This window comes from Oncorhynchus nerka, linkage group LG8, assembly GCF_034236695.1.
Source record: "Oncorhynchus nerka isolate Pitt River linkage group LG8, Oner_Uvic_2.0, whole genome shotgun sequence".
In the NCBI taxonomy this organism is placed as follows: Eukaryota; Metazoa; Chordata; class Actinopteri; order Salmoniformes; family Salmonidae; genus Oncorhynchus; species Oncorhynchus nerka.
This window is the reverse complement of record NC_088403.1, coordinates 22,677,441-22,821,619: the sequence shown is the minus strand read 5'-3', so window position 1 is coordinate 22,821,619 and position 144,179 is coordinate 22,677,441. Positions and strand designations below refer to the sequence as shown.

The window sequence follows — 144,179 nt, the reverse complement described above, 5'->3', positions numbered from 1 at the left end:
TTGCGTGTTTGTGTGAGTGACAAAGAGAGAGCCGTTTAAAGGAATACAGGATGTTGAGGCCTTACAGCTCTCAGAATATATTACAACTCATGTGTTACAAACACAATCATCTTTGATACATGTTATACCAGGGTTTCCCAAACTCGGTCCTCGGGATCCCAAGGGGTTCAGTTTTAATGGTGTAACACAGGGTATCCCAAACTCGGTCCTCGGGATCCCAAGGGGTTCAGTTTTAATGGTGTAACACAGGGTATCCCAAACTCGGTCCTTGGGACTTCAAGGGGTTCCGTTTTTTTTTTTTTTGTATTTTTCACCCCTTTTTTCTCCTCAATTTCGTCGTATCCAATTGGTAGTAGTTACAGTCTTGTCTCATCGCTGCAACTCCCTTATGGACTCGGGAGAGGCGAAGGTCAAGAGCCATGCGTCCTCCGAAACACAACCCAACCAAGCCGCACTGCTTCTTGACACAATGCACAACCAGAAGCCAGCCGCACCGTGCCCGGCCCGCCACAGGAGTCGCTAGTGTGCGATGTGGCAAGGATATCCCTGCCGGCCAAACCCTCCCTAACCCGGACGACGCTGGGCCAATTGTGCGCTGCCCCATGGGCCTTCCGGTCGCGGCCAGATGCGACAGAGCCTGGCCTCGAACCCAGAATCTCTAGACCACTGCGCCACTGTGCCTTAGACTACTGCGCCACCCAGGAGGCCCCCAAGGGGTTCAGTTTTAATGGTATAACACAGGGTATCCCAAACTTGGTCCTTGGGACTTCAAGAGGTGCACATTTTTGTTTTTTGCCATAACATTACACAGCTTGATCAAATTTTGATGATTAGTTGATCATTTGAATCAGCTGTGTAGTAGCAAAAAACTAAATGTGCACCCCTTGGGCTCCTGAGGACCAAGTTAAGGATACCCTGTGTTATATTATTAAAACTAAACATACTTTACCTTCAGAACAGAATTTAGTGTCCATTTGGCTGTAACAGTGTGAAATCTTGTTGGTAAGAATTCCTCCACAGGATCGAATGGAGGGCTTCTCTCACCACTTGAGAGGGACAAGCGGTGAGAGATGTAGCTAAGAAGTGAATAAACTCAGAGGAAGGTGGTATGATTAATATGCCGAGAAGTTACGGCTAGCACACAGACACACTTGGCCCCCGTTATCGAGAAGCACAGATGTGCACAGCCACTTCCCAGCCCTCCCCTCATCCACATCCATCAGAGAAATGCACCTTGGGAGATTAAGAGGATGGCACCGGCGCCAAGCCCACCATCTGCTGTCATTTAGAGATAAATGACGGCCCAAACCTAGAGGGAGCTCTCCATCCGCCTGTCTGGTTCTGCTGCCAGCCCCCGACGTGGTGACGGATCCGCCCAACCTTCGCTTCCAAAATCGATGTCTGAGACCCTGGCTGTCAGAATGGAGCGCACCTCGGAGAGAAACTCAGCCTGGCTTTGGTTGGCCGAGCACAGTCTTTTCCTCTGGAGGGTGGGCAGTTGGAACAGCTGCACTGCCACTGATGACACTTTGTAAAGGTACTCACTAATACCTTACAATTGGTCAGGTTTATTAGGCAACATGATAATATTTTGTGAACTATGCATCTAAACAGCTGTACGTTAGAACTGTATGTAAGGAGCACCTTGGGGAACATCATTGCTCCAGGTCTAGGAACATCCTCTGTTCCCTGGGAAAAGAACTAAAGTTCCAGTTGGCTAAGTTCTCACACTGACTCCACTATGCCACTATGTCACCGAGCCACCAAGCCATAGCAGTCTGCTGATGGGAGGTTAGCTTGATTAATTTCATGGATTTGGAAATGAGCCGTGGTGATAAGGCTATCGCTCCCTCATCTGGGGCTGACGGGGGCGTAATTAAACAGATAGCCAAAGATGATGAGGAAATGGTCTGGAAAGCCTGGGGAATATGAGGGCGGAATCGTCGGCTCGTCTACGCAGGCGGATGATTAGATTGGCACTTAATTGCCGCCTATGCTATTTTTAGGGGATCTGATCACATGAGGCGTTCCCCCACTCCGTCATCTGAGCGGTCAAGGTCAGCCCACTGCTCCCCTACTCAATTGTTAAGGCTGTGTCAAAGAGATGGGTGGTAGGCGATATTGAGAAAAGGTGCCCACGAATCTCCACCGAACCCCCCCCCCCCCCCCAAGACAAGCTGGTGAAATGCCTGCTCTTGCAATAGAGGAAAAGAAAGTACATTATCAAGCTCCTTCGGGTGCATACTCAATAGAACTTTAGCTGCCTCTGGTGCTGAAACACACCTTTCTGCAAGCCAGAGAACAGAAGAAAAAGTCACTTGGGTATTGGAGCCACACAATAGCACTTATTTGCTAATTGAACAGTTCCTATAGTGTTGCAGCAAACAGAAGGTTTGGGTGGTATTACTGAAAGAAAATAGTTTGATAAATTGTCCCCTGGCTAGATCAATATCATAGCCTGATTGTTGCGCCATAGCATCGAAGACCGCGAGACAGAGATGGATAACTGGATAACGGCATAGATGCCATTGTGTATTTCTCACAAAAGCTATTGGATGAGAGCTACCTGAGCAAAAAGTCATCAGGCAAGGCTATTGGGTGAGGTGATTTCATACATACGGACACATGACACGATTGGGGGGTGCGAGTCTTTCGAGAAACAGAGAGGACGATTGGATGAGACAGATGTGAAAACGTGCTGTAGACGCTGTCTGCCTGAACAGCCATGGTGTCTGTGCTGCATGCCGTTCTCCAAAAGCCTCTGCGAAACGCTAAAGCCGTCCATAAAACCATAATCCCGACTCTGCAGACACAGAAGACAATAGAGCTTTATCGCTTTGGGTGACACTCTGTGTGTTTCCCAGCATCCTCCGGGCTTATCGCGCCACGGCACCCAGCGTATTGTCCCATTATCCCAAGCACCGGGGCAGTCCTTAGAGCTGGAGAATGAGCCGACTTGTCAGACAGCAGTACAAAGAGAATCTGTAGAGCCATGGATTAGAGCGATAGAGATAGATAGATGCAGGGAGGGAGAGAGAGATGCAGGGAGGGAGAGAGAGAAAGTCAGAGGGAGAGAGGTGCCTAGAGAGAAAACGAAAAGGATGTTGAAGGCGAGTTCTACCTTATACCTGTCGTGGAAATTCTACACAGGGACAATCACATACCATTTGCAGTCGTTCAGTGAATTCTGGGCTGACCAACTGAATTGTTGCTAAAGGTAGCAACAATCTTTAATCAATCAAAAAAACAAGCAAGCATTCAATCAATCAAACAGGATGAAAGAGAAAAGACTTTATTTGTGCAATAAAGTGTGCTTGCAGAAAACACCTCCTCTCCCGTCCACAATCACTCACACACACACGGACGCCAACTCTCGTAGAATCCCAATATCACCAAAAAGCTATATGGTGCAGACGAGCACGCACGCCATCCCAAGATCCCACACTTCATTACGTGCCCAGCCAACCTTGACAGGAGTAAATCGATGCAGGATAATAGCCAGCAGACGCCTCTTCCCTCCATCCCACCCGAAGGTTTTATCAGCACTGCAGATCATTCCGCTTATCAGACTGGGCCAGTAATAACCCTCCCATATAATGTCTGTTGTGATCACTGACAGCTTAGCTCTGCTCTGTGTGGTGACAGTATGTATATGTTAAGCTCACTCTCCTGTTCTGTCTACCGTGTGTTAGACTCCTTTCAGTTTGGGGCTGTTCTGTTTGATGTATTTTCAGGTATCTGAGATGTTTGTGTTTGTGAATGACAAAAAAAAAAGCCCTGCACAAGGTTATTGCTACCCAGTCTCATGCGCTCTATTTTAAACCATGACAAATGCATGTTTATAACTTAGCCTATATCGGGACATATCAAATTTCTTTGTGTGACAGTTAAGGCATTTCTAATGACCAAACGCTGTTTTTTTTCTGTGGAATTAAAAGGGAACAAATCAATTATGGGGATTTGTTAAGATGTGAAGAGGGAAAGGAGGTAGAGAAGAAAAGACAGCGAGCCAAAGGTCAATATCGCAAAGTTTTGCGATATTAGAATTAAATAAAGAAAATGTCTAGGTTGGAGAACCAGTCAGCTCTGTCAAACGAACCATTTCAAAAAATGTTAAAGACACTTCTTAAAACAAAATACGGTAGTGGGAAAGAAAGGGAATTCAGATATTTCAAAGAGCTGTCAAAAAGCAAGGTTTGCTCAGGTGATGATGATCTGTAAGCAGAGTATTGATCAGAATTATGATCAAAGATGGCATCCTTTCACCTTACCAGTGGGAAGCAAAACCCCAACTGAAGGTCTTATCTATGATGGAGAGCACAGTTGGTGAGTTTTTAAAAACATTTTTTTTGTCATTTTTAGCAGACACTTTTATCCAAAACAACTTATAGGAGAAATTAGAGTTAAGTGCCTTGCTCAAGGGCACATCGGCATATTTTTCACCTAGGCTGCTACGACATTCAAACCAGCAACCTTGCGGTTCCTGAACCAACCCTCGTAACCGCTAGGCTACCTGATGTCCGATCTCATGGTGTCTCAAAGCTCTAACATTTCTTGCAATCCTCATTCCATTCCCTGGCAGGAGCTCTGTGTAAATACATTTCAAATGCACCCTTCCTTTTTCCTTTCCCTGGGGTAATGACTGCTAGGCATAACTAGACTGGTGTAGCAAACACCACTATCTCCTGACAGGACGGGGACTAAATAAATATCAAAAGACTTACAAATAGTCAAATATCACGTCGAAAGAAAATTGTACTATGAATCAACTGAAAGTCTAAAAACATGTTAAATAAAGCCTACAACACATAAATGTAAAAGAAATTCAATCACTCTTCAGCTGTTTGGTAGGTAAATTCCACTGCAGACGAGTTAGATGTAAGGTAAACCTATCCGAGGCTGGTGTTGATGCAGAGTTAATATTGAAGCAGCTGCAACTCTCAGTGAGGCGGCCATTAAGATGGGGAGGGTGATCGAGGGGGTTCTCCAGAGAGGAGGTATCTAATGAAGGAACATCGCTCCTCGACATCTGCCTCCCTCCATCCCCGTTTACACCCCTCCCTCTGCCGCAGCAACCCCATCGCCTCCATCTCTTCCTCTCCTTGTTAGCTATGTTTGTTTTCAGCCGTTTTTCGGTGGGGGGTCTGGAGAGTATGAAGGAGGGGTGCCCCCCCCAACACCTTCTCCCCAGTGATGCTCATAAACCCACCATCCATCTCCATTATGCCCCAGAAAATGCTGTTTGTCACTTTGCGGGGGGAAAATAATCAATATGTCTTGTGGGGGCAGCGAGCGCATTAGAGGAAGCAAATTGATGTCTCTCGCCCCAGCGCGCCTCTCCAGCACACTGCACCCCAACTAATGGGAAACCTCACAGGTCTGGCAGACAGGGACACATGGCCTGTGTGTGTGTGTGTGTGTGTGTGTGTGTGTGTGTGTGTGTGTGTGTGTGTGTGTGTGTGTGTGTGTGTGTGTGTGTGTGTGTGTGTGTGTGTGTGTGTGTGTGTGTGTGTGTGTGTGTGTGTGTACGTGTACGTGACTGAATAATTGAGTGAGCAGGCCATAGGGAACCGGTAAGTAATGCATTTGGCCAATGGGTTTGGCAGTGTGGCTATATAACTGTATCTCTGTATGTATGTGGCTCCTTCTTCCCTAAGCCTTAGCTCTACTAGCCACCTGGTACCAGATCATGGGCACCACGGAGCACCTTAAAGACCACCTCCCAGACTGACACTACACTGTCAGGGCCAAGAAACCCCGTCCCCTGATTGGTGCCTTGCAGACAGGAGTGACTCCCACTCACGTCTCATCACCATGTTCCTAGAGAGCTCTGGTCTTAGCTCAGGTGGTCGGAATCACAAAGGTCCAAGTAGAGCCTGCCAACATCTTTTAGAATCTATCATAATAAGTCTCTCTCCTCTTCCTGGAAGGGTGATGGTGGTTTCAGTCAGCTTAAGACACTTGTCTTTAATAGCCCCAACCCTGGGTAGGTTGAGACAAGGTATGTGGTTGGGTGTCTCAAAGATAAAGATTGGTCGCAAAATGAGAAAAGACACACACACACACACACGCACACACACACACACACACACACACACACACACACACACACACACACACACACACACACACACACACACACACACACACACACACACAAACACACAGAGAGAGAATCATTCTCAGAATCTGTCAGAGTTCAGAAGGCTACAGTGTGGCAGAAAAAGTATTTAGTCAGCCACCAATTGTGCAAGTTCTCCCACTTAAAAAGATGAGAGAGGCCTGTAATTTTCATCATAGGTACACTTTGACAGACAAAATGAGAAGAAAAAAATCCAGAAAATCACATTGTATGATTTTAATGAATTTATTTGCAAATGATGGTGGAAAATAAGTATTTGGTCAATAACAAAAGTTTATCTCAATACTTTGTTATATACCCTGTGTTGGCAATGACAGAAGTCAAACGTTTTCTGTAAGTCTTCACAAGGTTTTCACACACTGTTGCTGGTATTTTGGCCCATTCCTCCATGCAGATCTCCTCTAGAGCAGTGATGTTTTGAGGCTGCTGCTGGGCAACAAGGACTTTCAACTCCCTCCAAAGATTTTCTATGGGGTTGAGATCTGGAGACTGGCTAGGCCACTCCAGGACCTTGAAATGCTTCTTACGAAGCCACTCCTTCATTGCCCAGGCGGTGTGTTTGGGATCATTGTCATGCTGAAAGACCCAGCCACGTTTCAGGAGGAGGTTTTCACTCAAAATCTCACAATACATGGCCCCATTCATTCTTTCCTTTACACGGATCAGTCGTCCTGGTCCCTTTGCAGAAAAACAGCCCCAAAGCATGATGTTTCCACCCTCATGCTTCACAGTAGGTATGGTGTTCTTTGGATGCAACTCAGCATTCTTTGTCCTCCAAATACGACGAGTTGAGTTTTTACCAAAAAGTTATATTTTGGTTTCATCTGACCATATGACATTCTCCCAATCTTCTTCTGGATCATCCAAATGCTCTCTAGCAAACTTCAGACGGGCCTGGACATGTACTGGCTTAAGCAGGGGGACACGTCTGGCACTGCAGAATTTGAGTCCCTGGCGGCGTAGTGTGTTACTGATGGTAGGCTTTGTTACTTTGGTCCCAGCTCTCTGCAGGTCATTCACTAGGTCCCCCCGTGTGGTTCTGGGATTTTTGCTCACCGTTCTTGTGATCATTTTGACCCCATGGGGTGAGATCTTGCATGGAGCCCCAGATCGATGGAGATTATCAGTGGTCTTGTATGTCTTCCATTTCCTAATAATTGCTCCCACAGTTGATTTCCTCAAACCAAGCTGCTTACCTATTGCAGATTCAGTCTTCCCAGCCTGGTGCAGGTCTCCAATTTGGTTTCTGGTGTCCTTTGACAGCTCTTTGGTCTTGGCCATAGTGGAGTTTGGAGTGTGACTGTTTGAGGTTGTGGACAGGTGTCTTTTATACTGATAACAAGTTCAAACAGGTGCCATTAATACAGGTAACGAGTGGAGGACAGAGGAGCCTCTTAAAGAAGAAGTTACAGGTCTGTGAGAGCCAGACATTTTGCTTGTTTGTAGGTGACCAAATACTTATTTTCCACCATAATTTGCAAATAAATTCATTAAAAACCCTACAATGTGATTTTTTGGATTTTTTTTCTCATTCTGTGTGTCATAGTTGAAGTGTACCTATGATGAAAATTACAGGCCTCTCTCGTATTTTTAAGTGGGAGAACTTGCACAATTTATGTCTGACTAAATAAGTTTTGCCCCACTGTATGTGTCTCATTCCAAGCTCTGGATGGGGGCTGGCACCACAGGATATTATATTATTCATCTATTCGCTGTTGAGGGCTTCAGGGCCTGTCAATCACAATTTACCTGGGCTGTCCACACACTCCCACTCCCGCCAGCTCCCGCTAGCTCCCCCCTGCTCAGCCACACACACACACACACACACACACACACACACACACACACACACACACACACGCACACGCACACGCACACGCACACGCACGCACACACACACCAGCTCTGAACACCTCTATTTTGCACATTTCCCTTAGTTGTAGTCCTTGATCCAAGCAAGGTGATCTAGAGAGATTACATCCGCCTTACAATACAAACCTGGTTGCTTTCGAGCAGCCAGCAAACAAATTCATCACACAGACTCACAAAGGGTTGACATTGCAAGGTCTTTTGGGAGGCATGTAATAGAGAGGAAATGGGATTTTGTATATTTATGAAGCATTCTCTTGAGTATTTACCATTATAAATTGAATATTTTAAATGTTTTAAGCACCATATTATCCAATGACTTTCAGAGATTAGACCATTAACAACTTTACTTGATTAGAATATCTAATTTCATGCAGCAACAAGAACATAATTCAAAGTTGAATATTTTAAAACTTTACAATGTATGCACACGTCCCTACTGAAAAATAGTTTTTTTAAGTAAGCACAGATCCACCAGGAAAAGGTGGATACTTAGGCTGTGTTTACACAGGCAGACAAATTCTGATATTTTTTACACTAATTGGTCTTTTGACCAATAACATCAGATCTTTTCACATAAGATATTTTTCAGAGCTGATCTGATTTGTCAAAAGACAAATGAATGATTAAAAGATAATAATTGGTTGCCACAGACTAATCAAACATTCTTCACAGTTAAAATGAGTAAAGATGATGCTGTAGGTGTATAAATACAGACTAATGGTTTCAGTATTGATGCACACAGACACACACATGATGACACACCTATGGTAGAGCTGAATGGTCCTCGTGGCATGTTCCGCTCCAGTCGATGTCAGTCTGTACCACACACCGTCCATAGTAGAATATGAACATCAGTTTACCTGCATAACAAAAACAGAAGAGACCCATTATCAAAGACAGTAAGACATCTCTTATCTTTATCATAAAAACTGTATACTCTACAATCCCTTCCATGTAAATTCAGAACACGTTATCTAGCAAGTGCTATTATCCTACCATCTATCTCAAAGGGAGGATGCGAGCAGATTTGGATCTCATTGTCTGGTTGCTGCTGACAGCATGTTTGCATGGCCATTTGTCTGCCTGTCCCTACCTGACTATGGCAATATGTTAAGACTGTCACATAGAAACCTGTGCCTGATTGATGATGACAGCATGTTTGCATGGCCATTTGTCTGCCTGTCCCTACCTGACTATGGCAATATGTTAAGACTGTCACATAGAAACCTGTGCCTGATTGATGATGACAGCATGTTTGCAGGGCCATTTGTCTGCCTGTCCCTACCTGACTATGGCAATATGTTAAGACTGTCACATAGAAACCTGTGCCTGATTGATGATGACAGCATGTTTGCATGGCCATTTGTCTGCCTGTCCCTACCTGACTATGGCAATATGTTAAGACTGTCACATAGAAACCTGTGCCTGATTGATGATGACAGCATGTTTGCATGGCCATTTGTCTGCCTGTCCCTACCTGACTATGGCAATATGTTAAGACTGTCACATAGAAACCTGTGCCTGATTGATGATGACAGCATGTTTGCATGGCCATTTGTCTGCCTGTCCCTACCTGACTATGGCAATATGTTAAGACTGTCACATAGAAACCTGTGCCTGATTGATGATGACAGCATGTTTGCATGGCCATTTGTCTGCCTTTCCCTACCTGACTATGGCAATATGTTAAGACTGTCACATAGAAACCTGTGCCTGATTGATGATGACAGCATGTTTGGTTTCTCGTCTGTCGTTATGTTCATTGCTGATGATGATTAATGACAAACAGTTGACTGTCATGACATATTTAAGATTATAAACTGGGTGGTTCGAGTCCTGAATGCTGATTGGCTGACAGCCGTGGTATATCAAACAGTATACCACGGGTATGACAAAACATCTATTTTTACTGCTCTAATTATGTTGGTAACCAGTTTATAATACAAATAAAGCACCTCAGGGGTTTGTGGTATATGTCCAACATACCACGGCTAAGGGTTGTGTCCAGGCACTGCGTTGCGTCGTTCCTAAGAACAACCCATAGCCGTGGTATATTGGCCATATACCACACCCCCTCTGGCCTTATTGCTTAAATAGAGACTGATGATGATTAGGAGAAGTTCTCACTGGCTGCAAATCCAGGATCAGCTTGTGTATAAGTAACTGCTAGATTGTGTATAAACTGTAACTAAGTACAATGTAAGTATTATATAGAAATGTGCAATATGCATTAGTTTGCAAGTAATGTATAATAAACGATGTGCAGTTCAGTTCCAGTGGTAGAGCAGGTGCAAATTGGTTTCAGTGAAAGAGACACGGCAGTGTATGTAAGGGTTTAGGTGAAAGAGACATGGCAGTGTATGTAAGGGTTTAGGTGAAAGAGACATGGCAGTGTATGTAAGGGTTTAGGTGAAAGAGACATGGCAGTGTATGTAAGGGTTTAGGTGAAAGAGACATGGCAGTGTATGTAAGGGTTTAGGTGAAAGAGACATGGCAGTGTATGTAAGGGTTTAGGTGAAAGAGACATGGCAGTGTATGTAAGGGTTTAGGTGAAAGAGACATGGCAGTGTATGTAAGGGTTTAGGTGAAAGAGACATGGCAGTGTATGTAAGGGTTTAGGTGAACGAGACATGGCAGTGTATGTAAGGGTTTAGGTGAACGAGACATGGCAGTGTATGTAAGGGTTTAGGTGAAAGAGACATGGCAGTGTATGTAAGGGTTTAGGTGAAAGAGACATGGCAGTGTATGTAAGGGTTTAGGTGAAAGAGACATGGCAGTGTATGTAAGGGTTTAGGTGAAAGAGACATGGCAGTGTATGTAAGGGTTTAGGTGAAAGAGACATGGCAGTGTATGTAAGGGTTTAGGTGAAAGAGACATGGCAGTGTATGTAAGGGTTTAGGTGAACGAGACATGGCAGTGTATGTAAGGGTTTAGGTGAAAGAGACATGGCAGTGTATGTAAGGGTTTAGGTGAAAGAGACATGGCAGTGTATGTAAGGGTTTAGGTGAAAGAGACATGGCAGTGTATGTAAGGGTTTAGGTGAAAGAGACATGGCAGTGTATGTAAGGGTTTAGGTGAAAGAGACATGGCAGTGTATGTAAGGGTTTAGGTGAAAGAGACATGGCAGTGTATGTAAGGGTTTAGGTGAACGAGACATGGCAGTGTATGTAAGGGTTTAGGTGAAAGAGACATGGCAGTGTATGTAAGGGTTTAGGTGAAAGAGACATGGCAGTGTATGTAAGGGTTTAGGTGAAAGAGACATGGCAGTGTATGTAAGGGTTTAGGTGAAAGAGACATGGCAGTGTATGTAAGTTTAGGTGAAAGAGACATGGCAGTGTATGTAAGGGTTTAGGTGAAAGAGACATGGCAGTGTATGTAAGGGTTTAGGTGAAAGAGACATGGCAGTGTATGTAAGGGTTTAGGTGAAAGAGACATGGCAGTGTATGTAAGTTTAGGTGAAAGAGACATGGCAGTGTATGTAAGGGTTTAGGTGAAAGAGACATGGCAGTGTATGTAAGGGTTTAGGTGAAAGAGACATGGCAGTGTATGTAAGGGTTTAGGTGAAAGAGACATGGCAGTGTATGTAAGGGTTTAGATGAAAGAGACATGGAAGTGTATGTAAGGGTTTAGGTGAAAGAGACATGGCAGTGTATGTAAGTTTAGGTGAAAGAGACATTATCATTCTAGTATACAACATAAAACACTTCTCTCATGTCAAGTCATTTTTATGATATCCCCATAATCATTTCCGTTCTGATTGAATAAGGAGCAATGTTTGGCAAAGGTGCCATTTTCAAGAAGAAACATTTTGTTCACATCACAGACAGAATGAGATCGAGACGCCGTAGGGTAAATCTGAGCTTTGGCTGATGCCGACAGTGAAACTGTGGCAATTAGAAAAACAGTGTGTGAGTTGGCTGGTGCATGCACCGCTGGGCACAAATGAGTCTAGCAGCCCGGGTGACACAGGCAGGCTGTAGCGCAGCCGCCTAAGACACGCCTAAGACTCCCATTGTGCCACGGCTAATCCATTTCCACTCTAACAAGCTGCTGCCTCCGACTGAGTCATCCAACTAGTCGTTTCTCTCCCGTCTGTTGGGCCTCGTTCAGGTCCAAACTCAAGCTGTACTGGGATCTGTGTGAAGCTAACATGATGGCTCTGTTACAAAAGGCAAAGTCTCTCCCAGTGAAATAGTTACTGGTTCAGGGACTGTCCACGTTTATTGTTAAGTTCAATGAAAAGCTTTAAGGCTGGTGGTGATTATGATCGTAACACCTCAGCAAATGTGGGTGTAATATTCGAAGCAGAGCAATACATGTACCATGCACAGACTCAATAATAGTACGTTTGAACCGATACCAGCGCAGTGAATATTCTTTAGATGACTGAAATATCCTAACGCGCATTTCTCCAGCATAAGAAGAACATACTCTGTACCTCAGCAGGGAGTTGTGTGAAGGTTACTGACTTTCCTCTCGACGTTTGATGCTGACAGGTGGCAAATCAGCCACAGTGCATCCTCAGCCGTTCTGACACATGGCAGCATCAAGTACCCTGCAGTCAATGTGAGATGATAGGAGTTTCTCTCTAACCAGTCGAGTCTGAGCATCAAAGCAGCCACAGCAAGCCGCATATATTGTACAGAGAATTAAAACTGCCCTTTCAACTTAACACCATTGTAACTCCCTGGGGAGACCATGGAGAAGATATTGGCACGTCTCCAGTCTGGTATCATGAATGGGATCGTGCTCTTCATCACTTAAGACATGTAACCCCATTTATACATTCTTTAAAACACTGCCACAAAATCTGTTCTCTACGATTCATTTTGGTGATGGAGTGGATTTTGTACAGACAATCTGGTCCTAATCGGTGGACCCACTGTCCAAGTCAGTAGTTCCTTTTCACATAGTTTAATCATTCAAATGATTGTGACAAATACCTATCTGGATGTTAGTCCAAACAGAGGGAGATTTTTTAGCAATAGCAATACCTCCCATGAATTCATTTCCCTCACTAGAGACAATAAACTAGCAGAAATTGGGGGCTCTAAAGATGGTTTAAACAGTCCAGAGCAGGGGGGCTCCCAAAGCCAGGTAGAGGCTTGCAGAGACCTTATAAGGACTCACAGAGAGGAGACATGGGGCTCTCCTAATGAAGCCCTTAGAGACAGAAAGGAGTGACATACATGTACTGCCTTTAAAAGGTCCCATCGAGTCCGGAGGTTAGTCCTCCACTTTTTTTTTCTCAATTATTCTATTTTTGTCTGCCTCTAGCCTTCCCCCGCTATAGGCCAGTGACTCTGGAAATTAGAAGAAAGTGTTTATTACATTTTTTTAAATCATGGAGGTCCTATTTCAAAGACAAATGTGTATGGGCCAATTTCGGCCTGTCTCTGTCTAAGCTGGTCCCACTTTACAATAAATGTCCCTCAGACCATGTTGAGTGTAATTACAATTTTGAGTTAATTTGTAAATCCTTGAAATAGGATGCATGATGCAAACAGGTATTAATGTGTAACAATGTATAACTAAACTGTAGCTGTCTATATAACGACCATGTAAATGCATAGTTACAGTTTGATTTTGGTTTATTGTCTTAAAAAGTCAGCAGTAGACATTGGTTCAACTACTTGTTTTGTTATTTAAATACTTATTTTCTGTGTGTTTGAGTATTTACAAATAATGTGACCCGAATCCACAACCTCTATTGAAGTATTTTAAAGTATTTTCAAAGACTTATTCAAAATACTATTTTTGAAATACTTGGGTTGAATGCATGGGAGTGTAGTTGAGTTAGTGTATTTGAGTATTTACAAATACATTCCATTATTCAACTACTTTTCAAATAAAAATATCTGAATACTTACATCCAGAGGTCTTTGAAAGTAATTGAAATACCCTAAATAGTATTTAAACCCAGGTCTGGTCAGCAGTAAAATTACCAACAGACCAACATGCTTCTGACATACCAGAAGATGACCAAGTGAGAGTCCTCCAAATCTCACATAACATCAACAGTCACCACATCTCACATAACATCAACAGTCACCACATCTCACATAACACCAACAGTCACCACATCTCACATAACATCAATAGTCACCACATCTCACATAACATCAACAGCCACCACATCTCACTTGACATCAACAGTCACCACATCTCACATAACATCAACAGTCACCACATCTCACATAACACCAACAGTCACCACATCTCACATAACATCAACAGTCACCACATCTCACATAACATCAACAGTCCATCAACCACATTCATACGCTTAGGATCTGGAAACAGATTAGGTATTTTCTTAACATACCCACTGTTTACATTGACAGCCCAATTTTCCTGAATCATGCTTTCCACCCTGCATTGGATGATGTGGTGTCTTCACAATGGAGGGAGAAGGGGCTCACAACAATTGGTAATCTATACATAGATGGTCAGTTAGCTTCATTTCAACAGTTACAGGGAAAGTTCAACATGCCAACAACACATTTTTTTCAGATACCTCCAAATCAGGAATTTCGTAAGGACACATATCCCACAGTATGGCATGAAGCCAAATAGTCCTACATTAGACAGCTTGATCCTTGTCAAACCCCATTCAAAAGGGTCGGTCTCTAGACTGTATGATGTGCTACAGGCCCACATAGAGGTATCCACAGACACCATTAAAAGGGCTTGGGAACAAGAACTTGGGTCAGAAATCTCAGATGAGGACTGGGTAGAAGCTCTCAGGAATATAAACCACAGTTCAGTGAATGCCAGACACAACCTTGTACAGTTTAAGGTGATACACAGGTTACATTACTCAAAAGTAAAACTGCATAAAATATTCCCGGACACCTCACCACTGTGTGAGAGGTGCAAGCAGGATGAGGGGACATTGACCCACTTATTCTGGACATGTCCTAAGTTACATGTTTACTGGGCTCTCATTTTTGAATACTTATCTAGAGCCTTTGATAGAGTTCTAGCCCCAGACCCATTGATCGCTCTGTTTGGTACAGTTGATGGGAATAACCAGGAAGGGAAGGCTGTCTCTCTTTGTACTCTATTAGCCAAAAGGCTCATGTTGCAATTTTGGAAATTGGAGACTGTACCTACCTTTGAAATGTGGTTATGGGATTTACATATGGAAAAGATTTGATACAATACCTCCAATAGAAGTCCAATGTTTTACAAAATATGGCAGCTGATACTGGATAAATGGTCTAGTCCCGCTTCATAACTGGGTTGAGGATCTGCTGCCACTCTGTGCTGTACTCCACTCAACATTTATTTTTGGCTTAACTACACTGCTTGTAATGACTATATGCTGTCTTCATATACATGTACCACCTAATAAGATTTTGTTTTATTTTGTGTATGTGTGAGTTAAGTTTTGCTTTGTCCTCTAAATTGTCCATCCCATTCAACAGTACAATGAATGTCATTGTTAGTATTGCTGTCTTTTTTTATTTGATTTTTTATTGGAAAATAATAAACATATTATTAAAAAAAAAAAACAGTCACCACATCTCACATAACATCAACAGTCACCACATCTCACATAACATCAACAGTCACCACATCTCACATAACATCAACAGTCACCACATCTCACATAACATCACAGTCACCACATCTCACATAACATCAACAGTCACCACATCTCAACAGTCACCACATCTCACATAACATCAACAGTCACCACATCTCACATAACATCAACAGTCACCACATCTCACATAACATCAACAGTCACCACATCTCACATAACATCAACAGTCACCACATCTCACATAACATCAACAGTCACCACATCTCACATAACATCAACAGTCACCACATCTCACATAACATCAACAGTCACCACATCTCACATAACATCAACAGTCACCACATCTCACATAACATCAACAGTCACCACATCTCACATAACATCAACAGTCACCATCTCAATAACATCAACAGTCACCACATCTCATCATCAACAGTCACCACATCTCACATGACATCAACAGTCACCTCATCATCAACAGTAACATCAATAACATCAGTCACCACATCTCACATAACATCAACAGTCACCACATCTCACATAACATCAACAGTCACTCAACAGTCACCACACATAACATCAACAGTCACCACATCTCACATAACATCAACAGTCACCACATAACATCAACAGTCTCATCACATCAACAGTCCCACATCAACAGTCAACAGTCACATCTCACATAACATCAACAGTCACCACATCTCACATAACATCAACAGTCACCACATCTCACATAACAGTCACCACATCTCACCATATCTCACATAACATCAGTCATCAACAGTCCCCACATCAACAGTCACCACATCTCACATAACATCAACAGTCACCACATCTCACATAACATCAACAGTCACCCACATCATCAACAGTCACCACATCTCACATAACATCAACATCAATCAGTCACCACATCTCACATAACATCAACAGTCACCACATCTCAATCAACAGTCCCCAATCAACAGTCACCACATCTCACATAACATCAACAGTCACCACATCTCACATAACATCAACAGTCACCACATCTCACATAACATCAACAGTCACATCAACATCAACAGTCACCACATCTCACATAACATCAACAGTCACCACATCTCAACATCAACAGTCACCACATCTCACATAACATCAACAGTCACCACATCTCACATAACATCAACAGTCACCACATCTCACATTCAACAGTCACCACATCTCACATAACATCAACAGTCAATCAACAGTCACCACATCTAACATCAACAGTCCCCACATCAACAGTCATCTCACATAACATCAACAGTCACCACATCTCACATAACATCAACAGTCCCCACATCACCACATCTCACACATCAACAGTCCCCAATCAACAGTCACCACATCTCACATAACATCAACAGTCACCACATCTCACATAACATCAACAGTCACTACATCTCACATAACATCAACAGTCACCACATCTCAATAACATCAACAGTCACCACATCTCACATAACATCAACAGTCACTACATCTCACATAACATCAACAGTCACCACATCTCACATAATCAACATCAACAGTCAACATCTCACATAACATCAACAGTCCCCACATCAACAGTCACCACATCTCACATAACATCAACAGTCACCACATCTCACATAACATCAACAGTCACCACATCTCACATAACATCAACAGTCACCACATCTCACATAACATCAACAGTCACCACATCTCACATAACATCAACAGTCACCACATCTCACATAACATCAACAGTCCCCACATCAACAGTCACCACATCTCACATAACATCAACAGTCACCACATCTCACATAACATCAACAGTCACCACATCTCACATAACATCAACAGTCACCACATCTCACATAACATCAACAGTCACCACATCTCACATAACATCAACAGTCACCACATCTCACATAACATCAACAGTCACCACATCTCATAACATCACAGTCAGTCACCACATCTCACATAACATCAACAGTCACCACATCTCACATAACATCAACAGTCCCCACATCAACAGTCACCACATCTCATAACATCAACAGTCACCACATCTCATAACATCAAAGTCATCAACAGTCCACATACATCAACAGTCACCACATCTCACATAACATCAACAGTCACCACATCTCACATAACATCAACAGTCACCACATCTCACATAACATCAACAGTCCCCACATCAACAGTCACCACATCTCACATAACATCAACAGTCCCCACATCAACAGTCACCACATCTCACATAACATCAACAGTCACCACATCTCACATAACATCAACAGTCCCCACATCAACAGTCACCACATCTCACATAACATCAACAGTCCCCACATCAACAGTCACCACATCTCACATAACATCAACAGTCCCCACATCAACAGTCACCACATCTCACATAACATCAACAGTCACCACATCTCACATAACATCAACAGTCACCACATCTCACATGACATCAACAGTCACTACATCTCACATAACATCAACAGTCACCACATCTCACATGACATCAACAGTCACTACATCTCACATAACATCAACAGTCACCACATCTCACATAACATCAACAATCACCACATCTCACATAACATCAACAGTCCCCACATCAACAGTCACCACATCTCACATAACATCAACAGTCACCACATTTCACATAACATCAACAGTCACCACATCTCACATAACATCAACAGTCACCACATCTCACATGACATCAACAGTCACTACATCTCACATAACATCAACAGTCACCACATCTCACATAACATCAACAGTCACCACATCTCACTTAACATCAACAGTCACCACATCTCACATGACATCAACAGTCACTACATCTCACATAACATCAACAGTCACCACATCTCACATAACATCAACAGTCACCACATCTCACTTAACATCAACAGTCATAGGCTACGCTACACCATCAGCTATTGTTTGCTTTCGATCCAGTGTCCCCTCCACCCACTCCCTGCCAGGGTGTAGTGATATGAGATTATAGATTAACAGGCTGTTCAAAGTGACTGCTACTTGCGACTTTTCTGATTGGCAGAGGGAAAAATCAACAAAATAAACCTCCAGCCAAGGACAAGGCACGTCAATAACTGCCAACCTCGGCTTAGAGGAGCTTATAACAGGGTCTCATTTCCTACTTTAAAACAACGAGCCTGGAGACCGGCTCAGAGCAAACAACAGAACAAGAAGCTAAATCCCACTCACCTTCATTTTGAACACGTACAGTTGGTGTTTTGAGCCACAGCAAATATTAGCATTAAAACTAGTGGGATGCTATCTGACTGTTTCGCTGTCGTTTGGTTTCTAGAATCCTCTGTTAACAAAAGCAGAATAGACAAAGAATGTACTATTTTATGTGTATGAAATGAAAAAAAAGTAACAACCTAGAATGTGCATCAATGTTTAGATAAATCTGGATACGACCTTTTGATGTCTGATGCGATCTGGTATAGCCTGGCAGTAACAGCAGTATGCCGTTGGTAAGTTATGACTATGTATGCTACAGTATACACTCTAAAAGCAAACTCGAGATGTGCTTACATTATGTGGTCACCAAACACTTGGGATATTGCAAATGTCAATGTCGGTGTTCTACTTGTGTAGTATCCTGGTGGCAAGCTCTTCCTGTGTGGTATACTGGTAGTTAACATAGGGTAGAGAGGCTACGCAGTGTGGCTTTGGCTATAACACCTCGCCAGCTCTTACCTAGTTCTTCCTCTGGTAGAGTTGTTTCTCTGGTCACCCACACATTGTGGAAGGATGAGTTTCCCTCAGTGGTAATGTGTGCAGTGAAGCCTCTATCTGGGGAGCGTAGACTTCTATTAGAGCCATAAATCATGTTAGTGGGAGAGGAGGGTGGACAGGGGGAGGTGGAGGGTGGACACGGGGAGGTGGAGGGGGGCTCAGGGTCGTAAATCTCATTACCTGAGACTGTTGCTCCCCGTTCTCAATCACTCCCATTATCAGCTGACCTTGACCAGCAGTGCAGACACTCACACTCAATCAGGCCTCGGGGAGATGTATGCTTGCGTGTGTTGTGCGTGTGTTGTGTGTGTGTGTGTGTGTGTGTGTGTGTGTGTGTGTGTGTGTGTGTGTGTGTGTGTGTGTGTGTGAGAAAATGTCAGAAACCTCTTTACTTTTTCCACATTTTGTTGTGTTACAATGTGGGATTATAATAGATTTAGTTGTCATCTTTTTGTCACTAATGTCAAAGTGGAATGAAAAATAAAACTAATATGCTGTATCTTGATTAGATGAGTATTCAACCCCCTGAATTAATACTGTACATGTAAGAATCGCCTTTGGCAGCGATTACAGCTGTGAGTCTTTCTGAGTAAGTCTCTAAGTCTAAGGGCTTTGCACACCTGGATAGTGCAATATTTGCACATTATTCTTTTCAAGCTCTCAAGCTGGTTGTTGATCATTGCTATTTTCAAGTCTTGCCATAGATTTGAATACCAATTTAAGTCAAAACTGTAACTAGGCCACTCAGCAACATTCAATGTTGTCTTGGTAAGCAACCAGTGTATATTTGCCCTTGTGTTTTAGGTTACTGTTCTGTCTGGGGAAAAGCAGACTGAACCAGGTTTTCCTCTAGAATTTTGCCTATGCTTAGCTCTATTTAATTTATTTTTATCATAAAAACACGTCCTAGTCCTTGCCGATGACAATCATACCCATAACATGACGCAGCCACCAAAAAACATATATGATGAGTGGTACTCAGTGATGTGTTGTGTTGGATTTACCCCAAACCTAACACTTTGTATTCAGGACAGAAAGTTAATTTCTTTGCCACATTTTTTACAGTTTTACTTTAGTGCCTTATTGCAAACATGATGCATGTTTTGGAATATGTTTTATTCTGTACAGGCTTCCTTCTTTTCAGTCTGTCAATTAGGTTAGTATTGTGGAGTAACTATAATGTTGTTGATCCATCCTCAGTTTTCTCCTTTCACAGCCATTGTTTCTATTTTAAAGTCACCATTGGCCTCATGGTGAAATCCCTGAGGGGGTTCCTTCCTCTCTGGCAACTGAATTAGGAAGGACACCTGTATCTTTGTAGTGACTGGGTGCATTGATACACCATCCAAAGTCTAATGAATAACTTCACCACGCTTAAAAGGATATTCAACGTCTGCTTTTTGTTGTTGTTGCCATCTACCAATAGGTGCCCTTCTTTGCGAGGCATTGGAAGACCTCCCTGGTCTTTGTGGTTGAATCTGTTCTTGAAATTCACTGCTCGAATGAGGTAACTTATAGGTAATTGTGTGTGTGGGGTACAGAGATGAGGTAGTCATTAAAAAATCATGTTAAACACTATTATTGCACACGGAATGAGTCCATGCAACTTATTATGTGACTTGTTAAGCCAATTGTTACTCCTGAACTTATTTAGGCTTGCCATAACAGAAGGGTTTAATACTTATTGACTGAAGACACTTCAGCTTTGAATTTTTTACGAATTTGTAAACATTTTGAAAAACGTAATTACACTTTGAAATTACAAGGTATTGCGTGTAGACCAGTGATGAAACATCTCAATTTAAATTCAGGCTGTAACACAACAAAATGTGGAAAAAGTGAAGGGGTGTGAATACTTTCTGAAAGTACTGTATATCTGACTAGGTCAGGGTCGTTTAACCTCCGTACAGTATAACCATTAGTTCCAATGTGTCCATGATATTCGTGATCTCCTTAAGTGCACGAGGGTGATAGTTTGCAGTGTGATTTCCTTCACGTTCCACTGAAGTACTGAAAACCTTTTTTTTATAGTCTCTCACCACAACAAAACGTGGAAAAGTCAAGGGGTTGAATACTTTCTGAAGACACTGTATATTATGTGTGTGGGGGCTCATGTGTTAGAGGAGTCTTGTTGTCATACAGGTCAGCTGTTACGATGCTCATAATGTCAGTGGTGCGAATGGATTTGGACATGAACGTGTTCCTTTTTGTTCATATGTTTCTGCATTTCCATGTACTGTATGTTGCGTTTCAGCTCGTTTAGTTCTTTGATTCATTTTTTGTCTTTGCACTCCAATCTTCTCTATCGTCTCAGCCGACTTTCTCCATCTGTCGTCTTTATTGGACCTCTCTGACCTTTTCTCAGTCTCTGTCCTGTGCTGTTTGCTTTTCTCAGAGTGGAGTTGCAGCTCTGTGGCGTTGCCCTTGGTTTCTCTGTTGTTAGAGCTGCCATCAATCTAACAGCGGGGAACACTGACCAAATGAATGTCAGGATTCCAAAAAGAGCAGAGAAGCCAGTCTTGTGTTTCTTATGCACACACACACACACACACACACACACGCACGCACGCACGCACGCACGCACGCACGCACGCACACACACACACACACACACACACACACACACACACACACACACACACACACCACAGGAGGCTGCTGAAAGGAGGACGGCTCATAATAATGGCTGCAATGGAGTGAATGGAATGGCATCAAACACTTGGAAACCATGGAAACCAATGTGTTTAATGTATTTGATGCCATTCCACCACTTCCGCTCCAGCCATTACCACGAGCCCATCCTTCCCAATTAAGTCAACCTCCTGTGACACTCACACTCACACACACACACACACACACACACACACACACACACACACACACACACACACACACACACACACACACACACTGATCGTTATTCACAAACCAATTTCTCTATTTTTCTCCCCACTGTTGGCTTCTTGCTACTTCACGTCCTCTTTCAAGCACACAACAATCAATTACCAGGTGGATGCAAACCGCAGTGCAAGTTCACTTAGAATGTTTATGCTATATAAGGGGTGTTGACTGCATTCAGACAACATACCCTGCAAGCTGTCCACCAACAATGTCATTGGATATTGAGGCAAAACAACATCAGTCCTAACAATACACCTTGACAAACATTTTTTGTAAACCTGCAGTGCGGTATATGTTTTTGGGGCTTTAGTCACCTACTGTAGAGCACGCACACACACACAAACACACACAGGTCTTGGAACAGGTCTCATTAAAGACCACTGCAGGGTCAGAGTGCACCGTACCCATGTCACTTAGCCATCCCACAATCCCCTGGGGCCTCAGCACAAACACAACAAATCACTGCACAATGCCTGCTGCCGGCATCCTAATGCCTAGATCTTTACACTTCAAAAACACAATTATGCTAATGCCAGGAATCATTTGCCATTCCGGGTCTGATTTAATTCACCCTTTTAGCGAAGAAAGCTAATTAGAGGGTTTAATTAACATTTGCGACACAAACCGAGAATGGGGCGGCGAGCTTGTCGATCGTAGAGAGCAACTAGCACTACTGAAGACGAGGGAAGAGAGAGCGAGAGAGAGAGAGAAAAGGTCTGAAACCCATGCAGATGAGGAGAGGGAGCACCATAGGGAGCACTAAGTGAAGCTCTTCCATCCGTCTGCCAGTGAATCAGAGCACTGTCTTGTGATGTCTACTGCTGCAATGGTTTGGTAATTATCACAGTGTGACTTAGCCAACGGCCGCCTCAGTAACACACTACGGGTGACATTTTACAATAGCAGTGCAGTCTGGCCAATGAGCAACAGGGGGAAGGAAGCTCAAAACAATACAGCATGGAACAAGTGGTGACATCCCACCCACAGTGACATCCCACCCACGGTGACATCCCACCCACGGTAACATCCCACCCACGGAAAGGAGGCATCCCAGTAATGCACTCTAACCCAGACCAACAGGTGATCACAGATAACCCTGGGAACATGGGAACATGTCAGTCACACACCTTAATGGAGTGTTAAAGGCCCAACGGTAGTAGTTGTGTAACACATCGGCTGGAGTCATCACAATGACACCCTACGATCCTGGCTGAAGCTAGCCATCAACGAGATGAGGATATTTGACAGGAGGGAGAATGGCACACCTTTGTATGCAGTGCACTCCACTCAGCCTGGGGCAGGAGAACACTTTCACCTTCGTCTTCATGGCACAGAGCAGCTCCTCGTCTCCTCCACCTGAAGGACAATCATAAAGAATACATTAATGACGGATTAACTTCACGCTCTCTCTCTTCACTTTCTCATTTTTTTATGACATGACCAATAGAGGTCTTCAACATCAAACCTAAAACCAACTTGACACTGGCTCAGTGGTACTCTTAAAAAAAAAGGGTTCCTAAAGGGTTCTTCGGCTGTCCCCATAGGAGAACCCTTTTGGGTTCCATGTAGAACCCTCTTTGGAAAGGGTTCTACATGGAACCCAAAAGGGTTATACCTGTCCCGGAACCAAAAAGGTTCTGTCTAGAACCAAAAAAGGTTATTTAAAGGGTTCTCCTATAGGGACACCTGAATAACTCTTTTAGGTTCTAGATAGCACTTTTGTTTCCAAGAGTGTCAGGTGGTGCTCTGTCAACACCACAGTCCAGAGACGAACAACAACAGGAATATCTTCAGCTATATGAAGTGCATCAATGTAGCGATTGACTTCAACAGTGTGTCATTTTGATAAGACTTGCTGGGGTCTCGCTATCGTGCGAAACACGGTTTCTATATGAAGTCAATCACCGGCATTAATCCCCATCTTCAAAGAACTGTGAACATAAAGGCAGTGGGAGAAAAAAACCTCTGATAACTTCAATCGACAGTCTGCACCACGCAACGCTCATTAAAAAAACAATACGAGCCTAGAGGAATAGAACAGCGGCAACAATGGCGGTATGCCAGGGTGGTTGGATGTGAGGGCTTTGTAGTGAACCTGATTAGAGGGAAATTGCTTTCTAGCGCTCTCAGGGTCTGCCTCCCCGAGTGGCAAAGCTCTTGTCAGCGCTAAAGGTAGAGTCTCAGAAACTATTCTGTCAGTCAGAGATACCCAACATGAGGTGATGCTCCTGAACTTGTCTGCTGGAGAACAAAGAACGAGGAGGTTCTGATGATGCCTAACAGGGTGATGGGTTAAATGGCTGTTGAAGAGGGGGACTTTGTTTGAGTTCATATCCGCTTGATCGAGTTGATGTTTCACTTGACACCAACGCAGGCAATCCAAGTCACCTCGACCATCTGGGAGGTTGCCTCTGAACTCCTCGACTCGCAAATAACTACAAAATATTCCAGATCCTGGTGGTCTAACATCACTGTTAATTCTGCAGAAAAATATTTTGGGCAACTTGGGCTATCAAGTTAAGTTCAGTTAATTAAGTCAAAAAAGTGTTTGGTTGATGTTTGATTGATGTCGTAATTAAACTGAGTGAGCACTCGAACCCGTGTCTGTATTGTATTCGTGTCTTTGCGTTAGACTGTGTCGACTCGGCTCTAGATAGGAGATATGTCAGTGACCGAGCCAGGACAGGAATCCCATGGCAACACTCATCCCACACGATCGATAACCACTGTGACAACCGCCGCATCCGCCTCGCCCTCGGTCGCAGTCCACAGAACAAGCCATCCCGGGGCCTGAGACTGACGATAACAGCCCCGGAGAGGTAGCTTGATTTACGACCGTAGTACCAAGATTGAGGCACCCCCATCCACCACAGTCGCCCCCACAAACGACCTGCCTCCAGTGGGGCTTAGCATGATGCTCACACCAGTCTCCCCACCTCCACGCTTGTCCACCCTCCAGTGTCTGTCTGTCTGCCATTTAATAAGGCTAATATGCAACATAGCTCAGGTTAAAGTACCTGCCCTGGAGGAGTCTGGGTAATCAAACTGTCATTTTCTGTGTTAGAATGGACGTCACATAGGACAGATAAGAAGACTCCATTTTAAAGGGTAAACAGGAAGGAGAAATGAATATAATCCTCACCTCGATTAACTCGACTGCCCAGGTTAAGGGTGTGTCAGTCTGTCGGCCAAATGGAGCTATTCGCAGATGTTGTCCCATACCTCAGCCCCCACCACCACCCCCTACCCACGACCCCCCCTCCTGTTCATCGGTGGAGGTTGATGAGCGATTGAAGACACTGCCTCCATCTCTCTCCCGAGCCGTATCAATATTCATGGGGCTGTCGGGCGTGTGTGCGCTGCCTGTCTCGTTACCCTTTGATCCCCCTGCGAAGGCTGTCGGAAGCCCAGCCGCACCAACAACACAGGCGGCGTTTGAAGTGAGGAGAGAACAGCTGCTCACATTGATCTCCAAACACTCTCCCTCTCTCTGCAGCACCCCCACACACATATAAAACACATACAAAACACATATGAACACATACGTTCAGTCCCACCCGCGGGCATGCACAGCTACGCATGAAGCAGATTGAGTCTGTGATGAAACATCAAACACAAGTGAACAACCTCTATGTAGACACCCCACTGTGCCAAACATAGTAATAGAAACAGTACAGCTGTGACAAGTGCCTTGTTCATTTACTCTTCCATCTTATTGTCACAAAGAACTAATCAACAAGTTTTTACGGTAACAAATTACCGTAATTGCGTGGGGTCATTGCTGTATTTAAACACAGTAAAGAAAAAGCAGGAAAACTAGTTGCTCATAAATCATTTGGGTTGAGTTACTATCAGTGATATTATTCAGATCCACATCTAAATATATTATATTATATTTCACTTACTTCTTTATGCCCTTTCAACTTTGTAATATCTAGCAATTCAATTAAATAAAAATGGGAAGAAGTTGGCTTATTTGAACATGAATTGGTTTGAATGAGTAAATGTACATTTTTATTTGCAGTGATTGGTTATTTTAACTCTCAATAGAGAGTAAGTAACCTCAGGTTCGTCCAGCCATTTCTATGGGGGAAAATAATGAGTAGAGAATAAGGTTTTGCGATAAACGTTAAAAAAAGGTCTGTGTTAAACACAGGCTTAGGAGATCTACGTTTTGTTCTATGAGATAATATCAGTCAGTTAGCATGACCTTTATGAATTATGAAGCCTTTATGTGATTTTTTTTATTACAAAAATGCTAAAAAAATCAGTGACTTTAGCTAATGAAGATTATCTCATAGAACAAAAACGTATATAAGATCTCTTAAGCCTGTGTTTACCACAGACCTTATTTTCAGTGTTTATCCAAAACCCCTAGAAAAACTCCATTAATTTCCCAGGCTTTGATCAACAAGTCATGCCTACAGTTAGTTAGTGCCTACAAAAAGACGCCATTACTATTGCGCTCTATTGCAGTCAATTTTACACAAATTTAAACCCAGAGTTAGAATAGGTCTCTGACTTAATCTGTAATTCTAACCAACCCAAACTATGATGACAACATCTACAAAAAAAACATGAAGATTGAAATAATACATCTATTATAATCCTATTAAATTAAGGTTTATTGTCAAATACAATCTGGAAATCAGGCAAATTAGTCATATCAATACAATCAGTTATTACAGTGCATTAGATTGACATTATCCAGGCCAAGGGGTGTAATCAATATAACCCACTATCAGACATTTATAAGCCTGTAAACCTCACTAACTGTAGCCTCTGCATGACTCCATTTTATTTTATACTCAGTACATTCTCATGCTCTCTTTATATCTTGTGTGATAACTCATAACATACACATTGGCAAATGATTGTTATGGACTATGTACATAGAAACACATATTTCCCATTGTTCTAACATCGGTTGTTTGGAATTGCTTCACACTGACTGAACAGAAATAAGAGGTCAATCTAATTTGACAATTTAACCCTAACCCTAACAAATCAAGGTTTTAGTTTAGAACACCCTATGAGAACACCCTATTAGAACACCCTATGAGAACACCCTATGAGAACACCCTATGAGAACATCCTGTGAGAACATCCTGTGAGAACACCCTGTGAGAACACCCTATGAGAACATTCATTGAGAACATTCATTGAGAACACCCTATGAGAACACCCTGTGAGAACACCCTGTGAGAACACCCTATGAGAACATTCATTGAGAACACCCTATGAGAACACCCTGTGAGAACACCCTGTGAGAACACCCTGTGAGAACACCCTATGAGAACCCCCTATGAGAACATCCTATGAGAAAATCCTATGAGAACACCTATGAGAACACCCTGTGGGAACACCCTGTGAGAACACCCAATGAAAACAACCTACAGTATGAGAACACCCTCTGCTGATTTTGTTCCAGTGACCAAATAACCTCAGCAAGTCTAGTTAGTTAATCAAATAGAATTTTCAATTTATGATCATATAATTGAATAAGCTAATTATTTCCCTTGGGCCTGGCTTGCTAAAGGAATATGATGCACCATTTTCAGCCTTGTATGTGAAGTTAGATGAATGTCTAACGTACATTCTCAAGAGAAATTCAAGGACAAATCACGGGTCTCGATGCAAAATGTCTCTTTCATTGTTTCTGATAGCACCTTGAGTGTGCTTTGCATGTCAAAACGTATCTTTCACAGGGAGTGCTCACCAAATTGTGGTCACCCATGTAATATTGGCTGCACAGTCCCATTCACTCAGAAGCAAAGCAGAGAGCTGTAAAACACATCTGACCTATTCAAAAAGAGGGCATCACAACGGTGCTATGGTAACCATGCTGGTAGTACTAAATGTATTTTATCTACGACTGGAAATGCTCATGGAAAACAAGACAAGTGCATGTTCTTAACAACGCTCTTATCGCAAGAGTGTTGTTAATCCGTGTCCTGGTTAAATTCCAAACCTGGCCCCTCACTCCATTGTGGCCATGTAGCCTGGTTCCCAGTGTCAAATTAGCATAACCACTTCACTGTGACAGTGGATATGTGGTGAGAGTTCTGGCACAAAATGGCTGTCATGCATCACCCAGATGGGTTCTACAATGTGGTGAGTTTCTCCATATGACAAGCCCTGAAGAGCTACTGGGTGTGCAGGCCTGTCCCAAGTAGCATGAGTAAATCTGATGATCTCATGAGATGGACGAATAAGGACAGGGCAAGGCGGGGGAAGGTGAGGCTACAGTAGTATACAAGGTTTACAAAAGAAATGGAATACTGTGTTGACCACACTCTTTCTTTTCGGTCTATAATACAGCCTGCTAGGAACGATCGTTTTTCTAGTGATGGTACAGTGAATCATGGGAAACCCTCCAGGGATGATCCCCCGGAGAACGACAGGAGATAAGAAAGAGTCAGCTCTGAGAAATACACCCCAGCTGGAAGTTAACCCTAAGTACAGACCTAGGATCAGCTCTGAGAAATACAACACAGCTGGAAGTTAACCCTAAGTACAGACCTAGGATCAGCTCTGAGAAATACAACACAGCTGGAAGTTAACCCTAAGTACAGACCTAGGATCAGCTCTGAGGAATACACCCCAGGTGGAAGTTATCCCTAAATACATGTCTAGGATAATCTCTCCCTACCCCAGTCCTACTCTTTAAATTTACCAATTGATCAGTGTGTTAAAAGCATCTTAACTTATCAATACGATATATGACACTTGGTTTGTTAAGATGTTAAATCGAGAATTACTGAAAAGCTGCATTCAGATCAGCAGCTGCATCGTCCATTGCTCCCAGAGGGAGAGGTTGGAGATCGATACATCCAATCTTCAGAATAACGTTAGCCACTTCCTACTGGCGCTAATGAAGAGAGCTGTCTACAGAGAGCGAGGAAAACCTTTCTCAAGGGACCCACAGTTACCCATGATCACATTACGAGAGACGGGCAGTGAAACAGACGTAACAGATTGAGCAAACACATACCTAAATACACACACACATCTACACACAGACTACAAACACACACCTAAATACACACAGACTACAAACACACACCTAAATACACACACACACACATACACACAGACTACAAACACACACCTAAATACACACACACATCTACACACAGACTACAAACACATACCTAAATACACACACACATCTACACACAGACTACAAACACACACCTAAATACACACACACATCTACACACAGACTACAAACACACACCTAAATACACACACACACACATCTACACACAGACTACAAACACACACACACACACACATACACACAGACTACAAACACACACCTAAATACACACACACACACATACACACAGACTACAAACACACACCTAAATACACACACACATCTACACACAGACTACAAACACACACCTAAATACACACACACACACATACACACAGACTACAAACACACACCTAAACACACACACACATCTACACACAGACTACAAACACACACCTAAATACACACACACATCTACACACAGACTACAAACACACACCTAAATACACACACACACACATACACACAGACTACAAACACACACCTAAATAGACACACACACACATACACACAGACTACAAACACATGCCTAAATGCAAACTTGTTATAAACACTCACACAAACATAAGCTAAATGTGAGCCTGATACAAAATGACACAAAATCCTATATATGTATATTAAACGCTCCACTGTTTTAGTATAGCTCTTAAAGAATTTGATTTAGAATTAGTTTCTCATTATGTTCAAACAGTAACTTGTATGATAAGGCCTTTATAGCACTATATATATAATACTCTCCCAAGGCACTTCAGTGCTCTTGTCTCTCTTCTGAACTTCAAATATGTGTATGGATTTCTTTCCGTACAGCTATATTCAACATATTCCTCAGTGTTTACACTTCAAACATAATCACTAGAAATAGACTAAAAAGGTCCTGTGATATCTGCCTGCACTAGCAAAACAAACTCATCATGCTCAGAAGCGCGCTCCTGCGTCACCGCAGTTCACAATGCTCTAGCAAACCGTGAGAATACTTGATGATAGAAACAGGGCATTGTTTTTTATTATTTTGTTTTATTCCTGCCCCAAACCATAGCCCTAACCTTAACCACTCAGAAGTAATGCCTAAACTATTAGCCTTAGAGTTGTTTCTGTTTTAACTCTGTAACTACACGGAATTAACCCATGTACCCACGCATAATTAATGCTTCAAAAATAGACTTTCATCCATAATACGTTGAATTTCAAAGGGAAACTATGAGGTTTGATGTTTTGTCCACCCGCTGAATTACACTGTGCCCTATGATGGCTGAGGGATTGTGTTGGCAAATTATTTGACCGCTTGTAGAACAGTTTCCATAATGACTGATGGACTATATTAAAATAAGAGTTGCATTTAATATTTCTCACTGTGATATAGGAACTTGAACTACTGTAATATTGCCACAACCTGAACAAACTGCTATGACAATTATTCAATTTTTTTCACAAAGTACTGCCCATTTAGAAACCGCCACAAGGCTTTTCTTGGACATATAGCTGGAGCTGATGAATACAAATAGAGAACAGAGCTGATGAATAGAGCACACATGTATGTAAATTCATCCACACTTAGTAGAACAACATGGAAGGATAGCAACCTGGCCGCAGGAGGACGGTTAATGTCAATGAGCTAGCTATGTGAATAGCCCCACTCCGCAAATACGCACATTGGTTCATATTTTTTTTTACAAATGTTTTTGTCACTGCTCGACCAACTTTATATGAAATCTATCAATATATTTTTACCTAAGACCACAAAGGAAACAACCACGTCGACTATTTAGTAGTATATGTTTAGTATTATATGTAGCAGCATTCATCCTGTTCGTATTAAAATGTACACAAAATATATCCACAATCACACAGGTTATAAACCAGAAAGCATATCAGTTAGAAGTCAAATCAATTCTCTCTTGGCTTAGAGAAGCAGAGACACCACTGACGCAATGTTAGAACTTACCATGTCCATCTTGAACGAAACACAACACAATAGCTGAAAATGATGCAGACTCTCACAAAGCCTACTGTAAACCTACTGTAAACCTCATGTAAATCTCCTGTAAATCCAGTGTTTCCTTTGTTGTTGACGTAATGCAGTAAGTACAGACAATCTGCTCTCTTTTATTAGCCGACTCAAATTGTCTCCTAAAAAAGTGCACCTGGCAAACTTCCCTTTATGACACACTTGCACACGCGGACAAACACACACACATCCACAGTTTATTCACTTGGGTCACTATCAACAGCACATTTAGTAGGTTCATGCAGATGTAGACATACTAGTTGCACAATACTCCAGGTTGCATAAAGCACCTTCTCTTTCCTACACACACACACACACACACACACACACACACACACACACACACACACACACACACACACGCACACATTCCTCCAACCTGCCATTGACTAGCCTGCTTTGTACTCTGTAGAGTTTGTCACTCCCTTGCTATAGAGCTAAGCACACAAGAGCCAGTCTGATCTAAGCTAAGTGTAGGCAGTCAGGACAGCTTAGGGACATGGTGGGAACACTGCAGAGAGTGTAGAGCAGAGAGAGTACAGCGGAGAGAATAGAGCAGAGAGGGTAGAGCAGAGAGAGTAGAGCAGAGAGAGTAGAGCGGAGAGAGTAGAGGGGTGAGAGTAGAGAGGAGAGAGTAGAGGAGAGAGAGTAGAGGGGAGAGAGTAGAGGGGAGAGAGTAGAGAGGAGAGAGTAGAGGGGAGAGAGTAGAGAGGAGAGAGTAGAGGAGAGAGGAGAGGGGAGAGAGTAGAGAGGAGAGAGTAGAGGGGAGAGAGTAGAGAGGAGAGAGTAGAGGGGAGAGAGTAGAGCGGAGAGAGTAGAGAGGAGAGAGTAGAGCGGAGAGAGTACAGCAGAGGGGTACATACCTACAAGGCTGTGCCGAGGCTGTGGAGTCGCAGTGGTGAGATTCATCTGGACGAGCAGGAAGGATGGATGGATCAGTGCTCCTCAACAGCTCTCAGCTGAAGACTTGACATCCTTTAACAGGAGAGGAGCTGTTTCCTCTCTTCCCTCCTTCTCTCTGACTCGCTCCTCCACTCTCTCTGCCTTACGTCTCGCTCCCTCCCTTCCCCTACTCCCCTCGTTCTCTCCTCCCCTCATTCTACCCCCTATACATTCCCCCCATTTTCTAACCCACTCTTTCTCTCTCTCCCACTCTGCCCACCTTTTTCTTTACTTGTCTCTCTCTCTCTCCCTCCCTACACAACACTACTCCTCTCAATCTTTAGAATCGCTTTTATCCCAATGAAATTCTGAAGTTCTATGAATATTTGAGGATTATTTAGAAATCCTGAATGGAGGGAGTTGACTAAGTATCACCTGTCCCTCTGCGTACGTAGGATGGAACCTCTTTGTCCAAGCCCGAGTGTGTGTGGTTTAGGAACAATGAATTAAGTCTAGAAACAGGTTGAGGTGTGTGTGTGTGTGTGTGTGTGTGTGTGTGTGTGTGTGTGTGTGTGTGTGTGTGTGTGTGTGTGTGTGTGTGTGTGTGTGTGTGTGTGTGTGTGTGTGTGTGTGTGTGTGTGTAGGACCTGAGAAGCTGGTCAGTAGTGATCGCTGATCGCCCCATCCTTCAGAATAGCAGAGATGCCGATGAGCTCTTGCCATCATCCGTGAACTCTGCTGTTACATGCCTATTGATTGTCACGCACAAAAACATGCATTTTTTTTGCCAATGCTCCAATATACTGTGGAAGAGGAAATACAAACATTACACACACAGGTCAGCTTATGGCCACTGTAGCAGTTGAATGGTAGAGTAGCGGAGTGGTCTCTTCACATACACAGAAACACACTCAGAGGATTGAGCTGATGATGGCAGAAAAGGTGAAGTGCTCTCCCTGCCATTATCAGTGCCAGAGGGAAAGCGGGTGAGATCATCCCTGGACTCTGACTGCAGTCGGTGTTCCACCTTCCACCCCCCTCTGTTTTCTGCTCTTCCCGGAGAGAAGAGAGCTCTCACACACTGCCTCATCCCCTGTTTCCATAGTGACTCTTTCCCCCTCTCAGGCTCGGCATAATCAAGAGCAAAGGAGTGGGGAGGGTAGTGGAGTGTGGCAGGGGGGCAGAGAGAGTGAAAAAGGAAGAGAGATGAGGGAGGAAGATAGGAAAAGCAGAGGGGAGAGAATGAGCACATAGAGAGAAAGAGAAAGAAAGGTGAGGGAAAGAACTGGCTGCAAAGGGAAAGAGAGAAGAGAGGGAGGAACGGGGAAGGAGAGAGACCTAAGAGAAGGGATTTTGTAGTTGAGTGAAGGAACTAAGGGAATGTAGTTGAGTAGGAACTAATGGAATGTAGTTGAGTAGGAACTAATGGAATGTAGTTGAGAAATACTGTATGCAAAGATTGTTTTGACTTGTGTTAAAAATATTTGCTTTTAAATTGGCCATAGCATTTTCTCTGGCATCAATGTCAAATGTAAAGAAAACAGACATGCAATACCAATTATGTCAAATAAACTGTTGATATAGCACTTAAACGTCCAAATCCTCTCCCTGAGTTGGATCCTAATTATCCCAATATACAGGATCAAAAGGATCCCAATCTCCACCTTTGAAATCTGAAAAAGAAACAGTTGCTGCATTTATGACAGAATGTCAGATTGGACGACCACCAGAAAATCTGGATCAGAGAGATCGGAATCTTATCTTGACGTTTTGAAACACCTAATTGGAACATATAATAAAACATGTGAAATCCCACATTTTTTAAAGCCAGTGGGCATTAAAGGTACAGTGGCTTGCGAAAGTATTCACCCCCTTGGCATTTTTCCTATTTTGTTGCCGTACAACCTGGAATTAAAATGTTTTTTGGGGGGGGTCTGTATCATTTGATTTACACAACATGCCTACTGCTTTGAAGATGCAAAATATTTTTTCTTGTGAAACAAACAAGAAATAAAACAAAAAAGCAGAAAACCTGAGCGTGCGTAACTATCCATGCCCCCCCCCCCCGCAAAGCTAATACTTTGTAGAGCCACCTTTTGCAGCAATTACAGCTGCAAGTCTCTTGAGGTATGTTGTTGTTATGGTATTTATGCCCAGTCTTCATGGCAAAACTGCTCCAGCTCCTTCAAGTTGGGTGGGTTCTGCTGGTGTAGAGCAATATTTAAGTCATACCACAGATTCTCAATTGGATTGAGGTCTGGGATTTGACTAGGCCATTCCTGTCACGAACCTTGCCGAAGATGGTGCCTCTTCCTGTTCGGGCGGTGCTCGGCGGTCGTCGTCGCCGGCCTATTAGCTGCCATCGAGTCCCTTTCCGTTTGTTTTGAGTTATTGGGTAATTGGGTACACCTGTTTTGTATTAGGGTTTGTTTGTAGGGTATTTAAGGGCACTAGGCCCGCTGGGTATTTGTGCGGGCTTGTTCCTGTCTGTGTTTTGCACCAGATAGGGCTGTTTTTGGGTTTTCACGTTTCTTGTTTTTGCTAGTTTGTTAGTTTGTTCATGTGAAGTGATTTATTAAAACATGAATCAAAATAACCACGCTGCGCTTTGGTCCGCCTCTCCGTCAATGGAAGAAATCCCTTACAGAATCACCCACCAACAAACAGTGCAACCCAGGCTACCTAAGTATGATTCTCAATCAGAGACAACTAATGACACCTGCCTCTGATTGAGAACCATACTAGGCCGAAACATAGAAATACCCAAATCATAGAAAAACAAACATAGACTGCCCACCCAACTCACGCCAATACCATGACCATACTAAATAAATACAAAACAAAGGAAATAAAGGTCAGAACGTGACAGTAACCAATCCAAGTTTATTTGGACAAAACAGTGGTAGGCGGACTCTGGCCGCAAAACCTTAACCTATAGGGGAGGGTCTGGGTGGGCATCTTTTAAGTCCTCGGCATACACATCACAGACAAACTGAATTGGTCCACTCTGGCGTGGGAAGAAGGCGCGAACCCCACTTCACCATTGTCTTAGTCCGCTTTATTGTCCGCCTCCGTGGCTTTCTAACCATGGCCACCTGCCCTCCAGGACACCTCAATGACCCCACTGGACAGAGGGGGTCAGCTCATCAAAGGGACAGAAGGGCAGAAGCTCTGGACAGAGGGCAGCAGAAGACTCGCCACTTTAAAAATGGGACAGAAGGGCAGAAGCTCGGGACAGAAGCCATCAGACTGCAGCAATCACTAACATTATGGCTCTGCTAGCCACTTTACACCCAACTCCAGCCACTTTAAAAATGTTTACACTAGCCACTTTAAACAATGCTCCTTATATAATGTTACTTACCCTACACTCATCTCATATGCAGAAGCTCGGGACAGAGGGGCAGAAGCTCGAGACAGAGGGGCAGAAGCTCGGGACAGAAGGGCAGAAGCTCGGGACAGAGGGGGGACAGAAGGCAGAAGCTCTGGGACAGAAGGGCTCTGGGCGGGGCCTCTGGCGCCTCAGACTCCGGCAGCAGCGCCGGACAGGCGGGAGACTCCGGCAGCAGCGCCGGACAGGCGGGAGACTGGGCAGCGCCGGACAGGGGGAGACTCCGGCAGCAGCGCCGGACAGAAGCGGGAGTCTCCGGCAGCAGCGCCGGACAGGCGGGTGACTCCGGCAGCAGCGCCGGACAGGCGGGTGACTCCGGCAGCAGCGCCGGACAGGCGGGAGACTCCGGCAGCAGCGCCGGACAGGCGGGAGACTCCGGCAGCAGCGCCGGACAGGCGGGACCACCTGCAGGGAGGAGACAGAGAGACAGCCTGGTGCGTGGGGCTGCCACAGGAACCACCAGGCTGGGGAGACCTTCAGGAGGCTTGGTGTTAGGAGGAGGCACCTGAAGGACCGGGCTGTGGGGGAGCACTGGAGCTCTGGTGCGCAACCTTGGCACCACTTCCCCAGGCTGGACAACTACTCTAGCCCGTGTTCATGTTGAATGTTTAATTAAAGAAAGAACTGAACACTGAAACACTATACAAAAACAGTAAACAAAATAACAACCGTGAAACTAATGACACCTGCCTCTGATTGAGAACCATACTAGGCCGAAACATAGAAATACCCAAATCATAGAAAAACAAACATAAACCTGCCCCTCCGCCTGCCCTGCCGGAAGCTGGGGCCACAGTGTGTGGGGCCATTTAAAGTCCTGAGGAGGATAAACGAGGTGTGTTATAGATTGCAACTTCCCTCTTATTATCGTATTAACCCCTCGTTTCATGTGTCTCTCCTCAGGCCGGTGGTAGCTGGTCCTCTACAAGACAGTGAGGTACCGGAGGTCCCTCCACCCCCTCTGGACATCGAGGGGTCCCCGGCGTACACAGTACGAGCTATTCTGGACTCGAGACGCCGGGTGAGGGGCCTGCAGTACCTCGTGGACTGGGAGGGGTACGGTCCGGAGGAGAGGTGCTGGGTACCGGGGAGGGACATTTTAGATCCTTCCCTCTTGAGGGATTTCCATCGCCTCCACCCGGATCGCCCTGCGCCTCGTCCTCCGGGTCGTCCTCGAGGCAGGGGGGGGGTACTGTCACGAACCTTGCCGAAGATGGTGCCTCTTCCTGTTCGGGCGGTGCTCGGCGGTCGTCGTCGCCGGCCTATTAGCTGCCATCGAGTACCTTTCCGTTTGTTTTGTGTTATTGGGTAATTGGGTACACCTGTTTTGTATTAGGGTTTGTTTGTAGGGTATTTAAGGGCACTAGGCCCGCTGGGTATTTGTGCGGGCTTGTTCCTGTCTCTGTGTTTTGCACCAGATAGGGCTGTTTTGGGTTTTCACGTTTCTTGTTTTTGTTAGTTTGTTAGTTTGTTCATGTGAAGTGATTTATTAAAACATGAATCAAAATAACCACGCTGCGCTTTGTTCCGCCTCTCCGTCAATGGAAGAAATCCCTTACAATTCCAAGACATTTACATGTTTCCCCTTAAACCACTCGAGTGTTGCTTAAGCAGTATGCTTAGAGTCATTATCCTGCTGGAAGGTGAACCTCCGTCCCAGTCTCAAATCTCTGGAAGACTGAAACAGGAGTCCCTCAAGAATTTCCCTGTATTTAGTGCCATCCATCATTCCTTCAATTCTGACCAGTTTCCCTGTCGATGAAAAACATCCCCACAGCATGATGCTGCCACCCCCATGCTTCACTGTGGATGGTGTTCTCGGGGTGATGAGATGTTGGGTTTGTGCCAGACATCGCTCTTTCCTTGATGGCCAAAAAGCTCAATTTTTGTCTCATCTGACCAGAGTACCTTCTTCCATATATTTGGGGAGTCGCCCACATGCCTTTTGGCAAATACCAAATGTGTTTGCAATTTTCTTTTCTTTAAGCAATGGCTTTTTTCTGGCCACACTTCCGTAAAGCCCAGCTCTGTGGAGTGTGCGGCTTAAAGTGGTCCTATGGACAGATACTCCAATCTCCGCTGTGGAGCTTTGCAGCTCCTTCGGGGTTATCTTTGGTCTCTTTGTTGCCTCTCTGATTACTGCCCTCATTTTTGGTGGGTGGCCCTCTCTTGGCAGGTTTGTTGTGGTGCCATATTCCCTCCATTTTTAATAATGGATGTAATTGTGCTCCATGGGATGTTCAAAGTTTCAGATATTTTTTTATAACCCAACCCTGATCTGTACTTCTCCACAACTTTGTCCCTGGCCTGTTTGGAGAGCTCCTTGGTCTTCATGGTGTCACTTGCTTAGTGGTGCCCCTTGCTTAGTGGTGTTGCAGACTCTAGGGCCTTTCAGAACAGGTGTATATATACACACTGAGATCATATGACAGATCATGTGACACCTAGATTGCACACAGGTTGACTTAATTTAAATAATTATGTGACTTCTGAAGGTAATTGGTTGCACCAGATCTTATTTAGGGGCTGTTATTAATTTATTTATTTATTGCTCATTTGCACACCAGTATCTTTACTTGCACATTCATCTTCTGCACATCTATCACTCCAGTGTTTAATTGCTAAATTGTAATTATTTCTCCACTATGGCCTATTTATTGTCTTTACCTCCCTTACCTCATTTGCACACACTGTATATATACTTTTCTATTGTGTTATTGACTGTATGTTTGTTTATTCCATGTGTAACTCTGTGTTATTGTTTGTGTCGCACTGCTTTGCTTTATCTTGACCAGGTCGCAGTTGTAAATGAGAACTTGTTCTCAACTGGCCTACCTGGTTAAATAAAGATGAAATACTTTTTTAAAATTCATAGCAAAGGAGGTGAATACATATGCACGCACCACTTTTATTTATTTATTTATTTTTCACTTCACCAATTTTGACAATTTTGTGTATGTCTATTGCATGAAATCCAAATAAAAATACAGATTACAGGTAATGCAACAAAATAGTAAACACACCAAGGGGGATGAATACTTTTGCAAGGCACTGTATATTCCACCTTTTTTTTGAAAGATTCTCCATTGAAAGCACCAGCCCTCAGAGTGTCTATGGCGGTATCACGGTGCTGTACTCAGAGTACCAGACCCTGTCTGCCTCTGAGAGGATAACCACAACTCTATCTCTAGGATGAACTTGTTGGACTCTTCTGCCGTTATCCCAGGTATTAGTTTGGCAGCAGGAATGATTGACAGCTGGCTGATTGGGAGCTATGGTTTCCCTGCCCTAAAGCCTTCGTTATCGGTGAGATTCAGCCAATTACAGCTCAAGGGCATGGAGACAGAGCACGGTGCCTGTGCAGTTGCTTCTCTCTGCCACCCACACTCACACAGTAGGGCCATCAGTGCACAGGCACGCACAGAGACAGAGACACAGATTACAGAGCACAGGGAGATCCTGAAACAGGAACAGAGAATGCACTACAGACAGAGAGAGATGGATATTGTGTTGTACACAGACACAACATGGAGAGAGAGTCAGACAACACATGCAGCTTTATGAAGACATCAGTTAGGGGGGAATGTGCAGTGGCTACTTTGAAGAATCTCAAATATAAAATATATTTAGATTTGTTCAACACTTTTTTGGTTAATACATGATTCCATATGTGTTATTTCATAGTTTTGATGTCTTTACAATTATTCTACTATGTAGAGAATAGTAAACATTTCAACTGGAATGAGTAGGTGTGTCCAAACTTTTGACTGGTACTGTATATGGATATGACATTTGGTGTGTGTGTGTGTGCTCCAGTCTTCATTCAGGTCATGTCACTGGCCAGAAACTCAGCTGGTAATAGTGTCTTTCATCCTAATGTCAGATGGCTGTCATCCAGTTCAGTTATACAGAAGATGAGCAAAGACAACCTGAGGACTGACTGAGAGACAGGGATGGAGAACAAGGGAACACACACTCATGCCTAAGGACTCACATACTGTCTGCACACACATTTCTGCTAGAATGTGTACACAGAAACAGTGCACACCTCACACACACCTACAGTATGACCACAAACCTTACACACATCTCACACACACCTACAGTATGACCACAAACCTTACACACATTTCACACACACCTACAGTATGACCACACACCATTTTCTTCTTTGCTCTCTCCAATATTATTTTCCAGTTCTGGCAGAAGAGGATACAATTAGTGTCTCAGGGTGTTGTCTATACCTCACTGCTGTGTCTGTGTACTTGCATACGCGTGTGAGTATGTTCTTGTGCAGTGTGATACAGAGCTTATATTTCTCCTTGTTACCGCTCAGGTAATTTGTTGCCGCTCAGGTAAACTTGTTTACTCCATTTGTTGTCTGGGAAACTTCAATTAAATGTTTTACCTTCTTCCAGGTAAATGTGATGATGAGCTGCATCTCTGAGACCTCAGAATGTCTATGTGACCTCAGAATGTCTCTGTGATAGACCTCTGCTCCACTTGGGAGGCCCTAAGGCACTGCATCGTAGGGCTGGCGCCGCTACTACAGATCCTGGTTTGATACCGGGCTGTGTCGCAGCCGGCCGGGACCAGGAGACGCACAACTGGCGTCCAGGTTATGGGAGGGCACATGCACGCTGACACGGTCGCCAGGTGGACAGTGTTTTCTCCGACACATTGGTGCTGCTGGCTTCCGGGTTAAGCGTGCATTATGACCATCACAATGTCTCTGTGATATCAGAATGTCTCTGCCATTATCTGGAGTTGATAAGCCTTGATTCGTGAACATCTCTCGCTCTCTACACACTCTATGCAGCAAAACAAAATGGCAGCATACCTTTCACGTTTATCATAAATAACAGCCTTTCACACCTTAACATAACACAAAGGTTATTCATGAAACATTGCAATGTACATTTCACTTTTGAAAAATGCTCCTCGTTGTTCAGTTTAGAGTCCATTCGGCCACAACATTGATTTATGGATTTCTACATGCTTCCAATAGTGCTGTCTCTAAAAGCCTCTATGAAGAGATGAATGTATTAAAGAGCCTTGTTTACCTGGCCCGTGAAGAACCCATTAGGGAATGTAATATAGCATATCTGTCATGTTGAAGCCATACGTAATAACCTGTGGATGAGGCTATCCCTTTCTATTTCTGCCCAGGGACCTGAGTGTTCTATATTCGGACGGTGTGATCTGTGTGTCTACTGTCCACCCAAGGCTGTTCATTTGACCTGTCCTGAGTTTCATTCTGCCCTCACAATTTTTCATTTTATTTTCTCCTCTGTTCATTGGACTTATTTGACTGCTATTCCTCTAAATGGAATAGATGGCTGTGGGGGAGAGGGTGTTCGGGGACTGCCACAGGGGTAGCCAATCGGTTTCCAATGCAGGGAATTCATTTGGAGGGAACAAATCATGAATCCTTAAGCCCATAGTTAAATATTTCACGTCAGATAGTCAGGTTGGTCGCCCAAAAGCAATAGACTAGACTAGAAAGACTGTCAAACATACAGTAGTTTTGGGGTGGCAGGTAGCCTAGTGGTTAGCGCGTTGGACTAGTAACCAAAACGTTGCTAGATCGAATCCCTGAGCTGACAAGGTAAAAATCTGTCATTCTGCCCCTGAACAAGGCAGTTAATCCAATGTTCCTAGGCCATCATTGTAAATAAGAATTTGTTCTTAACTGACTTGCCTAGTTAAATAAAGGTTCAAAAATAAAAATGAAAATGGGAATTGCTAAACAGAGGTTTGAAAATCAACCACAATGAGACAAACAGGAAGAATATAAAAAATATATTGCCCCTGTTCAAGAGGATCAAAACCACAATGTATCATGGGTAAATTGACTGAATGATCTACAAATAATAATGAGTGCAAGGTTCTTTGAAGATCAGTCATTCGGCAGTCCCCTGCAATGTCAAACAAGCCCATTATGTTGTTATCATTACAGACAACTGACAATGGGGAAAACATGAAAACAGAGTTAACAAAACCAGACAAAAAACACACACAGACAAACAGACATATAGACAAGCAAGCAGTCAGAACAAACTTTATGATGGCAAACAGACCAACACAAAAATCCTACACGTAGGCAGACAGTAATACATCACGGCTAATAGCTTTCGCCTCTTCTCTGGAGCCAAGGCATCCCAGAGAAGGCTCTGAGGAAGGGAAAGGTCATGGGCGCTCGCCGCTGGTGTCGAGACCCTCGCCGAGACCCTCGCCGAGACCTTCGCCGCTGCCGGCATCTTCATTAAGTCTGCTGGATTATATGTCCCTGCTTCTGAAACGGCAACAGCAGCAGGAGAAATGGAGAATCAACAACACAATAATAACGCTGACATTTACGAGGCATTGTGTATCATATCTGATTTCCCCTGCACGCTCTTAATTCCTTTTTAATTGCCTGTTGTGCTGGTCCCTGACTAAGGCTGTCCCTTCTCATTTCTCAGGATGGAGGAAGCTAGGGTGGATGGGTATAGGTGATGGGGTGGAGGGATGGAGGGTGTATCAGTGTTCACTGACGGGGCCTGAGAAAAATGCTCAGAGACATAATTTCTTCACTTGCTGTATGGATAAACAGTCTGATTAAGAACTTTTACTATGACATGCAAATGTATTTGATAATACTTTACTGAAAGTCCTCAATAATTTGAAGTCAGAGAGCATCATCATTCAGATACTACAAACCCATTGTTACTTGACATGTGTCCTAATATTGCACATACTATGTCCTGGGTTTGTTTTGGGTCCCTCAATGCAGTATAACACTTTATATGAATAGTCCATCTGTAGATGCTCTACAGACTATCAGTAACATTTCAACTATCTACTAACAACTAGCCCTAACCTTATCCTAACCTTAAATTTAACCCTAACCTTAGCCCTAACCCTTATTCTAAACCTAACAGAAGTTGCTTATCAACAGATACTAGTTTGTTGATGGTGTGACCATTTGTAGAGCATCTGCAGATGACAAACCCGGACTATCCAAATAAAGTGTGACCCAATGCACTTCTTCCTAGTTGAACTGTGAGTATTAACGTCTTAACCCACGGTCCCGGCAGCTGGCACCCCATTGGGTTTCTACCCCCGTTCTCAGTCAGCTCCATAGCCCAGGGGTATCACTATAGCCCGGTTCCCTCCACGGCTCAACGACCCATGACGGCCCGCACCCCTCAGACGAAGCTCTGTGATCCAGCCGTGTGTGTAGTGGTTAATTAAATCCCCTGAATTTCCATAATTCATGGATGCCCATCTGTTTGCCACCACCCCTGTGCCCGGCATAGAATAAACAAACACAGGAGTGGGGCTGAGGGGCCATTTACTGACAGCTCCAGACTCAGAGAGAGGATACACACACGCACACACACAGATACTCACACACACGAGCACATAGACACACACACACACATAGAAATGCACATTACAAACATTCAATCCCCGAAACACACACACACACACACCGACACACGCATTATTACATTTGGCAAACACAATCACCTGCTCAAAGAAACATAGTCAATCATCCGCACTCATTTCTCATGAATAAAAACCTTGGATTGAGGTTGGTGAGGTACACCCATGTGGAAGTACTAGTGTAATGTACGTTGAGACCATTGCATCATTATTGTGTCATCTTCAGGCTCAGGGCTGGCAGGGTTTGGGGGATGGGAGTGTGTTCCATCTTCATACAGAGAGATAGAGATGGATGAGCTAATAAAGCCTCAGCTATTCCTCCTGTCACTCTCAGACGTATCAGTGTGAATACCGACCGTTCTGCTGCAATGATATATTTAGAAATCCATATGTCTCCCATACTGTACACACAAAGATAATATCCAACTCACCCACATATGGACGTGACTGACAACACACACTTGTGAAAATCTGAACCCTGAACAAATCAGCAAACCTCTTTTTATGCTTCTGTATCACAGCAACAGCAAATGGATGCAGTTGAAATGTTTCACCAAAACACATGGCAGTGTAGAAAAATGTATTTTTTGTTTTGATTTATTTTATACTGTAGGGCTGTGAGCTTTCCATTTAGCTTCTCCACTAACGGTCAGCATACAATGCATCTGGTTAAGCCACATGTATGAAACATGTAGCCTGCAACGTGGCATAGCAGGGCCGTAACATACAGACAAACATACTAACACCTGCAGACATGGACACGATACTGTAGCCTACACATAGAGATACACACAGTGTTTCTTATGGCGTTCTTTTTTAGAGAGCAAGTGGATCACTGGGACTTAAGGTGAGCTTAGGTCAGACTTGCAGCTCAAAAGAAATGACCTGCCACACAGACCACTACAAACCCAAAGCTTGTTACTGGGACATTGGGCCACCTATAGATAATTGGCGCAGGGTTAAGGGGTCTCCCTCCCGTCTGGCCTGCAGGAGGCCATGGTTTAATGGAGGGAACACTATTTTAATTGTGTGGGTGAAGGAGATGAAGCAGTCTTTTCAGAGATTTCAAACCTGTCTGCCTGCCTGTCTCTCAGCCTTCTCCGTAGATAGAGAGAAACAGAAAAAGGAGGGAACGAGACGGAAAGAGTTGGTGGAGGGGAAGAGAGGGAGGATGTGAGAGAGAGCAAGAAAGAGGTTTGTCGTGGGTGGGTGTTGTCTTGTAATGAGAGAGAGAGAGGGAGAGAGAGAGAGAGAGAGAGAGAGAGAGAACAGGAGGTTTTAATATGCGATATAGGTAACATGGGCGATTTCAAAGCATATGTTTTCACGTTCACACCTCTCCCACATACAGCATGTCCTATTCTCTGGTTATTAGTTTTGATCCCATTCAAGAACAACCAACCCAGTAAAATGCATGCAGGTCTTCCTGGTCACTGAGCTTGCAGTATGACCATTTCTATGGAGAAGGCTTCTTCAATATATTAGCTGGGGCCTTGATATAGACATAGACCAGTGGAGGCTCCTCAGAGAAGGAAGGGGAGGACCATCCTCCTCAGTGAAATTTCATAAAAATAGTGAAACACTAAAAAAGTTATCATTTTGAGATACAACTATACTAAATATATTCACGTTACCAAATAATTGATTAAAACACACTGTTTTGCAATGAAAGTCTATAGTAACTTCAACAACACTTTCTGGGGTAGCACCATGGTGTACCCAGAGGACAGCTAGCTTCTGTCCTCCTCTGAGTACATTGACTTCAATACAAAACCTGGGAGGCTCGTAGGCCTACTCCATCCCAATCAAAACTTTTGCAGTGAACTGTCATGTTGTCCATCCAATCATAGGATTAAGATCAGTTAATTAACCTAGTGTGTCATATTGGGGGTGCCGCAGAGCATTATGGGGGTGTGTGTGTTGAGAAGCTTGGTGGCATTATTGGATAGAGAATTAAAAGTGATACTTGAGCATTTTAGGGATATTATTCAATTGAAATGTGTTTTGTCAAATTACAGGACACGGAGGATGTAGATTCTAAATTGTTTTCTTGGTTTTAGAACTTTTTTTGTGTGTGTCCAGTTACTGCAATTTAATGCAATTTATTTCAATGTGCCTTGCTAACTTCAGTAGCAAGTAGCAGTAAGTTAACGTTAGCTAGCTAGCTACCAGCTTCAGTGTCCAGTTTTCACCGCAAACGTAATTTTCTTTGACTTTTTGTTGAAGAACTCCTTTCATTCTCAGGGCTACACGGAAAAGGTGCGAATTAAAACCGAGGGTCGACCTCTGCCTGAGATCAGTTTCATGAAGAAGGATGAAAAGGTGAGGCCGTTCACTACCAATTGGTATCAAAAGTACAGCTGGTTAACAGGCCAGGGAGCCTTTCATCAAGCCGCCTGTATTGTTGGCCTTGTCTGCTTTTTTTGGAAAGTCTGAGTCTTGGGCGAAAGAGGGGTACAGTGACCTGAAGAACATCGATCGTTAAGCTAAACGGCAAAACAAAAGCAGGGAGCATATCAGATTCAAAAGCAGGGAGCCCACATCAGATTCAAGCTTCTGGGAAAGAGCTGCGTCGATGATGAGGTCTGCGTATTCAAACTGAGCAACAACGAAAAAGTAAGAAGAAACAGGGATGTTTCTCAAGCGGTTTATCAACACCACTGCGTTTTTGGGCACGCAAGCATTGGCTTTTAGAGGTTCCGCTAACAAGTGCAATTACAAGGAGCTTGCAGTGGTAATTGCATGTTACGATGCTTTACTTGCTGAACATATGGAACATTCTACTGTCTTTTCTGGGATGTCAAAATCAATTCAGAATGATTTGATAGCTTCCATCACATCATCCATTAAAAGTTAGATTAAAGAGAGCAGTGTTGTCAACTCCTCAGTAAGGAAAGTAACTATTGGCTGTCCTAAAAGTCGCTAGAAGTCGCTAAATAACATCATCGCCTAATTTGCATAATGTGCATGTAATTGGGATGGACGCTGTAGGAGAGAGGAATAAAGTCATGGGAGAGATAAAAACATCCTAAATATGTTTAGAACTACAAATCAACTTTCTTCTGTCGATTCTGGGGTTTTTTATGTCACAATTCCAACCCTCCTCCTTTATCTGGGTTTGGGACAGGCAAAAGTGACCCAAAAGAGACACTCTGGCAGAGTTACTTAGTTTTCTATTTTATTCTTAATTTGGTTTTTAACCTTATGGTCCACTTACAACAAGTCTACAACATAAACATTTTTAACCATAACATTTTAAAAAAGAAATTGGTAACTAGTCTGGCCCTAATTCAGTTTATTTTTTATTTTTATGTAAGCCAGGGCGGTATCAGCCAGCCGCGGCATTCCGCATGAGTGAATCATTTGCAGTCTGGACGCGGAGGGGTGAACTTCTGACCACGGCATTACCCGCTGCTTGTTGAGAAGAGTAAGAACGATACATGCTTTCACGTCAGAGTCTCCAATAACACCAGAAGAAGTCGCTAGATTTGTCGCTAGTCGCTTTTTTGAAAATGTGTCGCTAGAGGGTTCTGAATACTCGCTAAATATAGCAACAAAGTTGCTAAATTGGCAACACTGAAAGCGAGAGGTTGACGTAGCAATTTCTTTTGTGCGCGCTCAAGTAAGATTTCCACTTTCCTCCGGTATTTATTTAGCGAAGATGATAACATAATCACTCCGGACAGACAAGCAAAAACTCATTACATAAATGTTGCAGCAGCAAAAATGTGGGATGCATGCCACCAAAGCCACTAAACAATACATTAATTGGACTATAATGGTGACAAACCGTGCACAGAAACTGTTAGGGCCTAGATAAAGCTGTCCCACAGCAGAGTCCCAACACCTTACCTCTGATAAACCTGGCTTTCAGCAGAGCCTTGTCTGGCAGCCAAACAGTTAATTCAGCCTCATTTACTGCCTTTTAAAACAAATGTGGTTTCTACTGACAATTGAGATGTATAAATTATGGCATAAGGGGACGACAAGCGGATAAGATGCAATCCGTAATGTCGATTAAGACATTAATGAGCAAGCGATGACTGACCTTAGTTATCTTCGTTTTCTTTATTATTTTGGTTAGGTCAGGGTGTGACGAGGCTGGTTTTTTAGTTTCTGTATTGTCTAGGAACACAGACACTCCACTGATTAGCAGGCTAACATTAGTGGTTTCTTTGCAACGATTTCAGTTAGCCACTGATTCCTTCCAAACGACTCATTGTTGAATTTACGATTTCCAACTTGTTGTGTTATGTTTATGTACAATGGCACCGATACGTTTTATCTATCATTTCTCTTCGTTATTTATCTTCATATGAAGAATCTCCTATTCTCGCTATACACCAAGTCACTTGGCTCTGTCATAACCTCACATGGTCTCTCCTATCATTGCTATGCAGACGACACACAATTAATCTTCTCCTTTCCCCCTTCTGATGACCAGGTGGCGAATCGCATCTCTGCATGTCTGGCAGACATATCAGTGTGGATGACGGATCACCACCTCAAGCTGAACCTCGGCAAGAAGGAGCTGCTCTTCCTCCCGGGGAAGGACTGCCCGTTCCATGATCTCGCCATCACGGTTGACAACTCCATTGTGTCCTCCTCCCAGAGCGCTAAGAACCTTGGCGTGATCCTGGACAACACCCTGTCGTTCTCAACTAACATCAAGGCGGTGGCCCGTTCCTGTAGGTTCATGCTCTACAACATCCGCAGAGTACGACCCTGCCTCACACAGGAATCCAGCAGGAAGCGCAGGTCCTAATCCAGGCACTTGTCATCTCCCGTCTGGATTACTGCAACTCGCTGTTGGCTGGGCTCCCTGCCTGTGCCATTAAACCCCTACAACTCATCCAGAACGCCGCAGCCCGTCTGGTGTTCAACCTTCCCAAGTTCTCTCACGTCACCCCGCTCCTCCGCTCTCTCCACTGGCTTCCAGTTGAAGCTCGCATCCGCTACAAGACCATGGTGCTTGCCTACGGAGCTGTGAGGGGAACGGCACCTCAGTACCTCCAGGCTCTGATCAGGCCCTACACCCAAACAAGGGCACTGCGTTCATCCACCTCTGGCCTGCTCGCCTCCCTACCACTGAGGAAGTACAGTTCCCGCTCAGCCCAGTCAAAACTGTTCGCTGCTCTGGCCCCCAATGGTGGAACAAACTCCCTCACGACGCCAGGACAGCGGAGTCAATCACCACCTTCCAGAGACACCTGAAACCCCACCTCTTTAAGGAATACCTAGGATAGGATAAAGTAATCCTTCTCACCCCCCTTAAAAGATTTAGATGCACTATTGTAAAGTGGCTGTTCCACTGGATGTCATAAGGTGAATGCACCAATTTGTAAGTCGCTCTGGATAAGAGCGTCTGCTAAATGACTTAAATGTAAATGTAAAAAGGATTTGCCAGTAGATTGTCGGCTTCATGACAACTGATGATGACTGCTAGCTAAGACTTTGAAAGTAAGATGTTGACATGATCTGTCCAATCAAAGCTACTGTAGATATAACATGATTTAATGCCATTCTATCTGTGACCGATGACCTTGAGCCTTCTTGGATGGGCACTTCTAATATAACTCTGGCAGAACTGTCACTCCTGCTCCCCAGCATTATGCACTCCTGCCACAATTAGAACGCACACCTGCCTTCCCCGTCACGCGCATCAGCGATTATTGGACTCAATCACCTGTGTCCTTATCTCCCCTATACCTGTTTATTCCCAAGCTCTATTACCTGCTTCAGGATTAATGTTTTTGTCTTTGCATACCCGGTTCTGACGCTGTCTCTGTCCTGTTTGATGTCTGTTCCATGTTAAATGTTCTACTCCCCGTACCTGCTTCTCTTCCTCAGCGTCGGTCCTTACAAGAACCCAAGGGGCTAACATTTTTGAGCTCTAACCTTAGAATTGGGGATGACTTACTGTCCCATGACTGACAGAAAAATGAGCCTATCAGGCGCAACACTCTGTATTTTCTGCTGGCTAGCCCCACCACCACCACAGAAAACACTGAGCTAGTCTGAAACACCTGGAATTTGGAGCTGCCTTACTCAAGAACGCAAAAAAGAGACCATGTTTGTATGCGGATTTATTAACTCAATTACATTTGATTTACATTGTTTGCCAACTGATATGTGACATGTATTAATGCCAAAATAACAAGCAAAAAATATATATATATTTTTAGCCTAAAAGTGTGGTGCTCAAAACAGGTGGGGCTCTGCCCCATTAGAGATCTGACATGCTGTATTGGATGAAAACTAGACAATTTTCCAGCCTGATCAACTGTAGGCTACTACAGCCTATGTGAGCTGTCCCATTTGGTCAGGGTACGTTATTTATTTATAGTCCATTTGTGTATCAGGAGAAAATATATTCTATTCAAAATTGGTCTGGCTAGGCTGCCTATACGTTTTCAATCCAAAATTATTAACTGGAATTAATCAATCAACATAATAGTGATGACACATGTGAGTAGATTTTTTATAAGGCCTACGGTTGTTTAGGCTTGCATGATGCAAACATGCATGAAGCAAGCTCAGCCCTGAGAGATTGTCTATCAGTTGTTGTCTCTGTGTCTGGGTAGAGGAAATCCCCCTCCTGATCTAGTCTAAATATAATTCTAATGAACAGGTTGCTGCAGTTTGACAGCGTTTTCCTGGTTAGGTTAACAGATAAGGCAAAACTCCAGGCCCCAGGGAGTAAAAGTAAGTAAGTAAGTTGTAAGTCGCTCTGGATAAGAGCGTCTGCTAAATGACTTAAATGTAAATGTAAAAATTGCCCCACCGCTCTGGGACCTATGGTGCCACCAGTCTGCTTGCAGTTGTCAGTTATCATCAGGTATGTGGATGATCAGGGCTTTATTCAGGAACATTTATTGAGCTACTTGATGTGTCAAGTGGGGGAGATGCGCAGTCTGTGTTTAACTTCATGGAGAAACATGTTGTTCAAACCTACGATGGCACAGCTGTAATGGAAGTATCTGCTATTTGTATTTTCAGCTAAGTCCCCTCCAGCACCATGATTAAGAGGGGATGACTACTCCACTCCACTATCATTGTCAACTCTCTTTCCCCTCCAAGCACTGTGAGTACCCCTATCAATTTTCTCTCATTACTGTATGTTGAGTCAATCACATACACAAACACAATCCCATTATTACACATCAATGATTTTACTCTTTTTTGGACTAACTCATTCATAGCTCTTTTGTCCAACTGTGTAATGTGTTATTGTATTTTGTCTTCCCAGTCAAATCCTGTCCTGCACTGAAGTCTCTGAACACCTCAACTCATGCATCATACTCTCATTCAATCACAATCCCTTCCCAACACTGTATACTGTAAGTAGCCCTCTCATTCCCATTCCCCATAATATTGCACTATAATGTCTTTATTAAATGCTTTATGTTAACATAATTACTCTTTGATGATTTTTGAAACACCCTTTGACGTCTCCGTGCGTTCCACGCTTATACCGTGGGTCTCCCATCCTCCTCAATTTTTCAAGTCACCAGCCTCCACTAACATAGATGTAGATTCGCTGAAAGAAACAGTGCTACTGGTGGTGAGGCAGGTTCTATATTGTTCCTTTTGAAGTAGTGAAAGTGATATAATGATGAGGTAAAAGGAACATGGGTCTGAGCTGTGAAGAACGTAGTCTATTCATGACCACGGCACTGTTGATTTTCAGTAACACTTGATTTGGAAAGTCCCTGCTCTACAGACTAACAGTAACATTTAAACTAACTATCTACTAAACCTAACCCTAGCTCTAACCCTAACCTTTATTCCTAACCCTAACCCTTACCCTAACCCTTATTCTAACCCCAACCCTAACCTTAGGAAGCGGTTGCTTATCAACAGATAATGTGTTAATAGTATGACCATCTGTAGAGCATCTACAGATGGAAAATCCGGACTATCCAAAATAAGTGTGACCGTTCTTTCCCTTTCAAGAACTGAGTCAGACCTGCATGGGACACCAGGTGAGTGGACTCTCTAGCCATTCAAGAACATCTATGTATTAACTCCCCGGTAGAACATAAACATGTCATCAGTTCAGGCCTCAGGGAGTGGAATTGAATTGCCCTGATCTAAACACACATGGGTTTTGTATAAAATAGCTTGGCTGAGCTATTTCCCCTTGAGCCTTATAGGCCTATCTACCTTCTGAAAGAGGTGGAAATCCCTTGCCTCCTGAACACACAGAACATTTCCAGTATTGTAATGTCCCATGCCAACCTTGTAATAGTTCCCACAACATTCACTTGAGACAACAACGTTAAGGGGAGACAACAGCAAACATATACTCATTAACCATTGAACTATCTTGGGACATGATACATAATTCTAAAAATGATCTTACTTCCCAGTAGAGAGATGTGTGTTCATATTCCCTGCATTCCCCGGTGGCCATTCTCCCCGTCTAAGAGCAAGGGGGGTAGGGGTGGGGGTGCAAACATCCCTCATTATCCCCAACAGCCAATTCATTTCTCTGCACCATGTTCAGACAACAACCCAATTATCACTGTCAGCATCGGCCGCAGAGGCACGGCTTATTTCAGTGATCTTTGGCATTTCCTCATATTAACATGCATGCAGTGTGGTGGTTTCACTATTGCCTGACAAAATGTCAATGCAACAGAAATATAATGAGAAGGGTGAGATAATGAGAATGTACAGAGAGGAAGTCATGGATCATTTGTTTGGGATCGGGGGAGAGAGAGAGCTGCGCATGAGTGTGGCCACATCATATAGGCTTAGTACTATGACATTAGCAAAGTAAATTTCCACAAGCCTAGACAGGTTGATCAGTTCAGGCGGTAAATCAATTTCTTGGGTGAAAATATAGGCATTGTGTTTCTTGTTTTTAGTTATTACTTTTCTCTGTGAAGTGTGTTGAGACATTGTTCGAGGCTTGACTTGGCTACATAGCATCATTAATGAGAGGTATTTTTGTAATTGGTCCTTATGTTAGTCAGTCTATTAAAATTGCATAGATATAGACTTCCCTTAGGTGTCCTGGCTGAAAGAGTTTTTATTAGCGCAGTATGTAAAAATCATCCGTTACACAACCCTGCTTTCCTGCTGTGCCTGACTAGTAAGCTGTCATCCACAGTTGAATCAACTATGAGCCTCCTCTTCATCTAATATTGTGAGTCTAACCCACTAATGTATTATGCTAAAGTTGCCCTCAGAGGTTGTTCCTGGACAAGACCATCACCTGTCCTGCTGTGGTTAGCTCTGGTTGGCTGGGACTGTTGCCTCCAAACCAGCCCTCCATCCTCAATGGACAGCTGTCTGTACCATGCTGGTAATGGTGACTGAGCACTTCAGAGCCTTCTAGAGCGACCGTCTAGCCTGTGGCTGCTGGACCAGAAAGACAGGCCACCCACTTAGTTTGGGTTCCTGGATCCTTTCACAGCAATATAAGGTTGCGTTGAGACCAATGACTTAACAATGACCCAAGTCCAGCTCATTTAATCCCTACCATTGTGTGAACATTATCCCAGGGGCGCTGGAAGACACAATGTAAATAACATAATTTATGTCCCTCTTACTGCCCTGAATGCCTCTGCTGATCCTGCAGCTATTGTATGCAGTAATCATATGCCTATGAAACAGATACTGTTAGCACTGAAGTGGTGGTGTGCCCTAGTAGGAAGTCCACTGTGTGCAGCTCACCCTGCACTAATAAAGATAACCAGAGTATGTCTACCTTTGCTAAGCTTCCCAGTAAAGCAATACAAATAATCAAGCATCCCAGAAAAGTGTTTAAAAAAAGCCCAGGTTAACATATGTAGCTTAAGAAAAAATAGTTCATGAAATCAATCATTTGCTTGTAACAGATGACATTCATATTCTGACCATCTCTGAAACTCACTTAGATAATGTCTTTGATGATACAGTGGTAGCAATACATTTACGGAAAAGACAGAAATGCCAACTGGAGCGGTATTGTGGTCTATATTCAGAACCACATTCCCCTAAAGCTTAGAAAGGATCTCATGTTAAATACTTTTCACCTGCCTCACCTAAAGCACATTCTTGTGGGAAGCTGCTATAGACCACAAAGTGCTAACAGTCAGTATCTGGATAACATGTGAAATGCTTGATAATGTATTTGATATCAATACAGAGGTATACTTTCTGGGTGATTTAAATATTGACTGGCTTTCATCAGGTTGCCCACTCAAGAGAAAGCTTCAAACTGTAACTGGTTCAGGTTATCAATCAACTTACCAGGGAAGTTACAAACAGTAGAGGAATGAAATCATCAACATGTATTGATGATATCTTTACTAATGCTGCAGAAATTAGTTTGAAAGCAGTTGCCTAATCCATCGGATGTACAGTAGAGATCACAATGTAGTAGCCATATCTAGGAAAACCAAAGTTCCAAAGGCTGGGCCTAATATAGTGTATAAGAGGTCATACAATAACTTTTGCATTGATTCCTATGTTGTTGATGTGAAGAATATTTTGTTGGTCCATGGTGTGTAATGACGAGCAACCAGATGCTGCACTTGACACGTTTATGAAATTGCTTATCCCAGTTACTAATAAGCATGCACCCATTAAGAAAATGAATGTAAAAACGGTTAAATCCCTGTGGAATTTAAAAAAAATGTATGGTTGAGAAGGACGAGGAAAAGAGATGGCAAGTAGGTCTGACTGTACAACCGATTGGCAAACATACGGCAAATTGAGAATCATGTGACTAAACTGAATAAAAAGAAGAAGAAACTACACTATGAAACAAAGATAAATGACAAAGAATGATAGTAAAAAGCTTTGGAGCACCAAACTCCGCTCCATCATTCATTGAATCAGATCAAATCAAATCAAATTTTATTTGTCACATACACATGGTTAGCAGATGTTAATGCATTCATCACAAAACCCACTGATATTGCCAACTACTTTAATCATTTTTTCATAGGCAAGATTAGCAAATTTAGACATGACATGCCAGCAACAAACGTTGACACTACACATCCAAGTATATCTGACCAAATTATGAAAGACAAGCATTGTAATTTTGAATTCCGTAAAGTAAGTGTGGAAGAGGTTTGCTTTTAATGGAACATTAACCTCATTCTACAGTAGGATACACACATAATGGAAAAGGACCCAAGAAAGAGGAAAGATTGTTTGTATTTGGTCAGACTACAGCTTGAAAAGCTAGGACTCCTTCCATCTGAAGATCTTCAATCTACTTTCCCTGTCAACATGGGATTTGCCTGTGAGGCTTTTCAGTGAGCGAGGAATCATTCCTCAAAGTGTCTGTAGAAACCATGGCAGCACTGCGGGTGTATTTAGGCGTTTTTCTCTGTGAGAGGGTTGTGGGAGAGATGACAGAGGGTTGGTGGAGGGTTGTGGAAGGGATGACAGAGGGTTGTGATCACACATCAAAGATATGTCCCCTTTAGATCTCACTCTGTGATGAAACACAAAACAAACGAGGCGCGGGCTGAGAGGGGAGGAGAAAAGAGGCGCGACTGCAGCTATGGAAGTGTGTACTATCTGTGCCCAACTAAAAGGACTGAACAGGGAAGAAACAGAGCACACACTGCTCCAAAACACTAATAGGCCAGAGATACATGCATAGTGTACACACAGTGTATATCTAAAGTTAGAATCAGTTCAATCTGTGACAGTATCCACAAGTGTTTTTTGTGAGACCTTGGTTTGGCCAAGTGTGGTGTTGCACTCGAAGTCTTTACAAAACATTACAGAAGCTAAAACCTCAGAGAGAGGTCAGAGGGAGTTGTATGTAGTATTTATGGCATAGCATGTGGCACATGCTACATCATTGTCCCTAGCCTTTCCAATAAGACTTCCTCGGGCAAAACCTTATTCCATTGCAGACATATTGCAGCACAAGCATATAGAAATGGAACAAGGGAGAAATGCAATAGGAGAGCACCATCTAGCCTTGTTAGTGAGGAGAACCTTTACCCTAGGGCAGAAAGCTTCTCTCAGCGAAGTTGCTGTGATAGTCCAAAAAAAGACTTATTAACCAAGGAATTGATTAACATACGCAGGCACACACACACACACCACATTCACATAACACACTGAATGCTTTATGATTTACTGCAGGGGGTCCTACATTAGAACTAACACATTTAGTAAGCAATACATGACATATTAATAAAACACAACAATTCCTAAGTGCTTGTTAGTCAACAACTGAAGATATGACAAAAATATACACAACCCACCGACTGAAATGTTACCATAAAGTCTCTGTGACTTTAATTTGCTGCACAGAAAGATACACAGATGATACAGATGCACAGTATGAGCATTATATAGACAGATAATGAGACAAACAGTTCAGGGGTTGCGTTTGAAGTTGCTCCCTGGGCACTAATGAATCAGTCGCCTGGGGTCAGTTCAGTTGGTGTGTTTTTCATTACACTTTCAACAGGCGATAATGAGCCATGAGGACTTTGGACACTGGAGTGCTCTGATCCCACATCAGCCTTTGGAGTGACTCAAGAGGGCCTGACTACATTCTCACCATATCAGAGGGTGAGCAATCAGCATACTCTCTCTATCTCTCTCTGTCTCTGTCTCTGTCTGTCTGTCTGTCTCTTTCTCTCACTCTCTCATTCTCTCTCTTTCGGTCTCTCTGTCTCTCTCTCACACACACACACACACACACTCTCTCCTGTCAGAAGACTCAGAACACTGAGCGAGCCACCTGGACCCTTCCTCCATTACCATATAAATGAGGTGCTTCACGCTAACCTCTGTTCTCTCTGCTTCCTGCTCCTTGCGCAAACAATGACAGTGGCCGAGAACCGGAGACAGAGAGCGACAGAGAGAGAGAGTGCTAGGGTATATCAATTCAATTACATTCTGGAGGGGTTTTCATGTTTAATGGAAAGAGAAATGCTTTGGCTGCCACAATTTAGCCCTCTGAGGAAACAACCATGCACCAGCTCTCTTCTAAGGTAAAAGCCCTGAGGAAACAACCATGCACCAGCTCTCTTCTAAGGTAAAAGCCCTGAGGAAACAACCATGCACCAGCTCTCTTCTAAGATAAAAGCCCTGAGGAAACAACCATGCACCAGCTCTCTTCTAAGATAAAAGCCCTGAGGAAACAACCATGCACCAGCTCTCTTCTAAGATAAAAGCCCTGAGGAAACAACCATGCACCAGCTCTCTGCTAAGGTAAAAGCCCTGAGGAAACAACCATGCACCAGCTCTCTTCTAAGATAAAAGCCATGAGGAAACAACCATGCACCAGCTCTCTTCTAAGATAAAAGCCCTGAGGAAACAACCATGCACCAGCTCTCTGCTAAGGTAAAAGCCCTGAGGAAATAACCATGCACCAGCTCTCTTCTAAGATAAAAGCCATGAGGAAACAACCATGCACCAGCTCTCTTCTAAGATAAAAGCCCTGAGGAAACAACCATGCACCAGCTCTCTGCTAAGGTAAAAGCCCTGAGGAAACAACCATGCACCAGCTCTCTTCTAAGATAAAAGCCCTGAGGAAACAACCATGCACCAGCTCTCTGCTAAGATAAAAGCCCTGAGGAAACAACCATGCACCAGCTCTCTGCTAAGGTAAAAGCCCTGAGGAAACAACCATGCACCAGCTCTCTTCTAAGATAAAAGCCCCAGAGGAAACAACCATGCACCAGCTCTCTGCTAAGATAAAAGCCCCAGAGGAAACAACCATGCTACAGTTATTCCAACTGAGCCTAAAGGGAAATAGATAGCCTTTAATGAGTCTTGCTGAGCCATCGCCCTTGGGAGACCTACTGCTATGGTCAAATTTGTGTGTAGGGTGTCTACTAAGTTAAATCCTCATGCAGCAACACAGATATACAGTACCTATGTTTATTCCTGATAAACCCAAACTCTAAGAGTATAGCTGTGTCTTTGACACTTTTATTTGAATGTTCAATTTGTCCTCGTGTCTATACACAAGGTTGTCCTAAACAACAGTTGAAATTTGACTTTACTGTAATGACAATTTACATTGTATGACATTGTTACGGCAACGTTTGTCACATCTCCCCCATAAACCTGCTAGATGCTTTGGAACCGTGTCTAAACTCTATAGAAATGGTCTGGCAGTACCATAGCACTTCATTAAACTCTCCACCCCATTACTTCCCTGTTCTCATTAAACTGCACAGACCAATCAATAGACCCATGTCTCCTGACTATAGGGTCATCTCAGTCATTTTGTCTGCAACAGACCTGTGTTTGAAGGCTATTATGTTTCAGGGGACCCTAGTCAACCTTTACCTGTTTTCATTTAGCTATCCCAAAACCAGGGATTAGAGACCATCCCAAAACCAGGGATTAGAGACAATCCCAACACCAGGGATTAGAGACAATCCCAACACCAGGGAATAGAGACAATCCCAACACCAGGGATTAGAGACAATCCCAACACCAGGGATTAGAGACAATCCCAACACCAGGGATTAGAGACAATCCCAACATCAGGGATTAGAGACAATCCCAACACCAGGGATTAGAGACAATCCCAACATCAGGGATTAGACAATCCCAACATCAGGGATTAGAGACAATCCCAACATCAGGGATTAGAGACAATCCCAACATCAGGGATTAGAGACTATCCCAACACCAGGGATTAGAGACTATCCCAACACCAGGGATTAGAGACTATTCCAACACCAGGGATTAGAGACCATCCCAACACCAGGGATTAGAGACAATCCCAACACCAGGGATTAGAGACTATGCCAACACCAGGGATTAGAGACTATTCCAACACCAGGGATTAGAGACTATTCGAAACCAGGGATTAGAGACCATCCCAACACCAGGGTTTAGAGACCGTCCCAACACTAGGGATTAGAGACTATCCCAACACCAGGGATGAGACTATCCCAACACCAGGGATTAGAGACTATCCCAACACCTGCAATTAGAGACTATCCCAACACCTGCAATTAGAGACTATCCCAACACCAGGGATTAGAGACTATTCCAACACCAGGGATTAGAGACTATCCCAACACCAGGGATTAGAGGCTATCCCAACACCATGGATTAGAGACTATCCCAACACCAGGGATTAGAGGCTATCCCAACACCAGGGATTAGAGGCTATCCCAACACCATGGATTAGAGACTATCCCAACACCAGGGATTAGAGGCTATCCCAACACCAGGGATTAGAGGCTATCCCAACACCATGGATTAGAGACTATCCCAACACCAGGGATTAGAGACTATCCCAAAACCTGGGATTATAGACTATCCCAACAGCAGAGTTTAGAGATGTGAAATTGTGTTCCTGTTTGGGGACATTTAACTTCAGGTAGAGAAAGTCCACCTTGAAGTAAAAATTATGGTACAGTATATGTATATGGTATTGGCATAGTTTATTGTGTGTGCCTATGCTGAGCCAGCCTGCCCCCTAGAGGATGAACTAGGTAGGACCAGAAATCTGGATCTCTTTCAGCTCCCTATGAGGCAATATTCTTACAAAATGGGTTGACTGGGTTTGTGGGGTATGATAGCATTCCTGTTGTACTGCAAGAGTGCATGTTTGTATTCATGTGATCACTTAAACCATGTCTATTGACTCTGAAAATGCTAACTTTGTCACAGTATGACAGTGCTTACTTCCCTTCCTAGAATAATGTCCAAATACCAATCCTGTATTGTTAAAAAAATAACATAGGATCTATTTTCTATTGGTATATGTTGACTGTCACTCTTTTTGGGTCACAGGATTCTTACCAAAAGCCGAAACTACTTTTGTGACTAAAACTCACAGCCTTTAGTGCCGAATGCTATTTCCAGCTATGCATGGTACTACTGAATGCACAGTATATCTTCCCGCCAATCAAGTAGTGAGATGAAGATAACAGCCAGGCTGTTGTTCCACTCTGTTCCCCTGAGGTGTGAGGGATCATTAGATTGAGACCTCTATTAGAGAAGCAGTAGACTCATTAGATGGAAAGGAAGACTGCCATCATATATAAATTCCCTATCTCTCTCACAAGCAATTACACATGCAGCTCACACACATATACATGTTCACGCGTACATACACACACATACACACACACACACTTGCAAACTCAGTTTCTCCTTCACACAAAAAGCACGTTCCCACCTAGACACACATGCACCAAATAATCCCATTCTAATGGAATGTGTTCACAGGCACAGTTCTGTCAATGTAAAAAAAATATATATATATATCTGAAACACACAAACACTTTCTCACAAGCTCTCTCTCCCTCATACACACACTCACCCACTCACAGAAAGCTCATTATAACTTGACAGGGGATTGGCTTGACGTCCACATCTCCAGTTGATTAATTTGCCTATTATTATTAAAGATCCTTTAATAAAGCACTCACTCTAAAGAAAGATGACCGGCAGCTCCTCCCCCACCCCCCAACTGTGGACATAATTGTAAAACTTCAAACACTTAGAAGGGAAACTTCCTCCAGTGTGAACAGTGTGCTACAAGGACAGTTTATATTTCATTCCCATTGTTTTAGACTTTTTCCAACTCTGGTCGTTTATCCTATCCATCCAGATTTACAATGGCTTTGGAAGTTGCCTAGGCCACAGACAGTCCCTGAGCAAAGTGAGGAGTTCACTTGAGGATATCTACTCAGCAGGCTTGAGGAAGAGGACTGTGTCGGGTTATCTGTAGTCCAGTGAGATGGACACCTTGGACCGCATTTTCTATTAGAAAGTCGTTTCACATCCAATTGTCACGCCGACGGCCATTCAGCTCTCCTGAGGAAACAATTTCTTCGGCGAGAGGGTAGCCCCATAACCATGGTTACCGGTGTGTCCCGTTCAAAAGAACTGGGCAGGATCGATAACATTTTATTTAAGAGATCCTTTGACTCCAGGGAATCAGACACTATTATCCTACCTGCCTCCTGTTCTCTGCAAATTGCAATCCAGGAAACATGATTTAACTTTGCAAACTGCAAACCGCCAAGATAAAAAAAAAAATGCAGTGACAAGCTGTCAATTAGGACCTCTCTAACTTCCATCTCTCTCCCTCCCTCCCTCCCTCTGTCTGTCTGTCTGTCTGTCGTTCTGTCTGTCTGCCCCTATTCCCCTTTCTTTCTGTCTCTCTGTGTAATTCATCAGCAAGCAGTGTTCACTCTCAGAACAAATAAAGAAACATTTTATAACGGAATAGTTGAATCCATACAGGTGACCTATGGTATGGAGGAAGTGGTTGGGGGTCAAAACATGGCAGCCAGATTATTAATAGATGCACCAAGATAAACATTTCAATTGCAGGCTTTGTTTATGAGGTTTCCAAGTCAATAATAGTTTGAATTCATGGAGATCAAAATGTTTTATTGTGAGAAAAGGCCTCCTGACTCAAACTGTCTGTGTGGAGGATAAAAATACATGTGCTTAATTAACCAGATTTAACCAGTAGCTGGACACCAGTTGTTACTGACTAAGGCCTTGACGTTGTCGTCACACCAAACGTTCTAATTGTTGATTCGAATATGCAGAGATACTGTATGGGTTATGGGCACTTCAATGGGCAGAGGAATACTTTGATATTCAAATGTCCAGATGTCTTGCCAGAGGCTGTCCTTCTTGGTGTTGACAACTCACACACCCTTTTCATAGAGTCTGAAATGTATTTCACTGTAGTGAGTTCTGAGGCATGTTTTGAATAAAGCCCAAAAATATCAATACCCAAGAAAATAACTTTCAATATATCAACTGCAGCGGGGAAGCTTGTAAAGCATCAGTCAGAAGAGGACAATACCAACCATGTTCATGTGAACATATCATTTAAAACACTGCCAGCTTTTGATCCTCTGTTCCACCATAGTGCAGGTTTGATTGAATCTCAGCCTTATATTTCCATTAAGTTGTTTTTACTTACAGCACTACATTTACATTAAGACATAGTTAAGATAGAGAGTTAAGAGGTCCGCTGTGGTACCCTAAAAATGCTGGAGCTGTGGCCAAATCTAGCAGAGACTTTACCTGGGGATCAGTGACCTGTAGTTTTCCATCTATCTCTTGCAATTGTGGGGGGTGGGGGTAGGAGGGGGCTCAGTTGATGAGTTTCGGCTTCCCTGTAGGGACTTGATTAAAGTCACTGCCCTTTGAAAGGAAGGGGGTTGATTTCACTGAGATTCATTCTAAACCCAATTTTTTCATTAGATGATCAATATATCCTGACAGCAGATGGTGGTGGTAGCAGCTGCACTGGTCCTAAACTGCCAATCAGAGACCAGGCCAGCAGCAACCAGCTTCCCTTCTGCTAAACCCAATAACCACCTGGACATGGTTCCATAGGTCTGTCATAGCTCTCAGTCGAAAACTGTATTAGGCAGGTCAAAATGGAAAGATGGAGCCATTGATTTAGTAAGTTAAAGGAAAATAAGAAGGCACAAGTTGCAGAGAGGAAAGATCTGGAGGATTTACACAGGCTTGGGTTTGGATTTGGGCTATGAACATGGATCTGTTTGGTAGACCCTCCACACACATAAAATCTCTCATTCTCTCTTCTCTCTCCCGCCCTCTCTCTCTCATTATCTGTCTCTCTGTCTCTCTCTCTCTCACACACACACATATGCACGCAAGCGCGAACACATACACACACACCCATCACCCCCTCCTCTCTGAGACTCACAGCGTCCCTCCCCACTCCAAAAGAAGAGGCTATAGGGATGCTTGGCTGCCAGTCCAGCTGTCTCCATCTGGCCAGTTCACTTGGCAGCATGTGACACCACACAACTCATGCCAAACTGTGTCCCAGCAGCTGGAGGGCCACAGCAAAAACCAATAAACAAACAGAACAGCATCGGTCTCACTGTTGCTGGGCCAGCTTCTATACGCTCTGAGAAAATGTTCACGCTACAGTATACTGTAGGCCTATCCTACCAAAACAAAAGTCCCTGTTCCATTCAATTATTTTCCTATCCACTACAGGGATGCACCCAAACAGCAGACATGGTTTGGGACATTACTATGTGCTATCTATCAGTGTTGATTACAGCACATACCTGGGCTTGGGTATGCAGGGGAGAGCACATCTATGGTGGCTTGTTGCCTCATTCATTTACATAATAATACATTGCTTGTATGCCTAGCTAGGTTATAGAATATTTCCATTGTGGCAAGTTACCACATACTATTAAAAGAATTAGCTCGGAAGTTGCTTACCCACTCACGTGTGTGCCCACTGTTCATTATTCATTTGCGTAACAGACTGCTGTATGATCATTCTCCATTTGCCAAGAGACAGCATATCTAAATGTCATTGAGAACATTAATCAGCTGCTGAAATATGAGGGACCCTGTTTTCTCTCGGCTTGAGGGTATAATAGGCAGATGTCGCCGCAGGTCAGACATTATCATCCCTATTAATTAATGTTGATGGTTGAGAGACAGCTCCCCTATTGTGTCCCCAGAAAATTGCAGATGACTTTGACCTCTGTCTGACAAGGTAAGCAGTCTGGACAAGCCTATAGCACAATGATGAGCACTCTAACTTTCTTGGTAAGATGGCAGGATGAGAGTAATGGTACTTTTGTTGACATTTGAGAAGTAAACATGAATATTTAATTTGTTATAATTATTTTTGAATTACTGAAGTAGAGCTGTCCAACAGTTAGGAATTCATTGTTTGTCTCTTACATTTCTTATTGTGATTTGTCTGTGCAATATTATAAACTCTCAATTAAATTAAATTATATATTGGAATGACTAGATACAAAGAGATTCATATTTGAGGTTCGCATCTTTCTCTTTATTGTGAACAAAGTACTTTTTTCCTTTATCCGTAATTCAAAATTCAAAAGGCACTCGCATATCTCGCACATCAGCAATCTTTTTTGCAGGTGCATGGTAACAGTTGGACAAAATGAGGGAAAAAGGAAACCGCACACTGCTCTCGATAGCATCACTGATCTTTAATAAGCTTACGTATCGGTCTCACGGCCTTCCTCAGAGCTTTTTATCCATAATGGAATTGAACTTTTTTGTATATTTATTTCACCCCCGTTCAATTGGTGGCTGCAATACAACATCAGTTGTGGTAGGCCATAAAAGCGTCTGACAAAAAAAAACATTTCAGTTACATGCTAGTTGTCACAAAGCTTACGATTTCCTCATCCAATAAACCACTACCATAACTTTCTGTCTCTAAGTGGTAGTATTCATTCCCAATATCTTGGGTGTCTGAGATTTGATTGAGCTGCACAACTGACACTTCCTCATATGAACTCTTGGCTACATCAGGATGAAAATTAATGTTCTTTATCCTCAAAAGTATGTCTGAGGGTCTTTGCTGAGCAGTTTAAACTCTCCAGAGGCCAGAGGTTTTGAACCTGAGCCTCATTTACATTCTCTGTTTGTACCATTTTGTTTGATATCACCTTGTTGTCACTAGCAATACAATGTATAAACGTGTCAGTCATACAGGTATGACACTCCATCGTTGTTGCAGGCGGCTTCTTAACTAATCACCTGCTAATAATTGGTATTTGGAAAATCCATTAGCGCAAAGCAAGAGTGCATGAAAGTCATGTATGGAATTATTTTATTTCACACCAGGGTAAGAAAAAACAAATAGTTGAGGTTAATATAGCATGCAGCATTTAATGTAGGCATTACAAGAAAGACAGAGAAATAACCAGCAGGCTGTTTGACACATCCCCCCTCAAAAACGGAACATATTTGGTTAGTAGAATCCCAACTAAGTATTTTCCACCCCAGTTTATTTGACACCAGTAGTAACGTTTTTTCTTAACCAGTGTGTGGTCTTGCACTGACTAAAATCTTAAATTATATTCATATGCTTTTGGGACACATATTTGCCAGATGTTTGGAGCTAGGCTGACAGTGACAACATAACATTCTAAAAGGGTAGCTGTCCATGGTGCTGATATGTGTATCACTGTTCAAATGTCAAACTCACCTGTTTTGTATTCTAGGGACTCTAGTGAGTAGTCTGGACCCTGGTAGTATGGACACACAATAAATCGTTTTTCCTGTACAGTGCTATATTTGTACAATATATATTGTCCAGGCAACCCACTTTAAGCTGTTTGACCACAGTAAAAAGCCAACAACACTCCGTATTATTCCGAGTCTTATGAAATACACTGTACAGACCCTACGGGGTATTTCCTATAATACTTTCACTGTGGCACCCAGAATAGTTTTTGTTATGTAAGCCAATGTGTATTCCTTATACAGGTATCAGCAATGTTTTAAAACCCACTTTTAATCAAAAATGTCCCTTAATTATGAAAAAATGTTAATCATTGTTCATGTTCAGACAACTATTTTTCATATATCATTAATAATCACTGGTTATTGACGCATTTATACTATTACGTAACGTGGGGGACCTTTATTTAGAAATGTTTTCGAAATCCATGACCTGGAAGTACCTTTTTAGTGTTGCTGTCGAGACACTGGATCTAGCACCCTCTGTACAAAACGGTTTTATTTATCTTAGCTAACTAGGGTATTGTTAGCTTGAGTACATATGTCAACTTTTTTATTTACGTTGCAATCGCTTTAATATAACGTATATTCTAGGCTTGGTCGCACTATCTAACGTTAACATCAAACTTTTTAGCTAGCTTGTTTCGAGGGCTTTTTGCTTTGCAAACTAGCCATGGATAACATTATTGATCCAACATCAGAACAAGGTTAGTTTGCTGCTTTGTCATGCATTGCTTATCACATAGCAGTAGTTAAATGTAGAAAATGATATGTCATGACTCATTACATTTTTGTTTTGTTTTTACATGGATCATTCAAATATGTCCTATAGTCTACCTACGCATAGCTTGTAATATTACTAACTAGCTGAGTTATGTGATATATATTACTAGCTGAGTTATGTGATATATATTACTAGCTGAGTTATGGGATATATATTACTAGCTGAGTTATGGGATATATATTACTAGCTGAGTTATGTGATATATATTACTAGCTGAGTTATGTATATATTACTAGCTGAGTTATATATATTACTAGCTGAGTTATGGGATATATATTACTAGCTGAGTTATGGGATATATATTACTAGCTGAGTTATGGGATATATATTACTAGCTGAGTTATGGGATATATATTACTAGCTGAGTTATGGGATATATATTACTAGCTGAGTTATGGGATATATATTACTAGCTGAGTTATGGGATATATATTACTAGCTGAGTTATGGGATATATATTACTAGCTGAGTTATGGGATATATATTACTAGCTGAGTTATGGGATATATATTACTAGCTGAGTTATGGGATATATATTACTAGCTGAGTTATGGGATATATATTACTAGCTGAGTTATGGGATATATATTACTAGCTGAGTTATGGGATATATATTACTAGCTGAGTTATGGGATATATATTACTAGCTGAGTTATGGGATATATATTACTAGCTGAGTTATGGGATATATTACTAGCTGAGTTATGGGATATATATTACTAGCTGAGTTATGGATATATATTACTAGCTGAGTTATGGGATATATATTACTAGCTGAGTTATGGGATATATATTACTAGCTGAGTTATGGGATATATATTACTAGCTGAGTTATGGGATATATATTACTAGCTGAGTTATGGGATATATATTACTAGCTGAGTTATGGGATATATATTACTAGCTGAGTTATGGGATATATATTACTAGCTGAGTTATGGGATATATATTACTAGCTGAGTTATGGGATCAGTCGATTTTGAATTTATTATTTGTTTATCTGTTTAATTGTTAATTGCTCTTTTCAATTCGGTGACAGGTCTCCCTCTGTTCTCCTTGCGTCTCCTGGTTCCACCTCTACGCCTGATGTGCGCTTTCATGTGGCAAGTGACTCAACAGCGTAATGTGATGCAGTATGGGAAGCTGGAGGAATTTGTGACTTTGGTGACAGAGATGGTTCCAGAGCTGCTGAGCTCCAGGCAGAGGACCCAACTCATCCTGGGACTGAGAGCAAGGGTGAGAGGTGTAAATATTGAGGGTTGGGAGGGGAAGAGTCTTATGATGGAACGAACGATGGGCAGCTACTAGCTGCAATTACTGTACATCTGTCACTAGTCCTGATTTTCACATATCCACCTCTGTTCCAGATGGTTTTAGAGTTGTGTCGCAGTGCGGGCACAGCTGACCTCCTGACCATCCAGGCCCACCTGGACATAATCCACACATTGACAGAAAAATCTTTACACAAAGAGGTTAGTTAAATTGGCAACACTTTATGAATGAGACACTGGGAAGAACATTATTTCTGAAAGATCCACTCCTGTACATTTGTCTGATGTTTTGTTTGCGCCTAATGACAGAGTCATGGTGATGAATTGGAGGCTGCAGATTCTAACTTTGTGGAGCTAGTCCAAACACTGCTGGGAGACCCTTCTGAGAGGGAGCATTTCTTCCAGGTGAGGAACTTTCTCTCTAGAGTTCTTTGATCCTTTTGCTTGAATCTATTTATTAAATAGACTAGTTGAACATCATCTACTTAGATTAAAGGTAAGTATCCTTCTTCTGCATTCAGAATACCCTAAAGATCTTGTTAAAGTGGCACGCCAGTCTCCTTTTCACATACTTGATCACCTAATTTACTTAACAAAAGGCACATCTCAACAGGTGATCCAGGTATGACATAGTACAAGTGGGGGGGGTGCGGTCGGGGCCTTTTTATTTTATGTTTTTGCTCCTCCATTGTTCCCACAAGCAAGGGAGGAGGTTGACAACATCAGACCAACTCAACTGCTCGAATGGCCTCCATGAAGTTTTTAGTTGTGTAAAAAACACTATTTTGCTCAAAAGGTTTTTGTTGTTTTGTTTTTACCCTTAAGTGTGCGTAAATTTCCATACTTATACTTGGGATATTGTTTCTCAACAGGAAAAGTTCCAAAAAGCTGGAGTGCGTCTTTAATGGAGACTAGACCCATTTCATGCTAAATTGTCTATTTCACAGGAGGTGTTCTCAGTCCACTATGGCCCTCGGTATGACACAGCACTGCAGACACTGGTGTGGGAGTTCCTCTCCAGACTGGAAGAGCTGCTGCCTGTACCAGACCTCACGCAGGTACTGAGGAAAACATCTCAGTTCTAAAAGATTGACGGAACATCACGTCATGTGGCTCTACAGATGAATTGAATGGTGTTTTTGGTCATTTCAAAACTTGTCTAAAACCTCAAGTGGCTGGTAAAAACACTTTTGAACTTTTTAATGTACTGTATTCCCCCTGCCCTGCTCCTCTTAGACAACAGCATGGCTCAGTGCTGCCCCCTCTGTCCTGGAGGAATGTGGGCAGACTGTCTTTGACCCTGAACAACTGAAGACAGTGTTGCAGCACCATCAGCATCATGTAAACCTGAACAATAGTAAGGCCTAGATTCAATCAGATCAACCATTAACCTGCGATGGCAGACACCAGCATAGCGGACATTTTGGCGGTATCGGAGGTGTAACTGTGTTGGAGCCGTCAAATCGGTGAGAAGCTGCTCTTCCGATCATGGTCATGAAGCCACACCTGCCAAGCGTTCGAAGTTCTGAGCGAGAAAGTGCAGCCTATATAGAAATAATTATGCTCGAATTGAGAAATCATTCAACTAAATGATGAGGATTTCTGTCATCCTAATTGAGGTATAGATTACATCTCACATTCCAGTGTTCCAACTTGTAAACAAGGTTGCATGGGATTTTTGTTAATGCGACTCCGTGAACCCAATGGCAATGTCCGTTTTAGGTGTAATGCCGGGAGCCACTTAAGGATTTGACAGCTCTAACGCAGTTCTACCTCCGACACTGCCAAAGCACTATGTGGATGTTGGCTAAAGTGGATCGGATTAAATCGAGCCCTATGTCTTCATCCAGATGATGGATATGAAGAACAGAGTCATATAGGATACCACTTGTCTTTTTAACTTGGCAATATACAGTAGGTGAATTTAATGATGTTCTCTCCTACCCAGGTCATGTCTCTAATTACACCACAGATACCATCCTGTCCACACTGTCCCTCCCTCCAATAATCAGAGTTGTTATTAACTACGAACCAGACAACTCTGACAATGTGAGGCCATTCTCAGATGACGATGAAGACCACAATGAAATCCTGGATGAAGGCACTGATAGATGTTTGGAGGATCTAGGACTGTCAACATCACAGGAACAGGAAGGTATGTCACCTGCAGAAACCTCAGTGTTGGTTACTCCAGTACCCTGTGATGGTAAGGAAAATAAAAAAGGTCAAACACTGATCCATTGTTAGACTAATATAGCATCTAAATTCGAATTTATATACTGAACAAAAATGTTAACGCAACAATTTCAACGATTTTACTGAGTTCCAGTTCATATAAGGAAATCAGTCAATTTAAATAAATTCATCAGGCCCTAATCTATGGATTTCACATGACTGGGCAGGGGCGCAGCCATGAGTGGCCACCCACTTGGGAGCCAGGCCCAGCCAATCAGAATGAGTTTTTCCCCACAAATGGGGTTCATTACAGACAGAAATAAACTCTTCAGTTTCATCAGCTGTCTGGGTGGCTGGTCTCAGACGATCCCACAGGTGAAGAAGCCGGATGTCAAAACATGAGACATCTTTGGCATTATGTTATGTGACAAAAATGCACATTTTAGAGTGGCATTTTATTTTCCATGGCACAAGGTGCACCTGTGTAATGATCGTAATGTTTAAGCAGCTTCTTGATATGCCACCCCTTTCAGGTCGATGGATGATCTTGGCAAAAGATGCATGCTCACTAAAAGGGATGTAAACAAATGTGTGCACAACATTTGAGAGAAATAAGCTTTTTGTGTATGTGGAACATTTCTGGGATCTTTTAATTCAGCTCATGAAACATGAGACCAACCCTTTACAATATATATATATATATGGTGGTTATATATACAGTGAGGGAAAAAAGTATTTGCTCCCCTGCTGATTTTGTATGTTTGCCCACTGACAAAGAAAAGATCAGTCTATAATTTTAATGGTAGGTTTATTTAAACAGTGAGAGACAGAATAACAACAAAAAAATCCAGAAAAATGCATGTCAAAAATGTTATAAATTGATTTGCATTTTAACGAGGGAAATAAGTATTTGACCTCCTCTCAATCAGAAAGATTTCTGGCTCCCAGGTGTCTTTTATACAGGTAACGAGCTGAGATTAGGAGCACACTCTTAAAGGGAGTGCTCCTAATCTCAGTTTCTCAGTCCACAGAAGCAATCAATCAATCAGATTCCAAACTCTCCCCCATGGCCAAGACCAAAGAGCTCTCCAAGGATGTCAGGGACAAGATTGTAGACCTACACAAAGCTGGAATGGGCTACAAGACAAGCAGCTTGGTGAGAAGGTGACAACAGTTGGTGTGATTATTCGCAAATGGAAGAAACACAAAAGAACTGTCAATATCCCTCGGCCTGGGGCTCCATGCAAGATCTCACCTCGTGGATTTGCAATGATCATGAGAACGGTGAGGAATCGGCCCTTAACTACACGGGAGGATCTTGTCAATGATCTCAAGGCAGCTGAGACCATAGTCACCAAGAAAACAATTGGTAACACACTACGCCGTGAAGGACTGAAATCCTGCAGCGCCTGCAAGGTCCCCCTGCTCAGGAAAGCACATATATATGCCCGTCTGAAGTTTGCCAATGAACATTGAATGATTCAGAGGACAACTGGGTGAAAGTGTTGTGGTCAGATGAGACTAAAATGGAACTCTTTGGCATCAACTCAACTCGCCGTGTTTGGAGGAGGAGGAATGCTGCCTATGACCCCAAGAACACCATCCCCACCGTCAAACATGGAGGTGGAAACATTATGCTTTGGGGGTGTTTTTCTGCTAAGGGAACAGGACAACTTCACCGCATCAAAGGGACGATGGACGGGGCCATCTACCGTCAAATCTTGGGTGAGAACCTCCTTCCCTCAGCCAGGGCATTGAAAATGGGTCGTAAATGGGTATTCCAGCATGACAATGACCCAAAACACACGGCCAAGGCAACAAAGGAGTGGCTCAAGAAGAAGCACATTAAGGTCCTGGAGTGGCCTAGCCAGTCTCCAGACCATAATCCCATAGAAAATCTGTGGATGGAGCTGACGGTTCGAGTTGCCAAACGTCAGCCTCAACCTAAATGACTTGGAGAAGATCTGCAAAGAGGGGTGGGACAAAATCCCTCCTGAGATGTGTGCAAACCTGGTGGCCAACTACAAGAAACGTCTGACCTCTGTGATTGCCAACAAGGGTTTTGCCACCAAGTACTAAGTCATGTTTTGCAGGGAGGTCAAATACTTCCCTCATTAAAACGCAATATTTGACGTGTTTTTGACGTGTTTTTCTGGATTTTTTTGTTGTTATTCTGTCTCTCACTGTTCAAATAAACCTACCATTAAAATTATAGACTGATAATTTCTTTGTCAGTGGATAAACGTACAAAATCAGCAGGGGATCAAACACTTTTTTCCCTCACTGTATGGTGGTTATATCTGTTCTCCTGTATTTTCTCACAGAATTGAACTTGGATCATTCTCTCAACGTAATGGTGAATGCTGACGAGCCATGCCAGGTTCTTACCTGCACTCTGCCTCCATTCTCTCACAGTGAAATGGCCAACCTCTGCAAGGACAATACCGACCAAGTAGAAAAGGATAGAAAGCAGGTTGACAAGAAAGAAGAAGTGGTCAGAAAAGGGGACAAAAAGAGGGTGATCAAACCGGTTGACAAGAAAAAAGAGGGATCCCCTGCACCCCAGAACAGGACTCATGTATGTGAGTGTGGGAAGGTTTTCAAAAAACCATCACTGCTGACGCTACATATGGGAGTTCACACGATGCCATATCATTGTGACCAGTGTCCCAAACGATATGCTACTCCTGGGGCACTGAAAAAGCACCAGCTACTTCACACAGAAGAAAGACCATTCGCATGTGAACACTGTGACCGGAGGTACAGGAGTGCTTACGATCTCAAAGTGCACGTACGCATTCACTCTGGGGAGCGCCGTCACATGTGTACTATTTGTAAGAAGAGGTTTGCCCATCCAAGTACACTAGTGAGACACACGCGAATGCATGCTGGGGAGAAGAATTATTTATGTAGCATATGTGGTAAGGCATTCCTTAGCTCAGGAGAAGTGCGACTGCATACACGAACGCACACAGGAGAAAACCCCCACACCTGTAAACATTGTGGAAAGGGTTTCAAAGCATCTTGCCATCTTACGGTTCATCTGCGATCTCACACAGGCGAGCGTCCTTACACCTGCACCCAATGCCCCAAATCTTTCACTACCTCTGACTCTCTTAGAACGCACATATATACACACACTGGGGAGAAACCTCACCGGTGCTCAGAGTGTGGGAAAACATTTACTCAAAGGTGTAATATGGTAAATCATATGAGAAGAGTTCACCGGTTAAGATTCTCCAAAAGCAGTCCAACAGAAAGAAACACAAAGTCTCGTAAAAATGCTTTGAGTTCGAAAGAAACTATGTAATAGGTAATTCCAATCGAAATATTGATTGGAATTATTGAGACAAGAAATTCCATGTATAATTCTGTTTTAAATACATGGTTTTACAGGTCCTATTTTGTATATCAGATTATCATATCAAAACATGTTTTTCAATAAACTTCAAATCAAGGTTCTTCACATCTACACATGATATTTACACTGCAAATAATGATTTTAGAAGTGGGATGATGATGGTGACATTTACCCAATTTAAACTGTTTGACCAACCAGATTCCTTAATAACACCTGTAAGATATACATATACAAAGTGTCCCGACTACCTCCAGAGGTCTTCAGGAAGATTTGATCACACTCTGTTCACTATGCGTCAATGGAATTGGCTACATGAGTTTATTTCCAAAATGCTATATCCACCAATTTTTCACATTGGTGTTTTTTCACCTGAAATTATTGCATGTGGGTACCTTCATGTGTGTGCCAATTCATTGATTTTAGGTGTATATTAAAACGATTATTTTTAAGCAAAACTATATATCCATTGTTTAGTTGAAATGGAATGTTTGAATACGGTATTTTACTGTGATATGTGGTGGTTGTCTCACCTAGCCATCTTAATAAGGGCGCTTTAACCTCTACGGGATTGGTGTCCCTCAACCAAGACAGTTGTTGCTCAAAATGCGATAATGTGACTAGAATGATGTTGTAAACAACAGCCAACTTTCCTGGACATAGACTTGTTTTATATGGGCACTGTCCAATTTACAGTAGCTATTACAGCAAAAAAAATACCATGCAATTGTTTGAGGATTGTGCACAACAACAAAACACTGGTTTGGTACATTCACCTATGAAGGTAAATCATGTACTTACATTCAGTAATCTTGCTCTGATTTGTCATCCTGAGGGTCCCAGAGATAAAAATGTAGCATCATTTTTATTTGATAAAATCACATTTTATATTCAAATGTAGGAACTGGGTTTTACAGTTTGACCCCACTGCTGTCTCTGGCTCCACACCCACCCCGCCCTACCATCTAGATGTGAAGGTTAGTGTATGTTCTGTAGGGAAGCCAATGATCCATCATTTATGACATTCCTGGGAGTGTGTAAGCTAAAAACAATTATTACCATAGCATTTTTGTATGTTCTCTAAAGTTATGTATTTGAAAATGTATACATTGACCAATTCGGCACATTTGGGCAAACTCCTGGCAGATACAAAATATTGTGTTGTGATTCTTCACTGGATCAGTCAAACTTTGCACACACTGCTGTCATCTGGTGGACAACATCTAAATTACACCTAGAATCCTATCTCAATGTATGGCCTTTCTCTTGCATTTCTCAAAGATGATGAAATATAGAAAATGCATGTTTTTTTGTTTGTACCAGATCTAATGTGTTATATTCTACATTAATTTCACATTTCCACAAACTTCAAAGTGTTTCCTTTCAAATGGTATCAATAAAATACACATCCTTGCTTCAGGTGCTGAGCTACAGGCAGTTAAATTTGAGTATGCCATTTTAGGTGGATTTTTTTTTTAAGTGTCTGGATCCTGGAGTGTTTGGTAACCTTATCCACACTATAAGTCATATGTGAAATTCAAATTAACCCTGGCTGAAACGAATCCTAGACCTGCGTGAGTAGCTGACCCAGGACCAGAATGCCAGGTATTGTGACGCAGCAGTGCGAGTCGCGTGGAACTTCTTTGCCAGGTGTAAACAAGCTAGCTAGCTCACTAACATGTGGAATGTGCGTCTTGTGTACTAATTATAAATCGCTCTGGATAAGAGCATATGCTTAAATGACTAAAATGCCAAATGTAAATGTTTTTAATACATCTCATTATGGTATTGATTCATTTTTTTTTTAATATTGATGTCACAAATGTATCATTTGTACAGTTAAAATGTAGTTAGGCTTTGTTATACATTCGACTACATAGCAGTAATCTAGGCCTACTGCTTATTTTCTGAGATTACGGCGATATAGTGTTTTGCAAAAATATATACTATTTGTCTCTGAAATTACACCAAGCGATAGATTTCAAACAAATATGTCATTCAACAACCCCACGCCATGATTAGATAGCCTAGTGAAAAAACACCAATGTATTTCATAAGTTCTTTAAACAATAAAAGTTAATTTACCAACATTTCTGAAAATAGATATTGGCCTATAGCGTTTTGAAAATAAAAATGGGAATGTCAAATGTGGGCACAGTCTGAATGTTGCCAAAATCAGGACAGGATTTACAGTATGTTAGCGCAAGATGTAAATGGCATTTAGGAATGGGGGAGCTTCGTGCTTTTTCAATTTCAGTCAAGGAGATATTGGTTTAGTATTTGTTTAAATCTAGTCCAGGGGACTAAATGTAGTCTAGCGTTTTAGAATTAGTTGTTTATTAGGCTATATATCGATGTCCGCGATGGAGCCCCTTCATCTATGATTCTCCACTGGGCGCGCAATATCATGTGCGCCTATAGGCTATTTGTGTGGTCTCAATCAAATCATTCTTAGCCTATAGTCAAAGAAGTGCATGTTCAGAGAAGAACAGAGCAAAGTTATATTTCAAACAGTGGCTACGCGTCATTCAGGGCACTTTTACTTGAGTCATTTTCTATCTTTTTCTATCTATCTTTTTCTCAATTATGACAATTAAATACTTTTTCCACAACCAACTCAATGATTATTATTATTTTTTTTACATTGTTTGCAAACTGATATGTGACACGTAGTAATGCCAAAATAACATGCAAAACAGGCACACACAAAAAACAGGTGGGGCTCACCTTGAGTAAAATTATTTGGTGTTAAATATACTTAAGTATCTAAAGTAAGTGGAATTGGTCAAATGTACTTAAGTATAAAAAGTAAAAGTATAAATCATTTCAAATTTCTTATATTAATAACCTCTACAGGATCGGTGTTTCCCCCCCTGTGGGACGGTTGAGCTAACTTGCGCTAATGTGATTAGCATGATGTTGTAAGTAACAACAACATTTCCCAGGACATAGACATGTCTTATATGGGCAGAAAACTTACATTCTTGTTAATCTAACTGCCCTGGCCAATTTACAGTAGCTCTTACAGTGAAAAAAATATCATGCCATTGTTTGTGCCGTGATTGGCTCAGTGTTCTGTCACTCATGGGGACACCACGCCACCACAAAATCTATGGGTAAAATCTAGCCCCTTGGGTGCTGCTATAGACTTACATTATAATTGCCTATCCAAGAAGGCTCAAGGTCATTGGCCATAGACAAAATTACGTCAAATCATGTTATATCTACCGTAGCATTGATTGGACTGATCATGTCAACATCATACTTTTAAAATCTTAGCTAGCAAGCTAGACAAGCAGTCATCTACATGCATCAAGTCGGAAAACTACTGGCAAATTCTTTACAATCCTTGTCATATGAAAATAAATTATAGATAAAACGTGGCCGTGCTTATCAGACATTGGACATAAACATTACACAAATCTCAAATTCAACAATGAGTGCTAAGGCGCCACTGCAGCCTCGGGTTAGATTCCAGGCCGTGTCACAGCCGGCTGTGACCGGAAGACCCATGAGGCGGCGTACAATTGGCCCAGCGTCGTCCGGGTTAGGAGAAGGTTTGGCCAGCCGGGATGTCCTTGTGTCATCGTGCTCTAGCGACTCCTTGTGGCGGGCCCGGCGCCTGCAAGCTGACTCCGGTATTCATACACAGTATTTTAATTGTAATAAATTAAGACTTTATTGTATTAATCTCCTATTTGCATATTGGATGTAATTAACTGGTCTAAAAAAATGAATTAGTGGAATGGAATCACATAATAGTTAAGGAAGTGTTTCCTCCGACACAATGGTGCGGCTGGCTTGGGGTTAAATTAGTGCGGCTTGGCTCTCGACCGTCGCTGAGTCCGATGGGGAGTTGCAACGATGAGACTAGATCATAACTACCAATTGGATATTAAGAAAAATGGGGTAACACCATGGGCCAGAAGAGTTTGAATACATTGGCCATGCTGATAATCCAGCATGACTTCTGCCGCGTTCCAAAGAACTGGAAACGGTGAACATGGAAATCTCAAACTTCAGTGAGTTCAAGACAATTGGGAACTCAGATAAAAACTAGTTCAGAATGGGAAAATACGGAAAATTCCAAGTCGGGATTTTGTGCCTCTTTCTAGAGCCCACAAGAAGGACTGCCACACCACCTTCCTGTTCAAGTGAGCATAGCACAACAAGGTGAGTCCAAAAATGTCTTGTATGCTGCTGCATAATGTAATATGCCAGGGAGATGTGTGTACTGTATCCAAGAAAGTAATAATAAGTATATGTTGTCCATCCATTAATGTCTTAATTGAAATTATAGAATTACAGATTGCCTCTTATCCGCACGTTGTTCCCTTATGCCATAATTTGTACATCTCAATTGTCAATAGAAGCCACATTTGTAAGCAAGTCAGTCATATCAGCTATGTTTTTAAAAAAGGCGGTAAACGAGACTGAATGAACTGTTTCGTTGCCAGACAAGGCTCCGCTGACACCCAGGTGTAGCGGTGGTAAGAATTCACTATGGTGCGGTTGGGACAGCTTTATGTAGGCCCTAACAGTTTGTGGGAACCGTTTGTCACCGTTATAGTGCAATGAATGTATTGTTTAGTGTAGTGGTTTTGCTGGCATGCATATCTTTTATTTTTTTGCCCCACCAACATTTACATGCTCAAATCGCCACTGATTTCTAAGATAACTGCTGGGATGGTGTAAGTAAAACTGGGTTGCATTATACACTGCAATGGATATTCCAAACCTGAAGCCCAGCCGGCTCTGCTGTCACTGATCAAAAACATTTTTATTTGCTGCCTAACCCAATGGTTGTGTTGTGTATAGACCTACAGTGGCTGTTCAGGAGGAGAGTCTTGTATATTGAACAATACTGTACAATGCCACTTGAGGATCGGCAGATTTGGTGAGTCATTGTGTATCTCAGTAACCCAAATACAAGATAAGAAGACAAGGATTTGAACCCTGGACATCAAATTGTATTTATGTGCTGAATACAACTGGTGTAGACTTTACCATGAAATGCTTACTAACCAACCATGCAGAGTTTAAAAATAAAATAGTATTAAGGAATAAATAAAAATACACAAGTAGAGTACCAGTACCAGATCAATGTGTAGAAGTACGAGGTATTTGAGGTAGATACAGTGCCTTGCGAAAGTATTCAGCCCCCTTGAACTTTGCGACCTTTTGCCACATTTCAGGCTTCAAACATAAAGATATAAAACTGTATTTTTTGTGAAGAATCAACAACAAGTGGGACACAATCATGAAGTGGAACGACATTTATTGGATATTTTAAACTTTTTTAACAAATCAAAAACTGAAAAATTGGGCGTGCAAAATTATTCATCCCCTTTACTTTCAGTGCAGCAAACTCTCTCTAGAAGTTCAGTTCACCCAAGAACACAGTGGCCCCCATCATTCTTAAATGGAATAAGTTTGGAACCACCAAGACTCTTCCTAGAGCTGGCCGCCCAGCCAAACTGAGCAAACGGGGGAGAAGGGCCTTGGTCAAGGAGGTGACCAAGAAACCAATGGTCACTCTGACAGAGCTCTAGAGTTCTTCTGTGGAAATGGGAGAACCTTCCAGAAGAACAACCATCTCTGCAGCACTCCACCAATCAGGCCTATCAGGCCTTTATGGTAGAGTGGCCAGACGGAAGCCACTCCTCAGTAAAAGGCACATGTGACAGCCTGCTTGGAGTTTGCCAAAAGGAACCTAAAGACTCTCAGACAATGAGAAACAGAATTCTCTGGTCTGATGAAGCCAAGATTGAACTCTTTGGCCTGAATGGCAAGCGTCACGTCTGGAGGAGAACTTGCCCCATCCCTACGGTGAAGCATCATCCTGTGAGGATGTTTTTCAGCAGCAGGGACTGGGAGACTAGTCAGGATCGTAGGGAAAGATGAACGGAGCAAAGTACAGAGTGATCCCTGATGAAAACCTGCTCTAGAGCACTCCGAACCTCAGAATGGGGCGAAGGTTCACCTTCCAACAGGACAATGACCTTAAGCACACAGACAAGACAATGCAGGAGTGGCTTCGGGACAGGTCTCTCAGGACATTGAGAGACCTGTCCCGAGGCATTGTCTTGTCTGGCTCATTGTCCTGTTGGAAGGTGAACAGGTCTCTCAGGTTTTCATCAGGGATCATCAGAGTGGCCCTGCCAGAGACTGGACTTGAATCTGATCGAACATCTCTGGAGAAACCTGAAAATAGTTTTGCAGCGACGCTCCCCATCCAACCTGACAGAGCTTGAGAGGATCTGCAGAGAAGAATGGGAGAAACTCCCCCAATACAGGTGTGCCAAGCTAGTAGCGGCATACCCAAGAAGACTCGAAGCTGTAATCGCTGCCAAAGGTGTTTCAACAAAGTATTGAGTAAAGGGTCTGAATACTAATGTAAATGTGATATTTTATTTATTTTATTTTTTATAAATTAGCAAACATTTCTACAAAGCTTTTTCATTATGGGATATTGTAGATTGATTGTAGATTGATGAGAGGGGAAAACAATTCAATCAATTATAGAATAAGGCTGTAACTTAACAAAATGTGGAAAAAGTCAAGGGGTCTGAATACTTTCTGAAGGCACTGTATATACAAACCCTATAGACACTCACTCAACACTACACCACTACATTGACACTCCCACACACATTCACATACACTACATAAGCACACACACACACACACACACACACACACACAAACCGACACAACACAAACACATATACATACACATTACACACACATGCACATTCACACACACTTTAAAACTCATCAATTGCTGCTGCTCTGTTATTTATTGTACCCATGTTATTATCTATCCTGATGCCTAGTCACTTTACCCTGCATTCATGTACATATCTACCTCAAATACCGTATTATTATCTATCCTGATGCCTAGTCACTTTACCCTGCCTTCATGTACATATCTACCTCAAATACCTCGTACTTCTACACATTGATCTGGTACTGGTACTCCACTCGTTTTTATTCCTTGTGTTACTATTTTATTTTTAATTTTTAAACTCTGTTGGTTAATAAGCATTTCATGGTAAAGTCTACACCAGTTGTATTCAGCACATAAATACAATTTGATGTCCAGGGTTCAAATCCTTGTCTTCTAATCTTGTATTGGGTTATTGAGATATACAATAACTCAACAAATCTGCCAATCCTCAAGTGGCATAGTATAGTAGGGTTGTTCAAGATACAAAATCATGTGTGGACAGACAAGAGTGTAGCTTAATCTGATCCTGTCAGTTCCTAATTTCTTTACATTAGGTAATATCATTCATTGAATGAGTCAGCTATGTCTTAATATTATTGCTGCAGGTCAACAAAATGACTTCTTGCAGTCCAACAGTTCAAATATTGTCTTTTCATATTTTGAGATGAAATGTGCTACAATAGTAACAAACACAAGAAAGGGCAAATGTTCAACACTGGTCTAAATGTACTAATTAAGCATTTCATATAACATCAGCTTATTACAATGTTGCCATAGACGTGGCAAAGTCATTTCTCTCAGATGTTTGTGGGGAAAAGGAAGTAGATCATGTCATTCTCATCCACGACAGCTCCGACATAGAGAGCAGTAGCAATGGTGCATTTTTGTAGGCACTAATTCAGCCATGGTTTGTTGGACGAAGCTGGATAAACTGCAAAAATGTGTTCTGCGGTAATCACAGGCTTGGGAGATCTTATACGTTTTGTTCTATGAGATCAACTTCATCAGCTAAAGTCACTTTTTGTGAATGTTTAAGTATTTATGTAATTTAAAAAAGCACAGAGCACATAAAGGCTTCATTAAGGTCATGTTAAATGACTGATGTTATCTCATAGAACAAAACGTTCAAGATCTCTTCAAGATCTCCTAAGCCTGTGTTAACCTCTGACCTTATTTTTGACGTTTATCCCAAAACCCTATTCTTTCCCCATCCATTTTCCCCATGGGAATGGCTGAACGGCTTTTAGTTGGCGAGCTCTATTATCATCCCTATGAATTAATGTTGATGGTTTAGAGGCAGCTCCCCAGAAAACTGCAGATGACTTTGACCTCCATCTGACAAGGCAAGTACGCTGGACAAGCCTTTTCCACAATGATGAGAGCTCAAATCTTCTTTATTAGATGGCAGGACAGTAACGGCAATTTTGTTGACATTTGAAACAAAAATATGAACCATTTAATAATATTTTATTCATTTTAATTACGGAAGTGGAGCTGTCTCTCAGTCAGGGTTTTGACTAGGTGGTATACAGGAATTTTTTGTAGCAGGTTAGGAGAACTTACACAGCAGGTTAGGAGAATTAGGCTATTTTGGTGGGAAATATTATAAACCCTCAATTAAACTAAATGATATATTGCAATGACTAAATACAAAGAGAATAATATTATGTGGTATGCATCTTTCTTTTTAAAAATGAGGACCTTTATTCTGAAGGATTGTTTTTAAACATCACCCGGAAGTACAGTACTTCGTCGAGGTCAATGATTTGTTTGTTGTTCGTCAAAGCACAGATAGATGAGTAGAACATCTTTGGTAAAAGTAATGGGATGTGCAAATGTTGGCTATCTATAGAAAACGGGTTTAGTTTGCTAGCTAACTAGTATAGTATTAGCTAGCTTGCATAAAGATATCAACCTTTTTAGCTACGTTGTAAACCCTCAGTGTATATTCTAGGCTTGGTCACTCCTAACATTAGCATCAAACTCTTTAGGTAGCTAACAGTAGCTTGTTTCAGTGGCTTCTTTTTCTTTGCAAACTAGCTATGGATATCATTATTGATCCAGCATCAGAACAAGGTTAGTTTGTAGAAAAGTGATTTCCATTCAAATATGTCCTATAGCCTACACATGGCTTCTAATAATAGTAACTAGCTGAGTTATGGAATGTATTTGTTTATCTGTTAATTGCTCTTCTCTTCGGCGACAGATCTCCCTCTGTTCTCCTTGCGTCTCCTGGTTCCACCTCTACGACTGATGTCAGCTTTCATGTGGCAAGTGGCTCAAGAGCGTAATGTGATGCAGTATGGGAAGCTGGAGGAGTTTGTGACTTTGGTGACAGAGATGGTTCCAGAGCTGCTGAGCTCCAGGCAGAGGACCCAACTCATTATAGGACTGAGAGCAAGGGTGAGAGAGTGGAAATATTGAGGGTTGGGATGGGAAGAGTCTTATGATGGAACAAACTATGGGCAGCTACTAGCTGCAATTACTGTACGTCTGCTCTGATTAATCAGGCTGTAATACACAATTCATTGGTACATACAGACAGCAACTAATGCCTGCAAAATCGTATGAATGTTCATTACAAGCCAGAATGTTGAATAAAATTACATTTAAACTTACTCTACCGGTTGTCTGGCGGATTGTCCTTCAGCATTTGCGACATCTCCACAGGAAATTATTGTTTACCCAACCTTTTAGAGATATGGTTCAGCACCTAGGTAAAATTTGTTTAATATTGGATATTTGTTTTTCTCTTCAATAGCTATAGAACCAATATTCTGGATCGGGGGAGGATGGAGAACAATCCACACCTTTTTTGTGCGTGTATATTTTTCAATATTTCTTTCCCCTACAATTCCACACAAAAAAATTCTCTATCCTCCCGATTCAGAAAATACCATTTTCATTGTCATGGCAAGCTTGGAGAGAGAGAAAAAATCCAATATATAATTACCTTCACCTTAGTAGGCTCTAGACAATACTTTCCTGTGGATATTTTATCGAGTTTCAAGCATCTGAAGGACAAACCACACAGACAACTGGTAGAGTAAGTTTACATTTAACTTTATTCAACATTCTGGCTTGTAAGGAACACTTACACAATTTTGCAGGCATTCATTTCATGCTGTATGTACCAATAAATTGTGTATTCCAGCCTGATTATTCAGACTACCCTGGCCCTAGTCCTGCTTTTCACATATCCACCTCTGTTCCAGATGGTTTTAGAGTTGTGTTGCAGTGCGGGCAGAGCTGGCCTCCTGACCATCCAGGCCCACCTGGACATAATCCACACGTTGACAGAAAAATCCTTACACAAAGAGGTAGTTTAAATTGGCAACACTTTATGAATGAGACACTGGGAAGAACTTTATTTCTGAAAGATGCACTCCTGTACATTTGTCTGATGTTTTGTTTGCACCTAATGACAGAGTCATGGTGATGAATTGGAGGCTTCAGATTCTAACTTTGTGGAGCTAGTCCAAACCCTGCTGGAAGACCCTTCTGAGAGGGAGCATTTCTTCCAGGTGAGGAACTTTCTCTCTAGAGTTCTTTATGATCTGTTTGCTTGAATATATTTCTGAAATAGGCTACTAGTTGAACATCTACTTAGATCAACTGCTCCTCCATTGTTCCCACAAGTAAGGGAGGAGGCTGATGACATCACATCAGACCAACTCCTTGAATGGCCTACTGCTTGTAGTTTGCACCCTTACATGTGTGTACATTACTGTACTTATACTTGGGATATTGTTTCTTAACAGGAAAAGTTCCAAAATAGCTGGAGTGCATCTTAAATGGAGACATTTGGCACTAGACCCATTTCATGCGATATTGTCTATTCCACAGGAGGTGTTCCCAGTCCACTATGGCCCTCGGTATGACACAGCGCTGCAGACACTGGTGTGGGAGTTCCTCTCCAGACTGGAGGAGCTGCTGCCTGTACCAGACCTCACGCAGGTACTGAGGAAAACATCTCAGTTCTAAAAGATTGACGGAACATCACATCATGTGGCTCTACAGATGAATTGAATGGTGTTTTTGGTCATGTCCAAACTTGTACCAGCCACTTGAGGTTTTGTATTTCAACTCTTTATTATCCTGCATTGCCCTGCTCCCCTTGCCCTGCCCCTCTTAGACAACAGCATGGCTCAGTGCTGCCCCCTCTGTCCTGGAGGAATGTGGACAGACTGTCTTTGACCCTGAACAACTGAAGACAGTGCTGCAGCACCATCAGCGTCATGGAAACCTGAACAAGAGTAAGTCTCCATCCAGATAATGGCTATGAAGTAAATAGTCCAATTGGACACCTCTTGTATTTTTTACTTGCCAATGTAGGTGAGTTTAACTGATGTTCTCTCCTACTCAGGTCATGTCTCTAAATACACTGCAGATACCATCCTGTCCACACTGTCCATCCCTCCAAAAATGAGAGTTGTTATTAACTACGAGCCAGACAACTCTGACAATGTGAGGCCATACTCAGATGACAATGAATGCATAGATAAGGGGGTAGAGGTCAGTGAATATGAAGACCACAATGAAATCCTGGATGAAGACACTGATAGATGTTTGGAGGATCTAGGACTGTCAACATCACAGGAACAGGAGGGTCTGTCACCTGCAGAGACCTCAGTGTTGGTTACTCCAGTACCCTGTGATGGTAAGGAAAATAAAAAAGTTCAAATGACTAATAAAGTATATGAATTATAATGTGCAAGTAATTGCAAAAATAATAAAAACATTTGAGTAAATGAGACATACGAAGTCTATTCTATGTGCTTCCACACAGGTGTGGTTCTTGACTTAATTAAACAATTAAAGTCACATGCTTAGGGTCATGTATAGAAATGCTGGGCAGGCTATTATTTTGCCTACCATGGCTATGCCTCCTCCATAGGATGGCGATGCCCCCATCCACAATGCATGAGTGCTAACTGAATGGTTTGAGCATGAAAACGATGTTAACAATGTGCCATGGCCATCAGTCACAGATCTCAACCCAATTGAACAATTATGGGAAATTATGGAGAGGTGCCTGAGAGAGCATTTTCCACCACCATCAACAAAGCACAAAATGATGGAATTTATTGTCGAAGAATGGTGTCGCATCCCTCCAATAGAGTTCCAGACACTTGTAGAATCTATGCCAAGGTGCCCAACGCCCTTTGAAAACATTTTATATTGTTGTTTCCTTTAGTTTGGCATTTACCTGTGTAAAAATATGAATCTATATATATGGTGGTTATGTAATCGTATCTCCTGTATTTTCTCTTTACAGAATTGGACTTGGATCATTCTCTCAACGTAATGGTGAATGCTGACAAGCCATGCCAGGTTCTTACCTGCACTCTGCCTCCATTCTCTCACAGTGAAATGGCCAACCTCTGCACGACCGACCAAGTAGAAAAGGACAGAAAGCAGGTTGACAAGAAAGAAGAGGTGGTCAGAAAGGGGGACAAAAAGAGGGTGATCAAACCGGTTGACAAGAAAAAAAAGGTGGTCAGAAAGGGAGACAAAAAGAGGGTGATCAAACCGGTTGACAAGAAAAAAAAGGTGGTCAAAAAGAGGGTGATCAAACCGGTTGACACGAAAAAAGAGGGATCCCCTGCACCCCAGAACAGGACTCATACATGTGAGTGTGGGAAGGTTTTCAAAAAACCATCACTGTTGACGCTACATATGGGAGTTCACACGATGCCATATCATTGTGACCAGTGTCCCAAACGATATGCTACTCCTGGGGCACTGAAAAAGCACCAGCTACTTCACACAGAAGAAAGACCATTTGCATGTGAACACTGTGACCGGAGGTATAGGAGTGCTTATGATCTCAAAGTGCACGTACGCATTCACTCTGGGGAGCGCCGTCACATGTGTACTGTCTGTGGTAAGAGGTTTACCCAGCAGTGTGCACTAGTGAGACACACGCGAATGCATGCTGGGGAAAAGAATTATTTATGTAGCATATGTGGTAAGGCATTCCTTACCTCAGGAGAACTGCGGTTGCATACACGAACGCACACAGGAGAAAACCCCCACACCTGTAAACATTGTGGAAAGGGTTTCAAAGTATCTTGCCATCTTACGGTTCATCTGCGATCTCACACAGGCGAGCGTCCTTACACCTGCACCCAATGCCCCAAATCTTTCACTACCTCTGACTCTCTTAGAACGCACATATATACACACACTGGGGAGAAACCTCACCGGTGCTCAGAGTGTGGGAAAACATTTACTCAAAGGGGTAATATGGTAAATCATATGAGAAGAGTTCATCGACCGGTTAAGATTCTCCAAAAGTACTCCCAACACAGACAAAGTCTTGTAAAAAAAAAAAATTGAGAACAAAATAAACTATGTAGGAGTTCATTCCAATGTAAATACTAGCAGTATACATGTGATTTTACAGGTCCTCTTTTGTATATCAGATTATCATACCAAAACATGTTTTTCAATAAACTTCTTCCGATTTTTCATGTCTACACATGATATTGGAAACTACAAATAACAATAATGATTTTAGAAACGGGATTATGATTTACATTGACCCAATTTAAAATGGTTTAAACCTCCAGATTCCTTTACACTTGTAAAATATGCAGAAACAATGCATCCCCAACTACCTCCCGTGTTGTTCAGGGAGATCTGAAAACTTTCGGTTCAAGATGTCTCTTTAATTGTGTACAATTAATTGTGTAAAAAATGTGGGCACAATCAGAATGTTGAAGATCAGAACTTATGTTAGAGCAAGGTATAAACGGGCTTGATTCAATCTGTATTGCAGAAGATTTGCGTTATAGCGCGATTAAAATTGAAAGGCACTGTTCCTGCGTTTGCGGAGACTGTGTTCATGGTAAATACTGCATATGTCGACTCAATCGGAAATAACCTTTAAATTTGAACACAGATCTTCTGTGATACGGATTGAATCCAGCCATAGTCTATACATTTCTCTCCCAGATCTGCAAAACCAGTGGTCCAGGGTTCAAATCCATCTTTTCTTATGTGTTGGATTATTGAGATACATACACACTATGACTCAACAAATCTGCCAATCCTCAAGTGGCGCATTGGGATTGTTCCAAGACACAAAATCATTTGTGGACAGACGATTGTAGCGTCTAATCCTCTCAATTCCTAATTTCTTTACATTTGGTAATATCATTCATTGAATGAGTCAGCTGTGACACAATATTAGTGCTGCAGGACAACAAAATGAGTTCAAATATTGTATTTTCATTTGAGTTTAAATCCGCTACAACACAAGGACAAACTTTCAACACTGGTCTAAATGTATTAAGCATTTCATATATCAGTTTATTACAATGATGTCATGGATGTGGCAGTCATTTCTCTCAGATGTTTGTGGGGAAAAAGAAGTAGAACGTGTCATTCTCATACATGACAGCTCCATCCGAAATGTTGGCAGAACATCCTTCCAATTATTTAATCTTTGGGCTGGTTTCCCGGACATATTGTCAGCCTAGTCCTAGACTATAAACTGTGTTCACGGGAGATTCTCTATTGAACGTCCTTCTCAATCCAAAACTAGGTTTAAGGCTGGATTTAATCCGTATCGCTGAAGAGCTGCGACAGAGTTTCTAAACCCAGAGACTTCCGGGAAAGTTTGCGAAACAGACCAAGCAAACCAGGCTGGGGTTTGAGAAGTCAATGAGAGAAGTGAAAAATTATGAATTAGTTCTCAATTTAAAGGCACAACCTAGCTTCGAGACAATATTTTAAGAAATTGAACATGTTATTACTCCAACCTCGTGAAAGTGACACATTTTTGCGCCTTTGGAGACCTGCGCATGCGCAGTACGGTGCGAGATGACCGTTAGACCCGATGACGTGTATCCAACGTTGCCATGACATCACCTACAAGTCTGGGCAGGTATTTATTTTGGATAAGCAGTTTATGCCTTCGTTACTGTCTTTTACTGCACAATAGAAATGTAAAGGCAATGTTCCCGCGTTCGTGGAGACCGCATTAATGGTAAACGCTGCATATGTCGGCTCAATCAAAAATTATATAAACATTTCAATTGCGCTAGAGCGCTACAGATTGAATCCAGCCCTTAATCTGTGTCTAGAAAACCGTTGATTATAGACATGTTTACGAAGACAGGCCCAAAAGACTTCTGAGAACACCATACTCAGTTGGTGCAACATTTAAGAACAGTCCTAAAAGATTTCAGTGCAGTCATTCCATGTCATTTCAGCGAGCAATGACACCCACCATCTCAGATTGTTCAGAAATAGTTTGTTAGAAACAGGTAAGATTGGCATTCCTAAAACATTATTTTATTGAAATAGAATTTATTCAAAATAATTTTTCAGGAATGCTAATCGTATCTGTTACTACAGAAACCATTTCAGAAAAACCTGAGATAGTGGGTGTCGAAATCCTCATGTGCTTTTTGATGTGAAACGACCCTGCAACTTTGGGCCTTTATTTGTAGGCTGTGTCTAATAACCACCAAAAGATGGGGCACTTTTTAGGGTTTAAAACCCCTATTTGTTTACAGTTTGCATTTCGGTGTCCTCTGACATATTCGAGTGAATGCACTGGTCTGGGACCAAGACATGCCACTGTAGAAGACAGAGCCATGCAGTCCGTAACATACACTGTGATAAACATTATACTTCCATACTTATAACTCCACTATCATCGTAAGCCTCTGGTCATTTCAACAATACAAAAACATCAATGAAACCAAGCCATCAGTGCATGCACCAAGCTGTCCACAGAGTAGCAGGATAAAACCAAAGTTAATTCATATTATGTACAACTATTGTCTTTGTCAGCATTATGCATTATTTTAAATATTGTAAAAATATTCCAATACTATGTAGTGATTATTTACAATTCAGTAAGGCATGCTAATAGTCTATGCTGTGTAAGTTGTTAAGCGCCATTGTTCTTGTGTTAGTGGGTTACATTTTGGCGACACAGCTCAACCCTTCATGATCCAAACTAGGACATCAATAATACTGAATGGAACGAGCTTTAGGTCCGTCTAATGACCTTGACGTGCGTCCACCGGCTTTGCTGTTGGTGGGTTTCCCTGGTATCAACTAGTCCACAACCTTTTATCTCACACAGTCCTCTCCACCGGCTTTGCTGTTGGTGGGTTTCCCTGGTATCAACTAGTCCATAACCAAATAACAACCTTTTATCTCACACGGTCCTCTCCACCGGCTTTGCTGTTGGTGGGTTTCCCTGGTATCAACTAGTCCACAACCAAATAACAACCTTTTATCTCACACAGTCCTCTCTCCACGAGGCTGAAGAGCCACAGAGGGAGTTCGATCTATTGACAGATATATTCACAGTCCAATAACTCTCTCCATTACAAATGCATCACTTTTAAAGTGGAGGCAGATACAGTGGCCCCTGTAAAGGTATTTACAGAGCACGTTATGTTTTAACAAATTAAGTACATTCAGGTTGACCGCCACCAATCACATTGTCTAACTTGCTTTGGTTCATGTGAGACATCTTTTTAACTTCAGAAAAATTATTAGACATGTAAGACAATAGACAAACCAACAATTATTCAAGAGGTTCCAAATGATAAAAGAAACCACAACACAAACAAGACATTATCTCTAAAAACTAAGTGGTAAGTACAAATTCTACAGGCCCTTCCAAAGTAAAAGTGCAACGGTAAACTTACAGCATACTAAAAGATACCAATGATGAAAGTGAGTAACCACATAAATTGCATAATGTAATATTTTTGCAAGTATAATCAATATGAAATTACCCATATTAAGATCCTAGCGAAATCTTTTATGAGATGTATTCTGCCACCCAGTGGCAGACCAGATTATACAGCTATTGACATCAGTCACAAAAATAAAAAAAAATCACAAAACTGATCAACAATTAGTCACTAGACTGCTGTGTTGACCATAAATGGTGCATCAGATCTCTGGAGCATAGCTGCCATGACTATAAGTATCTGTTATAACAGCCTTTACTGTTCTTAAAGTCTTTAAGGCAGTCAGATATGGCTCTGCTACACACCACAGGTCTCAGACAAGGTGGCCTACCTGTGTAAAATATGGTTTTCTGACCCATTCTGTTTCTGTAACAAATGGCCATTAGACTTTTGAGACCTCTGTCTTTGTAAATTATGGTTGTCTGAAGATATTTTAATTTCCTCTATATCGCATGATCTCCAAGGGACTTTCTTTAGTCTCAACCCCTACAAACAGCTGGATTTCCTCATGGTTGGCCAGGGGCAGCAGTGGACTCTTTAGTTAAGTCATCACATGGCTGTGATTGTGCACTTTACTAGTCCATTAGCTTGCTATATGAAGGTAACAGAGTGCTAGGTGGTGTTAATACCATATTTCTCGCATCTACTCAGTCCTTGTAGGTCTTTGAGAGGAAATAGAGAAGTGCACAGAGGTGAGGCTAAAACGTTCTATTTGAAATTGGGCCTTCTGTACCTCCAAAGATGCATGACTGTTTGAAAAGCATAGCAAGAACATGGTCGAGCTCTCCAGCTATCTACCAGTGGCAGAACAGCCAAAACGAGGCAAACATTCTAAATCTTATAGTCTTGACAAAACTGTTGGGGGTCTCTGTGTGTTCTTATGGAAGATGGAGGAAACGCAGCAGAGAGAAGGGGAAGGATGGCATTGTGGGAGGACAGGGTGGAGATCAGAGGAGGCTAGGGGATGAGCTGCCAGCGCAAGTGCTCATTGTAATGGTTGTTTCCATGTGTTTGGTACCATTCCATTTATTCCATTCCAGCCATTACATTGAGCCCTTCCTCCTATAGCTCCTCCCACCAGCCTCCTCTGGTGGAGCTCCAATGGAGATAAGAGATGGCTCCTCCAGGGGAGAAGCCGACTCAACTCCAGCAGAGGGTCACTGATGGTAGGCAGCAGAAGGTAAAGGTCAGGGGTCAGACGTAGATGCCCTCAGGGTTGAAGCCTGAAGACACTGGACTCTGCAGAGCTCGGAGGTCGCTGGGGAGGAGGCGGGAGGAGCCCAGACGTTTCAGCAAGCCTGATTGGAGGTATGGAGAGAGAGGGGAGGAGGAAGTCATCAAGAAGTCTGTTGTGTTATTTTAATTTTAAATTATACTTCTTTACTTTCAGGTTGAGCATTTAGTGTGTAGATTAGACTGTGGCGTGACAAAATGTAACATTACTATCCAAATAAAGAGCTTTACAAAAACCTGACATGGTGTACTAACTTCCAGTAGGGGGTAGTGTTGGATAATACAATGTTTGAAATGTTTGAGCCTAGATTGGGCAGAAAATCTGACGAGGAAACTTTGTAATGCTTGTGTGTACCTGTGTTATTCTCCTGGTCATTGGGCTGGGCTGGTAGAATGCTGACCTTGGTGCCAGTCTGATGGATGAACTGCTGAAGGTTCACCTGTCTCAGCTCCCTGGTCAACTGCTCCAACTCCTGCTCATTCTCCTGCAACAAACAACCACTCAACTAGTCATTTACTTCCCCTGCAGTTTCTACTGTCAGTTCCACTTCCCTGTATACTCGGTTTGTCAACTGATGGGGCCCACCTGGCCACTCGTGCCTAACAAGCAACTTTATAGATTCATACAATGTTTAAAATATATTTTTATCTCGTGGAATTGTATTCCTTTACATTTAAGGCTATTTGCAGGTGGAATTGTTGCATTGAGAAGAACCTTTAAAATCAGACAGTTTACGGTTACATACATATTGCAGGTGGTTAAACCCAATAAAGGAGCAGTCATTCTAGGGCCCAGCTAAGGAAGAGTTGGTTCTAGGGAAAGAGTAATGTAAGTCTGGTGGAGTAGATCTGAAATTATTTTCAGGCCTCACCAGTAGTATATAACTCACCACCCAAATCTTTAAAATAACTGTTTTACCTCACGCCCACACTATTGCTGCACTATTGCTGCATTTAGACAGGCAGCCCAATCAGGCAGATTATTTCCACTAATTGGTCTTTTGACCAATCACAAAATATATTTTCACATCAGCTCTTTTTCAGAGCTGATCTGATTGGTCAAAAGACCAATTTGTGAAAATAAGATCAGTATTGGGCTGCCTGTCTAAATGTAGCCTGTGTGGTGTACTCCACCCTGTAAGTAAACGTTACATCATGAGAACTAATAAGAGGCCTCCAAAATGTTCCTACCAAAAACACAGGGCCCTTTTCAATCAAACACAGTAACTTCAAAAACATTCTTCCCAAGCAGTGAGAAACCATGCTTAAATTAATAAACAGTTATGTTGCATTGTAAACATGGTTTTGTCAAGGACATGAATCCAAACTAATATAAATTCAGCACCAGACGAATGTAAAATATATATGTAGTACCAGTCAAAGGTTTGGACACACCTACTCATTCCAATGTTTTTAGTTATTTTGACTGTTTTCTACATTGTAGAATAATAGTGAAGACATCAAAACTATGAAATAACACATATGGAATCATGTAGTAACCAAAAAAAAAGTGTTAAACAAATCACATTTTATATTTGAGATTCTTCATTGTACCACCCTTTGCCTTGATGATAGCTTTGCACACTCTTGGCATTCTCTCAACCAGCTTCATGTGGTAGTCACCTGGAATGCATTTCAATTAACAGGTGTCCCTTTTTAAAAGTTAGTTTGTGGAATTTTTGGAATTAATAATGTGTCAGTTGTGTTGTAACAGGGTAGGGGTGGTACACAGAAAATAGCCCTATTTGGTAAAAGACCAAGTCCATATTACAGCAAGAACAGCTCAAATAAGCAAAGAGAAATGACAGTCCATCATTACTTTAAGACATGAAGTTCAGTCAATCCGGAAAAGTTCAAGAACTTTGAAAGTTTCTTCAAGTGCAGTCGCAAAAACTGCCACCTTTATTTAACCAGGTAGGCCAGTTGAGAACAAGTTTTCATTTACAACTGCGACCTGGCCAAGATAGCGGAAAGCAGTGCGACACAAACAACAACAGTTACACATGAGATAAACAAACGTACCGTCAATAATACAATAAAAAAAGTCTATATACAGTGTGTGCAAATGTAGTAAGATTAGGGAGGTAAGGCAATAAATAGGCCATAGTGGCGAAATAATTACAATTTAGCAATTAAACACTGGAGTGATAGATGTGCAGAAGATTAATGTGCAAGTAGAGATACTGGGGTGCAAAGGGGCAAAATAATAAATAGCAATATGGGGATGTGGTAGTTGGGTGGGCTATTTACAGATGGGCTACGTATAGGTGCAATGATCGGTAAGCTGCTCTGACAGCTGATGCTTAAAATTAGTGAGGGAGATATGAGTCTCCAGCTTCAGTGATTTTTTTCAATTAGTTCCAGTCATTGGCAGCAGAGAACTGGAAGGAAAGGCGGCCAACGGGGGAGTTGGCTTTGGGGGTGATCAGTGAAATATACCTGCTGGAGCACGTGCTTCGGGTGGGTGCTGCCATGGTGACCAGTGAGCTGAGATAAGGCGGGGCTTTACCTAGCAAAGACTTATACATGACCTGGAGTCAGAGCATTTGGCAACGAATATGAAGCGAGGGCCAGCCAATGAGAGCATACAGGTCGCAGTGGTGGGTAGTATATGGGACTTTGGTGACAAAAAGGATGGCACTGTAATAGACTACATCCAATTTGCTGAGTAGAGTGTTGGAGGCTATTTTGTAAATGACATCACCGATGTCAATGATCTGTCATTTTTACGAGGATATGTTTGGAAGCATGAGTGAAGGATGCGTTGTTGCGAAATAGGAAGCCGATTCTAGATTTAATTTTGGATTGGAGATGCTTAATGTAAGGCTGGAAGGTGAGTTTACAGTCTAACCAGACACCTAGGTATTTGTAGTTGTCAACATATTCTAACACAGAACCCAAAATGGCTGCGCACGTGCGCCATCGTGCATAAATGAATTTTGTCCACCCACACCAAACGTGATCATGACACACAGGTTAAAATATCAAAACAAACTCTGAACCAATTACATTAATTTGGGGACAGGTCGAAAAGTATTAAACATTTATGGCAATTTAGCTAGCTAGCTAGCTAGCTTGCTAGCTAATTTGTCCTATTTAGCTAGCTTGCTGTTGCTAGCTAATTTGTCCTGGGATATAAACATTGAGTTGTTATTTTACCTGAAATACACAAGGTCCTCTACTCCGACAATTAATCCACACATAAAACGGTCAACCAAATCGTTTCTAGCCATCTCTCCTCCTTCCAGGCATTTTCTTCTCTGGACTTTATGTTGCAATTGGCAACTTTCATAAATTAGGTGCATTACCGCCACTGACCTCGTTCGTCTTTCAGTCACCCACGTAGGTATAACCAACCAATGAGGAGATGGCATGTGGGTATCTGCTTCTATAAACCAATGAGGAGATGGGAGAGGCCGGACTTGCAGCGTGATTTGCGTCACAAATAGAACTGACTTGTATTTTATCCCTTGGCAACACAGATGCTCGTTGGCGGCGCGAGCAGTGTGGGTGCAATAATTGAATAATATAGATTTCTAAATTTATGTTGTAACGCTCTAACAGAGTAGTGATGCTAGACGGGCGGGGTCCAGAGTAGTGATGCTAGACGGGCGGGCGGTCGCGGGCAGCGATGGGTTGAAGAGCATGCATTTAGTTTTGCTTGCATTTAAGAGCAGTTGGAGGCCATGGAAGGAGTGTTGTATGGCATTGAAGCTCGTCTGGAGGTTTGTTAACACAGTCTCCAAAGAAGAATCAGAGAATTACCAGCAACAAGAGTGTCATCGTTGATTTATACAGAGAAAAGAGTCAGCCCAAGAATTTTTATTTAAACCAGGTAGGCAAGTTGAGAACAAGTTCTCATTTACAATTGCGACCTGGCCATGATAAAGTAAAGCAGTTCGACACATACAACAACACAGAGTTACACATGGAGTAAAACAAACATACAGTCAATAATACAGTAGAAAAATAAGTCTATATACAATGTGAGCAAGTGAGGTGAGATAAGGGAGGTAAAGGCAAAAAAAAAGGCCATGGTGGCGAAGTAAATACAATATTGCAAGTAAAACACTGGAATGGTTGATTTGCAGTGGAAGAATGTGCAAAGTAGAGATAGAAAAAATGGGGTGCAAAGGAGCAAAATAAATACATTTTAAAAAAGAGGTAGTTGTTTGGGCTAAATTATAGATGGGCTATGTACAGGTGCAGTAATCTGTGAGCTTATCTGACAGCTGGTGCTTAAAGCTAGTGAGGGAGATAAGTGTTTACAGTTTCAGAGATTTTTGTAGTATGTTGCAGTCATTGGCAGCAGAGAACTGAAAGGAGAGGCGGCCAAAGGAAGAATTGGTTTTGGGGGTGACCAGAGAGATATACCTGCTGGAGCGCGTGCTACAGGTGGGTGCTGCTATGGTGACCAGTGAGCTGAGATAAGGGGGGACTTTACCTAGCAGGGCCTTGTAGATGACCTGGAGCCAGTGGGTTTGGCGACGAGTATGAAGCGAGGGCCAGCCAACGAGAGAGTACAGGTCGCAGTGGTGGGTAGTATATGGGGCTTTGGTGACAAAACGGATGGCACTGTGATAGACTGCATAACAATTTATTGAGTAGGGTCTTGGAGGCTATTTTATAAATGACATCGCCGAAGTCGAGGATTGGTAGGATGGTCAGTTTTACAAGGGTATGTTTGGCAGCATGAGTGAAGGATGCTTTGTTGTGAAATAGGAAGCCAATTCTAGAGGAGAGTTTACAGTCTAACCAGGTACCTAGGTATTTGTAGTTGTCCACATATTCTAAGTCAGAGTCGTCCAGAGTAGTGATGTTGGACAGGTGAGCAGGTGCAGGCAGCGATCGGTTGAATAGCATGCATTTAGTTTAACTTGTATTTAACCTCTTCAACCTATGGGGGCGCTATGTTATTATTGGATCAAAAAACGTGCCCGTTTTAAGCGCAATATTTTGTCACGAAAAGATGCTCGACTATGCATATAATTGGCAGCTTTGGAAAGAAAACACTCTGACGTTTTCAAAACTGCAAAGATATTATCTGTGAGTGCCCCAGAACTGATGCTACAGGCGAAACCAAGATAAAACCTCAAACAGGAAATGAGCTGAATTTTTGAAGCTCTGTTTTACTATCGTCTCCTTATATGGCTGTGAATGTGCCGTGAACGAGCTTATGCTCTCTGCCGTTCGTCCAAGATGTCTGCAGCATTGTGATGTATTTGTAGGCATATCATTGGAAGATTGGCCATAAGAGACTACATTTGCCAGGTGTCCGCCCGGTGTCCTTTGTCTAAATTGGTGCGCAATTCTCAGTGGCACTCATTTTACCATGCGATACAGAGAGAGAAGCACACTTCCAGGAACGATACATAATTGAAGAGATATGTAGAAAAACACCTTGAGGATTGATTCTAAACAACGTTTGCCATGTTTCAGTCGATTTTATGGAGTTATTTTGGAAAAAGTTCTGCGTTTTTATAACTGAATTTTCGTTTTTTTTTGGTAGCCAAACATGACGCAGAAAACGGACCGATTTCTCTTGCACAAATAATCTTTCAGGAAAACTGAACATTTGCTATCTAACTGAGAGTCTCCTCATTGAAAACATCCGAAGTTCTTCAAAGGTAAATGATTTATTGAATGTTTTTGCTGGTTTTTGTGAAAATGTTGCCTTGTGATGCTAACGCTAAATGCTAACGCTAAATGCTAACGCTAAATGCTAACGCTAAATGCTAAATGCTAGTTTTGCTATGGTAGAGAAGCATATTTTTGAAAATCTGAGATGACAGTGTTGTTAACAAAAGGCTAAGCATGAGAGCTAGCATATTGATTTAATTTCATTTGCGATTTTCATGAATAGTTAACGTTGCGTTATGGTAATGGACTTGAGGCTGTAGTCATGATCCCGGATCCGGGTTGGCTCGACGCAAGAAGTTAACAGCAATTGGAGGCCACGGAAGGAGAGTTATAATGGCATTGAAGCTCACTTAGAGGGTTGTTAACACAGTATCCAAAGAAGGACCAGAAGTATTCAGAATGGTGTCGTCTGCGTTGAGGTGGATCAGAGACTCACCAGCAGCAAGAGCGACATCATTGATGTACACAGAGAAGAGAGTCGGTCCAAGAATTGAACCCTGTGGCACCCCCATAGAAACTGCCAGAGGCCCGGACAACAGACCCTCCGATTTGACACACTGAACTCGATCAGAGAAGTAGTTGGTGAACCAGGCGAGGCAATCATTTGAGAAACCAAGGCTATCGAGTCTGCCGATGAGGATGTGGTGATTGACAGAGTCGAAAGCCTTGGCCAGGTCAATGAATACGGCTGCACAGTATTGTTTCTTATCGATGGAGGCTAAGATATCGTTTAGGACCTTGAGCGTGGCTGAGGTGCACCCATGACCAGCTCTGAAACCAGATTGCATAGCGGAGAAGGTATGGTGGGATTTGAAATGGTCGGTAATCTGTTTGTTGACTTGGCTTTCGAAGACCTTAGAAAGGCAGGGTAGGATAGATATAGGTCTGTAGCAGTTTGGGTCAAGAGTGTCCCCCCCTTTGAAGAGGGGGATGACTGGGGCTGATTTCCAATCTTTGGGAATCGCAGACGACATGAAAGAGAGGTTGAACAGGCTAGTAATAGGGGTGGCAACAATTTTGTCAGATAATTTTTAGAAAGAAAGGGTCCAGATTGTCTAGCCCGGCTGATTTGTAGGGGTCCAGATTTTGCAGCTCTTTCAGAACATCAGCTGAATGGATTTGGGAGAAGGAGAAATGGGGAAGGCTTGGGCGAGTTGCTGTGGGGGGTGCAGTGCTGTTGACCAGGGTAGGGGTAGCCAGGTGGAAAGCATGGCCAGCCGTAGAAAAATGCTTATTGAAATTCTCAATTATAGTGGATTTATCGGTGGTGACAGTGTTTCCTATCTTCAGTGCAGTGGACAGCTGGGAGGAGGTGTTCTTATTCTCCATGGACTTTACAGTGTTCCAGAACTTTTTTGAGTTTGTGTTGCAGGAAGCAAATTTCTGCTTGAAAAAGCTAGCCTTGGCTTTTCAAACTGCCTGTGTATATTGGTTTCTAGCTTCCCTGAAAAGTTGCATATCACGGGGGCTGTTCGATGCTAATGCAGAACGCCATAGAATGTTTTTGTGTTGGTTAAGGGCAGTCAGGTCTGGAGAGAACCAAGGGCTATATCTGTTCCTGGTTCTAAATTTCTTGAATGGGGCATGCTTATTTAAGATGGTGAGGAAGGCATTTTAAAAATTATAACCAGGCATCCTCTACTGACAGGATGAGATCAATATCCTTCCAGGACACCCTGGCCAGGTCGATTTGAAAGGCCTGCTCGCTGAAGTGTTTCAGGGAGCGTTTGACAGTGATGAGTGCAGGTCGTTTGACCACTGACCCATTACATTTACATTTACATTTAAGTCATTTAGCAGACGCTCTTATCCAGAGCGACTTACATTACGGATGCAGGCAATGAGGCAGTGATCTCTGAGATCTTGGTTGAAAACAGCAGAGGTGTATTTAAAGGGCAGGATGGTCAGGATGATATCTATGAGGGTGCCCGTGTTTACGGATTTAGGGTTGTACCTGGTAGGTTCCTTGATAATTTGTGTGAGATTGGGGGCATCTAGTTTAGATTGTAGGACATCCAGGGTGTTAAGCATATCCCAGTTTAGGTCACCTAACAGTACAAACTCTGAAGATAAATGAGGTACAATTAATTCACATATGGTGTGGTTGGGGATGGAAATTTCTATATTTTTGGTGGCCTTCCTAAACCAGGATTCAGACATGGCTAGGACATCCGGGTTATGCTAAAGCAGTGAATAAAACAAACTTAGAGAGGAAGCTTCGGACGTTATCATGCATGAAACCAAGGCTTTTACGGTTACAGAAGTCAAGTGATAGTGCCTGGGGAATAGGAGTGGAACTAGGGGCTACAGGGCCTGAGTTAACCTCTACATCACCAGAGGAACAGAGGAGGAGTAGGATAAGGCTAAAGGCTATATGGCTAAAGGCTATAGGAACTGGTCATCTAGTGCGTTGGGGACAGAGAATAAAAGGAGCAGATTTCTGGGCGTGGTAGAATAGATTCAAGGCATAATGTACAGATAAGGGTATGGTAGGATGTGAGTACAGTGGAGGTAAACCTAGGTGTTGAATGACGATGAGAGAGGTTTTGTCTCTGGAGGGACAAGTTAAGCCAGGTGAGGTCTCCGCATGTGTCGGGTGGGACGAAAGAGCTATCTAAGGCATTTTGAGTGGGACTGAAGGCTCTACAGTGAAATAAAACAGAAAAAAATATAAGTTCATTAAAGTTATCTGCACCTCAGATTGCAGCCCAAATAAATGCTTCACAGAGTTTAACTAGCAGACATCTCAACATAAACTGTTCAAAGGAGACATGAATCAGGCCTTCATGGTCGAATTTCTTTAAAGAAACCACTTCTAAAGGACAACAATAAGAGCAAGAGACTTGATTGGGCCAAGAAACACGAGCAATGGACATTAGACCGATGGACATCTGTCCTTTGGTCTGATGAGTCCAAATTTGAGATTTTTGGTGGATTGATTGATCTCCGCATGTGTGGTTTCCACTGTGAAGCATGGAGGAGGTGTGATGATGTGGGGGTACTTTTCTGGTGACACGGTCTGTGATTTTATTTAGAATTCAAGGCACACTTAACCAGCATGGCTACCACAGCATTCTGCAGCGATACGCCATCCCATCTGGTATGCACTTAGTGAGACTATCATTAGTTTTTCAACAGAACAATGACCCAACACACCTCCAGGCTGTGTAAGGGCTATTTGACCAAGAAGGAGAGTGATGGTGCTGCATCAGATTACCTGGCCTCCACAATCACCCAACTTCAACCCAATTGAAATGGTTTGGGATGAGTTGGACCGCAGAGTGAAGGAAAAGCAGCCAACAAGTGCTCAGCATATGTGGGAACTCCTTCAAGACTGTTGGAAAAGCATTCCAGGTGAAGCTGGTTGAGAGGATGCCAAGAGTGTGCAAAGCTGTCATCAACATTTTTGGTTACTACATGATTCCATGTGTTATTTCATAGTTTTGATGTCTTCACTATTATTCTACAATGTACAAAATAGTACTAATAAAGAAAAACTGTTGCATGAGTAGCTGTGTCCAAACGTTTGACTGGTACTGTATATGTTCCAGATAATATGCAGCCCTGTAAAATGGGCTTACGTGTCTTACTTCATTATAATGTTTTCTGCAAAAGGTATCATCACAGTATAATCACCATCATCCATTTTACATAAGGTGTTTGTGTGTCTTCCAATCAATGATAAATGTTGTATTCAACCCTATTTTACAAAAGGTGTTTGTTTATGTACATCATGTGTTGTTTTCAAAACCATTAGGAATCTATGGAAAATTTTAGTGTGGCACTTCTCTCTCTACTGCTTCTGAACATGTTTCATCCCTTAGGTCTTCATCAGTCAAAGCACATAGGAGCATAGATTGCAGTGTTCAGAGTCTCCAGCACCTCCCTAAAACGCTGAATTTGTGTATGTACAATCACTGTTTTCCTATACATTTTTCCTTCTACCAAAGCTGACCTGTAGTTTCTTGCTGGACTGTCCCAGTGAGCGGTCCACAGCCCTGCAGCTGCTCTCCAGCTGCACTCTGTGTTGGACCTGCTGCTCCAGCTCCGCCCTGACCTTCCCCAGCTGGGCCCAGGCCTCCTCCTCGTCCACCTGCCTGCTCTGCTCAGTCTCCTGCTCCAGGCCAGCCTCCATGCCCTGGATACGGGTCAGGTACTCCCCCAGCCGGGCTTCACACTCCCGCACCCGTCCAATCAGCTCCTGGAGCTGCTCCCTCAGCTGCCGCTCGCTCTCCTGCTCGATCTGCAGCTCGTTCTGCCAGAACTCCTCCTCGGACATCTCCACCTCGTTCCTTCGCAGCTGCTGCTCCAGACGCACCAGCTCCTCCTCCAGCACGCCAATGCCCTCCTGACCCTCGATGCACATGCCAACATCACCGCTCTCACAGCGGTGTAGCTCTGCCTCGGAGCCCTGCAGCCGGCTCTCCAGTAGCTGGAGCTTGTCCTTCTGCAGCTGGACCAGGCGCACCAGCTCCCGGGCTGGACTGAGGGGCACAGACACCACCCCCCTGCCCTGGTTCAGTGCTCTCTGCTGCTGCTTGGCCTCGGCATCTCTGCCCTTCCCAAAAATATCCCTCAAGCCCTTGGCCGTGAAGGTGAGGGACTTACGCTTGGGCTCCCGACGCTTGAGCGAGCGGTCATTGGCCGATGGGCGCAGCTTGGCCAGAGGAGGCAGGCTCTGGCGGTACAGGCCACGCTCGGGCACACGGGATGCACCGTCGGAGTTGGGACATTCGCTGAGGGAGGGGCCGGTGCGCTGGAGAACCAGCTGCACGTCGCTGGCATACTGGCCCCACATGTTGAGGGACACCACAGGGTTTTCATGCGGGGCCAAGTGACGTTCCGTCTCCCGCCATCTCTCGATCAACGTGTACCTGCCAGTACGCCCTGCAAAAAGAGAGATAATGATTTGATCAGATTAATTAATTGGAGCTTTACTAAGTAATTGGGCTTAGATGACCAATGTACAGTAGTCACACGGCAACTTTGTTTGCTATTTCTTGCCACATACCAGCCGGTGACCAGTTACATACAGACCAGTAGCTAGACTACACTCTGCAGTAGCAGCAGATTACAGAGATCATCTACCATTGACTTTGTCATTGTTATCCCCTCCTGCATTCAGAAACACAGCCACAACCCTAATCTGAACTCTTTACCTCCACTAAGAACAGGGAAACTCTATGGAAGAACCATTCACAATTACCCCAGACAGTTTATTGGGTGGGCACTGTGCAGAGTTTTCAGAGTAATGGGTTGTTTTTTCTAGGAAGAACCCAACAGGGATTTCTCTATTCAAATATAGGAGCAGTTGTTCAGTTCCCATTCATGCTAGGGTTGGAGTAAGGTTCAATAAAATTGTGTGTGTGTGTGTGTGTGTGTGTGTGTGTGTGTATATGTGTGTGTGTGTATATGTGTGTGTGTATGTATATGTGTGTGTGTATGTATATGTGTGTGTGTATATGTGTGTGTGTGTATGTGTGTGTGTGTGTGTGTGTGTGTGTGTGTGTGTGTGTGTGTGTGTGTGTGTGTGTGTGTGTGTGTGTGTGTGTGTGTTCTGTGGCAGTTAAGAGTACAAGCCACAGTCTTCCCCCTCTCAACAGCAGAACCCCTATGAAAGGAACACAGTTGTCACTACAGTTGAATCTGGCTGAAGGCCTTTCACATCAAAGTACCCTGGGCCAGACAAAAGACTGAACACATACAAAAGAGGCCCTGGACCATAACTCCTGTACTGTTGATGAAGACACAGCATTTAGCTGTTAGTCCTACAATCATGTATCTGTGCATGGATCACAATGGAATAGCATGTACAAATCCAATGGATTCATTTAACCCTTACATGCTACCTCTAGGACCTCCAAGTATTTTCTCTATAATAAAAATGACCTATGTAAACCATGACATCTCCACAGAATTTTGGTTCTAAGCAGTGCAAAGTGCAAGTGCAAAACTGTGCCAGTATGAACTGAAAACAGTATGAAATGATAGCAGTATGAAATGACAGCAGTATGAAATGAAAACAAATGAAAACTCATCCAGAACGCCGCAGCCCGTCTGGTGTTCAACCTTCCCAAGTTCTCTCACGTCACCCCGCTCCTCCGCTCTCTCCACTGGCTTCCAGTTGAAGCTCGCATCCGCTACAAGACCATGGTGCTTGCCTACGGAGCTGTGAGGGGAACGGCACCTCAGTACCTCCAGGCTCTGATCAGGCCCTACACCCAAACAAGGGCACTGCGTTCATCCACCTCTGGCCTGCTCGCCTCCCTACCACTGAGGAAGTACAGTTCCCGCGCAGCCCAGTCAAAACTGTTCGCTGCTCTGGCCCCCCAATGGTGGAACAAACTCCCTCACGACGCCAGGACAGCGGAGTCAATCACCACCTTCCGGAGACACCTGAAACCCCACCTCTTTCAGGAATACCTAGGATAGGATAAAGTAATCCTTCTCACCCCCCCTTAAAAGATTTAGATGCACTATTGTAAAGTGGCTGTTCCACTGGATGTCTTAAGGTGAACGCACCAATTTGTAAGTCGCTCTGGATAAGAGCGTCTGCTAAATGACTTAAATGTAATGTAAATGTAAAACAGTATGAGCAGGGTATTGTCGGGCTGAGCCATACTCACACAGTTCAGTACAGGTCTGTACAGTACTCTGTATCTCCATAATGCAAAAAATTGAAAAGTGGCTCCATGCTCCATGCCATAAAAGTGGCTCCCCGCTGGTTCTACAGCTATTTGGGGTAATAGCTTCATATACATAAATGCGGTTTCATTATGGGAATACAATCCAGTCATCATGTAGTTCTCTCTTCTCCTCTGCGAGCATCTCAATGACATCTATGAATCCTCCCAACACAGCTCATCTTGATTCTCACAATCTCTGTTCACTCCCAGTCAACGCTCATCTTGATTATCACAATCTCTGTTCACTCCCAGTCAACGCTCATCTTGATTCTCACAATCTCTGTTCACTCCCAGTCAACGCTCATCTTGATTCTCACAATCTCTGTTCACTCCCAGGTTAACGCTCATCTTGATTCTCTGTTTACTCCCAGGTTAATGCTCATCTTGATTCTCTGTTCACTCCCAGGTTAACGCTCATCTTGATTCTCTGTTCACTTCCAGTCAACTCTCATCTTGATTCTCTGTTCACTCCCAGGTTAACGCTCATCTTGATTCTCTGTTTACTCCCAGGTTAACGCTCATCTTGATTCTCTGTTCACTCCCAGTCAACTCTCATCTTGATTCTCTGTTTACTCCCAGGTTAACGCTCATCTTGATTCTCTGTTCACTCCCAGTCAACTCTCATCTTGATTCTCTGTTTACTCCCAGGTTAACGCTCATCTTGATTCTCTGTTTACTCCCAGGTTAACGCTCATCTTGATTCTCTGTTCACTCCCAGTCAACTCTCATCTTGATTCTCTGTTTACTCCCAGGTTAACGCTCATCTTGATTCTCTGTTCACTCCCAGTCAACTCTCATCTTGATTCTCTGTTTACTCCCAGGTTAACGCTCATCTTGATTCTCTGTTTACTCCCAGGTTAACGCTCATCTTGATTCTCTGTTCACTCCCAGTCAACTCTCATCTTGATTCTCTGTTCACTCCCAGGTTAACGCTCATCTTGATTCTCTGTTCACTCCCAGTCAACTCTCATCTTGATTCTCTGTTCACTCCCAGTCAACTCTCATCTTGATTCTCTGTTCACTCCCAGGTTAACGCTCATCTTGATTCTCTGTTTACTCCCAGGTTAACGCTCATCTTGATTCTCTGTTCACTCCCAGTCAACTCTCATCTTGATTCTCTGTTTACTCCCAGGTTAACGCTCATCTTGATTCTCTGTTTACTCCCAGGTTAAAGCTCATCTTGATTCTCTGTTCACTCCCAGTCAACTCTCATCTTGATTCTCTGTTTACTCCCAGGTTAACGCCATCTTGATTCTCTGTTTACTCCCATGCTCATCTTGATTCTCTGTTCACTCCCAGTCAACTCTCATCTTGATTCTCTGTTCACTCCCAGGTTAATGCTCATCTTGATTCTCTGTTCACTCCCAGTCAACTCTCATCTTGATTCTCTGTTCACTCCCAGTCAACTCTCATCTTGATTCTCTGTTCACTCCCAGTCAACTCTCATCTTGATTCTATGTTCACTCCCAGTCAACTCTCATCTTGATTCTCTGTTCACTCCCAGTCAACTCTCATCTTGATTCTCTGTTTACTCCCAGTTAACGCTCATCTTGATTCTCTGTTTACTCCCAGTCAACTCTCATCTTGATTCTCTGTTTACTCCCAGTCAACTCTCATCTTGATTCTCTGTTTACTCCCAGTCAACTCTCATCTTGATTCTCTGTTCACTCCCAGTCAACTCTCATCTTGATTCTCTGTTTACTCCCAGTCAACTCTCATCTTGATTCTCTGTTTACTCCCAGTCAACTCTCATCTTGATTCTCTGTTTACTCCCAGTCAACTCTCATCTTGATTCTCTGTTTACTCCCAGTCAACTCTCATCTTGATTCTCTGTTTACTCCCAGTCAACTCTCATCTTGATTCTCTGTTTACTCCCAGTCAACTCTCATCTTGATTCTCTGTTCACTCCCAGTCAACTCTCATCTTGATTCTCTGTTCAATCCCAGTCAACTCTCATCTTGATTCTCTGTTCACTCCCAGTCAACTCTCATCTTGATTCTCTGTTCACTCCCAGTCAACTCTCATCTTGATTCTCTGTTTACTCCCAGGTTAACGCTCATCTTGATTCTCTGTTTACTCCCAGTCAACTCTCATCTTGATTATCTGTTTACTCCCAGGTTAACGCTCATCTTGATTCTCTGTTCACTCCCAGTCAACTCTCATCTTGATTCTCTGTTTACTCCCAGTCAACTCTCATCTTGATTCTCTGTTTACTCCCAGGTTAACGCTCATCTTGATTCTCTGTTTACTCCCAGGTTAACGCTCATCTTGATTCTCTGTTCACTCCCAGTCAACTCTCATCTTGATTCTCTGTTCACTCCCAGTCAACTCTAATCTTGGTGCACTCCATCGTCTTTAGCATCTCTCAGAAACGGACTGTCAAATATGCTGCATGCACTGTGGATGCATGTCCTGCAAAAGGATCCATTCTCACACATGGTAAAGCTTAAAGGTGTACAGTAGTTCTCTTATTCTTATTTCTCTTAATCTTATTTTCAATTTATCCCTTGAACTATCACTTTAATTAAAAAAATATTTTTTGGGGGGGGGGTTTGGACAATATTGCAGGATGGATTGACTCACCAATGGCCTGGGCCAGGGCAATGACCACCTCCTGGCATGTGGTGTGCTCTGTGACGCCACATACGATCCGCTGCACTCCATCCACCCACACTTTCAGCTCCATGGCTCTCATCGAAGGGGCGTCGTCATTCCTCCTCTACACAAGGGGGCGCTACACAGAATCTCTCCAGCATTCTATAGAAAAGAGAGACTGTCGAATGCTGGGTTTACTATATAGCGCGGTGAGTTTACTGTGTTCCAAAATGCACACACACAAACACTGAAATACAGAGACTCACAAACAATGCTAAATTATCCATCTTGCTCAGTAAGCTTAAAAATGTACACATCAGAGGTTCCGGGAAATTGCAACTTTCTTGGTGACTACAAGTGAGATGAGACAGCAAAGAAGATGCCAGTTCATTGATGTAAATTAAACCACTCAATATCTCCCCGTATCTCTATGAAAACGGGGGGCAGGACTAAGTTTGAGAAACCTTGCTCTCGTGTCTTACTGCTTTGTCATATTCCTCTCCCATTACTGCTACAGTCAATATTGGCAGCCGTAGAGTCCCATAGAATCAGAGCATTGCATTTCCAAACTGATGCGGGTTACATGGATAGAAAAAGGCTTATAAATCAAAAAATTAGGAATCTGTTGCTGCACTACATGCACTTTAAAGCTACTTTAGGAGTCCCTCTGTAGCTACTACCGAGGACGAAGGAGAAACTTCAGCAAAAGTTCAGTTACTGTTTCTGGTTTCGAGGTACAGATTTAATCATTGGAATAATCGGTTTAATGCAGTGTCTTACAGTCTGTCTCGAAGGCCCTATCTGACGATGGTGGTTCTATTTGGTAATGCCTACGGGAAAGCTTTCGCTGGTCGCTTGCATGAGGAACCCTTTAAACTGCCGACACAAGCAGCTTAGCTGAAAGGCAATCATTACAGACCTGGCAATGCATCAGGCAGATGCAACAGTGCAGATCTGAACCACCAGCCTTCCGGGCCAGGGAAAACACAGATGCCCAGAGTTTAAGCATCATTTTTTATCCCTCTCTTGGAACGGCCATCCATTTTCCCGTTTCGTCCCATTATCCACTTTCTGATCCTTAACTCCCTAATGACACGTGAGGCGGGAACAGCTCCCTTGCCTCTTTAAGCATCTTCATCAAACCTGCTGCCAGCTTCACAACACTTCCCTGTCACGTTCCCTCTGGTTCGACACCATCCTGCCGCGGGTATCTCTCCGAGACGCCTCTGGTTACTGAGGCCTTCCCTAACTGAGCTATCTGTTTAGGGGCACCACGCTACATATACAGGCCTTTGGAATCCCGAAGGCAGTGTTGTGTTGCACTGGGAACTGGCAGAGTGATTTGTAACTGTAGACAGTTACTGCAGAATCTCCAGGCCAGAGCCGCCTGTTAACTGGCTGTAAATAGGGCCATTCCCATGCTGCACACAGCTCAGGGGTAGGAGAGAGAGGTGCAGGCTGCCAGGTGTTAAGTGTTCACATGGAAATTGTATTTTGGGTGGCAGAGGAGGAGGCAAGGATATGGGATTGATTATATGATACAATGTAGAAGTATGGTGTTTTTCCAATCTAATAAATTCCATCCCTCAAGCATTTTATAAGATCATAAAAATACCCTTTGTGGAATACTGAGAAATATGGATTGGGGTATAGAATCTTCATCACGGGACCTCTGAAGGCAGGGGCTGGGTGTCAGACTGAGGAGCTCCCTGTGAGATTCTCTCTCCATCCTCTATTCAACATCTGTCACGTGTTAAGTTGAACTGAAACCACCCTTCTTCGACTGAGAGCCTCGAGGGGAAAAATAAGTTTGACTACTAAGGATGAAGGATGTCATTACTTCACAAGGGCGAAATTGTGGTGTACATATTGGGCAGGAAGTAGATGGGGCATCCTCCGGGGCATCCTCCCAAAAACGCAAAACAAAGAGCAAATGTATCCAACAAATGTGTACAGTCACAAGCTTGATGTAGTCATTGTGTGCTATGAATATGGGAACAAATACTTAACTTGCTACGACTTTAATACACATAAGTGAATTTGTCGCAATAGTTTTGCTCCCCTAAAATGGGATAATGTACAAAAAGTGCTGTAATTTCTAAACGGTTCACCCGATATGGATTAAAATACTCTAAAATGAAAGCTGACAGTCTGCACATATGGAATTCCATAAGTGTTATTTCATAGTTTTGATGTCTTCACTATTATTCTACAATGTAGAAAATAGTACAAATAAACCCTTGAATGAGTATGTGTCCAAACTTTTGACTGATGCTGTGTATATATATATATATTTTTTAATGCTCTGATTCTATGGGATTGACTGGCTGCCAATATTGACTGTAGCAGTAATGGGAGAGGAATATGACAAAGAAATTAGATACAGAGTTTCTGAAACTCGGTCCTGTGGCCCCCTCTGGGTGCAAATGTTTCTCTCCTTTGGCAATTTTGCCTATGTTACCTCATCCTGTAAGGCTCACACTCACATCTGACATGATCAGCACCCGTACACAGGCACTACAAAATGTATGAATTAGCACTTAGATCAAAGTTATTTCTTCAATGTCAAAGTATTTGTTTGGGGTGAATATCAACAGTCATGGTTCTTTGGTGGATCATGTATAAATGTCATCCGACTCAGAAAACTCTCTTCAAATTGGCTTTGTAGAAAACATCTGTCTTTCATCAGAATATTGATGTAACTTTGGATGCCTAATGCCTTAATAGATGTTATTGAACAATGTGAAATACATAATCAATTATCATCAATGTGGAAAATACGCTGTAACGATGACACAACATCGCTAATCAAATACAGTACTGCTGTTACTGTCTTAATGCCAATTGACACTCAATCATAGTTCTGACCCGAGTTGAACTAACAAAGACCACATACACACAATATTGTGTGTTCCTAATTACCAAGAGGACATGGTATAGACACATCTATGAGAATATTTGTGCTGTAGTGCTGCACCTCCATCGTAACTTTCACTTAGTACTGGGTATTAGGCAACCAGATGCAAGCACAGTCTCAGAATTGGCAGTGGAGAAACTTAAGCCCTTGAGCGTCATTTAGCCTACTTGCAGTGTTTGAATGCTACACAGACAAATTAGTATAGCTGCATGAATAAAACATTTGATAGTGTGTTTACCTTAATACCTAAATTCTGGTGGTACCAAATTCCCTTTCAGTCAGGAGTGGGAAATCTGGACTTTTCTTCAGTACAGACCTACCTTGACTATAACTAAATCATGGCACCAGTCTAAAGGGCAAGAGATTGTGAAGCACGATGACCTAAATATGGCAGGTCTCCTTGGTCTTTTGTGGTTCCCTGCTCAGGATCAGAGCACATGGCTGAAGCCTGCTTTCCCTGACAGCTGAGGGGCTACAGTATCTACAGTTTACCTAGGAAGGGTGGCCGTCTGGTCTGGCCTGGCCTCCACTGAAAACCTGGAGCTAAACTTAGGGTTCCCTTTAGCCTGGCCCTCCATTCAACCTACATTCTCTCCATGCCTTGAAGATGGGGGGGAGGGGAAGGACTCTACTGCACAGTAAGATCACAGAAGAGTGAAAGGTCGGCAGTTTTGCACAGCTTCGCAGGAGAGAAAATGTGAGAATAGAAGTGGCTGTGGTTGAGCCACAATAAATTGTTCTTTGATATCATGATGGTGCCTGTTATTAAGTTGAGTTATTTCTTTAGTAAATAGGATATCCAAATACTATACTAATCAATTAAAAGTACAGTTGATAAAATAAACAGATATTATTCCAGATTTTCCACTGTTAAAACCAAAGATGAACCTGAGTGATAGACCAATGCACAACAGAGAGAACTTTAAAGGGTCCAGGGATGTGTTCACAGACGAGGGGGGTTGTTCTAACAAGTGGTACACAAACAAAGAAGCATGCTGACGAGGGGACCGCCCACATTGGCAGCGCTGGCATGACTGGATGCAAACAATATCTTGCCATGGCAACTAGTCCCTGGATTTGTAAGGCCCCAACAACGCTGACCGGATTGGTTGGCTCAGCCCTGGGAAAGAATAAACATTCACTGGCAATTAGGAAATAATCCATGTTTTTCTGTCACTTCACATTTTTTCTACAATATGGTAAGAGTGGAGTAGACTAGACTGTGGATAAGCATAAACTCTCTTTATCAAAGCTCGGGGTAAGAGAGTTCCTCTGTGCAGGTTTTGTTTTAACAATACAGGAGAGGAAAAGTGGTGCAGCGGATGACATTGAACATAATGACATCATTCAGCATTTTTACTCCATGTCAGCAATTGATGACCGTCACAGTTACACACACACACACACACACACACACACACACACACACACACACACACACACACACACACACACACACTTGAAGAATCATAGACAAAAACACAGCCCCAGCAACGGACAATAAAAACAGTAGCCACATTTTCTGGGCTGGCTTGGTGGGGTCTTGGTGTGAGTCTTATCCCCCAGTGGATATTTTTTGTAAGGGGCCGAACAGAGCCCTCTTAAAGCTAGAATCCGCAGTTGAAACAATTAAGTGCCACACCGCCTCGGTTTTGGTAAAAAGCTGAGGGATGGGCCTGGACAAATGTAACCACTCTCAAATTCATAGGGTTATGGATGCAAGGACTGACCACCCATGATATAAACATTATAGTTTTAACCGTGTTGAGGCTATACAGTGTTTGTTGACATTTACATTGGAGCAAAAAAGTGTATATCTTTGGTTATGATGGGGTAGGACAATTGAACTAAGCTCATGAGGCACTTCTAAGTTAGATTCTTCGGGGATCAATGGGTGCCTTCAGAAAGTATTCATTCCCCTTGACTTATTCCACATTTTGTTCTTACAGCTTGAATTGAAAATGGTTTAAATAGATTTTTTCTCTCACCCATCTAAACACAGTATCCTATAATGACAAAGTAAAAACGTGTTTTCAGAAATGTTTGCAAATGTATTGAATATGAAATAAAGAAATATAAAATTTACACAAGTATCAATACGTGTTAGAATCACCGTTAGAAGTGATTACAGCAGTGAATCTTTCTGAGTAAGTCTATAAGAGCATTGCACACCTGGATTGTACAACATTTGCAATTTTTCATCCTGAAAAACTCCCTTGTCCTTAACGATTACAAGCAACCCATAACATGATGCAGCCATCACTATGCTTGAAAATATGGAGAGTGGTACTCAGTAATGTGTTGTATTGGATTTACCCCAAACATAACACTTTGTATTCAGAACATAAAGTTAATTCCAGTGTTAATTTACTGACTTTTTTCCAAACAGGATGCATGTTTTGGAATATTTCCTTCTTTTCAATGTCAATTAAGTTAGTATTGTGGACAGTGGCATGTATTCATGGATGCCAAGGGAAGCCACGATTCCCCCCAAAAATGAACCTATTAAAAAAAACTAAAATAATATATATTTTCTCTCTCTGTGTTTCATACTTTTTCTACAATTCACAAGAGGCTGAATGTATCTCACCGGAGAAAGGATCCGAGCGAGTGAAACAGCGCCCCTCTGCCTGTGTATGTGTAAGCCATCTGTCTGATGCAGTCTGGTCAAAAATAGTATGACATTGTTGCCGCCCATAGCATTGAATGCAAGCCTCCCTTGATAGAAAAAAAGTATAAAATAATAGTCAATCAGTGTTGAGCTAAAAGTGTGAAGGGAAGCCAGTTTGGATTTGACTTCACGCCTACACTATTGGAAAAAAAGGTGCTATCTAGAAGCATTCTTTGGCTGTCCCCATAGGAGAACCGTTTGAAGAGCCCCTTTTTTACATGTATTTTTTATTTCACCTTTATTTAACCAGGTAGGCAAGTTGAGAACAAGTTCTCATTTACAATTGCGACCTGCCCAAGATAAAGCAAAGCAGTTCGACACATACAACAACACATGGAGTAAAACAAACATACAGTCAATAATACAGTAGAAAAATAAGTCTGCATACAATGTGAGCAAATGAGGTGAGATAAGGGAGGTAAAGGCAAAATAAATAAAAATGTAAAAGGCCATGGTGGCAAAGTAAATACAATATAGCAAGTAAAACACTGGAATGGTAGATTTGCAGTGGAAGAATGTGCAAAGTAGAGATAGAAATAATGGGGTGCAAAGGAGCAAAATAAATAAATAAATACAGTAGGGGGAGAGGTAGTTGTTTGGGCTAAATTATAGATGGGCTATGTTCAGGTGCAGTAATCTGTGAGCTGCTCTGACAGCTGGTACTTAAAGCTAGTGAGGGAGATAAGTGTTTCCAGTTTCAGAGATTTTTGTAGTTCATTCCAGTCATTGGCAGCAGAGAACTGGAAGGAGAGGCGGCCAAAGGAAGAATTGGTTTTGGGGGTGACCAGAGAGATATACCTGCTGGAGCACGTGCTATAGGTTTGGGTTTTGGGTCCAGGTATAACCATTTTTGTTCCAGGTAGAACCTTTTTGGGTTCCACATAGAACCTTTTCCACAGAGGGTGGAAAAGGGGTCAATGTGGAGGAGTGTATCACATCGCATCGAGAGAAATTCGTCATTGACAGAAACAACTTGAATTGTTGCATCTTGTGTTATTTTCCTAAATTAGCCATGGATGGAGGTAGGAATTTGGACTTGTGGTTTTACTTAATTCTCCATAATGGCCAATGATTATAATGCCGATTCTGATTCAACCATAAATGTATACATTGTGCCCCTGGACTGAGAGGATGGAAGTTCAATATGTAGCTAGATGAAGAAGGCTAATGTTAACTAGCTAACGTTGCCCATGAAAGGAAGTTAGGCTGGCGAGCAATCATTTTAGCAAGGTAACCTAGGACAACAAAAAATAAAAGCATGTACTGTATGACAGAGCCATAGACAGGATGACATTAGTGTTTCTCTACAAGTAGGGTGAGTCAACATGCTTTTTCTACTTGCACGATCGCACACACACAACAAAAATCTGAACCATGGACAACCACATCAGATTTATCTTATGTTGATTGGACTAAATAGTTTTGAGTATCTTTGAGTTGTCACTGTATTAGACTAAGCATACAGTAGGTGATTTGATGATGTTGAAATGTTGAAGTTGATGGTTCTGGAATAGTGGAGGCAGCTCCTGTTTTCTTTGCTACTTTCGGTAACTCTCCGTGGTTCCAAATCAATAGTTGTTAAGTAGTCTGAACATTTCGGAAACAACTTGCTTGACGATGCTGTAGTTCATGTAACTGTTGGTTACATTCAATATGTTTTCTGGACTTCACCTGACAGATGATGCTCCCCGGTTTTGTGATGAAACAAAAGTGTGGTTAAATTTATTCTGCCACTGTGTCTTCTTGTTGTCTGGGCCTTAGGCCTATATATCAATATATCAAGGTCACAATGCACATGAACGAACAGGTCATAAAGCAAACAAAGAAATTATCACAACACATAGGTTGCAATATGGCATTTTTTTCTGGCTTGGCTTCCCCAGTGATTTTCCCCACACACCGCTACGGACTGTGGAGTAACTACAATGTTGTTGATCCATCCTCCGTTTTCTCTGATCACACTCATCAAATCAGATCAAATCAAATGTGATTTGTCACATACACATGGTTAGCAGATGTTAATGCGAGTGTAGCAAAATGCTTGTGCTTCTAGTTCCGACAATGCAGTAATACCTAACAAGTAATCTAGCTAACAATTCCAAAACTACTACCTTATAGACACAAGTGTAAGGGGATAAAGAATATGTACATAAGGATATATGAATGAGTGATGGTACAGAGCGGCATAGGCAAGATACAGTAGATGGTATTGAGTGCAGTATATACATATGAGATGAGTATGTAAACAAAGTGGCATAGTTAAAGTGGCTAGTGATACATGTATTACATAAGGATGCAGTAGATGATATAGAGTACAGTATATACGTATACATATGAGATGAATAATGTAGGGTATGTAAACATTATATTAGGTAGCATTGTTTAAAGTGGCTAGTGATATATTTTACATCATTTCCCATCAATTCCCATTATTAAAGTGGCTGGAGTTGAGTCAGTGTGTTGGCAGCAGCCACTCAATGTTAGTGGTGGCTGTTTAACAGTCTGATGGCCTTGAGACAGAAGCTGTTTTTCAGTCTCTCGGTCCCAGCTTTGATGCACCTGTACTGACCTCGCCTTCTGGATGATAGCGGGGTGAACAGGCAGTGGCTCGGGTGGTTGTTGTCCTTGATGATCTTTATGGCCTTCCTGTGACATCGGGTGGTGTAGGTGTCCTGGAGGGCAGGTAGTTTGCCCCCGGTGATGCGTTGTGCAGACCTCACTACCCTCCGAGGAACCTTACGGTTGTGGGCGGAGCAGTTGCCGTACCAGGCGGTGATACAGCCCGACAGGATGCTCTCGATTGTGCATCTGTAGAAGTTTGTGAGTGCTTTTGGTGACAAGCCGAATTTCTTCAGCCTCCTGAGGTTGAAGAGGCGCTGCTGCGCCTTCTTCACGATGCTGTCTGTGTGGGTGGACCAATTCAGTTTGTCTGTGATGTGTACAACGAGGAACTTAAAACTTACTACCCTCTCCACTACTGTTCCATCAATGTGGATAAGGGGGTTTTCCCTCTGCTGTTTCTTGAAGTCCACAATCATCTCCTTAGTTTTGTTGACGTTGAGTGTGAGGTTATCTTCCTGACACCACACTCCGAGGGCCCTCACCTCCTCCCTGTAGGCCGTCTCGTCGTTGTTGGTAATCAAGCCTACCACTGTTGTGTCGTCCGCAAACTTGATGATTGAGTTGGAGGTGTGCGTGCCCACGCAGTCGTGGGTGAACAGGGAGTACAGGAGAGGGCTCAGAACGCACCCTTGTGGGGCCCGTGTTGAGGTTCAGCGGGGTGGAGATGTTGTTGCCTACCCTCACCACCTGGGGGCGGCCCGTCAGGAAGTCCAGTACCCAGTTGCACAGGGCGGGGTCGAGACCCAGGGTCTCGAGCTTGATGACGAGCTTGGAGGGCACTATGGTGTTAAATGCTGAGCTGTAGTCGATGAACAGCATTCTCACATAGGTATTCCTCTTGTCCAGATGGGTTAGGGCAGTGTGCAGTGTGGTTGAGATTGCATCGTCTGTGGACCTATTTGGGCGGTAAGCAAATTGGAGTGGGTCTAGGGTGTCAGGTAGGGTGGAGGTGATATGGTCCTTGACTAGTCTCTCAAAGCACTTCATGATGACGGAAGTGAGTGCTACGGGGCGGTAGTCGTTTAGCTCAGTTACCTTAGCTTTCTTGGGAACAGGAACAATGGTGGCCCCCTCTTGAAGCATGTGGGAACAACAGACTGGGATAGGGATTGATTGAATATGTCCGTAAACACACCAGCCAGCTGGTCTGCGCATGCTCTGAGGGCGCGGCTGGGGATGCTGTCTGGGCCTGCAGCCTTGCGAGGGTTGACACGTTTAAATGTTTTCCTCACGTCGGCTGCAGTGAAGGAGAGTCCGCATGTTTTAGTTGCGGGCCGTCTCAGTGGCACTGTATTGTCCTCAAAGCGGGCAAAAAAGTTATTTAGTCTGCCTGGGAGCAAGACATCCTGGTCCGTGACGGTGCTGGTTTTCTTTTTGTAATCCGTGATTGACTGTAGACCCTGCCACATACCTCTTGTGTCTGAGCCGTTGAATTGAGATTCTACTTTGTCTCTATACTGACGCTTAGCTTGTTTGATTGCCTTGCGGAGGGAATAGTTACACTGTTTGTATTCGGTCATGTTTCCAGTCGCCTTGCCCTGATTAAAAGCTGAACAAGGCAGTTAACCCACCGTTCCTAGGCCTTCATTGAAAATAAGAATGTGTTCTTAACTGACTTGCCTAGTTAAATAAAGGTATAAAAAAAAATACAAATACAAATTCGGTGCCCACAAATACCGATACCGATTTCCGATTGTTCGGCCATTCCGATTAATCGGTCGACCTCTAGTAGCAAGTAAGGATTCTAAATTTCATTTACCAGCTCTCATTGCAGATAGATTATCAGCCTAATTGTGCTGACATTTTTTTGCCTGTATTTTATACTAATTGTTGGTATGGTGACAATGCCTTCATGCTTCTGAAACCAAGCCAAGGAAACTCTGTCCTTTGAAACAGCTAATAGAAATGTCAAAGTGGGCGGCTAGTCTTTCAAGTGTGAAAAACTGGAAATTTCAAGATTTTACGTCAATTTTAACCTTGGAAAAAGTGACATTTCATTTTGAAGCAAAGATGGTTTGGAATTAAAACGTGTAAAATATCTGACTCAGGGGCCTCCCGGGTGGCGAGGTGCTCTAGGGCACTACATCGCAGCGCTAGCTGTACCACCAGAGACTCTGGGTTCGCGCCCAGGCTCTGTCGCAGCCGGCCGCGATCGGGAGGTCCGTGGGGTGACGCACAATTGGCCAAGTGTCGTCCGGGTTAGGGTGGGCTTGGCCGGTAGGGATATCCTTGTCTCATCGCGCACCAGCGACTCCTGTGGCGTGCCGGGAGCAGTGCACGCTAACCAAGGTCGCCAGGTGCACGGTGTTTTCTTCCGACACATTGGTGCGGCTGGCTTCCGGATTGGATGCGCGCTGTGTTAAGAAGCAGTGCGGCTTGGTTGGGTTGTGTTTCGGAGGACGCATGGCTTTCGACCTTCATTTCTCCCGAGCCCGTACGGGAGTTGTAGCGATGAGACAAGATAGTAATTACTACCACAAAATTGGGGAGAAAAAGGGGGTAAAATGTAATAATAAAATATAAAAATAAAAATATCTGACTCATTCCACCAGAGCGAGAGGAAGGCCTAAACAGACGATTGATGTTAGGGTGCTGTACTAGAAATAAAATTGCTGATTGCTGATTGGCAGTCGGCATTGTCAGTCATTTGTCAAATAACTCCATCCCCAACCGTTGCATTCTTCCCAAAACATGCCATATTCTACAGGTGAGATTTTCCCAGTTAAGCCCCTCAGCAGGAGGACCACAGGCTTGTCCCACTCTCTGCCTGTCTAAAATTACATTTCATTTCACTTAATCTGACGCCAGCTTTACTGAGTACAGACGGATCCCAGAGCAGCCAAAATCACTTCATTTCCTGGTGATATACTGTAGGTTGGAGTAATGAACCAGGCAGAGCTGAACTGCTACTGATCCAGTTCTGAGGCTGGGAGGCTAGCTGCAGATAGCAGACATGGCATCGCAAACAACATGGCATTGGCAGAGGAGTTCCTAGGATGGGCTCGCCTGGAATTATATCACAGAGATTTCCCAAAATGTCCCAAAAACTGGGTGTTTACAACACCTGTTAACCACGTGACTAACATTTCTTACTCACAATACCTGAAACTTGTGTCTAGACTTACCTTTCCAGCAGCATATTCAGCGAATTTAGTTTTTACTTATATAACAGGGAGCTTCAGCTTAGTCAGTCACCAAACAGACAGTTTTGGTCTCTCTGGTGCCCTTTAAGACCGATGGAGGAAGGGAGAAAGAAATTCAGCTCCTTTGGACCGAATCAGCTAGTCTGATCAGTAGTTCCAAATGCCTCACTGTCATCAGAGTTTAAAAGACGTTCAGTTTATAATGAAGGCAGGCAAGGACGTTAAGTGAGCCTTCACATATGGCCAACTAATGTTAAAGCTGATGCTTAGTTTTAAAATTCATAGTCAGCCAATGTGAAAAAAAAGGAAATAATATGCACTTTGCCACACAAAGAGCTGTCAGTTTTGTTAGAATCAGGGGAGGTTATTATTAGTAGTAGATTGGTAGCCTTACACTCAGTTAAGAGAAGTTAATTTAAAGTCACCCAGTGAGATTAATGAGGCAATAATTTACTGCACCGTTGTGGTGACTCACTGGGCACAGCGAGAATCTATTTCCTGATCTCATTTAGCTGGAAATGACTGAGCAAATGCTGCTCCAAGAACAATTCCATCACTTGGCTGTTCATCTATAGTTGGAAAAATATTAACTTTCAAATCAATTCTGTTATATAGGCTTCAAGAGTTTCCAAAAACAAAAGGACCTTCCCTAGTAGGCCTTTTCTTGAAAGACCAGGGGATGCTTGAATGGCATGTTTTGCTTGGCCAGATTAACTAGGGAGATTGGAAGATTTGCCTTTGTTTTGAAAGGGTTCAGTACATGCTTAGAACATTGTGCTTTGGAAGGGTTGAGTACAAAGAAGAGACACATGGTAGAGCTCCACATGACTGTCATACCCTGGGTAGGCCAGGGTGTTTCTAGGGTGGGCATTCTAGTTTCTTTATTTCTATGTTTTCTGTTTGTATGTTTTGGCCGGGTATGGTTCTCAATCAGGGACAGCGGTCTATCGGGGGGGGGGGGGGTACAGGAGTAATTGAAGGGAAAGACTGCAGCTTCTATTGAATCACAATTTCAGCAGACCAGGGGTAGTTCAACAGGATATGAAGTATCTTCAAGTTAAAACACAGAATGTGCCTTCAACTGATGCTGCTACTTATACAACAGTCTGGTGGTCTACTGTGGTCGGCAGACATGATCAAAACCATATCTTACACTACTGATGGCAAAACCAGCGTAAAAACAAAATAGATTTTTGAATCCACATGCTTGGTTCATAACGTTTTTTAAAAAAAATAAATGCACAGCATTTAGAACTTTTCCAGTTCTAAGGCCAACCTTAACGAATAGTGAACTAAGACACATGGCTAAATCTGCTCACTCTGTTGGGAGCAATAAGCTGTTAACCCTGTAAGAAGAGGAGCTTATGTTGACAACAGGGGATGGAGAAAGCCAAGTAGTAGTAAACAAGCCACAGCGTGAAATCTGTCATGTGTTTTCACAAGTTCATCTGGGTTCTCAATTGTCCTTTCAGTAACTGGTATAACAAGGAGCTCAATATTTAACGGAGTGTACGAAACATTAGGAACATCTGCTCTTTCCACTACATAGACTGACCAGGTGAATCCAGGTGAAAGCTATGATCCCTTATAGATGTCACTTGTTAAATGTATTTATATTTTATTTCACCTTTATTTAACCCGGTAGGCTGGTTGAGAACAAGTTCTCATTTACATCTGCGACCTGGCCAAGATAAAGCAAAGCAGTGCGACATAAACAACAACACAGAGTTACACATGAACAAACGTACAGTCAATAACACAATAGAAAAAAAGAAAGTCTATATACAGTGTGTGCAAATAGTGTGAGGTGGTAAGGCCATAGTAGCGAAGTAATTACAATTGAGCAAATTAACATTGGACTGATAGATGTGCAGATGATGATGTGCAAGTAGAAATGCTGGTGTGCAAAAGAGCAGAAAAGTAAATAAAAACAATATGGGGATGAGGTAGGTATATTGGATGGACTATTTACAGTTGGGCTATGTACAGCTACAGGGATCAGTTAGCTTCTCAGATAGCTGATGTTTAAAGTTAGTGAGTGAGGGAAATAGAAGTCTCCAGCTTCAGCAATTTTTGCAATTCATTCCAGTCATTGGCAGCAGAGAACTGGAAGGAAAGGCGGCCAAATGAGGTGTTGGCTTTGGGGAGGACCAGTGAGATTTTCCACTTCAATCCATGTAGATGAAGGAGGAGAAAGGTTAACGAAGAATTTTTAAGCTTTGAGGCAATTGAGACATGGATTGTGTATGTGTGCCATTCAGAGGCTGAATGGGTAAGGCGCACCGGTTTGAGTGTGTCAAGAACTGCAACGCAGCTGGGGTTTTCATTTTCACACGCAACAGTTTCATGTGTGTATCTAGAATGGTCCACCACCCATTGGACATCCAGCCAACTTGACACAACGGTGGGAAGCATTGGAGTCAACACAGGCCACCATCCCTTTGGCACGCATTCAACATTTTTGCGAGCCATCGGAAAACCTCCCTGGTCTTTGTGGTTGAATCTGTGTTTGAAATTCACTGCATGACTGAGGGACCTTACAGATACTTTTGAATCTAGGCTAACAATTTGAATCAGCTATGTAGTGCTAGGTCAAAAAACAAAACGTGCACCTGTAACAGTATAACTTTAGACTGTCCCCTCGCCCATACCCGGGTGCGAACCAGGGACCCTCTGCACACATCAACAACAGTCACCCACGAAGCATCGTTACCCATCGCTCCACAAAAGCCGCGGCCCTTGCAGAGCAAGGGGAACTACTACTTCAAGGTCTCAGAGCAAGTGATGTCACTGATTGAAATGCTATTTAGCGCGCACCGCTAACTAAGCTAGCTGTTTCACATCCGTTACACACCCAGGGGGCTCCAGGACCAAGTTTGGGAAACACTGTCCTAGGCCACTATTGTGAGCTTATTGTATGAGGAGGATTTAATGAGGGAGTTCAAGTAGGCTAGCAATTTGTGCTACTCTATAACAGCATCTAGATCAGAGATTCCATACATGGGTGAGAGGTAGGGGTACACAACTCCTGTCCGGCTAGAGGACCACAGTATATGCCGGGTGTTCCACCTTGGCCTTTCACAGACTAATTAAGATTTGGTGTGTAGACCCTCAAGACACACTAGTTGAAATAATAACTAGCTCAGCTTATAACTAGTTGCTATATGGAGTGTGTACCATTTGTTTTACCTTTAAAAAAAATAGTTTCATCCAAAAACAATGAGCCCTAAACATGTGCAACCTTCCAAACCCCCCCAGCTATGCTCGACAGATGGGAGTTTTAGCCCATGTGCAACCTTCCAACACTCCCCCAGGTATGCTCGACAGATGGGAGTTTTAGCCCATGTGCAACCTTCCAACACTCCCCCAGGTATGCTCGACAGATGGGAGTTTTAGCCCATGTGCAACCTTCCAACACTCCCCCAGGTATGCTCGACAGATGGGAGTTTTAGCCCATGTGCAACCTTCCAACACTCTCCCAGGTATGCTCGACAGATGGGAGTTTTAGCCCATGTGCAACCTTCCAACACTCCCCCAGGTATGCTCGACAGATGGGAGTTTTAGCCCATGTGCAACCTTCCAACACTCTCCCAGGTATGCTCGACAGATGGGAGTTTTAGCCCATGTGCAACCTTCCAACACTCCCCCAGGTATGCTCGACAGATGGGAGTTTTAGCCCATGTGCAACCTTCCAAACCCCCCCAGCTGTGCTCGACAGATGGGAGTTTTAGCCCATGTGCAACCTTCCAACACTCCCCCCAGCTATGCTCGACAGATGGGAGTTTTAGCCCATGTGCAACCTTCCAACACTCCCCCAGGTATGCTCGACAGATGGGAGTTTTAGCCCATGTGCAACCTTCCAACACTCCCCCAGGTATGCTCGACAGATGGGAGTTTTAGCCCATGTGCAACCTTCCAACACTCCCCCAGGTATGCTCGACAGATGGGAGTTTTAGCCCATGTGCAACCTTCCAAACCCCCCCAGCTATGCTCGACAGATGGGAGTTTTAGCCCATGTGCAACCTTCCAACACTCCCCCAGGTATGCTCGACAGATGGGAGTTTTAGCCCATGTGCAACCTTCCAACACTCCCCCAGGTATGCTCGACAGATGGGAGTTTTAGCCCATGTGCAACCTTCCAACACTCCCCCAGGTATGCTCGACAGATGGGAGTTTTAGCCCATGTGCAACCTTCCAACACTCCCCCAGGTATGCTCGACAGATGGGAGTTTTAGCCCATGTGCAACCTTCCAACACTCCCCCCAGCTATGCTCGACAGATGGGAGTTTTAGCCCATGTGCAACCTTCCAACACTCCCCCCAGCTATGCTCGACAGATGGGAGTTTTAGCCCATGTGCAACCTTCCAACACTCCCCCAGGTATGCTCGACAGATGGGAGTTTTAGCCCATGTGCAACCTTCCAAACCCCCCCAGCTATGCTCGACAGATGGGAGTTTTAGCCCATGTGCAACCTTCCAACACTCCCCCAGGTATGCTCGACAGATGGGAGTTTTAGCCCATGTGCAACCTTCCAACACTCCCCCCAGCTATGCTCGACAGATGGGAGTTTTAGCCCATGTGCAATTTTCACTTTAAAATGTATGCCAAACAAAAAGAAATGACTGCAAAGTTAAACAAAACATACACTTCTATGCACAAGGACTACTTTTAACAATTTCCACTGAAAATTTTACAAAAACACATTTACTTGAAGAACAGTGTAGATGCCATGTTTGGTAACAGAATGACGGCACAGACAGCACAAACAGTCATTCTGTTACCAAACTTTGCATCTGCACTGTACTTCAAGTAAATGTGTTTTTGTCACATTTTCCATGTATGTTGTTAAAAAGTAGTCCTCATTCCTTTGGTTTATTTTAAGGATGAACTGTAATTCCAACTGTGGGTCCTGGTAGGCCACCTGTAATTACAGCCCACTGTATATACTCTAGCAATGAAATAAGATCCACGACTCTGGAGAAACATGCTCAGTCTCCTCACAGGGGGAAGAGGAGGTCTACAGTGCGGGGGAGTAATAGTCGAATCCTGGGGGTCTCTCTTGATGTCTGAAGCTGCCTGAAAACAGCTGTTTCTGCCCCACAAACTGTACAACCCTCGTAACCCCTCAAAGATTTTGGACCTATTTACATTTGTTTGATTTAAAACACACACTATAAAAAATACTTAATCCCCAAAACTGGTCTGCTCTTTTAGGTTTAGCAAAGGACATTTTCTGGTGTTGTTTAATTCCAGTTGTACTGTATGCCTCTGTTCACCTCTTCCCAGCATTTTATTGGCAAGCAAATCCCCCCGTGTAACTCCAACAATGCCTCATTTCCTGTGATGCCACTCATCAGGTATGTCACCATTAACAGGGATTCCATAAAACCTGTGTTTATGTTGTTTGCCGGCTGTGCTACAAGCATGACTACAGTCTCACAGTCCTTTACCTCACAGATTAGTATCAACCCTGAAAGTGCTTTGAACCGTTACACAATGTAAATTCCCGTCTAACACAGCCCCATACATGGACCGTGTACTGATGTGAGGAGATCGGTGCAGAAAAGTGCATGGAAGTTTGTCAGTGACACTACAAACACGTGTTGGCACTTACAGTAGTCTGCTTGACTTCAGTGGGTTGTCTGTGTTTGATTGCACATTGTCATACCATGTAAATCATCCAGTAGCTGGTTGTTCACTCGTGAAGGGCAAAATAACCAAACCAAAATATATTGGACTGTTTTAAATCATAAGAGCACACAGCCGCAATCTGAAAATATGTGAGTGTTTGCTTTTTCTGAAACTGTTGTCCCTTTTACAACTTGTAGTTCCACTTTCAGTGGTTCTTTACTTTACGATAAGCCTATTATTTCCATTGCTTTAATGGGAAATTACCGGTGTGTATATTCAAATGAATCCCAAAGAAACAAACAATGAATTGGTTATTGCATTGTGTGATTACCATTGTACCCTGTAACTTTTCAGTAAATACCTGGTAACTTATGTACCATGAAATAAAGTGCTACTCTAAATGTCCTTGGCAAGAAGCTCAATAGGGACTCAGACTCCAACTTGTTAGACAAACAGTCAGCAGAAAACAGAACTGCCACATCAAACAAAGAAATGAGACAGAAGGTTCAATTCAAACAAGCAGAATTTATGCTTTGGCCTGAAAAAAATATGATAAATCACCACTGTCACATAAAATAGGTAAATGGTGAAATATTGCAGGTAAAATGCCTTCAGAAGTATTCATACCCTTTGAACTCTTCCGCAATTGTATGTGATACAGCCTGAATTCAAAATGGACATACAATACACCATGATAAAAAAGTGAAAACATGTTTTTAGAAATGTTTGCAAATTCATTGACAATGAAATACAGGAATATCTCGTCTACAGAAGTATTCACACCCCTGAGTCAATACACGTTAGAATCACCTTTGACAGCAATTACAGCTATGAGTCTTTCTGGGTAAATCTCTAAGGGCCCGATTGCAATTTAGGAAATTATGCCTTTCTTACGCACGCCTTTCATATGCACTTCTTAGTAGTTGGTTTTCAGACTTACCTTATGAAGGTGCATAACGGGCTTTGCTGGCGTGGTTCTCTTGCACGCTCTAAATAAATGTAATTGAACCGCTGAAAATCCTCCCACTTGCTAGCCCACAGATTTTCTCGTGGATTTTTCATTCAATAGGTTTTATCTTAACCCATCCATTTAAACACGGTGTACCTTTTAGTTTTAATTTTTTTCGACAGACTCAATAGAATATCTATAAAATAGGTTCAGAATATTAGGGGTCAATGAAAGAAAGGCATCTACAGGGGCTTCAGAAAATATTCATACCCCTTGACTTATTCCACATTTTGTTGTGTTACAGAATTAAGAATTTATTAAAATGTTGTTGTTTTTCTCACCCATCTACACACAATTCCCCATTATGACAAAGTGAAAACATGATTTCAGACATTTTTGCAAATGTGTTGAAAATGAAATACAGAACATTTACATACGTATTCACACCAGATTCAATACTTTTTTTAAATCACCTTTGGCAGCGATTACAGTTGAGTCTTTCTCTAAGATCTTTGCACACCTTGATTGTACAATATTCTTCAAGTTCTGTCAAGTTGGTTGTTGATCATTGCTAGACAGCAATTTTCAAGTCTTTAAGGTTTTTAAGCGCATTTATGTCAAATCTGTAACTAGGCCACTCAGGAACATTCAATGTCATCTTAGTAAACAACCAGTGTATATTTGAGCTTGTGTTTTAGGTTATTGTCTTGCTGATAGGTGAATGTGTCTCCCAGTGTCTGTTGGAAAGCAGTTGGAACCAGGTTTTCCCTCTAGGATTTTGCCTGAGTTTAGCTCTATTCCGTTATTTATTTTTGTATCCTAAAATACTCCCTATTCCTTGCAGATGACAAGCATACCCATGACAATATGAAGAGTGGTACTCCCTGATGTGTTGTGTTGCCCCAAACATAACACTTTCTATTCAGGACATAAAGTTAATTTCTTTGACACATTTTTCAAAGTTTTACTTTAGTGCCTTATTGCAAACAGTATGCATGTTTTGGAATATTTGTATTCTGTACAGTCGTGGACAAAAGTTTTGAGAATGACACAAATATTCATTTTCAAAGTCTGCTGCCTCAGTGTCTTTAGATATTTCTGTCAGATGTTAGCTACTATGGAATACTGAAGTATAATGATAAGCATTTCATAAGTGTCAAAGGCTTTTATTGATAATTACATGAAGTTGATGCAAAGAGTCAATATTTGCAGTGTTGACCCTTCTTTTTCAAGACCTCTGCAATCCACCCTGGCATGTTGTCAATTAACTTCTGGGCCACATGGCAGCCTGATGGCAGCCCATTCTTGCATAATCAATGCTTGGAGTTTGTCAGAATTTGTCGGGGGGTTTTGTCCACCCGCCTCTTGAGGATTGACCACAAGTTCTCAATGGGATTAAGGTCTGGGGAGTTCCCTGGCCATGGACCCAAAATATCAATGTTTTGTTCCCCGAGACAGTTAATTATCACTTTTGCCTTATGGCAAGGTGCTCCATCATGCTGGAAAAGGCATTGTTCGTCACCAAACTGTTCGTGGATGGTTGGGAGAAGTTGCTCTCGGAGGATGTGTTGGTACCATTCTTTGTTCATGGCTGTGTTCTTAGGCAAAATTGTGAGTGAGCCCACACCCTTGGCTGAGAAGCAACCCCACACATGAATGGTCTCAGGATGCTTTACTGTTGGCATGACACAGGACTGATGGTCCTGTCTTCACCGAACAAGATTTTTTCCGGATGCCCCAAACAATCGGAAAGGGGATTCATCAGAGAAAATGACTTTACCCCAGTCCTCAGCAGTCCAATCCCTGTACCTTTTGCAGAATATCAGTCTGTCCCTGATGTTTTTCCTGGAGAGAAGTGGCTTCTTTGCTGCCCTTCTTGACACCAGGCCATCCTCCAAAAGTCTTCGCCTCACTGTGCGTACAGATGCACTCACACCTGCCTGCTGCCATTCCTGAGCAAGCTCTGTACTGGTGGTGCCCCGATCCCGCAGCTGAATCAACTTTAGGAGATGGTCCTGGCGCTTGCTGGACTTTCTTGGGCGCCCTGAAGTCTTCGTCACAACAATTGAACCGCTCTCCTTGAAGTTCTTGATGATCCGATAAATGGTTGATTTAGGTGCAATCTTACTGGCAGCAATATCCTTGCCTGTGAAGCCCTTTTTGTGCAAAGCAATGATGATGGCACGTGTTTCCTTGCAGGCAACCATGTTTGACAGAGGAAGAACAATGATTCCAAGCACCACCCTCCTTTTGAAGCTTCCAGTCTGTTATTCAAACTCAATCAGCATGACAGAGTGATCTCCAGCCTTGTCCTCGTCAACACTCACACCTGTGTTAACGAGAGAATCACTGACATGATGTCAGCTGGTCCTTTTGTGGCAGGGCTGACACGCAGTGGAAATGTTTTTTGGGGATTCAGTTCATTTGCATGGCAAAGAGGGACTTTGCAATTAATTGCAATTTCATCTGATCACTCTTCATAACATTCTGGAGTATGTGCAAATTGCCATCATGCAAACTGAGGCAGCAGACTTTGTGAAAAATAATGTTTGTGTAATTTCTAAACTTTTGGCCATGACTGTACAGGCTTCCTTTTTTCACTCTGTCATTTAGGTTAATATTGTGGAGTAACTACAATGTTGTTGAAACATCCTAAGATTTCTATTACAGCCCTTAAACTCGGTAACTGTTTTAAAGTCACTTTTGGCCTCATGGTTTCCTTCCTCCCCAGAAACTGAGTTAGGAAGGACCCCTGCATCTTTGTAGTGACTGGGTGCATTGATACACCATCCAAAGTTTAATGAATAACTTCACCATGATCAAAGGGATATTCAATGTCTGCTTTTTAATTATTACCCCTCTACCATTAGGTGCTCTTTGTGAGGCATTGGGAAAACCTCCCTGGTCTTTGGTTGAATCTGTGTTTGAAATTCACTGCTCGACTGAGGGTCCTTACAGATAATTGTATGTGTGGGGTACAGAGGTGAGGTAATCATTCAAAAATCAGTCCATGCAACTTATTATGTGACTTGTTAAGAACATTTTTACTGCTGACATTTCAGCTTTTCATTTTTTATTAATTTGTAAAAATGTCTAAAAACATAATTCCCCTGACATTATGGGGTATTGCGCATAGGCCAGTGACACACTATCTCAATTTAAGCCATTTTAAATTCAGGCTGTAACAACAAAATGTGGACAAGTCAAGTGGTGTGAATACTTTGTGAAGGCTCTGTAGATTCTTTCCAACATAGATGGTTCCAGTCTTGGGAGAGAGCATGAATGTTATGGCACAGTACTGTATCTTAAACAAAGCCTAGTACATGAACATGATGACAGGTTTGATTGAATCCAACCCCTTGTGTCACACAGAACTTTCACATGCGCTGGAGCATTACACAAGATTGCTAGTTGCTGGATACATTTATAAAAAATGTAATTGCTCACCAATGTTTAATATATATATATATATATATAAATATATATTTGAAATCATTTTCAGGTCCTGTTGAGTTACAGTAGTGACTGCATGTACAAATTCCATTGACATTCAAAGTGGGCAAGGTATTCTGCAACCAGTCCAGATAGTCCAGAGATTTGTTTAGGTCACATCGCCTACTACATCCATAGGCTATTCAATTAGGGAAAATTCCCCTAATCCCATCTGGCAATATTTTTCATGTGATCAGACTTTTTTTTAGAACCCTAACTTAATATTTGAGGCCACCCAAACTGTATGTGGGTGTGTATTTCTCTTGGTAGAAATAACATAGATTAATTAACTTAATCTAAATTAGAATGAAAATGCATTGGCTATACCACAGGCAATTTTACATTTGCAGCTATAGGCACCATCCTACTTGAGATACGGTGGGCTCTTTTTTCGCTCTTAACGCTGTACTGCGAAGTGGCCTTCGCATTGACTGCGCCTATTGCAAAAATCAATTTACCTCTTTCCAGCCGCAGTCCTCCGGCTAAAAGTGTATGAGAAACTCCCCTCTTTCTCTGGTCCCACTCTGAATTCGCTTAGGCATTCAATCGGGTGATAGATAATTGTTCTCTGCAGGACATTTTATCGCATAATCCAAAGGTTTATATATTGTGCAAATAGGCTACCTAATTAAAGTTCGCACTCTGCATATCCACGCGTGTTTACTGTGTAATCTGTTTGGTGTAGGACATCTGATTCCAGCTCATTTTTGTGTAATGTTGGCAACTGTAAGGGGACCGCAGAGTATCACTTCTGGGTAAATTCCTTCAGCCTTCACAATAAAGGTCCCTCAAATAATATTTTAAAAACGCTATCTTCTCACCAGTCACCTCATCATAGTTAAGCTTAAGTGGAGGAAATAAAGGTAGACTACACTTGCTGATACAGCTATCTGCTTTAGATAGGGCTTCTGGGTAGATCCCTACTTTCATGGACGCACAATTCATTTGTTGCACAGTTCAATATGTTATTGCAATACAACAAAATGCAAATGACATTTTAATATGATAATGTAGCAATTAAATTCAGATTAAACTGCAGCCTGGACTCAAACTCGGGTCCCAGTCTAGTTCTACGGGTAGGTAGCCTACAGTGGTGGCTGGTGGCACTTAAAATGGGGAGGATGGCTCTTTGTAATAGCTGGAACAGAATAAATGGAATGGTCTCAAACACATCAAACACCTGGTTTCTGTGTTATATGTGTCCGTTCACTCCATTCCATTCATTATTATAAGCCGTCCTCCCCTCATCAGCCTCCTCTGGTAGCCTACCCTTAGAACTAGAGGGACCTGAGTTTGAGTCCAGGGCGCAAGTTAGGATCGTTACACTACCCCACTCCTTTGGGATGTGCACAGGTTGTATCAAAGTGAGCATTTATTAAAAACATGGATTTCCTATAATTTACTAAGCAGTTTCACTGGGGACTTTTATTTTGATGGCAGTTATCAGAATAAGAAGTTATATTATTGCCAGTTGTTGGTTATTGTTGCCAGGATTACAGATCTCTCATTGCACAAGCATGTAAATAACATTGTAATGTAGATGGGAAACTGCAAGGCATTGTGGACAGGTTTAAAGCCACACATACCAATTGGATCCGCAGATCCACTTTTCCTCAGGTTCTGAGCACTTAACAGTCAGCAATGTGCAGGAATGTGCTGTGTTTATCAGTAAACTCATTAACTGTCTCATCTGCATCACCCTAAAATTGTTTTCTAACACAAAATAAACGTGTGTGGTGAACTTTGGTTGATGATGTAAAATGATCTACAACCCTACCAATGTTCTGCTTTTGAGGACACCCGCCTTTAGCTAATAGGCCTTTGTGATTCTCTGCAACCATTTTTGTTAAATAAAAAGCTAACAGGAGGTGTGTGTGTAGGGGGGGGGGGGGGTTGTTCAAAGCCTAAGATGAAACGAATGATGTACATAAGACAATTTGGAGGTACCTAGAAGGCACAACCATATATGCCTTTTTTTAGGAACAACATTCGTCTCTCTCTTTCTGTAAACAGACCAGCCTCCAATCTACCATCACTGCTCAGGATGGAAGCCCTATAATTGCTCCAGTAATCAACAACTCATTGTAGGAGATTCCATTAACATTAACATTAACTCTCTCTCTCTCCTCTCTCTCTCTCTCTATAGAGCTTTGTTTGTTCATGAGTTGCTGAAGATGACAGTGGATATAACCTTGAAAAGTGAGAATGGATATCTGGACCTGTTCCTCCGCTTCCTCTTGGCATCTCACTGGAATCCAACCACAAACGGTTGCAGTGGCGTGTATTATTGGATTCCAAGGGAAGCCAGGCTTCCCCAAAACATTTACCAAGAAAAAAATATGTATCTTTATATCTTTTAGCTCTTTCAGCTCTCTGTGTTTTATAATTTTCCAACAATTCGCAAGAGGCTGAATGTATCTCACGGAAGAAAGCATCAGAGCGAGCGACATAGCACCCCTTTGTCTCTGTATGTGTAGGCATTCTATCTGATGCTGTCTGGTCAGAAAGAGTATGACATTGTTTCCGCCCGTAGCATTTTCCGCCAGCGAGCACTTGGCCTCCCTTGATGAAAATGAATGAATAAAATGTTAGCCAATCATTGTTGAGCTAAACTGTTAATGGTCCTGGAGCACCAAAAAAAAGTGTCAAGGGAAGCCAGTTTGGATTTGGCTTCACTCCTATCACATCACATTGAGAGAAATACATAATTGACAGAAACAACTTGAAATGTAGCATTTCCGGTGGCTAGCTAGCTAGCTAAATTTGGCCCTTTCTAAATTAGCAATGGATGGAGATAGGGATTTGGACTTGTGGTTTTACTGGCCAATGATTGTAACTGCGATTCTGATCCAACCATTAATTCATATATTGTGCCCCTGGACTTAGAGTATGGAAGACCAATATGTAGAAGGCTAAAGTTAACTAGCTTAACGTTGCCCATGAAAGGAAGTTAGGCTAGTGAGCAAGCATTTTAGCCAGGTAGCCTAAGACAACAAAAAAATCACAAACAAGAAAAGAGCTTTCAGATACACACTGCTCAGCACTGCCCAATGCTTTGGCGATGTCAAAGGGCATGCTGGATGAGTTTGACATGAGAAAATATAACATATCTGGTTGGGGGAGTGAGAGACTGATTCCCGCAGGGAGGAAACGTAGAAAGGCAATGTAAGTACAGTAATAACAAAATGGCAAACTCACACATACCACATAACTATAAATAATTATACAATTTTAGACCTTAGGGGCTTGGTGTGTTATTTTTTAAATTCACTTTGACACTTCAATACGGTGCAAGACACAACAGCATTGGGGACAAACATATGACACTCTGTATGAATTATATTTTCTTTGCTTCTATAGATTGTTTAGACATAGTCTTTCAGTTGAGAGCTGTGAATCACTGGCCTTCATACTCCAATCAGCAGTCTCACTAATAAAAGAGCTGGACCTGAGGAGAGTTATGGCGAGGGCAGACTGTGTTTTCTTAGCGGGACTGAAGCAATCACACTGTAAACTAGGGACATTGAGGTCAGTACTTTTGGAATTTGGAGTGGTCTCGCAATTATGACTCAGTGGCCTTGTGGTTAGAGCATCCTCCCTCAGATTGGAAGGTTGTGAGTTTGATGCCTGGCTGAGTCATACCAAAGACTGTAAAAATGGGACCTGATGTGTCTCTGCTTGGCATTAATGAGATAGATTCATGGTAAGGCCCTGCGATAGACTTTAGTGTCCTGTCCAGGGGGTGTGCTTCTACATAAAGCTGCCTCACGTTATAGAAACAAGAGATTCTGCCATATGAGGCTCCTGCCATATGAGCTAGTCTGGCTCGCATAAGGCTATTTACTTCACATTATGAAAGCCTTTAGTTCTCTTCATTGCTGGACAGTTTGTTGGGGTCAAAATGTCTCCTGTTTTGTTCTAATCATTATTTTAATTGGTACTCACACACCTACAGTCACATGCATACAATGAGTGTATAAAACATTAGGAACACTTGCTCTTTCCATGACATAGACTGACCAGGTGAATCCAGGAAATCTATGATCCCTTATTGATGTTGCTTGTTAAATCCACTTCAATCAGTGTAGATGAAGGGGAGGAGACAGGTTAAAGAAGGATTTTTAACCCTCTATTGTTGCCGGGTCTTATGGACGTCAAGCTGCCCCATGGCAACGACAAACAAGTCCTAGACAAAGAAACTCCTGCAGCATGGAAACACAGAGAGAGAGGTCCAGAAAACAAGGCGCACATTGACGTTACATTACAAAGTGCCTGGAAATATGTCACACATGCTGGTTAGTTTGACCTTTTCAATCGCCTTACAGAAACATGACTTGTTTTGTCGAGCCTTTCTAAGAGAGAGAAAGGTTAGGTTCTTGTTCCGTCACACTGTTCATATAAAGGGAGATGGACATGTAAGCACAAAAACTTTAAACAGTTTTGAATATTTAATCTCTGAAAATTCTGAAATTATATTATACCGAAATGACGTTCTTTATATAGACTTCAGTGTTTACATGGGTGTATAATTTTGGTATATTTTCAGTATTCATTTCAGTTTCATTAGGAGCAATCTGTAACATGACCAGTGAAATGTGGTGTATCAGGGGAGGAGGAAAATATCCATCTATCTTGTCCTCCACTCCAGGGTGGTTTTTAGAGTCGTGGTCAGAGCAGGAGGGCTCTTCTACTCATTACAGTATACAGTACATTGACTCTTAAGGTAGGGCCAGGGTGATACCAGAACATGACTTTATGCTGTGTACTGTAGTATTGTGTTAGTGTTCTGTTAAGAGGCTAAGTTAGCCTGATCCACCAGCCTGACCACTGCGCTGAACTTTCCTTTCACTTTGTGTAAGTTTGCGAGGTCAGGATGGCCGCGCGAGGCTAACCCTACTACTGTAAGTAGCCACTAAACATTGTTGTGACACTGTCATAAGAATGACTATATACCTGACAGGACATGAAATGACAAGCAATGACACTGAAGTGATTTCCTCTGAAGCATCATGGCAGTTTCTTAAGAGTGTTCGTAAGGAACACTAGGAACCCGCTGAATTGCATCCGCAAAGAGGGACCTTTTGACTTGCACCTTAGGAATCCATTAGTCCAGCAACCACAGTTGTAAGTGTCACACCCTGACCATAGTTTGCTTTGTATGTTTCTATGTTTTGGTTGGTCAGGGTGTGAGCTGAGTGGGCATTCTATGTTACATGTCTAGTTTGTCTAGTTCTATGTTTGGCCTGATATGGTTCTCAATCAGAGGCAGGTGTTCGTCATTGTCTCTGATTGGGAACCATATTTAGGTAGCCTGTTTGGTGTTGGGTTTTGTGGGTGATTGTCCTTGTTACTGTCTCTGTGTTACTTTGCACCAGTATTAGGCTGTTTCGGTTTTCGTGTTACGTTTTTGTATTTGATTCGTGTTTACTTTGTTTCATTAAACATGGATCGCAATAGCCACGCCGCATTTTGGTCTGACTCTCCTTCACATACAGAAAACCGTTACATGTAGCTATAGCAATGTGCCCTTAACTGACCCTTTAGAGTGGTTGTTTTATTACTAGGAAACATATTTAATCCTGGCTATATCACTGATCCTAAAGCATGATAAAAAGATGATCAACACAACATGACAGTGTTAGATTTGAAGGAGAGTGTATTTCCACTGTAAACTCTGAGACTGGTAACTAGATTGAGGGACGTAGAAGCAATTCTCATTCTAGAGCAGTATGAGCATTAATCATGAGCACTGCGTGTGGTGCTGATCAGGCAGAATCCCTAATCACTTCTCTCGCTACCCTCATTTCCGCTCATCCAGCCCACTCCCTATACATGCGTAAGCAGAGAAAGAGAGGGTGTGGGAGTATGCTGTGGTGATTAAGAGCACTTGGAGGAAATCAATATATTACACAGGACAATACATATATAAACAATTTAAAAAACTGTCATATTTACTTTTTTTTAATGTTTTACTTTTTTAAACGAACAACAACTTATAGACACACACAAACATTGACTACATCTCATCTGCCCACACCCCTATCCCTAGTGCTTGCATTATTGTTTGCCACTTGGCCTTAGATTGTACCAACCTGGTTTTCTCAGTCGTTACATATTGTATCAAGCAAGATGTTTATTAAGGTTGTTCAAGTATTCGCAATGACCTGTGTTTAGTTCCAATAGGTTAGGAGGGATTTGTTTTGACCTCACCCTCTGAACCTACAGGAATTCAAGATGTTTATTAAGGTTGTTCAGGTATTCCCAATGACCTGTGTTTAGTTCCAATAGGTTAGGAGGGATTTGTTTTGACCTCACCCTCTGAACCTACAGGAATTCAAGATGTTTATTAAGGTTGTTCCAGTATTCCCAATGACCTGTGTTTAGTTCCAATAGGTTAGGAGGGATTTGTTTTGACCTCACCCTCTGAACCTACAGGAATTCAAATGCTCCACGTTCTGACCTTCATGCCGAACCAGATGAAGGCTCTGGGATCTTTGACAGATGTTTGTCTGCAGCTTTCAGGATTTAGTCAATGTTACAAAATAACGGACTACTCGAGACTTAAATACCTCTTATCAATTACCTGGTCATTTTAAATGACGCCAGTCTTCCAATCAAATCAAATTGTATTTGTCACATACTTTGTAAAAAACAGTTGCAGACTAACAGTGAAATGCTTACTTGAAGTTTCTTCCCAACAATGCAGAGAGAAAGAAAACTGCTAGGTAATAGAAATGCAATAACACGTAATAGTAAAAGTAATAATAGATACACAATGAGTAGATAACTTGTCTATGTACACAAGGTACCATTACAGAGTCGATCTGCAGGGGTAAGTGCATTGGCTATGATGTCATTATGGTACAAAGTCCATGATCAGCTCTTTCATTTGGAAACTAGGCTCGGATTTGGATTACGACACTGGATAATGTTTTATCCTGTTTTCCATTATAGAAGATCCCAATGGCAATATGCAATGCCATCTGTTTGCTATTACAGTATTGTTGCACATTAATACTGTGGGTGGATTTAGTATTTCATTAGATGTATTTAGTGGATTTAGTATCTACTGTTGGTTGACACAAGGACAGATGTGGTATATAACAGTTCAGTAAAGCCAGATACAGACATAGAGGAGCTCTAAAGAAAAACCATAGTGCCAGAAATCCATGCATATGTTAAAATATTTTTGCTATTTATATACATGGTACACCACAAGTGATAAACAAATACAAAATAAGATATTAAAGTTGTGGCTTGTGAGACTCCCTGAGAATTTTGTATGGTACATGAAATTACTTTCAGCTTGTCCTTTAACTTGATTTGTGACTGAAATGTCCTGCCTTTGTGACTCCCATTTTGGAGGAGAGACAGATGAGAGACGGAAGAGTCACTGACCTACTCTATTCACACAAACAAGATAGCGTGTGTAAGTCAAACATTATTTTATCAACAATTCTGTATAGGATAGCTTGCTTTGTACGATAGTTTCAAGATCGTTCTCTGTGTGTGTGTGTGTTTTTGTGATGTGTGTGTGTGTGTGTGTGTAAATCACTGTGCTCGGGAAAGAGCTGGACTGAAAAGGAGGGATGTGGGGAGGACATACTGATTCATAGTATAATCGATAAGAACTCCTCTCTCTCTCTCTCTCTCTCAAACCCCCGCTGCAATTTTCTCCCAAAAGGTTTCAATCTGTGGTCAAGCCCGTCGGGAAGAAACGGTGACCTCAACAAGATGATATGGTGTTTAAAAACACTTTCAAACCCCCTCTCAAAAAGGTTCTCGACAAAGACCAAAAACGTTTGCAGGCTTAGCGGTTGCCATGGCACGGCCTCACAGTGTTCGTTACATCATAGAGGGTGTTACTACATTCCATACATTCTCAAGAGATCAGAGGGATATTTTGGCGTGTTATATGGGCTCCACCTCATGAAGCTGATATATGGAACCACTCTCCAGAATGCTGGGGATGAGTGCTGCATAGTACAGGTCTCAATGACTTCATTATCTTCCAGAGTCCTTCTCTGCATGAACGTAATTCAGTGGATGATAATCCCTCTATTGCAGAACACCACTAACAATGAGATGCAGTGTGGGGGATTAGGAAAAGAGACAAGACACTGCAAATTGACTCTGCGTGTCTTGGCTTTAATCACTGGTTGCCTTTCAAAAGATCCCAAAAATACCATTTCTATTATGTCTGAGAGTTGAATAACAACGACAAAGCAGGGGTGTGAAAAGTACTGTCAAACTGTCATACTTCAGTAAAAGTAAACATACCTTAATAGAAAATCAAATCAAATCCAATCAAATGTATTTATATAGCCCTTCGTACATCAGCTGATATCTCAAAGTGCTGTACAGAAACCCAGCCTAAAACCCCAAACAGCAAGCAACGCAGGTGTAGAAGCACGGTGGCTAGGAAAAACTCCCTAGAAAGGCCAAAACCTAGGAAGAAACCTAGAGAGGAACCAGGCTATGTGGGGCCAGTCCTCTTCTGGCTGTGCCGGGTGGAGATTATAACAGAACATGGCCAAGATGTTCAAATGTTCATAAATGACCAGCATGGTCGAATAATAATAAGGCAGAACAGTTAAAACTGGAGCAGCAGCACGGCCACGTGGACTGGGGACAGCAAGGAGTCATCATGTCAGGTAGTCCTGGGGCATGGCATGAGAATTAGAGAACGCACACTTAGATTCACACAGGACACCGAATAGGACAGGAGAAGTACACCAGATATAACAAACTGACCCTAGCCCCCCGACACATAAACTACTGCAGCATAAATACTGGAGGCTGAGACAGGAGGGGTCAGGAGACACTGTGGCCCAATCCGAGGACACCCCCGGACAGGGCCAAACAGGAAGGATATAACCCCACCCACTTTGCCAAAGCACAGCCCCCACACCACTAGAGGGATATCTTCAACCACCAACTTACCATCCTGAGACAAGGCTGAGTATAGCCCACAAAGATCTCCGCCATGGCACAACCCAAGGGGGGGGCGCCAACCCAGACAGGATGACCACATCAGTGAATCAACCCACTCAGTGACGCACCCCTTCCAGGGACGGCATGAGAGAGCCCCAGTAAGCCAGTGACTCAGCCCCTGTAATAAGGTTAGAGGCAGAGAATCCCAGTGGAAAGAGGGGAACCGGCCAAGCAGAGACAGCGTACGTGTAGCGTACGTGTAGGTATGTACGGCAGGACCAAATCAGAGAGATAGGTAGGAGCAAGCCCATGTAATGCTTTGTAGGTTAGCAGTAAAACCTTGAAATCAGCCCTTGCTTTGACAGGAAGCCAGTGTAGAGAGGCTAGCACTGGAGTAATATGATCAATTTTTTGGGGTTCTAGTCAGGATTCTAGCAGCTGTGTTTAGCACTAACTGAAGTTTATTTAGTGCTTTATCCGGGTAGCCGGAAAGTAGAGCATTGCCGTAGTCTAACCTAGAAGTGACAAAAGCATGGATTAATTTTTCTGCATCATTTTTGGACAGAAAGTTTCTGATTTTTGCAATGTTACGTAGATGGAAAAAAGCTGTCCTTGAAACGGTCTTGATATGTTCTTCTAAAATGACCCAGTAAAATACTACTTGAGTAAGTCTAAAAATATTTGGTTTTAAATATACTTAAAGTATCAAAAGTGTAATTGCGATAATATACTTAACTATCAAAAGTAAAAGTAGAAATATTTATTTTTCTAATTCCTTATATTAAGCAAACTTGACAGCACAATTTTCTTGTTTTTTAAAATGTATTTACAGATAGCTAGGGGCACACTCCAACACTCAGATATAATTTACAAACAAAGCATGTGTGTTTAGTGAGTCTGCCAGATCAGAGGCAGTAAGGATGACCAGGGATGTTCTCTTGAGAAGTGCGTGAATTGGACAATTTTTCTGTCCTGCTAAGCATTCAAAATGTATCAAGTACTTTTGGGTGTCAGGGGAAATGCATGGAGTAAAAAACTACATTATTTTATTTTGGAATGTAGTGCAGTAAAAGTAAAAGTTCTACAAAACATAAATAGTAAAGTACAGATACCCACAAAAACGACTTACTTTAAAAAATGTTTACTTAAGTATTTTACACCACTGCTACAAAGACAGTGCTCCACCCAAGCAAACTAGATACTTGATTGAAAACATCTGGCGCTTATTTAATGTAGACATCTTGAGGGAGTGTCAGATATGATGGTGGTTACCCTTAGAGATGTGAAGTAATGCCTCAACATAATGGTTGTGTTTACATCACTTCTCCCATAGTCAAGTCAAGCACACGTTCATGGAATGCTTTCAGTTATGTAATGGATATAGACACAGTAGACTACTGCACAACATTAACTAGCCAAACACTGTAAACAAAGACTGCTCTTCACGTTCCAAAAGTTCTTAGAACATCCAAATTGGAGCATCAAATGAACACATTCATTGTGGTATCAGTAACAAAACAAAAGGCTTGCCATACAAATGAGAGTTGACTTTAAAGTATAACTTGAGCATGATATCAAAGATTTGGTGTTATAGGTATGTAGCTACTAGGAAAGAGCCTACAAGAGCATTTCATTTGATTTATTTTTACCTTACTAGGCAAGTCCTTTAAGAACAAATTCTTATTTTCAATGACGACTTAGGAACAGTGGGTTTACTGCCTTGTTCAGGGGCAGAACAACATATTTTGACCTTGTCAGCTCGGGGATTCGATCTTGCAACCTTTCGGTTACTAGTCCAACACTTTAACCACTAGGCTACCTGCCACCCCAATGGGGATGTGACTGAATAAACTTAAAGGTCCTGAGTGTGCTCATGCAGTTGGTGAGGTAACGTTGTCGGCTAATTGTATTAGATCAGTCAATACAGATCAATCCATTTAGAGCTCTGTGGAATGATTACATGGGTTAGTTAGACATTAACCTCAATGAAAATATGTCTGTAGCCTAAATAATGTATCACTTTCTGAGGAATGAGAAAACAAGATAACACCTTATTTGATTGGAAGAATGATAGGTGGTGATAAAGTATATAGCCCTCCCTAAAGTTGACCAAAATGAGTTGTTTTGCTTTGTAAAACGGTTCAAGGCACAGATGCTGATGTTAAGTGGCAGTGTTTATTATTGTTGCAACATTGCCCTCTGCAGGAAATATTTAGGAATGCCTGATATTTAGGAATGCCTGATATTTAGGAATGCCTGACTAGAAAAATATAATTGTGTCAGTTCGGCATGTTACATTTCTCTGTCCAGATTTCCAAACTAAAAGGAAGTTTCATAATCTTTTTAAAGGAATACTGTATTAGCTGTATGATTGTTTCTGTTGATGCTCCAGCTTGGTCTTTTGAAGTGACATTTTAACAAATAAATAAAGCGAAGCCCGTTCAGAAAGGAAACCCGAGTGTGGTGGAACCAAATCAAACTTTGTCACATGCGCCGAATATAACAAGTGTAGACCTTACAGTGAAATGCTTACTTACAAGCCCCTAATCAACAGTGCAGTTCAAGAAGAGTTAGGAAAATATTTACCAAATAAACTAAAGTAAAAAAGAAAAAAGAATAAGAAGTAACACAATAATACAACAATAACGAGGCTATATACAGGGGGTACCGGTACTGAGTCAGTGTGCGGGGTTACAGATTAATTGAGGTAATTGGTACATAGGGGTGAAGTGACTATGCATAGATAATAAGCAGCGAGTAGCAGCAGTGTAGAAAACAAATGGAGGGGTGTCAATGTAATAGTCCGGTGGCCATTTGATTAATTGTTCAGCAGTCTTGTGGCTTGCGGGTAGAAGCTGTTAAGGAGCCTTTTGGTCCTAGACTTGGCGCTCCAGTACCGCTTGCCATGCGATAGCTGAGAAAACAGTCTATGACTTGGGTGACTGGAGTCTCTGACAATTTAATGGGCTTTCCTCTGACACCGCCTATTACAGTTGAAGTCGGAAGTGTACATACACTTAGGTTGGAGTCATTAAAACTCGTTTTTCAACCACTCCACAAATTTCTTGTTGGCAAGTCGGTTAGGACATCTACTTTGAACATGACGCAAGTAAGTTTTCCAACAATTGTTTACAGACAGATTATTTCACTTATAATTCACTGTATCACAATTCCAGTGCCTCAAAAGTTTACATACACTAAGTTGACTGCCTTTAAACAGCTTGGAAAATTCCAGAAAACAATGTCATGGCTTTAGAAGCTTCTGATAGGCTAATTGATATCATTTGAGTCAATTGGAGGTGTATCTGTGGATGTATTTCAAGGCCTACCTTCAAACTCATTTCCTCATTTGCAACTGCACATGAGGACAAAGATCGTACATTTTGGAGAAATGTCCTCTGGTCTGATGAAACAAATAGAACTGTTTGGCCATAATGACCATTGTTATGTTTGGAGAAAAAAGGGGGAGGCTTGCAAGCTGAAGAACACTATCCCAACCGTGAAGCACGGGGGTGGAAGCATTATGTTGTGGGGGTGCTTTGCTGCACTCTGGCAGTGAGCTACCCCGAAGGAGCAGAGCCCAATGCATTGTACTTTTTACAAATATAGAATTAAATGGTTAAACGGACACATGGTGTTTCCTTTCTGAACTAGGCCTTACTGACACACATTAAATCAAGTTGACATACAGTATTTGAGAGAAGTGTTCGTCTTATCAAGATTTTTTTTTTTAACTGTACCAGACCTATTTTAGTATATAGATGGAATATAATCTCTTCCACACAGGCAATGTGGAAGGTGCCCTGGGATACTCATGGGACTTCAGCATTGGTCCCCAGGTAGGAAAGACTGGCCCCATAACATATCAAGATGTATTTGTATGCCTGTACAAAGTTTCACGTTTTCCACCTGGTCCATCCCCAAAGACAGGCCCATGCGAAGAGACCTGCTGCAGACATCTACTCCAGAAAACCGCATCAGGGAGCGGATAGCAGTATGTATTTTTACATTTGAATATAGGTATAGAGAAGTAGACTAAAACATTCAGGCAACAAGTCAAGCACTGTCATATTATAACAAACGAATGGTTTAGTTTCTATACATTGTTCTTCTGCTTTCAATACCTAAACCGAGTGTGTGTGAAAGACGTGAAAACTAGCGTAAACTGGGGTGGTGTCTGTATACCTACTGGAGACAGCTGATCACCAGTAACAGCTCGATCACACCAACAGTGTCTTTGCGCAAAATGGCACGCAGCATCATCTGGATATGTGTGCAACAAAAGTTCAACATTCACCTTCTGCTGCCATTTATGCCAAGCCTTCTACACATACAGTTTGACGCATATGTTCGATAAATCCAACTATGCACAAATACAGAACGCACTGCAACGCAATGCTGCAAGGCAAACGCAGCGTTCCATTGGAAATGAATGTACTTCTGGTGTACTAAAATGCATTTCACTGTCGGTGTGATCGATGCGTAATCTTAGTTCGGGGTGTGTCCAATCTGGACTCTGTTAGATGGACAACCCATGCCGATTTGGGGATGTTCAATTGTGGGAAAGAGTGAGGGTCTACAAAAATGAAACAAAACAATCCAAACTCTCCTCTTCACCAGGTGAAAGCCAGCTTAATAATGAGTTTCCACCATATTATTTTTTACCCATTAAGTATTTTCCAATGAACTTCAAATGCCTTTGCAGGTAGGGACAAAATGGCTGCTCGTGCCAGACGTTCTGTGTCGACTGAGGCCAGTCGAGCCTGATATCTGGCACTCCCTGACTAAGGACGTGGTGGAGGGGAGCACTCCCTGACTAAGGACGTGGTGGAGGAGAGCACTCCCTGACTAAGGACGTGGTGGAGGAGAGCACTCCCTGACTAAGGACGTGGTGGAGGGAGCACTCCCTGACTAAGGACGTGGTGGAGGAGAGCACTCCCTGACTAAGGACGTGGTGGAGGAGAGCACTCCCTGACTAAGGACGTGGTGGAGGAGAGCACTCCCTGACTAAGGACGTGGTGGAGGAGAGCACTCCCTGACTAAGGACGTGGTGGAGGAGAGCACTCCCTGACTAAGGACGTGGTGGAGGAGAGCACTCCTGACTAAGGACGTGGTGGAGGAGAGCACTCCTGACTAAGGACGTGGTGGAGGAGAGCACTCCCTGACTAAGGACGTGGTGGAGGGGAGCACTCCACTCCTGACTAAGGACGTGGTGGAGGAGAGCACTCCCTGACTAAGGACGTGGTGGAGGAGAGCACTCCCTGACTAAGGACGTGGTGGAGGAGAGCACTCCCTGACTAAGGACGTGGTGGAGGAGAGCACTCCCTGACTAAGGACGTGGTGGAGGAGAGCATTCCCTGCAGGACACAGGAAAGGATGAGGCCGTCCACAGCCAGGCAACACAGGCATGAATACTCCAGATATGACCCTTGAACACAATCAGTTTGGGAGTAGGAAAGTGTCAAGTGACTGTGGTGCTGGCTTACTGTGATGATGATGATTAAGATGGTGATGGAGATGATGATAATGATGGAGATGATGGTAATGATGATAGTGCCTCAGGCAGTGTGGGATCACAGATGTCCAGCTGCAGGGTCTGTTAATGAGGCTGGGGAACTCCTCCCAGAGAGAGCAGGACATCGTCTCCAGCAGAACGTAGCAGGACGTCCTATCGCAGAGTTCCTCTTCCCTCCCAGAACACTCCTCCAGCCAGCTAGCTCTGTTACAGTAGGCCTGTGATGAAAACACAGACATGAATCCTTTGGTGAACATTGGTATAGGTTGCCATAGTGGGTCATCTTTTGTTTACAAAAAAAGCCTAATTTAATTTTCAGTTTAACAACTTACTCAATCATTCTAGGAGATGGCTTATGCTTTGACAGGGGGTTTGTGAAGTCGACTCAGTTTTGAACTGTACTGTAAGGTTTGGTCTGAAGCCTCTGGAAGGAAGACACCGAGCCCAGGGGACTTGGGTTGGGTTGGAGCGCATCATGTTGGGACCAGAGTGCGCCACAGTCCTATGCAAAGACAATGGCCAAGTGACAACACTGAGGGGTGAAGGATGATTGAGAGACTGATAGTATATAATTGATCCAGGACTACATTATTTGCACTTTATCACATAATTAATCAAAACAATACATTTCCTACAAGTCTCTCTATATGTTAGTACTTGTATGTTAGCATTGAATGTGCTGTATACATAACATATGATGATCTGCATACTCTGGTGGGTGGCTAGGCCATAGCATGGTACACACCTGCACGCTGTACTAGGGTAAAGCCACACCAGGCCTGGGCTGAACATCATGAAAAAGTAGAGAGCTGCAGAGAGGACACTTTGTCCTGTGAAGAGGCAAGCATCCCTTCTACAGAGATCAAATGCCCTGACAAAACACCCTTTCTTCTGGTTAAAAGGTCATTTGTGTATTCAAATGAAACATTCAAGTCATGCTCTGTTGAGGTACTATTAGAACAAGAATTGATTGAAGCATCACATAAAGTGATACTATTTCTTTAATGCTAGTGGTTTGATTTTCCTACAGGAAGAAGCATGTGTTTAGGGTGTGCCACAGTCCATGGACCCAGAACCCTTCATCCATAACCCATCCTTCCTGCTCCCCCTGTACTCTGCTAGACTTCCGGGTCTAGCCCCAGAGCAACTCTGCAAGGCCACACACCGGTACAGACCTCCATAGTTAAAGTCAGAACTCTACTCCGTCATTGAATGTAATTCATTTTTTCTTCCTGATTCCTTAATTGAATTTAGAATGTGTGACACATTGAACTTGAGAGATAAGTGTATCATAGTATGGTTCTCAAAGTCAAACTATGTGTGTACCATCACATCCAGCCGGTGTCCAGGCCATAAGACCTGCCATCCTACGTTCCCAGCGGACTGGAGCAGGGGGAGGGCCTGTTCAATCAGCAGAGGTATGTAGATATTACACATGCTCATTTTTTTTGTAACTGGTAATTTTGTGGATAGAGAAATTATATGATTCAGTAGGGGACAATTCAAAGTCAGTGTTAGTAACATCCCACTGGGCACAGATATAAATTCAATGTTTATTTAACTGAAATGAAGTGTAAACAGTGTTTATTTAACCAGTGTGTGCCGAGTGGGATGACCATTACCCAGAGTACAGTAAACATATGGTTTCTGTGTGTGTTGAGTGTCAGCCCTCTGTAGGAGGAATGATGTTCCTTGGCCCTCAGCCCCCCTGCACCTCCCCCCTCCAGCAGTACCGCATTGCAGCTACACTCCACACCACAACAGGGTTATCACTGCTTAGATGCATGAAAGTCAAGAGGTAGCTACTGCTGCACAGGCACATGACTGTCCAGGGACTACGGACATGAGACTGAAACCACCTTGGGCAAGCAGCAGAAACAGAGCCCCACTCTAATCTTCATCTGTCCTCCTACAGTTTCATTAGATCTATTTTACAGAAGATCCACTGTACTGTCAGCTTTGGCATCTATTGGTTGCCTGTTTAAATACATTGTACATGGTTAAATGGTCACAAATGTCAACATTACTCAATTGGATAAAAGAAAAAAATATATGTTTTGTTTTAAATAGGCAGGTTGCAAGTTGGGATGTATTGTATTTTCCTCCAGGTCAAAGAGGTGTAAGAAATTAAAATGTATTATTCTCAGTAAAGTCTTACTAAATCCTGTCCTTTATCGAAAAGCATTCCATGTCATTTAAAAAGAGAGTCAATTGACAAGATCAAGGTGCTTCTACATCTGCAATGCTTGTTGTTTGGGGTTTTAGGCTGGGTTTCTGTACAGCACTTTGTGACATCAGCTGATGTAAAAAGGGGCTTTATAAATACATTTGATTGATTGACTGAACCAAACCAAGACAAAAACACAGAGGATGGTCAAGGGGAAGCACCACAACAGTGTAAGTGGATCTAGAGCTGTTCCCCACCATATCAATCACCCAAATTCCATCTCCTGTTTATTCTCACGTAACAAAACAACAACTCCCCAATACTAACTCTAACCCCCCCCCCCCCCCTCTCAGGAACTTAGTTTTGTTCTTTATTTTATCAAGTTAGAAATGATACTACAAACAAAAATGATTTATTTAATTTATTATTGTAATCTTTAAAACAATGGCCCCACTCCTCCCCCATTAGTAAAGCTGGAATCAAACATTGTAGATAAAGAGCGGCTTCGCAGCAGGACTCCTAAATGAAGTGTCAACTCCCTTCATCCAGGTCACGATTTTAAGCAAATCAACTTTCTCCAACTTTCCCAAGTGATCGGTCTTATATTTCCTTCCTATTTGTCACTGGGGCTGAGCTCCCTGCCATCCAGGACCTCTATACCAGGCGGTGTCAGAGGAAGGCCCTAAACATTTTTCAAAGACTCCAGCCACCCATGTCATAGACTGTTCTCTCTGCTACCACATAACAAGAGGTACAGGAGTGCCAAGTCTGAGACCAAAGGGCACCTGAACAGCTTCTACCCCGAAGCCATAAGACCACAACAATTAATCAAATGTCTACCCGGACTATTTTCATTGACCCCCTTGTGCATAGAGCACTGGCTCTATACACTCACACATACTACACTGACACAGACACACTTTCACACTCTTCGCATACACTGCTGCTACTCTGTTTATTATCCATCCTGATTGCCTAGTCACTTTTACCCTTACCTACATGTACATATTACCTCGTACCCCTGCACATTGAGTCAGTACAGGTACAACTTTTATATAGCCTCGTCATTTTATTGTGTCACTGTTTCCTTCATTTTTCCCCCTATTGTTTAACTCAGTTTTGTTGGGAAAGGGCTCGTAAGTAAGCACAGTAAAGCCTACACCTGTTGTATTCGGCGCATTTGACAAATCAAATTTGACTTGAAATACACTTGATTCTATGATGTTCAGTCAACTCAGAGCCACAGATGATCCACAACCAGGACCAACCCAAAACCCAGCACAGAGGTCCTCAGTGAATGTGGTCTGGACTCTGTGGAGGAGGGTCATTGTATCCGAGACGCTGTAGAAGGCCAGAGTCCCTGCCCTGCTGTCCAGATACACTCCTACTCTGGTGGAGCAGGGGACAGGGATATCAGTCCTATTCTTATTGTGCCAATAGGAACAACTCGAGTTGCGACACACCAAACTCCAGGACTGATCATTGGAACCAAAGCAACATTCCAATCCGCCCTTCCTGCTGATGCTTCTGTATGTGATGGCTACCTCACACTCCCCCCTCCTATCCACCTCACAGTAGCGGGTTCCAGACAGATCCTCTTTACACAACACCTGGTAGTGGTCTGTGAATCTGTCTGGGTGGTCAGAATAAGACAGAGCCTTGTCACTCCATGACACTTCTCTATTGCACTCAGACAGACGCAGGTGTTGATACGCCGAGTTGGGATCCAACGTGAGATGGCAGTAGTCTAAGAAAATGAAAAAATTAAAAGAAGGTGAAATATGCAGTCGTGATAAGGTCTGTGTGTGTGTGTGTTTGTGTGTGTTTGACGGTATTACTTACTCTCCAAGAACTCCACTCTGGTCTTGGGCTCATGATGAAATGTACTTCAGCAGCAGCCATTA

The 144,179-nt window shown here is 42.6% G+C and overlaps 4 protein-coding genes across 8 annotated transcripts in view; 2 read left to right on the top strand and 2 right to left on the bottom strand.

The window, feature by feature from the left end:
• The first annotated feature begins 64,485 nt into the window (after window positions 1–64,485).
• On the top strand, window positions 64,486–73,041 carry LOC115132955 (zinc finger protein 239-like). Of its 3 annotated transcripts, none has more exons than XM_029665704.2 (8): window positions 64,486–64,741; window positions 65,858–66,054; window positions 66,186–66,290; window positions 66,399–66,494; window positions 67,037–67,147; window positions 67,326–67,446; window positions 68,038–68,244; window positions 70,589–73,041. In XM_029665704.2, the coding sequence occupies exons 1-8, from the start codon at window positions 64,708–64,710 to the stop codon at window positions 71,572–71,574; spliced, it is 1,857 nt and encodes a 618-aa protein (XP_029521564.1). In that variant the 5' UTR covers window positions 64,486–64,707; the 3' UTR covers window positions 71,575–73,041. The 3 variants fall into 3 exon arrangements, with proteins under 3 accessions (XP_029521564.1, XP_029521566.1, XP_064877605.1); XM_029665706.2 differs by having other exon boundaries at window positions 70,680–70,817; XM_065021533.1 differs by lacking the exons at window positions 64,486–64,741; window positions 65,858–66,054; window positions 66,186–66,290; ... (1 more) ...; window positions 67,037–67,147; window positions 67,326–67,446 and having other exon boundaries at window positions 67,453–68,244; window positions 70,680–73,041.
• Window positions 73,042–80,100: 7,059 nt separating this feature from the next.
• Window positions 80,101–84,825, top strand: LOC115132953 (zinc finger protein 397-like). Of its 3 annotated transcripts, none has more exons than XM_029665700.2 (8): window positions 80,101–80,428; window positions 80,559–80,755; window positions 81,568–81,672; window positions 81,781–81,876; window positions 82,199–82,309; window positions 82,488–82,608; window positions 82,719–83,012; window positions 83,631–84,825. In XM_029665700.2, the coding sequence occupies exons 1-8, from the start codon at window positions 80,395–80,397 to the stop codon at window positions 84,692–84,694; spliced, it is 2,022 nt and encodes a 673-aa protein (XP_029521560.2). In that variant the 5' UTR covers window positions 80,101–80,394; the 3' UTR covers window positions 84,695–84,825. The 3 variants fall into 3 exon arrangements, with proteins under 3 accessions (XP_029521560.2, XP_029521562.2, XP_029521561.1); XM_029665702.2 differs by lacking the exon at window positions 83,631–84,825 and adding an exon at window positions 83,338–83,585; XM_029665701.2 differs by lacking the exons at window positions 80,101–80,428; window positions 80,559–80,755 and adding an exon at window positions 81,116–81,398.
• Window positions 84,826–85,568: 743 nt separating this feature from the next.
• Window positions 85,569–126,354, bottom strand: LOC115132959 (ras association domain-containing protein 8-like). The gene is made up of 5 exons (XM_029665711.2): window positions 126,118–126,354; window positions 104,223–104,412; window positions 98,909–99,840; window positions 89,669–89,798; window positions 85,569–89,378 (listed from the first exon to the last, which is right to left on the bottom strand). The coding sequence occupies exons 2-5, from the start codon at window positions 104,332–104,334 to the stop codon at window positions 89,275–89,277; spliced, it is 1,278 nt and encodes a 425-aa protein (XP_029521571.1). The 5' UTR covers window positions 104,335–104,412; window positions 126,118–126,354; the 3' UTR covers window positions 85,569–89,274.
• A 16,327-nt stretch (window positions 126,355–142,681) lies between these two features.
• Window positions 142,682–144,179, bottom strand: part of LOC115132958 (E3 ubiquitin-protein ligase TRIM65-like) — a 4,414-nt gene continuing 2,916 nt past the window's right edge. Inside the window, exons 6-7 of the mRNA XM_029665709.2 lie at window positions 144,118–144,179; window positions 142,682–144,022 (exon numbers count right to left, since the gene is read on the bottom strand). Coding sequence (XP_029521569.2) covers window positions 143,816–144,022; window positions 144,118–144,179 — 269 coding nt within the window. The 3' untranslated portion in view covers window positions 142,682–143,815. The remainder of the gene's footprint in view (window positions 144,023–144,117) is intronic.

Bases quoted from the DNA above. Each gene is read 5' to 3' on its own strand.
- LOC115132955 (XM_029665704.2), top strand. From the start codon at position 64,708: ATGGATAACATTATTGATCCAACATCAGAACAAG. The intron at 64,742-65,857 runs GTTAGTTTGCTG...ATTCGGTGACAG, and splicing joins TGATCCAACATCAGAACAAG to GTCTCCCTCTGTTCTCCTTG. The intron at 68,245-70,588 runs GTATGTCACCTG...ATTTTCTCACAG, and splicing joins AACATCACAGGAACAGGAAG to AATTGAACTTGGATCATTCT.
- LOC115132953 (XM_029665700.2), top strand. From the start codon at position 80,395: ATGGATATCATTATTGATCCAGCATCAGAACAAG. The intron at 81,673-81,780 runs GTAGTTTAAATT...ACCTAATGACAG, and splicing joins AAAAATCCTTACACAAAGAG to AGTCATGGTGATGAATTGGA. The intron at 83,013-83,630 runs GTAAGGAAAATA...TTCTCTTTACAG, and splicing joins TACTCCAGTACCCTGTGATG to AATTGGACTTGGATCATTCT.
- LOC115132959 (XM_029665711.2), bottom strand. From the start codon at position 104,334: ATGAGAGCCATGGAGCTGAAAGTGTGGGTGGATGGAGTGCAGCGGATC. The intron at 99,841-104,222 runs GTGAGTCAATCC...CTCTTTTTGCAG, and splicing joins TGCCCTGGCCCAGGCCATTG to GGCGTACTGGCAGGTACACG. The intron at 89,379-89,668 runs GTACACACAAGC...ACCTCCAATCAG, and splicing joins TGACCAGGAGAATAACACAG to GCTTGCTGAAACGTCTGGGC.